Raw genomic sequence first — 125,385 nt, forward strand, 5'->3', positions numbered from 1 at the left:
AATTGGCTACATAAGTTTGAAAAAAATCTGTTCTTGGACATTTCAACAAAAGGAGCTAAATTCTTTGATTAAATTGCTTAGTCTTGTTGACCTTTTACAAATAATGTATTCTGGATGGTGCTTAATTTTTTGGGAAGTGCACAATTCTTACTCCACTTGCAGTAATGTACATTCCATTCTTTTCTGAAATGATCTATACAAAGAAAAAATTGTTTGCTCCATTGAAGCATCTTTTTTAACAGAAAAACATTTGTTTTTTCTAAATCTCATCTGTTCTGCAGGGTGCTGGAAAAGGCTACTTTTTCTCAACAAATATTACAAGCACTTAGAAGGCAGATGATTTGATCAGATGATGAGCAATGAAGTACATATTATGAGCAAGTTGGGGGATACTTGTCAGCTGTTGTTTTTTCACTTGGATCTACAGTAACAATTTTTGCTTTATTAGAAAAAAAGCAGTTAAAGTTATCACCTGCCTGACAATATTCAATTGAGTCAATTCTGTAGTAAAATCACAAGCACGATCGTTACTGGTGATTCACTGACAATTTCTTTCCAATAGTAATGAGGAATATATTTCATTCATCATTGTGGATATAATTCTACCCTTATTTTTCTGATTCATCCAGTCTTTCATGACATTCATATCCCTCAAACACCGAACTCTTTTTTCCGCAGGCCTTCAAAGGAGAATCTATAAAACACTCATGCAGAAAAGCAGTATCAGATCAGACAACCTGAAAGGAGGTCCTGTGTCTCTCTTTACACAGCTCTACAGTAATGTACAGAGAGTCCAAAGTACCACTTCTGGCAGTAAAAGCATATTGACACAAAATCTTGGCGGCTTTCAGAGCTTTCTTGAGACTAGCCAAATTGACATAAGATAATTAACATATTATTTAAATTAATGTACAATTTCAAAGATTAAAAAAACTCATGGAAGGACATGAAATCCCCTAGTAGTCCTTGTCTTAGTTGCAAATGTATCTACTTTTCTCTCTGTCTCAAAGCAATTAACTTTATACATAACTCCAGCGGTCCTTATAGGAAACACATTTCTTCTTAACATTTTATCTGGGAATAAATTAGAATTACATCTTACCCTGAAGGATTTCCTCTGTATATAATTTCTAGCATTGTGTTGGTGTGTGTTGAAAAAGAGATACTGTGATTATCACCATCTGATAATTTCTGCAGCAGGAAGGCTCTTGCAAATTCCTACCAATAATTTGACTGCATAACAACATTTATACATTTATTTAATGAGTATTCAGACTAGTTCAGTCCTTTGTGATATGCTTGTTTTCACTCTACCGGAACCATATTCTCAGGTCACTCCAAGAGAGAGTGATGCTTGGCTACACTGAAATTGGTACTACAAATGGCACAGACAAAGACTTTTTGGCTAGGTTATTCACCAAATGCCTGTGTTCTGGTTCAAGAATCCAAACTTTCATTTCCTGATAAAGACTACTTGTTTTCCTCATTTTATTTTACTTAAGTTTAGAGTAAAAAATCCCACCAATTACTTGCAAATGTGACCGATGGTACTCAATTCTTCAGAGCTGCACTGCTTAGCTGTTTGGTATTGATGAGCCAAAAGATGGCTGTTTGATTTGTCTTTGTAAAGAGATTTGTCTTTGTAAATTTGGGCTTGCATGTGGGTAAGCTGTCAGGTGGGAAGGTACCAGGATGGTCAAGGTACTCCAGGAGGTGATGGTTTCATTGGCATCACATCATGGTGAGACACATTGCCAGAAGGTAGCAGTGAGACTCCTATCTACCCAGACCCTTCACAGTAAATCCTCTCCAAGCTCATCTGAAAAAGGGACCATAAAGGTTCTTCCCATATTTTATTTCCTTTGTTGTATTTACCCAAAACATAATAAAAACATTCAGTATTTACATTCATCCATCAGTGAGTTGTATGGGGCATCCATGCTGAAGCATATCTAGAGACCTAAATACACATTGTTCAGAGCTTTATTTCAAGACCAATATACATAATAAATATTTCAACTATTTTTTAATTTCTAAGTCCCTGTAAGGCAGCTGAAGTGAGGGTTTCCTGTATTTGTATTCCTCTGTCTCACAGTCAGTATTCCTCTTCCTGAGGCTTCGAATTGTGGTTCTATTATTTATAAAGAAGCTCAAGGATCTCTCAAACAAACAGAAAGATAGTTCCTCACATCAGGGGTTCACAATCTAAATAACGAGGCCTTGGGGGTCAAATCTACTGCTGACACAGACTGCACAGCTCCACTTTATTTAGCTGAGTTTCACTTGCACATTCTAGCAGCAAAAGCTTAATCTTTGTGTTCATAAAATCAGTTGTTGTTGTTTTGATGCACTGAATTTGATTAAATTATTTTACAGCAAGAGGAAAAGACTGTTTATCTGTTGAAGTGTCCTCATTTATTTCACTGAAGTTCCATAACTAAGATCTGAAATAACGGTTTTAAAAGCTAAACAATTATATGTCTGCTTCATCAGGAGCATATAAGTTAAAAACCAAAGTGTTTACATTGTTCTTCCTACGGTGGAAGAGCAAGGGCTACAGATTTAAAACATAAAAGAAAATAAGCTAAAGCAGCACTCTATAGTTCCAAGTGTATATGTGAGCCAGATCACTCTTTGTGATGAGCTGAAACTTCAATTTCTCTTGAACAACTTCAACCATCTTGATCTGTCTTCTGCCATTAACCTCAAAGAAGCAAAAAGTCTTTACATTCCTTATATTCCATGAATTATCATTACATCCTTAGTATTGCAAGTATAAGCACAAAACTTTGAAATGTGTTAACGGTCACGGGAATTAAAGTTTTCTCAGTATGCATACCACAGGCAAGAAACAGATTTTAAGTATTTCATACTTGCAGTGAAGGTACAGCACCATAACTCTCAGGACTGCTGTCTCCATAAGGAAAATAATAGAATGTACACTACATATTTTCTAGATCAAATTTTCACTGACCATTTTGGACAGTCCTTGGTTTGCTTAGTGATCACTGTCTTTTTTCTGCTGTAATTTTTTTTTTTTTCTTCTCTTTACCAGATCTGGATGAGACATCACTGCTGAAAAGGACACCTGAGCCGGCCTCTGAAACTATAGAGTATTAAAGAAGAATGGTCAACATCTGCCTCATTTTGGTGGAGTGGCTTTTGGCCCCTGCTGGAAGGACACGGTCAGGGCCCAGACATAAGGAACAGTGCTCATCTCTGTTCAGCCCTACCTCAACACAATGCACTTGAGGAGTTCCTGGAAGTCGCTACAGATGATATTTTGCAGAACAATTTCCCCACATTTTGCTTTTTATTTCTTTGCAGAGAGTAGGAAGGCTCTAACACACAGCCCACCCCGCAGGAGACCCCGCTGAGGATGTGGCAGGATACAGTGTCAGAGGGAGTCACTTCCATGGGGAACTGATAGCTCTTTCTCTCAACAAAGGAAGCAAGAGTTATTTAAATTTCCCTTTTTCATTCTTAGTGCCCTTAGAAGTCTCAGAGAATCACAGAAGAATCAAAGCCACATAGCTCCTGCCCCAGTAATCTGTGTCCAGTGATGGCTTTTGCCTCTGAGTTCTGAGCTAGAACGACAAATTTAATGCTTGCATATACTGTGTATATTCTCAGCTATTTCTCAGATTTTCAATAATCTCAGAATATTGATATCAAGTCTTTTCCTCAACAGTCATACACTAAGACAAGAATGCCAAGCACAATCACCAAATTATTTCAGATTCTTCTATCATTTTCACATCCAATATTCTTATCATTTCCTTATTGACCATTGAGGCAGGATGTTTATTACTTAACATTGCAAAATACACTAAATAAAATGAAAACAACCATTAAAAGGCTCTTGTGAGTTTATGTCAATTACAAAGAACATACGTTTATTGCCCTGAGATGTACCTGCATATTTATATTCTGTCAGATGTTTTTATCAGAGGCTTAAACAGACTGCACAATTGCTGTGCCTCTCTCCCAGGCTGTGCTCTGAGGTGTGCTGTCTCCCACACGCAATCACTTCCTACTCAGTTCATAGGACTGATCTCAGTGTGACAATTCCACTTTATCCATCAAATCTAGTGAGATGCCAGGGTCCTAAAGAGCAAGAGTGAGAGCAGCAAAACTTGTCTCTGAGTGAAAACAGCATTGCTAGCTGGAGTATACTCACCAGGGGCCTTCCTGCATCCTTAGTCCACGTCCATTTGGTGAAATTAGTTAGTTCTGCATTCTCTCATGCCAAGTCTGAACTTGTCTGTGGTCAGATGAGTGCTTTGTCATACAGCTATGAACAGATTTCTACATCTGTAAATGTTTGTAGGCTCTGACCCACAGCTTTGTGGAATCACCACATTCCAGACAAGTTTTTAGATTGTTTCTTTTCAAGGGTTTAACATACTTGGCATCTCAGCTACAGTTTTTTACTACATTAATTTAGATATCAGTCATTGCCACCACTTGGTCACCATGATGTCATCTAAACTAGAATCTGATCTATTGTACAGCAAAAGAACCAGAGTAATTCTAAATTAGCTCAAAGTGGCTTGGAATTGAGCAAAAACATGTTTATTCTCATCAACAGGTTTTGAAATAATTTTCAAATGCAATCCTCTTGCTCATTTGCCTAATGTGACCTGTAGGCACATTATGTTATTAAAATGTCACTGCAGATTTTGCTTTGATCTATACATTTCTTTTCCTGCAAGTTAGATCAAAAACAGATCTGAAACAAATCTGAATCAGAAACAAATCTGAAGGGAAAGAAAAATAAAGAGTGGACCATTTTTATTAAGATTTTTTCATTATTATTGCTACATTTAGTTTATTTGAAGAGGGAGGGAGAGTTGGTTCTCATATGCAAGCAGTGTATAGATATAACTCACCCACAGCTAATTGTCATGAAGCTCAAGAAAATGGCAACACAAAAGGCCTGCATTTATTTTATGGGTAACATGTTGTACTTTCTTTCAACTTCCAAAAGAAAACAAATACTGCTTTTCTGTAGAAATCTAGAGGGACTGGAAAAACAACAGAGGGATGAACAGAAAAGCAAACAAATTCAACCAAGTGGATGTTGATTTTATGTCTCTCAGAACAGTGCCCAGGAATTAAATAACTGAACCATGAAGTTATAGCAAGTAGCTGAAACTTCTTAGGTCTACATATAATCAAGTTTGTTTTCAAACTTTTTCTAACATATAGATGCAAATTAAAATGAATGAGAAGATGAAATAATTTGCCGAAATATATTCGCTATTGTGTTCTAGCAACACTTATAATCCATGCTTCTGGACCCTGGGGACAGTTCCCAAAAAACAGAGTTAAGGATGTCATCTCTGCAGCCAATAGGTCTATCTACTCCCAACATTCTCTGGAAAATTTTGAGGAATCCTGAAACTGTGCCCAGTGAAACCATAAGTCTCCATTTTATGCTACTTCACAATTAGGGTATCTTAGATGAGGCATCAGAAATAGAGAAATCATTCAAAGTTCGAATTGCTGGAGGCCCCTTTCCTTAAGGGGCAGCACGGATCAGGTTTATACAGCGGTAAAACGCACCCAGGTCCCCAGGGGCCCTGTGTGAGCAGCATCCCTGCTCGCAGGCAGTGCGGTAAGTTCTTCCGCTGCGGATCCTGCCGGGACCCCTGCCGGGACCCCTGCCAGCCCCCAGGGGTGCAGCTGAGGGCGTCTCCTGGGTCCCGGCTCCTTTCCCAGGGCCCAAGTCACTCCTGCAGGCAGCTCTGCTGCGGCCTGCTCCGACTCCGAGCGCCTCCCGCGCCGGGGGCCCGGGGGCTCTCTCTGCCCCCGCTGCCCTCTCTGCCCTCTCTGCCCCCGCTGCCCCCGCTGCCCCCGCTGCCCTCTCTGCCCCCGCTGCCCTCTCTGCCCTCTCTGCCCTCGCTGCCCTCGCTGCCCCCGCTGCCCTCTCTGCCCTCTCTGCCCTCGCTGCCCCCGCTGCCCTCGCTGCCCTCTCTGCCCCCGCTGCCCCCGCTGCCCCCGCTGCCCTCTCTGCCCTCTCTGCCCTCTCTGCCCTCGCTGCCCCCGCTGCCCTCTCTGCCCCCGCTGCCCTCTCTGCCCCCGCTGCCCCCGCTGCCCTCTCTGCCCTCTCTGCCCTCTCTGCCCTCTCTGCCCTCTCTGCCCTCGCTGCCCTCGCTGCCCTCTCTGCCCCCGCTGCCCCCGCTGCCCTCTCTGCCCTCGCTGCCCCCGCTGCCCTCTCTGCCCTCTCTGCCCTCTCTGCCCTCGCTGCCCTCTCTGCCCCCGCTGCCCTCGCTGCCCTCGCTGCCCCCGCTGCCCTCTCTGCCCTCTCTGCCCTCTCTGCCCTCGCTGCCCTCTCTGCCCCCGCTGCCCTCTCTGCCCCCGCTGCCCCCTCTGCCCTCTCTGCCCCCGCTGCCCCCGCTGCCCTCTCTGCCCTCGCTGCCCCCGCTGCCCCCGCTGCCCTCTCTGCCCCCGCTGCCCTCTCTGCCCCCGCTGCCCTCTCTGCCCTCTCTGCCCCCGCTGCCCCCGCTGCCCTCTCTGCCCCCGCTGTCCCCGCTGCCCTCGCTGCCCCCGCTGCCCTCTCTGCCCTCGCTGCCCTCTCTGCCCTCTCTGGCCCCGCTGCCCTCTCTGCCCTCTCTGCCCCCGCTGCCCCCGCTGCCCTCTCTGCCCTCTCTGCCCCCGCTGCTCTCTCTGCCCTCTCTGCCCCCGCTGCCCTCTCTGCCCTCTCTGCCCTCTCTGCCCCCGCTGCCCTCTCTGCCCCCGCTGCCCTCTCTGCCCCCGCTGCCCTCTCTGGCCCCGCTGCCCCCGCTGCCCTCTCTGCCCCCGCTGCCCCCGCTGCCCCCGCTGCCCTGCTCGCACCTGCGGCCCTCGGGCGCTAGCTCGGGGTGTCGCATCGCTCGTGCTCTGCGTGCCAGCAGCACATGGTTTCTGTATTTCACCTCAGCTGGGAGTTGCGTGGCCTGGCCAAATGTCAGAAACTCTGTCAACAAATGTACAGATTTTTTTTATTATTTTTCTCTTACACAGCAGAGCTGTAACAGCTGTGTTCATGTTTACTCAGCGTGAGCATGACTGTGTTGCAGTGACTAGAAAGTTGGGAGGGTTGGTTCGATTTTTGTTTTCCTTTTCACTTCCTTTTTCTTTTTTTTTTTTTTTTTTTTTTTTTTTTTTTTTTTTTTTTTTTTTTTTGAATTGAGAGGAAAGAATGGCTTTAACCTCCCTAGGAACACAAAACCACTTCTACATTCTTGTTGACAATGCATCACTGCTAGATTTTTTTTTTTAAGCTTCTTGAAGCGCATCATCAGATTTCTAAGAATAGAGCATTATTACATCTTATGCACTTATCCAAAACACAGGAGGTTTTCCGAGTGTCAAGGGATGAGATCGGTTGCTAGAAAATGTGATGCTTTTAGAGTCATTATTTTTTACATGGAAATAGAGCATTCTGTCATGCACAGAAGGATTGGTGTAAAGCTTATGCACTGGCGCTGTAACTTCATTGATATTATTTTTCAAATGTGTTCTTGCTATATATATTCATTTTTTTTTATCGAGAAAGAGAAATCCACACCACTCACATTTTGACATAGAGATATATTAAGTTATATGCCCATTCCCCAAAGCCTCATTTTTATAAGCATATAATAGTTATTAACTATTTTAAAATATACAAATTATATATAAAAATAATACTATAGTATATAATTAATATGTGCTCCTAGAGTATTTATTTGAAATAGAATTTCTGTTGTTCTCATAATTCTAGCAAATATTTTTATTACAGTCACTGTGAATCTCTAATTGTGTTTGTAGAATTTGCCCAAGCTGGTTTTATTCTATTTTTTTAAAGGAATTTTTAATTCTTATATGAAAAAAATTGTCAGTATTTAAAGTAATACACATTATGCATATTACTGACTGCATGATAAGTGAATGACACAGGAACAGTAGCATCAGCTTTTCTATTCATTCCAGTGCCTGGAGACACTGATTGGTTTTGTCCTCTGCATTTTACAAAGCATGAGTACCTCCAAGGAATGAATCCTCATAATCTAATCTGGAATCTCATGGAAAGGTGTTCAATCACATAGATTTTTTAAGAAATACTGAATTCATACAAAAATCTGTTGGATCAACAACTATTTTATCTGAATATCACACACAGAGGAATATTTCTGCTATTACATTACATCCATTAGATCCCATTAGAGGGGCACTTTATTAAACCCAAGTATTTAAAAAGTAATAAATTTATTATTCTGTTGGGAAAAAAGATGGAAAGCCAAAAGGTGTTTCAACTAGAGGAGGAAAAATTCATTTTTCTGTTTATATGCGCAGTGAAAAACTGCAATATTTTGAAGTAATCTGATCATTTAATGAAAAGTAATGGGTGCAAAAATAATAAAGCAATTTCCTAAAAGTAGTGATTAATTTCTTTTCACTATTCAAGTTCAGAATAGGTTTGCAAGAGGAAAGCCATTTTCAGTACATTTTGATATTCCAGAAAAACTGGCTAAGAAAATGACTCAATAATCTGTCACACAGCAAAATCTAGGACAGCTTTGAGTCCTAGAAAGTATTTTTTAAATTTTTTTTTCAGAGTTTCAGGTTATATATAACTGACTTGTGTTGACATAAGAATGCTGTTAAGCACGTCCAACCAAATTTCCAAGAAATAATTTTATTTGTGAATTTTGTTTTAGACTATGAACTGCCTTAGCAAAATGTGCCAAGTCTGGCTAATCCACTAGATAGTAATCTGTAGAGAAAATACTTTCTCTTGTTACTCATGCTACAGTTTGTATTTGGTGAGTAAGATCTCCACACCCTCCACCTTGTGTGCATCATACAGAGAGCTTGACCAGATAACTTGCTAGTCTTGAGAAGACACTGTGATTTCCAGTCCCCTTTGGCAGAATGGGTTAACCAACATAAAGGTGAAATTTCTTGGTGAAATATAAATGTGGCCACAAGAGTGGCCCGAGCACAGAAGCTGCTCAACTACAATCAGACTGGACTGTTTTGTTTAGCAAGGCACCAGACAGAGCCTTACAGTCGTGCAAGCCAGCACAGGAGGTGTGCTGCACCTTTCCGTGGTGAGGATGACCAAGAGGAGATAAGCAGGGCTCTGCACAATGGTGTTCTCTTGATCTGAAAGCTTTGCCAGTGGATGATCCACAAAGTGGGTGGGGAACTTAGAATCAAATCACTTGTGGGCAGCTTTGAAAGTTGAAGCAGGCACTATAGTTATGTTCCCATTCTGCCTACTTTTGTTGTGCACAGGGCCACAGCATTGTGCCATTCATAGCAGGATCTGCTGAGTTACCTTGTCATCCTGGTAAGGCTCTGGGATGTGAGTGGTTGGGCACTGGCCGTGCTCCTGCTTCTGTGCCAGATTAATCCCAAGCTGAATTAAACATCATCACCATTTGGGTCCTATTGGACAGCAATGACAAAACTCCTACTGGCCTTGGCATTTCAACCATTTACATTGTTGAAATACTGGAAACATGGGAGTCTTTATGAGCATTAGCAGGACAGGAGAATGGAGTGGCTGGAGGGCATGGGGTTAATGGGAATATGAAGATGAGTCAGTAGCAGCTTTGTCAGGGCTGCTACAGCTGTTCGTATCATTGCTTCTTCTCTTTCGCTGGAGAAGAGCTTTCATGATTAAAGCTCTTCATTCTTCCCTGCTGCTGTAGTCAGCCTAGAAGATATTCTTTCATAACACTCCATGACTTACAGCAGCAGCAGCCTTGCCTATAACTGGACTAAATCCAAAAAACAGCTCTTAAACCACTCCATGTAACAGGAGCCAAATTCCACATACAGTTAGAGAATTCACACAATATAGTGATCATCCAAGTGCTTGAATGTTCTGATACTGACAAATATATTCAGCTATTCCATTTTAATTTGCTGCAAAATCTTGGCAGAGCTTGAAATGTATTCGCTTTCAGACTCGGAGTCACTACAGCCTGGGATGGGCAGCAGATGAAGCTCCTTTCACAGGATACCTTTCAGCACCATCTGTGCTTTCCTTTGGGTTGTTGAGATCTGACAACTATAGTTTGAGGACAGCCTATTGTTTTTAAGTATTTATGGGGTTGTTTATTTTGTTAGGAGTAAGACATATTTTTCTGCTCTTTTTTCACTGTTTTCATAAATTTAAACAAAAATCACTGCTGATACAAAGTCAATCTTAATCAGAATTTCATTTTATACTAAAACTATACTTTTAATTCACTAATTTCCTGACAGTTTACTTAAACTATAAGCACAATATGTGTCTTGTGAAATGCCTATCTTGCAATTACAGAGAATTCTGAGGCTATAATATGCAATAATTGTTCTGCAGGACTCATAGTAGTTGTTAAAGCCTTAAATGTTCACATTTCGTTACTAAGAAAGACTTTTTATTATTTATTTTGTGTTTTCTTGACCATGCAATGCAGTCTCTGTTACAGTGTGCATAGTACTACTCAGTTCAAATCAGATCTGTGCATTAGCTGCTTTAAAAAAGAAAATGGTTCGTCAAATCTTTGTCATGTAACAGTAGATGGAAACACTTTTATACATCCTTGTATTTGGGACCAGAGGAGAAAACTGTGCTATGGAGCTGTGTACTTGGGAACCAGGGTGTTTAAATGACTCAGATGAAACCATTTAACTAAGCTGTCACCACAAATACAACCTAAGGATCTCAGTGTCCTTTTTTACAATACACAATACTGTACTGCCACCTAAAATCCTCATTTAAAAAGAATTGTGCTGAACTGTGTTATAGCATCATAGGGGTCACCTATTAAGGCCATTACATTACAGCAAATATGGGCAATGATTTATAGTTACAGATAGATAGATAGATAGATAGATAGATAGATAGATAGATAGATAGATAGATAGATAAATATGATATGCAGTCATAGTCACAAAAGAAAGATGCCGCCTTCTTAAGTTCCTGATAAGAAATCTAGGACTGTGGAAGTTAAGACAAGCCATTAACATGGAAGGGATTTGACAAAATATCAAACAGCTTCCTGATCTATTCCTGAGCTATTTTGAAAACTATGTCCCATTACATATGATCTGTGCTTTCAGCCTGTTGTGCCTTTCTGATTTAAACAGCTCAGTGAGAGACAACCAAGATGCTGGCATTTATTTCCAAAGTCACTCAATTCCCTTCAGAGCTGTGAAAGCCAAGGCATCTCTGCTGAATCACAAAATGGTTGAGATTGGAAGGGACCTCCTGCTCAAAGCAGGGTCACCAGGAGGAGCCTGCTGAGGCAATGCAGAGTTTGGGCTGTGTTTATCCAGAAATGGGCAATCTGTTCACTGCCTTGTGTATCCCCTGCAGCCTTTATTCAGAGTAGAAGTTTCACTGAAGTCACCAGAATATTCACTTCTAGTCCCACAGACTGAGATGGGAAAATATGATAACAGCAAGACATTTTGAGGTAGTGAGCAGTCAGCTAGACAGACTGCATAGTCTCAGGCAGATATATTACTGACAAAACACAGGAACCAACTGGCAATATTAAGTGTTTAATATAAGAAAGTTTTTTAAAGAGGTTGTGTGGGAACAAGCTATAATATATGAAAAAAAAAGTATATTATTACTATAATCTCATTTGACTGATAGTTGCATTACAGTTGACCTATAGCACTGGCTTTAACCCTTTAATCACTGTATTTAATTGCTATATACTTTCAGAGCTGTTTCATCCTCAGTCCAGCTGGTTAGAGATCTACAAGACAAAAATGTGAACTTTTTCCTTCTTAAAAGTGTATCATATGATGTCTAAATACTCAATCTCTTTCTAAATGTTCAGCTTCTATAGCTGTAAAAAGGATCTTCTGGACCATACAAGTGGCTGCATTCTTAAACTCTCTGTCTGTAAAAGCTTTTCAAACCAATTTTTTTCTATTCTTATCGTCCTGGAATTTGATAGTGCTTTGCAACAATTGCAACAGTGCTTGACATATATTTCTCAGACTTAGGAAAGAAAGCTCTGTAAGCCATCACCGTAACTCCTGATGACAACAACTTAGTAGAAAATATCAGGTTTTGTGCTACATATGTAGTGCTTTTTTTTTAAAAAAAAAATCTAGTATTTTTTAAGTGTCATTATAATTGTCTTTCTGGTTTTTTGTTTAAGGTCTTTAATGTCCATTTCTAATGTTATGTCCAGTGATGGACCAGTTACTTTTGATACAGCTGTTTTAAAATAAAATTTAAACAAAACAAAACATCACCTGCTATGGATGACCAGAAAATAATCCCATTGTAGTAAAATGGAATTTTAAAGTGACTCAGAAAAACATGTATTTTTTCATGAAAAAAATGTGTGAAAGATTGCTGGCATTTTCTGAAAAACATAACTTTGACCTAAAATTCTCAGATGGCTAAGCTAATTAACATTTCCTGCTAATGTTTCATAAATCTGAAAAGAGAACGACAGCAATAGAAACAGCAACTTTCCTTTTAAGCACAAGTTGTAATACTGGCATCAAAATCCACTTTGGCTGGAGATACACCTGAACTAATACACACCTGTATCTATATCACTGCTCAGAGTACAAACGTTTCTCTGCAATAAGCTACTTCCACATGAAATGTTTTCAACTGTATTAGAAATAGGATCAACACTCTATCTTCTGCTACAGATTGCAACAGCCCCTAGTAGAAGGTCTACTTGGCTCTGCAGAACTGACCTCACAGACACAGAAAGCAGCAGTAACTCAAAGGCAGGAGGCATCAGCCATAAGTCACATAAGTCATAAACCATGCGGCGTTAAGTCACACTCGCTAAATCTAAATAGCAGGAGTTTGAGTATAGTACTATTTCACTTCACATTTCCACTCCTCGGGGGGCTGGAGTGTGGCCTTTGGAGCATGTGTTTATGTAGGTGTGATATTCAAACTCAGCTTTTACACCTGGAGTTTCGGCTCATATCCATCTTAATCATTTATGGTCATTTGCTACTGCTTCAAAAAGTCTCACAGGTCTTTCATTTTTTGTCAACTTCAGAATATGGTGAGGTGTCAAACATAGTTCTTCTCACAGCTCCCATATGGCAGTAGTTTGCCATCAGAAGAAATGCTGAACTTAATCACTATGCAATTTCCATCACCAAAAAAAAAACAACTAATTGCTGTAGGGTTTCTTGTCTTCAAATAGATGGCAAAGAAATGCAAAACAGTGTCATTCAGCAGCACAGGGTACTGCAGAGTTTCATGATCATTGCTATGTTTTATGCTGGGAAGCATATGCTTTACTTTAATTTATGTAATCAATTACCATAAAGTATAGCATAAGCTATACTTTATGGTAATTGATTACATAAAAATTTCTCAGAATTTAAAGTCAGCTTGAAACAAAACAGAAGCTTGCTTTGTACATGGCTTCAATTTGCCGATTACATGAAAAATTCTACAAGCAGTTGTGGTAGGTGTTGGCTACTTTACTGCCAACACTTCCATACACTTCCATCTGAATACTGGTACTTTGAAGTTGGTGAACTCCATTTGGTGGAGACCCACAGCAACAGAAAGAATTCATGAGAAAAATGCTTTGAATGCACACCTGAGTATGCACATGCACATGCACAAGCAAGCAATCAGGGTTCCCCGAGCACAAGTCTGCTGAGAGGTGGCTTGGCATCTCCTCCTGTGGGTTTTGGCAGCCCTGGGCTGGCTCTCTCACAGCCCAGTGGACTGTTGGCTGCCATCAGTGGTAGGGACCACACCAATCTGCATCCCTGCTGGTGGTACTGCAGGTGGCAAGTCTCTGGTGCAGGGACAGCGTTACATGGCTCAGGGCATAAAAATCTTACCTTTTTCTGGAGATTGTTGTGGTGGACCACATCTGCAGGATCCCTGCTTCTAAACATCTCTCTGGAAAAGGAAAGAAGTTGTCAAAGTTATTTGGAGAAGAGTAAGACCTCTAAAAATGCAGGCCCTTGGTCTCACCTTGGGGACGTCCTAATAGAAAAACAGTCTTAAAAAATCGTTGATGATACAGTAATTGTAAATTAAGTAAATGCTTAAACATTTAATAGAGCATCATATTGAATGGTTGTACAAATCTGCTCTGTAGCTGATGGAGTCTATGCACTTTCAGCTCATCAGTATCTATATGGGCCCCAGAACCAGTATCACATAATCACAGAATCACAGAAATTCTAGGTTGGAAGAGACCTTTAAGATCATCGAGTCCAACCCATGTTCTAACACCTCAACTAGATCATGGCACCAAGTGCCACATCCAGTCTTTTTCTAAACTCTTCGAGGGATGGTGACTCTACCACCTCCCTGGGTAGATGATTCCAGTATTTGACCACTCTTTCTGTAAAATACTTCCTCCTTAATTCTAGCCTGTATCTCCCTTGGCGCAGCTTGAGACTGTGTCCTCTTGTTCCGTCTGCTGTTGCCCGGAGAAAGAGACCAACCCCCAGCTCACCACAGCCACCCTTCAGGAAGCTGAAGAGAGTGATAAGGTCACCTGTGAGTCTCCTTTTCTCCAGGCTGAACAACCCCAGCTCCCTCAGCCGCTCCTCATATGGCTTGTGTTCCCAGCGCCTCACCAGCCTCTTTGCTCTCCTTTGGACACACTCAAGCATCTCAACCTCCCTCCTAAAGTGAGGGGCCCAGAACTGGACGCAATACTCCAGGTGAGGCCTCACCAGTGCTGAGTACAGGGGAGAATGACCTCCCTGCTCCTGCTGGCCACACCGTTCCTGACACAGGCCAGGATGCCTTTGGCCTTCTTGGCCACCTGGGCACACTGTATGTACACAGTATGTACAAATCCACCTTTGCTCAAGCTCAGGTGAATGTTGAGGGGCAGGGTGAGAAGCTGAGATAAGACAGAAAAGATGGAAGGGGACCAAGAATGTCATTATCATTACAAAAAGATGAAAATAATTTTCCTGTCATCCTACATCAAACAGATCTCCAGTGATGGCTTGAACACCCAGAACTGAGGATTACATAAGTAATTGCATCAGGACAGATGTGAAGTTTCTGTACTGACTGTCCCAGTTTTTGGAACACTAGGCATTGTTCCGTCCATGTAAATAACTGCATATATGAATTGTCAAATTAAATATTGTGTTTTATGTATTACAGAAATGATGTATTGATATCTCATAATTGGAGCTTTAAGGTACATATTGTCCAAACAAGCAAACAGATACCTGATTTTCTCACCATTTTCAAAAGTACTAATATACTAGTTTAGGTATTCACATGCCTATGTGTCTTGGCAAGGGCAGTGATGTAACCTCTGTTTGTGTAAATAATTGTTGTATAGTGGTTTGAGCCTGTTTAACATAGTTGAAAAAACCAGAGATCACCGTAAGACAAAAATCACGCAGCTATGTGACAGCACCAAGCTTGCCCTTGAAGTGCCGCTGTTTAGATTGCTTTTTTCTTTACTATTTTACAGACAACAAAAAGACTAGTGAAGTTACTGAAGCAGTAAGTAAACAAGAAATAGAAAGGATTAAAAAATCCTCATAATTTCTACTGAAAGAAGATAGTCAATATATTTGTGTTTCTCATTAAGTCAAAGCTTATGCACAAAACAACTCACCTAAACAAAAAAAACTTTAAAAAGTTTGTAAGGACATGTGTAGGTATGTGTCTGCATACCTCCACATGCACACGTGGACACACACGTGTAAAGTACGCATGGAAGTTTCATGTGACAAGATGTTAGCTTCATCTGCTTACATTGATGAGGTGATGTGGGAGATGATGCCATAGAAAACAAATTGGAGTAACAGCTTTCCCTTTCACAGACCTGCTACAAGGTGTTTTGAAAGTCATTGTGTTTTCCTCTTCCTCTTTCTTTTCTATTTAGATACTAACATAAGCTCCAAGCTCTTGACAGAACTTGTTGCATAGCTACAGAATGCTTTACTCCGTGGAATCCCAAACTAGTTGGAATCTCTTGGTGTTATTACATCTCTTCGATGTAAAAACAATAACAGATAAACCCATTTTACTATGTTCATAAATACAAGTGCATTTTCAATAGCTGAATGCCACACCTTCCCGGATATTTTGCAGATGAGTTGCACTATGCCACCAAAGAATTTAACATTATGTCCCGGATCCTTGCAAGACTGCTCAGGTACTGTGAAAGGTTCAACCAAATGAACAACTAAGGTCCTTTCCAAAACAGGCAGATTTATGATCCCATGATTTAGCAAGTGAAATATGGATCTCTATATGGCAAGTGACAGCAAAGATTGAAGCAGTTGGCCAAGCTCATTCCTCAGGCAATGGATTTTGGTGGGACTGTAGAGTAAGTTATTTCATCCAATGTCTGTGGATATAACTTCACCCATTTTGTTTCAAAAAATGTTCAGTAGGAGAAACTAGAAGATTTCATAGAGTAACGTGAAATGATGAGCAATGATGGGAAACAGAATGGAGGTCATCATACCAGGTTAAATTTTTAATGAAGTGCAGCTTCTATATAAATGTTATTTCTCCTATTGGTCTTACTAAACATAGTGATAAAGATAAAATTGAAAACCTGGACAGATTTCTAGGCCTTGTGAATTTCATTTTCTGAATTAATAATGAAGAGGAAATGTGTTTGAAAGTGCTTTTTGCCCCTTCACAGGACATTTGGAAGGCTAACTGAGACAACAGGATGAAGCAGCCGACTGAATAAAAAGGAACCAAATAAATTTAACTGATGGTATGAAGAAAAAGTAACACAGTAGGCATTCTTCTGTGCCTGGATCTTCCTGATCTTCCTGGATCTCTGAGTTTAATTTGAGATATTGAAAGTATCAATCATCCTCAGGTAACATTTTCAAGTTGGTGAAAAGTACTGTAAAAGAGATGTTCAACAGTTTAAATAGTTGACTGTTTAAAAACAAAATCCAGAAGTGTGATTTGGTCGCTTGACAAAATATTTGTTTTTCAGATGCACTGAAAAAGTACCATAACCTTTCACACGAGTTAGCAGCCATGATAGTTTGAAAAATTAGCTTAAGAGAAGGTATCTACATCTGTGCAGTCATTTCATTAATCAGGTTTAATATGTTATCTGCAAATCAAGATTCAAGCAGTTTGTGTTTACATTATCTCTTTGCGTGGGTTTCGTCTCTGAAAAAAAACGTTTCACAAAATGTTGAAGACAGCTTCCGTTTATGGTTTTGTGATTTGGGTGAGTGCTTGGAAAGCTAAGAATGCCAGACTTCCTCAAAAAGAAATGCATTTTCACAGACAAAGCCAATGACTAGGTTTTCAGGAAGAAGCAGAAGGAATAATGGAGGAAATTTTTCCACATGTTGTTTCTAACATGAGACCTTTCTCACATCTCTCGCTACTATTACTAGGCAAAACCAAAAGTTATCATCACTGCACCCAACAGCTTGACAAATATTCCTCCTTCTTCCTTGCCAGTAATACCTCACCTGGCTGCAGACACACGATCCACTGCTCATACTGTCTCTTTGCTACATTTGTTTCATTCACAATTTCAGGTAATGCAGAGCACAAGTCTAAGACCATGGCAATGTTGATAGCTGCTCCTGTCTGTAGAGCCCCTGGGAAGTTGTGTAAACTGGTATCTAGTCAGGATTCTGGCCTCCAGCCAGAACACTGGTCATGTGCCACTGCCCAAATGCAAGGCATTTTTTCTATCTTTCTACATTTCTGTATGATGCTACAGAGCATTGCTTGCCACCAAGATATTGTTCCAGTTGGTTTCATTCTGCAGAGGTTATCCTGCATGAAAATTGTACTGCAAGTTGTGCCCTACATGGGTGGCTTTGAGCACACCCATGTGTGTTCAAAGGGTGTGCTCGTAGGTTCAAGTATTAAAAAAAGTTTCTATTTCTATACTTCTGGTCTACAACACCACAAGCTTTCTTTGAGATGCTCACCTAGAAGAAACATTGAACTCCAGGTGTTGCAAGTGTCCTGAGCAGATACCACCCCTTGCCCCATATACTCTGGCCAAAAGTTAATATAATTGATAGATAAATTTCTAGGTCTGAGCCATACAGTGAAGATTCTATTGGCCTCAGAAGTTCAGAGACCATAAATGTATAGATAGGCATTAGGAAACACCTGGTACAGGGAATTAAATGTAGGCTGGGTGAGCAAGATATTCAGGAAAATTCAGACAGGCCAAAGTTCTCTGTACTTACAAAAAGTGAATATGACTGTTGTCTATGATAATAATAGAATTAACTGAGACAATTTGCTGTTTTAACTAATTTACTGCTAGTTGTAATGATTCTTCACTGCCATTGCATTGCCAGATAAATGACTCATCACTTACAGCAGGAGTGGCTTTTCAAGCCACCCTTTCAAATGGGCAGAAAGCCAGCCAGCTGCTTTGTCAGGCATGCTGTAGTCTCTGACTCCTGGATCAGCATACCACCCCAGGAGCCTCTAGCTGAAATATGATGAGCACAATCTGCTTCAAGTTAGTCCCAATTACAGATAACCTTCCATCACATTTTTATTATACAACTAAGAGAAGGTTGCTACTCTACAGCACTTTGTCGGACGCACGAGTCTTTCAGAGCACAAACTGCCTATTGAGGCAAAGATTGAAATAACGAACTGGTCACAGCTGTACCTTTCACCTCTGAAATGGTTGGAACATTTCCAGCCTCAAAGCTCTACTAGGTTGCATGTTGTCGTGATTTGCTGCTGTTGGCAAGGCTTGGTGATCAGTGCAGCATAGGCCCCTGTAAATGCCAAGGCTGTAAATGCCAAGGCAGACTGATTACAGTGCTGGAGCTGTTGAACTGTTGCCCAAAAAGCCATGTCTCTACAACTATTGCACTGCTGTGCACTTGTTAAAAGCTTTGGAGTCAAGTAGACAAACTGTTCATTCCTTTTACTCACACATTACTCAGATAAGTAGCAGTTTTTTCTAAAATGCTTCTAATGTTTTCAAGGGTCTGCTCAAGGAGTAACTACTACAGAGGATGACTAATAGCATTACAGTTTGGGGCTTTGCTCTTAGTGGTATTTTGCAGCTTTATGGATTTCTCATATTAAAATCATATGGACATTTTGTAGCCAGTTTCAACATGACTGTGTGAGTATTAAATAATTAAAAATTAATGCAGTGATATGGGAAATTATCCATTAATGCCCTGACTGTCTAAGAACTCTGTTCATCACAAGACAAGAATTTTGTTCAAGAATATTGCCCAAGGGTGTTAAAAAATATCATCTTTAGAGAATGTTACCACGTATGTTTTGTGAGCTACTTTAGTCAGCTGCTTCTTGTGCCAGTTTTGACAGACATACGGCAAAATTTGTCCTTCTGCCCAGAATGCAAAATAAGTCCCAGTTCTCAGACTGGCTTTCTCTCAATCCTTAAAGATTTTTCTCTTAATGGTTGCTGTTATAGTACTATACACAACTTTCATGTGTATCTACCATCTATCATAAGAAAGACTTCAAATCATGTTTTTAATTTGTAATTGTATTTTTGGTCTGCTTCAACAGAAATTAAACAGGTAGTCTACCATTAGAAGGTGTTTCATCTGTTTCTCTGCTCTCAAAAATTGTCTCCTAAACAGTTCCCTGTATCTCTACATAAAGTACTACCACTGTAAATTTCAAGGTTTGTAAGAGCAATCACAAAAGGAAAATATATGAGCTGTGACAGGGAGGGCAGTTGTTTTGTTGCTTAACTTAAAGTAGAGTGACAGAACTTTCTTAGTCCTTCCAAAAGCCCTTTAGCAGAGGATTTATTTCATAAAATTTTATTTCTTTGCATAAAATAAACCTGTGTTATGTATTTTTAGATTAAATAATTCCACATTAAAATGCTATAAACTGACCTGCTGTTGACTCAACTGCAGGAAATCAGATTTTTAAAGTGACATTTACAAAACAGTTAATAAGCAAAATAGCAGTTAGAACTTCAGCACTTACATTGATGCTTAAATTAGTTTTTAGTTTTAGCAGGGAGGCTTGAGGTATAAAAATACAAAATTTCTGATGAGAATTGGCATGAAAGCATACTCTTACATTCATGCATAATTCTTCTTTTTGCTGAAGACATGTACAATACTAAAAAATTCTAATCCATTCAAAGTACTGGGGCCCTACAGTGGTGGTTCTTGTATGTATTATTAGCTTATATATGGAGAATTTTCTATTTCTGTTTTGATCCTCATGGGTACTGCCATGAAATAAATCATAACAAAGTGAATTCAGCTGGAGAAATTCTGTAAAATTATGGGACTGGGGCACAAAGATGAGTGAGCAGAGGTTTTCATGTCCAGTTTGTAGCTGGGTAACTGTGCATAGGCAGACTCTCTTTGGCTGAGACTCTAAGCATTGCAGCAATACCAATCAACAAGACTAGCAGCTGCTTTTCTGTCTGTGTTTCAGAAATAAGCATGATATTCAGGAAACTTTTGGGTGCTGGTCAGATGCCTTACTGCATCCAGAGTCAGGATGAAAACCAAGTTAATCAGCAACACAGAGAAAATAGTCACATTTTGGCAACAGAGGGTCAGTTTTACTTTCCTAGTAGATGAAGTGAGAAACACAAAGGAAGAATTGTCCTTGGATGTTCTCAATCTCTTCCTTATTCTAACTCCTGAGTTTCAAAAGCCATAAATCATAGTCAGAGCTTCTGAGGTATTTTTCTTTTAAAGAGTCTCCTTTAAATACTCATAAAATATTTAATAATTCTTCAGTCTGGGCAGTGAGCCAGGAAAACATCACTAGGCAATACTGCAGTCCAGTTCAAGACCCCAGCACAGCTCCAGTTGATCACTGGACTATGGTGATCTGAAACTGAGCAAATGGTTGCAGACAGGAGTCTCTGTCCCAAGGAGGAAGGGACACTGTTCCTTTGCAAGTATGTAAGCAAAATTCACAGAACACAACCGAACCACAACCCATGATGCAGATTTCTAGTAGGCACTAATAACACATAGTGTTTTCTGCATAGGTACAACTTTCACTACATTCCTGTGGAAAAATTGTTCTAAATGACCAAATTATTTCTGATTTGTTTATGCCACATACATAACATACCATCCCACAGATAAAACATAGCTTTGGATTAACTTCCTAATGCATTTGAGGTATTTCCCAAACTACTTTTGCACATTTAATCTTCTATTCAGCCCCATCTTGTGTTGCATTCAATCTTCCCCATGCTCAGTACAGAGCTGTCAAATATGGCAGTGTAGCATCAGCTAATTTCCTCTCCAGTTTTTTGATTTTTGTCTCTGTTCATACTGCCTTCTTGCCTTCTTTCTATTTAGATCTTTTTCAGAGACCCAGTTTATTTATATGATCTCACAGACACAGTAATCAGCTGTCTTCACCGCCCACATATTTAAGGTGAAGAAAGTGAACAGAAAAGTGGTGACATTTTCTAAGGGAGTGTCAGAACATTCTAACTTGTCTGCATTTATTTCCTAAATAGCTCAGACAGAAACACTTGGGTTGGTTTGTTTTTTGGTTTTGTGTTGTTTGTAGGGGATTTTTTAATACAGAAATAATATAAAAACATAACAACAACAACAACAACAACAACAACAACAACAACAACAATAATAATAATAATAATAATAATAATAATAATAATAATAATAGAATTACTATATATTTCAGAACAACACGGTCTAAAAATTTGTGTGTTCTTTGCAGCATGCATGTTGCATTTATATACGTTGCATAAAATATATATGTTTATATCCTGTAAATATATTTTCTTGTCATGAAAGTCCCTGTTAGAGAGTTTATAGCATGAGGCTTATGGATGTGTATTTCTCTTATTTCTTTATCAATGCATGTAAAATCCATTGTTTTGATGCCAGTCTAAGAAGGTTTTTCTGAGAATAGGATATGCTGAGCTGGTTGAGCCAGTGAGGACTCACTCCCTCATCTAAGCCCTTAAAGAGTCTGAGGACCTCTGTGCTCAAAGCCTGCAAATCATAAAAAATCTCTTCAGTGAGTGGCAGCATAACTTGTCTTTTTCAAGAGAATGGTATCACATTTTATAAGAACCTGCTGGGAAGATTAGTCTCAGAAAAATGAAGCAAATGCTGTCATGAGAATATATTTGTGACACATTCTGCACCTCTCTGCAACTTTATTTCATTGTTTCATCCCCCTGCTTTCTCACCTGCTGGCGTTGGTGTGAGCCCTTTGGAGCCAGCTGCTGCTTCTGACAGTAAAGGAGGGCCATTAACATGTAACTTCTCCTGCTGCACAACTCCTCTTTGGACTGCAAAGAGAAGTCATCCAGAGTTTTAAACCATGGAGCTGCTAACTCTGCTATAGCAAGAACACAATGTTCTATTCTGGGAGATGGCTGTTTCCCCAAAGTGTTCTCATTTGCCTAATGCATTTGCTGAAAGATAGGACATTATCAGCCTACACAGAAAATGCAGGAGTGGTGTTATTTCTCCAATATGCATTATTCATTCAGAAGGAGAAAGCTTTCCTTGTTAAAAGGAAGTTTGTTGGTCTGAGTTGATGTGCCTATTACTAATAAATAACTGAAACATTGTTTTAGTCATCTAAACACAGAACAATGCATTTTATTTGTTTAAAAGTCAGAGCCAAAATAATAACCAAAAGTTAATTTTGGTAAAAAAGAATACAGTAAATTCTACAGAAAGACAAGTTTGACACAACAACTGTCGTGGTTTGACAACACATTTTTACCTGTAGAAAGGGAAGGGGGGAAAAAAAGAAACAGCATTCTGACAGTTTAGAGTACTGAAATTGTACTTTTGATACTACTCTTTGTGAAAACAACAGGGCATAGAAGCCAGGCAGGAGAAGGCCAGGACCAACCAGAATAGGATCATAGAATGGTTTGAGTTGAAAGGGACATTAAAGGTTGTCTAGTTACAAACCCCTGCCATGGGCAGGGATGCCATTCACTATATCAGATTGCCCAAAGTCCCTTCTAACCTTGAACAGTTCTGGAAAGCGGCTTCCGTGGCTTCTGTGGGCAATCTCTTCCAGTCTTTCATCACCCTCTGAGTAAAGAATTTCTTTCTAACATCTAATCTAAATATGCCATATTTGAGTTTCATTCAAACCATTACCTCTTGTGCTGACACTATCTGCTCATATTAAAGGTCTCTCTCCCTTGTTTTCATAAGCCTCCTTAAGGTACTGAAAGACTACAACTAAGGCCTCCCCAGAGCCTTCTCCAAGTAGAACAATCTAGAGATTCTCAGTCTGTTCTCATAGGAGATATGTGCCATCCTTTGGATCATCTTTCTTGCCATCTTCTGGACCTACTCCAATAGGTCAATGTCTTTCTTCTGCTGAGGACCCCACACCTGGATGCAGCATTCCAGGTATGGTCTCTTGAGAGCAGAGTAAAAGGGGAAAATCCCCTTCCTCTCACTGCTGGTGCTCCCTTATGGTGCAGCCCAGGACAGGATTGGCTTCTGGGCTGTGAGCACACACTGCTGGGTCACACCCAGCTTTTCACCCAGGAGAGCCCCCAGCCCCTTCTCCACAATGAGTTCTTCTCCCAGTCTGTACTCATAGCTGGGAGTGCCCTGGCCCAGGGGCAGCACTTCACACTTGGACTTGTTGAACCTCAAGCGATTCCCATGGGCCCATTTCCCAAGCCTGTCCAGGTCTCTCTGGATGGGATCCTGCCTTCTCAGTGTCTCAGCTTCGTGTCACCTATGAACCTGCTGAGGGTGCACTCAATGTCACTGTTGATGTCATTGATGAAGATATTGAAGAGCACCAGACCCCAGACCTCTGTCCTGCCCTGAGGAACACCACTCCTCACCAGCCTCCACCTGGAGGGTACACAAGAGCCATTGACCACAGCTCTCTGGCTGTGTCTGTCCAGCAAATTCCTTATTCACTGAATAGTACATCCATCAAATCCATTTCTCTCCAATTTGGATGTAAGCATGTCCAGAGGGACTGCATCAAAGGCCTTCAGAGTCATAGGCAGATGACATTGGTCAGATCATGCCCTTTTATGTGCCTTAATATATCTTGTAGGAGGATCTGCTCCACGCTCTTCCCAGGCACAGAGGAGAGGCTGTAGTTCCCTGGATCTTCCTTTCCTCTCTTTTAAATATGGGAAAACAGTTTCCCTTTTTCCAGTCATCAGGGACTTCATCTTATGTCCATAACTTTTCAAGTACAATGAAGAGTGGCTTGGCAAAAATACCAGTTTCCCCAGGTCTCTGACACATCCCATTGAGTCCCATTGAATTGTGGCTATCAGAGATGATCAGAGCCAGGCAATGGGCTGCAGAACAGCTCTCAAGTGTTGGTTGTTACAACCCTTCATGTACAATGGCAGCAGCAGCCCAAAGTTCCGTACATCTATTATGGTTTAGAAACAGCAATACAGCTGCCCTTGTCTCCCACCTCATTGAGACAGACATTAGGTGTTGAGATAACAACAATTTACTGAAATCAACAATGAAATAAGAAAATGAGCTGGAACAGCAAAATATTAACAAAAAGGTGTACAAAGAGAGGGTGACTTACATGCAAAATATGCTCACCCTGACCCACTGTAGCACATCCTTGAGACAATGCTCAGAGTGATGAACCAATCCTCCCCGCTCACACTTTTCTTTCCAGCTGCAACACACCTCTCCTTGGAAGTGACAGTCCCTCAGTTGCACCCCAGCGGTGTGCTCATGGTATAGAATAACAACCTAGACATACCCATATAGCTGCAGGCTACACCGTCACACAGCTCATGCGGAAAAATTAACTCTGGCCTGGCAAAATCCAGGACAATATCTCACAGGACCGTGACATTTGGCACTGACGGGTTTAACATGTGAAGTATTTTTTTTACATTTTACAGAAGCATAAATTTGGTATCACTCCCCCGTCACAGGAAATCAACTGCATAGAAATTAAATGCTTTTCTTTTTGTCATGCTATCTTAACAGCTTTTTACTATTCTGTTTTTCTTAATAAATTCATAGTTAGAGCTTGAAAGTGTGGGAAGAAATATTTGAAAATACAAAGTAAATCTTTTCTCCAACATTATTTAGCTGAGGCTTTGATGGAAGTTCAGAGAGACTGGAAAGGGTTTTTTTCCCCTCACTTTTACTCATTCAGGTCGTATGAACCTCCTCTCTGTGGTGACACTGTTTTGTGCTACTGCAAAGAATGCAACCTAAATCTATCTCTCTGTCAGTTTTCCTTCAGTAGTATTAAAATAAATATGTGTGATAATGTTTGATATTTAAAGACATAAGAGAGCTAGATGAAGTAGGTAAAATTATTATTTGATATTTTATAAATATTATTTGATATTTAAACATGCAAGTTTAAGATACACTATGTTGGCCAAGAATTTTGTTCCTAACGTGTCTACCTGCTGTATTTCCTACAATCTGGTGTACATATGTGTTTCTGTATTTATGGTAATAGTGAGATGTCGCAGTGATATTATGCCTGTTAACAAGTTGTTGTGTCAGTTTTGCATGACACACACGACAGTAAAGGAATGGATAGATGAACAGTCTGCCTAAGCCTGCTTGCAACAGCTTTCCAGTGGGAAGGCCCTTCTGTTTAGAACTAATGCCACAGTGTGCACCATGGGTTTGACTGTAGCTGTGAATAGTGTGTACTTGTACTTCAGAAAGTGCTGAACTCATGGCCTGTGAGGATTACAGATTACAGATTAATTTCCTTAATAAATCTATTAAGAGATAGAACAAAATACATTTTACATTCAAAGAAATTCTGCAGAGTATGGCCAACTTAAGCAATGCCTTAAACAAACAAAACTGAAGTGCATTCAGGAGTTACAGGCTCACCCCAAAAACTAAGTATAGACACTTCCTTATTTGGTATTTGATATTCAATACTTTTTTATGAGATGCTTGAATTAGTGGGGTTTTTTTATTATTCCCAGAGCATATATATTTTCAATGCATCAAGTGGAAGTAAGTTACTAAAAAGTAACTTATTTTAAGAAAACAACATAAAAGAGTACAGTACATATATCTTATAGTCAATACATTCCAACACAGATAGTCAGTGGCAACTGTAGTGGCAGGTCTAACTCTACGGTACACATAGCCCATTCCTTCTAAGAAAAAACCAGCTAAGACAAACATTCATACTCACAGTTAAGTACAGGTAAGCTTTTCAATCTCAGCAGAGGAAACAGGTGTGTAGAGTTAGTTTCTCTGGCATCATGGAGTTTCCCACTTCACAGATGGTAATTTCAGAGGACAAGAGAGCATGTTTACCTGAGAGAAGCTTCTCTGCACACCACAGGCAAGCCATAATAAAATAAATCTTTCAACCTCTTTTTTTTTTCCTGTGGTTTAGGGTTTGGTAGTTTTTTTTGTTTGTTTTTATGTGTTTGGTTTGGTTTGGGGTTTTGTGGGCAGGAAGATTTCTTCAGAGTCCCAATTCCAAAAATTCACACATACTTTTCATGTTTTAGACAGATAAGAGATGATCAGAGTACCAGTATCACTTCACTGGTCTGTAACAATCTTGAGTACCAGGTCTTCATATTAGGCTTTTTTTAAATTTAACTGCACAAAATCTTGGAAAGGGGCAAATTTCTCCATTTCTTTACCTACTGGCTTCTGAAGATCCCTTGTCCTACTGAGCCATCTCAGCTCATATCAAAATATTTTCCTGCAACAGCAAGTAGGTAATAGTGTTACATTTTCCATGTTGAAAATAAAATTCTGAAAAAATTGTCTGTAGTGAGTGCTTTCACTCATTCTTTTTTTACATAAACTCAGTGTAGCCAAAGGAGTCAAGCTGGGGCATCAGACACAATGTGAAACTAAATGTGATTTTTGACAGGCCATGGAATTGTCTGAACAAACATGTTTTATAATACACCTCGTAGTCATCAAGACGGAGTGGAAATTGAGATGCCTTTCATCACCATCAAAAATCAAAATCCTAAAATGGTAGTAGAAACAGATCCCTAGTTGCTGCAGCAGCTACTACCCTTCACTGTCTTTTCAATCATTTCACACATTTTTGGTGGGAAAGAGACTAACAGAATGAGAGAAGAAGGTTGATAAGGGTGGTAATTCTGGCACCAAGTGAGCAAGCAGGCTTTCACTTGGCAGTGAGCACAGTTTTTGCAGGGTCTCTAGAACAAAATTAGCTTCCAAGAAGTTTTTGAAAGCAACCCTGCATGTCAAATGATAGATCCTTTCATTTTACCTGCTTTCTGTTCTCCCTCACTTAATTGTACAGATCCTTGTCCATTAAGCTGTGAATTCTTAAAGCAGTGAATACAGTGAAGTACAGTGAATAAAATTCTTGTTACAGTGGGTGTAAGAGACCAGAGCATTATGCATTTTTTCTTCACTGAATACCCTAACCTCTCTCAAAGGAGAAGAGCAAGTCCATGTGAGAACAATTTTTGGGATCAGAATGGCATTTACTCAGCATGAGACAAACTTGCCTGAATAATGACTTAAACAGCTATAGCCAGGGTCAGGCTAATTCTTTCTTCCTTAATTTGAATAGATAAAAGTCATGTGTCTTGTAAATGTTCAAGTTGCTCCTTCAAACAAAAGACTAATAAACCCAAAGAAGTCCTATGATTTATAAATAGAGTCTAACTAAGCCAGTTTAGTGCTGAGAATAGAGTGAAGGCTGAAAAATAAGTCTTCCTCTTCTAGCCATCTTATGTAATGCAACCCTGTACATGAAGAGGAAGTGAAAATTCACACTACTGGCATACACCATCAATGTGTCATTGTTGACATTCCTAGAGAATTAATTTTCCCAGCTTGGATGTGTCAGCTGTAATGAAATAGAATTTGGATTTGCTATTCCGGTTATTGCAAATAGTGATATTTACTATTGGAAGCTAGCCTCCTAAATACCCACCATTTGAAACAGTACCTCCTTTTCTTTCACAAACCATACTTTCTGTGCTCTTCGGCACTCTTATTTGTGATTTTTGGGATATTTTGGGAACCCTTTTGTAGGATGGTTTTCCCAGCATTATGCTTCATACAGCATGCCTCAGAATTGACCTCTTGAAGTTGCAAAGGACAGAGAGAATACAGGACATACATGAAGGAGGTAGAATGGGCATAGGTATGTATGAGGAAAAGGAAAAGAAGTGGAAATAATTTTATAGGAAACTAACTATACCTGTAGACTTAGTCAATGTCTGGTGTCTCTTTCTTCCAGTAATGCAAATATATATCTTTTTGTTCTATTGAGTCAATGTAATTATGTACACCTCTGTCACAGTCTGTCTGATATTATTGCCAACCATTTATTTTCAGATGGAACATCCCACAGTTGAATGGTCCATAACTTTAAAATTTTCATTATGGTTTCATTCAAAACCTCATCAGCTCATTCTTGATTGCTCCAAAGCCTCAAATAATCCCTTAGCACAGTGCCAATGTAAACTTTTTAAGCAAAGCAACTGGATAAAAGAATCAACTTGACAATTTGTCTAAAACTGCTTTTTCCTTTTTATACTCCCGAGAAACTCCTGCAGAAGATACTAAATTGTAATTTTAATAATTACTGGGTCATTTTAGTATACAAGCTTCCTTTGGTTGCCTCATTAATTACCAGATAGCTACAATTAGGGAAAAAATGCTCTTAAAAACATTTACCATTTCAGCAAACAATTAATGATGTTATCAACACTGCAATTTTATACCCTCAAATTAATAATTGGAATTATATGCTATTTTATGTCATAAAATTATGTCAGTATTCAGGTAAACTGCATCCTAAATTTTTATGGTATTTTTATTATATTGGTTTCCAAAATATATTTAGGAATTTGCAAATCCAAACATCATTTTTAATGTCTCAGACTTGTTGAAAAACAGTTGAACTATTGTCCTAAGAAACAAACCAGAGAACAAATTTGTCAGATTTGATGAGACATATCATATATTTACTTGCAGGGAAACAGCAGAGTACTTAGAAGGATAAATTAGTTATTTAATTGCAATTTCTTTATGTAAAAAATAATGCAAATTTCTTATATTAAACAAATGGTGGTTCTTCTCTTTCTTTACATTTTTATGTCTATTACAATGTTCCTAAAAGGAGTTTAAAAAGTTACTTTTAGATTATAAATCTCATTCATTCTATTATTAGGGGCTAAAATCTATCCAAGCAATTAGGTCAATGTGTTCATATGTACTGAAACAAGTTAATCTTTAGAAAGTAAAGCTATTTCTTATCCCATGGCCAAACATTCTCTTTCCTGACTCAAAATTCAGAAGAATCATTAAGTAAGAAAACAATGCTTAAATAAGCATTTTTTAAATTATAAAATAGGACTAGGTGCTCTGTCATAAAAAAAAAGGCATCATATGTTGCTGTCATCTGGCTTTCCTGATAGGCTATTTTTAGCCTTTATTTCATTAATTTATTACCAGTATAATTTTTCTTTCAAATTCTGATGTGGAGCTGTGCCTTTTTATTTATAGTAAAGACTGTTCTCTTAATTACATTGTTAAAAATAGCTTCATGAATGGACAGAAGCACAGAGTATAACACAGTGCAGTCTGGGTTAGGGTCATCAACAGATTATCTCCAGATCATCAGGATTACGTGATTACTCCTGTGAAATGTAGGTGTGTTACAAATTAAAAATTAATCAGATTTCTACAAAAAACTATTATTAGGTCAAGATAACAAATGTTGGCCTACATCTATTTAAGTCATGATGTATTTTAGTGTGGATTGGATCAATAATACAGTGAAGCATAAAAAGAAAGCTCAAATTTTTAAAAGGTCTTGCACTGACTATACTGAGTAGTCTTGGTATAGGGGTTTTGCTGTTATTACCCTTTCCATTCCCAAGTGAATTTCAAATATGTCTTTATCATGACCATTTTTCCCTCCTACAACATTCTTCCAACACTTCTAACAAAGCCAACTTCATTTTTTCTTGGCAAGTTGGAGATTTGATTCTCCTTGGAATATAGAACAGAAAGAGGCTCCAGCATTTTCCCAGTTATGTGAAATTCAGTGTAATGGATCAAAAATGTTATTAAGGCAAAGAACTCCTTTGGAAATCTTGTGAACCAAAATGACCCTTCCAAAAGATCTCGTGCTCTGACCAGATGAAGTAAGTCCATTTCAAGGGATTCTCCAAGAAGTCTGGCTCATAAAAAAAATTCTATTCTGCAGCAGCTGAGTGCAAAATTCACTGATTCCTCTTCTGGGGAGGAAATTACTTGATGAAATTGTGATGAAGACAGAGTTCTTCACTGTGCACATAACATTTACACACACAGATACTGAAACTCATTTTGCACCTATCATGTAACAGGAATTACCTTTTTAATAAGGGACTGGAAAATAATTGAAACACACCTTCAAAATTAACTATACAATTTCCTAGCACTCTTCACTAGGAAAACAATCCATGTAACAATGGTATTGCTAACATCACTTCTTTAAACAGGATATGTACTATGAAATGGAAGCACAGAGATGTTTAATGCTGCTGTGACTGTGCAGTATGGGACCTCAGCCAACAAAAGGAACGACATGAAAATACTGACTTAGACATGAAGGTCAAATTTAGTTCACTCAGATTTACAATGAAACAATTGTGAAATCAATGGAACCACTCAGAAGAGACAGTTGAATGACATGAAAATATATGAAAATAATATCTTTCTGTTCTTCATCATTAAATACTCCATGTGAAGGAAAATGTATACCTCCTGCCCAAATAATTGGGCCCAAAGTCTCTGGGTTAGCAAGGTTAATAGAGAAACGCATAAATGGACCATGATGGAGTAGACTTGAAAGCTCTTCTGGACATGCTTAAAAACTACTTGCTATTTGTAACTTATCTATGTGTGATTTATTCATTATTTCACTATTTCTAATGCAATCTAATTACTATTTGCATATCTACCACTGAAGATTTTCTCTACTATTTGTTTTAATTGGCATGGTACTTGTGTTTTTGGCAAAATAATTTTGACATACTCAGATGTCATCTTTAGGAAGTACTCTGTCAAAGACAACAACTGTCAGAGAACCTCCAAAGTCCTGGGAGAGACTGAGGGGGTCAGAGGTGATTCAGGATTTGCTCCTGTAATAGCCTGTGGTCATGAAATTCTGAGTTATTTGTCCATTATGATCAAGCCTGAAAACTTAAGTTTTTTGGCTCATAGCCATGCAAAAATCAGCCTGCAATTTTCTACCTGTTTAAGCTTGAAAATCTTATGCAGACTTTAATAAGTAAAGAGCCTTCAATTTGCAGCGTATACTACGAGCTGTTAGATTCTACTACGGAATTTGAGAATGCCAGCACATCAATGGATATAAGCAGGATCTTCCATGCTGGCTTCCATGCATAAAAGGCTTAATGGCCTGGACTTCACTGCCATATATTTACATTTCAGCTTTTACAGGGAGAAAGGCAGTCATATATTTCACCATTGTGATATACTATTAACTGGAAAGAGAACATCATTGTTATATAAAAATTTCTATCATCTCTTACTTTCTTGTTTTCATGATTAGAATTTTTATTAAAAGGAAAAGTTTTGGCAGACTACCACTGTGATATTTTAATTTCTACTCTGGATAGGATTACTGATACCGTTTCATGGCACCAGCATACACGTCTACAGGATTTATTACTCAGCTCATGTCTGCTCTTTTATGGATTTCATCCAAGAGATGTTTGAATACCAAGCTCTTGAAATGTCTCCCTTGTGGTGATTCAACTGCACTGAGCTGCATCAGCAAATAGCATTGACACGAAGGCAGCAACTGTTACATTCCACCATAGTTTGATTTAGAGCAGAATTTTTTTAGATGTGTTCCACTGTAACCCTTTTCCACCCATTACTTAATACAAGTCAAGTCAAAATATCAGTTTAATGGCTTTAAAAAGATTCTGTATTCCTCTGAAATTTGTCTTGCAAATATGAAAAAAATAGCATAGGTATGATTCATCATGTGAAGAACAATCCAAATGCACTATATTTTTTTCAAGTTATGCTTAAGAGCTTAAAGAAAAAATGGTTTAAGAAATCTTAATTATCAGAATATTTTTAAAAGTACTTCAAAATATGTAAAGTCTAGAATGTGAGGCACACAATCGCTATGCAACTAGCATTTTTGTTTACATATTCTGTTTCAATGATGAACTGAGGCTATCAAATAACAGTCAGTAAGCCTGCTGCATGCATAAAAGTACTTGTGAGTGAAAATTTGAGTGTGGAATAATCAACACATCATTAAATATTCGGCTCTAAGCTTTACACTAGTAGGTCAACATGCAGTGAATATAAAGCAGGTTAAAGGAAGAGGTCAGTATACTGCTAGTTCACTAATCAGCCACTGGCCTCTTACCAGAAACAGCACATAAATCTCATTAAACTGCTCTTTATCTAAGTGGGGGAAGAATGTACATCAGCTGCCTTCATTGAAGGACAAATGGCATACAAGCACTAAGACTCTTACTGCTCTCAGTGGTAGAGGCAAAGAACAAAAATATAAACACAAATAGCATCTGCCAGGTGTCATATTGTAATTGTTAAATAATGGAAAACACTGGAACAAGAAAAGACAGTGGCTAAAACTTGGTGACAGATATGAATAAAGCATTCTCAACTTTGTAATTATAAAGTGCAGATAGATCTGATAAAGTCAGTTTTACCTTGCCACAAGTTTCCACAGCACTGTATGAACTTCAACACTAAATTCTGCATGTCAATAGTAATTAATTTATGGATCTTGTTCTGGGAAATTATTAGCTGTGCTGAACTACAAAACTGATACACTAGAGTTGGGGTATTACTTGGAAACTATCTCTAATTATATACTGCAGGTTAAAGAGTGAAGTAAATCCTGTTTATGGTTTTTTTTAGAAAAATCACTATCATTACATTGTCCCTGAGAAAAGCACAGGAATAACAAAAAGAATACTTTAAATGCTAGGGGGGAAAGGAAACTAATTTTCTACAAGCAAGTCTCTTATAAAAAAAACCAAAACAGTACAAGAATGTGATTTGTTATGCAAAGACATTGCTGCAAGGAAGGCTAATGATACCCTGGGCTGTATTAGAAGTACTGCCAGAGAAGGGATGTGAAAATGATGAGGGGAGAAGAGAATGCTCAAGGGCAATGTCATCAATGTATGTATATTAATACCTGAAGGAAGGGAAGAGGTGTCCAGGCTCTTTCCAGTGGTGCTCAGTGACAGGACCAAAGGCAGAGCCAGAGAAGATTCCTCATGAATGTAAGGAACAACTCTCTTTACTGTGAGAATGACTGAGCAGTGGCCCAGGCTGCCCAGAAAAGTAGCGGAATCTCCATCCTTGGGGATTGTCAAACGCCATCTGCACATGGTCCCAGGAAACCAGCTCTATGTGACCCTGCACAGAGGTTGTACCAGCTGACTTCCAGAACTGCCTTCCATCATCAACTATTCTATCTATGAAATACATTAAGATTTGAAAAATATCTCCAGAATAAAGCCATTTCTGTAGCTTATATGGAATCATATGCTGTTATGTATTCAGAAATTAAATTTTTCTCACCTAGAACTGCCATAGCCATATGCTTCTTCTCTTGACAGCAAATTATTCACTTCATCAGTTCTAAAATTAATCATACCAAAGGAATGAATGAAACATTTTAAATTGACTTACTGTACCTAAACAGATTTTCTGGTTTATAACATTTTTTTTCTAATTCGTATATTGAGGAGGTTTTTATTATTTTTCAGAAAGGATGTAGTACAAAGTTACAAACATGGGAAAGCAATCTTGAAAAACTATATCTATGAAGAAAATTCTAAGCATAGGTTTTAAAGAAAGAAAAAGAAGCCCTTCTCCAAGTGGGCAGTAATGCAAATCTTGTGAGAAGAAACTTCAGTAGCTATTTCATTTATAATTGCAAGGGAAGTGAATATATTTATATTTGATGACTATAAATTCGATTTAAGATGACAGATGGAAAAAATGCTCCCCTCTCTGTGCAGAGAAACAAATTGGTTCACCAGAATGTAGTATTTCCTATGGAGTAAGCACACTGCCAGTTGAGCTCTGTAGCAAGCTGATGTCTAGGGAAATTATTTCCAACATGAAACCACTGATGATCCATGGGGTCATAATAACTGATCACAGACATATAGGGAAGGAACAATGTAAGCCAGCAAAAACAAAGATGTGGCATTAAAAATGTAATGTTAAATTGTGCAAAAAAAGGGAAAAAAGGTCACATGAAAATTAGAGAGGTGACAGAAGTCTGTCAAAGTCTGTAGGAAAGAGTTTGCAGTAATGCCAGGAAATCGATAGAGTCTTAGGCAAAATTATTACAAGCTCCCCTTAATGACAAGAGGATCTACATATAAACTAAATTCACAATCTGAATATGACAAGGGATGAGACATGAAAGAATATCTCAAGACTCCTAAAGAATCTTCTTAAAGAACAGAAAACTGCTTGGGACTTAAAAATACTATGTTAGCAACTTGGAGAAGAAAAATATGTTTTCACAGCATTGAAAGATTTCAAACTAGAAATGTTAGTGGCTAAATTTTTATGCTTATATTTATTTTTAACAAAAACAAAAATGCCAGTATTTTAAAATTTTGCCCACTGTGGCTGCTCTTCCTTTCAACAACCAAGATTAGAAAATAGTACTCGATGAAGGTCATGGGAGCCTTTTACTGTAGGCCAGTGAAAGAGAGCCACAGACATTGCATAAGAATAGATTAAGCATATAGATTTTCTCTTTTGTAAATAAAAACATTATCTAATAACAGTGCTATGAACATTGAAAGATACAGACAGCTGACTTTCATCCCTGATGGGGCACATTCCTTTCCTCAGCTCCCACATCTCCAGGGAAAGTGTGCAGAATGAAATACCACCCTGAGGGCATTTGTGTGTCTTCCTGGAAGTATCCTTTCCAAAGTCCAGGATCTCAGAGGCATTGAAAAGGCATGTGGGATAGGACCACAGCTGCCATGTCCTCCTCACTCCTTTACCTTTGGGATGGAAGTGAAAACCAGCCATATTAAATGTCCGAATATATGCATAGGGAATGAAAAGCTATCGTGTAACCTCCACCCTTCCTTTTATATCTACAATATGATCAGGCACAATTTGTTCACAAACAGTGAAATTATCATTGCTTTCCAGCTTCCACCGTGAGTTCAAGGGAGATTGTGCAACAAATGTCCTCCGTAATCTCTGGAATGGTTCTGGACAGCAGTCAGAATGCCTCTGGAGATCATGATGAAATACATTTCAAATCAAGAGCTCTGCTGCCATTCAACCAAACTTAATGTCTCATATATTGCAAATTAACTTAGCTTGGTTAACATCTGTTAAGTACTATGATATTTTATAAAAAGATATTTTGCAAGGTAAAGGTCAGTAAATCTATTTCCAAACATGTTTCCTCAGCAAGAATGTTGATAGCTTTTACTGGAATGCTTTCCAGCAATGCTTGTCCTTTGACAAAGTTCCAATATTCAAGTGAACTTTCGTCAAATAACTCATTCTTTCTTTTGGGGGCTTAGAGAGAGAGAAAGATTTTTTCCCCTCATGCCAAACATGTTCATAATTCTGTCTTCTTTTTTTTAAGCAGATTTTAATTCTGCGTTTCAACAGTCATTTTTACTGTTAAGAAAAGAGAGTGATGCTTTTCAATTACAGTGATTCTATCTTGCTAAAGAGATGCTATTAGACTTATCAAAGATGGTTGCCACAGCAGTACTGTGATAACACAGAGTTCTTTTGGAATTATTCTTCTGACTTAAACATAAGAATTGTATAAATACTTGACATCATGATTATATCTAGGTGGATATTCCCGTGTTTAAAAATTTGATGCCCTTGAAAAATTCAAGTCTTTGGCCTTTTGATCTACACTGGGCACTGAATGAAATCCTGGTACCACATAAAATATGAGAATGGTGCCAATGCCTTTGATGAAGTCAGAATTATTTAAGGACTATGTCATAATTTTGTATTTACTATACAACTTTCCTGACTGTCTAGACCCAGCTGTGACTTGAACGCTGTAACATATTTTAAATTGCAATTGTGAAACACATATATTATCTTCTTTATATTTGCAAGCATAACAAAAAAAAAAACCCCAACAATTTAAACAGAAGAAAAAAGCAACTTAAGTTTGTTTATAATACTGGGAGATTTGATAATATAGTTGTTATACTTATTGAAAGTTACATGTCATGCCATGTCATCATTTTAGCTTTTAGTACAAAGTTATTTGCAAACATGATGTACTGGAATGCAAACAATTGATTTCTCTATTTTTATGTCATCATGGCTAAGTGCTTGGGATCATGTATCCTAATGGTTCAGTAATTGTATTTGTTCTTAATGCAGCATAATGTGTGAGAGGACAGACAAATGACAGCTGTGTGAAACCTGGCACAAATCTAGCTGACTTGTCTACAGATAGAATTTTATGGTTTGAGTTTCATTCATTAAATGAAAATTCATTCAGCAGAGTTCTGAGAAAGAAATAAAATTATTATATTACTTGAGAAAAATACTGCAAGTATGTATTTTTATCAGAACATTTAGGAGCACATACAGTTGTGTCCTTGGGTATCTCTTGTATCCAGAACCTTGAAAATACCTCTGATAATTTTTTAAAGTGTTTGGTATTCACTCTAGATGCCAAAGACAGTGCACTGTGTGTGGGACTTCCAGTTATCACACAAACCAGTAACCTCTGCAATTTCTAGGCCACTCTTTTCCCAAATCTTTTAGTCAAAGAGTCTCATAAAAAAAATAGTGGCATTCCAGAGCACTCATTCAGCATCCCATTCCTGTCACCACCTGCGCTTTTCCCTGCCGGCTGTACTGCTGGTGCTAGGAGAACTCTCACCAGCCAGGCTGACCAGGCAGGCAGGCAGGATCAGCACTGCAGACAGGTTTGCCCAGGCTCCCCAGCACACCTGTCTGAGGAGCAAATGCAGCAACACCCAGGCTGCTTCTCCAGGCCAAAATGACTTCACCAAGTATACTCCATACTTCATCATTTGCAAAATGGTGCTTTCATAGAATCACAGAATCATGGAATAGTTTGAATTGGAAGGGACCTTTAAAAGTCACCCTGTCCAACCCTCCTGCAATGAGCAGGGGCATCTTCAACTAAACTTAAGTGAAGCATAATAATTTTTGGTTCCTGTTGTTACCATAGCTATTATCTTGAATAATTATAGAAATGGGCATTAAAATAAGCAACCTCTCAAAATCTCATGGAAGATCTCCATTTCCTATGCAGTTTTCCATTAAGTTGACATCCAATTGTAAAAATCAGTAATTTAAATATTTCTGAATTTGTAGTTGTCATGCATCATAATTCTGAATGCAACACTTAAATCATCACATGCAAGTAACTGAAAATATGAGAAAATCCTATCCTAAAACTTGACCCAAACAAACAAATAAAAACACTGAAGATTAATAGTCTAGTTGCTGAATTCTGTTGAAATTAAGCTCTTTTTAGGTTTAGGTTCTAACAATTCATAAAAATAGTAATCAAGAAGTAACAAATTAAGTTATAGAACTCTTTATCACAAGAAAGTAAAGTAAAAGGAAAATTAGGGACTTGGCAATGCTTCTTTTCCTTTTCTCTGAGTCCTTATTCCCAGTTATTCTCAGCTTCACTGCTCATAAATCTTAGACACCTACCTGACATCTTCACTAATTAGCTCTAGTTATTTTCTATTGTTTTTTTCATCTTTCTCAAATTATCTAATCTCTAACCTCTCATAATATTTTCTTTCAATCTCTAGCACAACTACCTTGGAGATAACTCACATCCCGATCTTCACCATTGGTTAATGTAGCCACTGGCATTGATCCTGAAAAGAGGAAAAGGTGCTTTCAGCACTCTTACTGCTGTTGCCTCCACTCCCGGTAAAGACAAAAGCAAGAGGACTATGCCTGTGTCTGTACAGCACTCTGTAAATTTTGTCATCCCACAAAACAAATCTTTGACCTGTAAGTACTTACATCTTTTCTGCTGGTTCTACTATTCTATGCTCATGGCAAAGTAGTTGGAAAATAAAGTCACAGTGGCAACAGATTACATTCTTCATGCAGCGCATTCAGGTCCTTCAAATATCTCCAAGGATTTCTTCTCAGACTTCTGCCATTTCCAGATGGACAAACTAACTTTATGAAACATGAATCAAAGGTTTCAGTCTTCCTTTGAAAAAACTTCAGCAGCCAACCAAGAACAACATGAAGATTTCAGAAAATGTTCCTAAAGAATTTTCTGTTTAAAAAAGGTACCTAGACAGATGATAACAGTTCTTTTGTCTGCAACTGCTAATGACCTTGATTTATGTGTTGATGGCCTGCTTCACAATTTTTTCCCATTCATTTATTTAACATCGCAGTTTTCAACCCTTCTGACCTTCAGTCAGCACTATGAAATATATGCTTTAAAGCATATATTTAATTTGTTTTAAAGTTTAAACACATTATAATCAATACAATTTGACATTTATTCCAGAACATTTATATTTTAAATTCCATTTAATGTGTACTTGGCATGCTATGACTAATCTCAGAGAAATAGCTGGTGTAGATTGCTTCAGGCAATAACAGCTTTAGTTGCTACTGCTAAATTTATCTTCAATTGTGAAGCAAAACCTTTAGGAAAGCAGCTTATTCCTTTGTAGGGGTACAAAATAGAAACTAACTTGAAAAATATCTCAACAGCTAACATTAAATACCATCTTTCCAGTATGTGGTTGAAAAAATATTTTTAGCTAAAAAAATGATCAAATTCCTACAAGCAATGACACAATCTCAAAAAATTGGTATGTAAATTCTCTTAACAGTAAGTCCCCAGAAGAATAAAGATAGTTCATGAAACTCGCTAAAAAGAAATACTCTTTCAATAGGCAAAATAGCAGTGATATTTTCAGATTCTTGCAAACCAGGAAAAACTTAAGTTTGTAACTGCACATACTGAAAATCTATTCAAAATTTTGTCTATGATATTGATTAATTGTGCCTATTAAATCAATTAAGTAATTTGTTATTTCTGTCTGACCAGCAAAGCTGGTTAATCCTCACATTTAATGTATTTCTCACATTTAATGACAAGATCATGGCCAAGATTATCTTCTTATTTGTCTCCACATATAATGCTTCCAAAATATGTAAATTGCATATTGTTGAACAAATCCTGCTTTATTTTATGATAGGAATTAACAGTACATGAATATATATATTTTTTAATTTACTACTTAAATCTTCCTTCCTTCCTTCCTTCCTTCCTTCCTTCCTTCCTTCCTTCCTTCCTTCCTTCCTGCCTTCCTGCCTTCCTGCCTCCCTGCCTCCCTGCCTCTTGGAGACAAAATTTAGCACCACTCACACTGGTATGGAACACACATTTCCCTACAGTATTTTGTCTCCACTGTCTAGAGGTGCAACACTAGGTAGCACTTCTTCATTCTGCTCTCAGAAAGGGCCTTTGTAAAGTGCCCACAGAACTTCAGCTGTAGCACAATCTCTGGATACTTTGGGGAAAGTGTCAGAAACTAAAGGACAAAAACTGTACAGCAGCTGGACACTGATTGAAAAAAAAAAAAAAAAAAGATAAATTCATGCTCTTTTCAAATTAATCTTGAGATAGTGTATCAGGTTTCCAGAAGAAGTAGTTCTATTATTAGACCTAACAAGGTAAGAAAAATCACAATACAAGGAAGAATACACAAAAATGCCTTTTCTTCATATTTTGTGGAGAATCACTCCTTTTACCACATTAGATGCCCAACCTTCACCTCTAAACCTATTAATTTCAGTAATTTCAGTACTACAGTACATTAATCAGACATCAGAGTCCATGAGCATACTTAACTGGGCAAGATAACCAAGAAAGACCAGAACAAATGCTGGATTTATTTTCCCATTTAAGTAGAGGTAAAACTGCAGGTAAAACTGCTGTCAAGTGGCCATTTTGAGAAACCATCAAAAAACTTGCTGGATATTTTGTCCATTTCCACATGTCACAGATCTTCATTGTGACACCAAATTCAAACATAGTGCTCAAAGCCAAGTTCTTGTCCACCTCTGACTGAATAAGGCTCACAGTCCTGCTCTCCTAACTTGATGCATAAGATAGAAGATAAAAACATTCTCTTGGCTTTGATGATCAACAAAACAGTGATATTAGCATTGAAACATGGTCCATGACTATGTACATTTGTTTCTCACTGATATGTATTCGGCAGTAATACCTCTTTCACTGCATCTTTAAAAATTGCAAACTCATGCAAATACCAAAACACCTTTACATTGATTTCTAGGTTTTATTCAATCCTAACTTTATGCTTACTTATAAATGGAAGACAAAATTGGAAAAATTACGGGACACATTATCTGTAGAGCATCTGTAGAACATCACATAGCATCTGTAGAGCACCTCAAGTTGTTTCCAATTCCCCTGTACAACAACTCAAAAATTCAATTAAGTCATTCTTTGTAAGCCAGAGGGCAAATTTTCATGGGAACTGTACAGTTTCCTTTATTACTAAGGAATTATGTATCTCCATGCTTTTAAATGATGAATCTCCATGTTTGATCCTGTCAAGAAAAATCAGGTGCTTAAAAACCACCTGATAATGATAAATCACCTGAAAAATTATAACAAATTATAGTGAAAATACCAAAGTATGCTCCTAAACACCACTTTGCAGTCACACAGACAGACTTGCAGTCTAAAATTTAAAAAAAATTAAATGTATAACTGTATAATGCATTATCAGCGCAATGTAGGATTAAGCTACTTTCAAATAAATTTAGGAATTGTTTAGCACAGACTTTTGGATAAATTAGCTCTAGCTTGCTATGTGCTATCAATACTAGGTTGCATCTAATAGCCACATACCTCACCTTGCCAAAAGACTTCAGTGCCATGGAGACAAAGCTAATTTTGCAATAACCTGTTTCCTTCATGTTTTGTTGACAGAACATAATGAGCAACTGAAATGGACCACCTTCTTTTGTATGGAAGATGCCTATCACAGATGATTTCTTCCAAGTGTGCATAGAAAGCAAAACTAGTTAAACATACTCTGCCATAATCTATCACTAGAATAAAATGGATACATAGATTATAGTTTAATTGCCTTAAGTACAGCAGACCAGTGCATCATGTCTGAAAATCCATTTCAATGAAGTATAGCTAACTGAAAATGCATTGCTTTTTTCTAATATTTCATTTTATTTAAACAAATAAATCTTCAGAAAGTTGTCAAGAAGTTAGTAATCCAAATTTATCTTAAATGTGGGTAAAGTCAGGCAAAGGTAGATCTCATCTTTCATTCTTCCATTTCTCTAGCCAGTGGACGGACACACTGGACCTGGAAAATTTTAATTATGCCAGCAAAAAACAGTTTGGCAATTGGAGATTGTGATGTACAACGGCAGTGTGACCACAGAGACTTCTCTGTCCCCTTAAGACGAATACTTGAGTAGTTGACTATGCTGCTTTTGTAGTTTTCTTGCACTATGGTTTAAAATAGCTGTTCCAGGTACCAGAACACACACCACAATATGAGTATTTGTAGCTCTCCTCTCCATACCAAATAAACCTTGTTACCACGAACTCACTCCCACATCTTTGGGCAGACAGCTGGGCCAGAAACAGTATTGCAACTCTCATTTTAAATTATGTGTGTGGGCTGGACCAACCAGTATGTTGGTACTGATGAACTGGCAGGATATCAAACAGGCAGAAACTATTCCTTCCTTTGATCAGTTCCAACATTTCCTCATAAGCAGAGCCCCTCTTCTGTACATGGCTCCCTCCTGTTTTATCTCAAGACTTGGACTTTGTTATCTTTTGGAGACCCTCATGTGTCAGTTAGATTTGACTGCAGCTGACTATCATGTTGAAAACTATCAGAAAGAGAATAGCAGAGGATTGGGCATCCAGGCAGACCATGAGCACACAGAATCTCTTCAGAAGGAAAACAGGCCAGGACTTTGCCAGCAGATTGCTGACAAAGGTGTATGTAAGCCATAAGACATATGTTCTGTACTCAGGAAGGCTGAACTTCAGAAGATACAGCCCCACATACCTACTTTCCTGTTGGCTCAGAGATTTTATTATGAGATAATGAATTTACAGTTATTGTTGCAGGTGTAAGTATTAAGGTTTAAATCACAATTCAGTATATAACTGAATTGTACTACAATCTGCTCAGAACAATACACAGTAAAATATTATTCAAGAAAATAACTAGTATTTAATTTAACTGTGGGCAGGAGCTTTAATAGAGGGAAGAAGCATTTTGAATGTGCATATAACAGATATTCCTGCACAAGATCTTCCTTTAGTACATAGTATTGAAGAGTTAATGTTTGCAAGATTACCAAACAGATCTTATGAAAACAAACAAACCGAGGTAACTGTCGGAGTAATAGACAATGAATGTGTTATGAGTATAAAATTCTGGTGTTCAGACCAGTTGTGTTTTCAGGTTTTCCTGTGCAATAATTAGGAAACATAGTGTGGTGCAATACTAGAGCTGAACTTGCGCAGCAACATTTGAGTGCTGACTTAGACCAGTGGCTGGGAAGCCCCGTTTATGGAAGACACTGTAAAAACTTTCGGTGTTGTGCAATCACAGTAGTATGTGGGCTCGTGGAAGGGTATGTGTATGTCAAAGAGGCAGACTGAGAGGATTGTTTTAATGAGGATTGAGAGAAGACCATGAGTTCCAAGAGCAGAAGACACACAACAGGACCATAAGCAAAGTTTGTATCAAGAACATGCTTTTCTAAATGGTCTATAAGCTTTAGAAATTGGGTGAAAATTATCAGCTTTCACTGTTTAATAAAAAAGTAGCTAATGCTTACAGTCAAGGAGATAGGAGTGCAGCACAATTAGAGATTGCTACTGTAACTTGTTGGGGTGCTCACAGCCATGAACAAATGTGCAGTGGTCTTCTTGCCACGACAACTGGCCACACATCAAAGAATTATAGAGTACAGTGGTTTGGGTTGGGAGTACTCTCCTCTGGACCTGTTCCAACAGGTCCATGCCTTTCTGGCATGAGGGCTCCAGAGCTGGATATAGAAGCCAGAGGGGAAGAATCATCTTCTTCAACCTGCAGGCCTCATGATTTTTGATGCAGCCCAGTATGCAATTGTCTTTCTGGGCTGCAAATGCACCTTGCCAGATCAAGTCCTGCTTTTCATACACCAGTACCGCCAAGTCCTTTTTCAGAGGGCTGCTCACAATCCGTTCACTCAATCCATTGGGAAGACCCTGCGTATCCATTTGCATTACCTGCCGAAGATGAAAGCCAGGATACGGTACCTTTGCCGTCAGCCTCATATTTTATTTTCTGTCCTTTTTTTTTTTTGGCTCATGTGTCAGACACTTCCTGTAGAGCAGCTGCGGCCGGAGGGCTGCGGGCGTGAGGGTCTGCGGGGAGAGGGGGCCGGCCTGGGGAGCCTGGCGCAGCCCAGGGAAAGGATTCCTGGGAGGAGCCCGTTAGTGCTGGGGGACCGTGAGGGGGCAGGCGGGACCGGGCGGCCATTTCAGCGCCGCTCCATCCCGCCCGCCGTTGCCAGGGTGAGCGGGGCAGCGGCGCCCCCGCCCCCGGCCCCGCCCCGCGGCCAATCGAGGGGCGGCGGCGGCCGAGCGAGGTTCCCTTTGTTCAGCCATTTCGGGGGCCGGAGCGGCGCCGCGCGGAGCTGTGGAGGGAGAGGTCGGGCCGCTCCCTCGCCACTCCCCTGCCGCCGGGCTCTGGGATGGTGTGGGTACGTGTCCGGGTTGTGAGGGGCGGGGTGGGACGTCCCATCCCCGGTAGTCGCCAGCGCCGCCGCGTGCCCCGGCCGATGTCAGGGGCCTCCGCGGTGCTGTTGGGCTGGGAGCCGTGGGGACTCGGCCGTGGGCTGCCTCTGCCGCTCGTACCGGGCATGGATGGATAGACATGGATGGATGGATAGACATGGATGGATGGATGGATGGATGGATGGATGGATGGATGGATGGATGGATGGATGGATGGATGGATGGATGGATGGGTGGATGGATGGATGGATGGATGGATGGATGGATGGATGGATGGATGGATGGATGGATGGATGGAGATACGGGGCAGGCAGCGGCTGGAAGCTGAGGATCCGGGCAGACCCCCGAGATACCCCCTCCAGGTCCCCCTTTCCGCCGGCTCCTCCCGGTGTCACGGCTGGCGCCGTCTCCGCAGCATTGTGCCAAAAAGTGAAAGTCGCTTCAGGATAGAGGAACGTGGTGCTATTTCCTACCGTGTTTTCTGGCGTGTGTAGGGTCCCTGCTGTACAGATTTGCCTAGGCGGGGTTTTAAATTTTTGTTCCGAAGAATTAGAGAGGCGAGAAATCTCGTGATTGTATAGTACTGTCGTTTGCATGGGAAGGTCGTTAATTTAGGCACTCAGTGGAAATTGACAAGTGGAACTTGTGAACCTTCTGTAGGGCGACTGTACAGAGGACAGGAGCGCTTTCTGGGTTGATTAGTCTGCAAGATATTTTCTCCTTGCTGTGAAGGTTACAATTCCTCTCACTTGACTTTCTGCTCAAGACCTGAGAAACTCTCCTACTTCTGTGAGGATTGTTCTGCGATGAATTCAGGCCACCACTTCTTCTTAACCTGTTTGCTTGTCCTCTTGCATAGTTAAGTAGTCCTTAATGTGGCATTCGAATACATCAAAGGGGTGGTTAAATCCTTACAACCCACATTGAATAAAAATTGACTTTGTTCCTTCTGGAAATTAGTAACTGAACAGAAAAAAAAAAAACAGACATATACCCAAACTCTTAAAAGGAGCCTTTGATAGAATTGGAAACTGAGCCCATAAGTCTTCATTCTACATCTGCTGTGTGAACTGTAGTTATTTTTGAGTGGTATGTGGGAGGATGGAGGAAAGGTGCCTACAGTTGGGAAGAATAGTTTCTGTATGATCAAAATTACTTAAGAATGCATTTTTCAAGATTTAGCTAGCTTATACTCAAAGCAGGATAAGACAGAAGAATAGTTATGATGGTGTAGAGACAGATTACAAAAGCAGTTCATTGACTGTGTTAAAGGAGGAGAGCTTAGGTTAGAATTAATATTGACTAAGGACCATGATTACTGTTGGATACAGGCGATGACACGTTTCATTGACTAATACAGGTGCAAGCACAGCTGCTTTATGAATGTAGACTTTTACTGGATTATGTGACACACTTTTTCTGTTATATTTATTTAGAATCCAGTATAGAAGTCCTGGTATGTGGATATTCAATAAAGCAGATATGTGTGCCTAATTTTTAGCTTCAGGGATGGGGCCTGAAACCTCTTATAGTCAGGTGATAGGTATGCACAGAACTGTTCAGCAGACTGGCAGAGCTGTGGTAGAGTATATCCTGTTCATACTTCAGGCACACCAAGATGCTGTGGCTACAAATGAGAGTGGAGGGAAGGCCAAGTATAATCCTCCTCCATCAAAGCTGATGTTCAGAATCTTTCCAGTTAAAGATCAGGGCTGAAATAGAGACTGATATTTTATCTTTTAAATGTCTTAATAATAAAGATCTTCTGTCATGGATCCAATGTTGTCAGAGTCATAAAAAAGGTTTTTGTCATAAAAATTTTTACAACAGTTTTATGAACTTGATATGCACTAATCAGTGCGTTAATATCAAGTTGTGCTGGTAACATGAAATAGGAAGGATTTTTTCTTTGTTTTGTGTTTGAAAGGCTAGGACTGCTTTTCCATTACTTTCATGCCTTAATATGTTGTGATCAGTTTTGATCACAGAAATAAATTTTACCCATTAATTTGGTTCCATATTCTACAAGTATTTAAGTACATGTAACAGTAGTATGTTTCAATCACTGAATCCACTGCTTTCCACTCACTGTTTTACAGTATTGATTTGGATAATTGAGTTAGCTTTTCTACATACATTGATAGATTTCAGATATATACTATACAAGGTTTTTATTGCATGTATTGTACATATATAAATAATAATATATTCATATACAGAAAGATACTAATATAGCTATATTATGCAAGTCATACTGAAATTATTTTAAATGTCTCATTGAAAGAGATATAGTTGTATAGATCTACTGTTTGGTTTATGTATCTGACCTGTCATGTACGTGTTCATATTTATGCATGTATACATGGATGCCTTGGAATATGGCTATTTTTAGTAACAATATGAAATAAACCTCCAAATATCACTTTTAACCTTTAGGGGGTTTTCTTTTCCAAACCAGGCTCCAGAGTGAAATTTAAACAATTTAAAAACAATTGTTTGTTAATTTCCCATGTACTGAATGCATTTGAAATTTTGAGTTTGTATATATGTCTGCATTTAGTGTGTATGTCCTTGTCTATGTGAGTCAAATCTCAAGGCATAAAATCAAATAAAATTTGTGTTTAAAGAAAATTTTTGCTTTTTAAACCTTGACTATAGAACAGAATCATACTCTTAAATTATTCTCCTATTAAGTAATTTAATTTTGTAGAGTATTTTCTACAAGTCATTGTGAGATACCCTTAAACACTGAAAATGTGCTGCTTATGGTGAGCCTTCCACTAAGTGCATTAGTATAAATATTAGGTCAGTTCTATATATGAAAGAAGAAAAGAAAAGACAAGACAAAATGTTTTTGTCAAAGAATAGAAAATAGATAGCTGGTGGTACAAAGATGCAAGAAATTTTACTGTCTTATAATTAAAAAAGAACATACTGGCAGGAGTGATGGTGTGATAGTATAGACCAGACATTCCCAATCCTAGTGGGTATATGATCACTGTCAGTTACTTCTGGCATCCTGGGTCATGCTTTTCCAACCATGCCAAACCAGAGCCTCATCTATGGCTCTTCTCCCACCTTCCCTACTGCATGTTCCTGTCATTCAAGCTAGGATTGCAGTCCAATGCTCACATATAAGCTTTTCTTGCACCCATAAAAGTTTATTCTCTATTTCAGACTTCAGTCACATAATTTCTCTTCCACATACCCATGTCAACAACCTTCACTTCCAGAAGGAAAAGTGGAACCTTGGCTTCCCTTGCATTCATGTACCTCCTTAATCCTGTTCCTCCTACTTTACCAGTCCTGGTCCTCTTCCTCTGTCGTGAACCAGAAGCCCACTCTGTGGGGACAGCAGAGTTATTCATTGTGTGTGGAGTGGGGGTGGTGGCTGCAGTGGTTCCGAACTGTTTCCTTGGGTTTTACGGAGGCCAGGGGGCCATTGCTGTGCTGGCTGCATAGGAGCAGTGAGACCCAGAATCTGTGGCTCAGTTAAGTTTTCAAACAGTCATAAGTGGCATTTGTGCTACACTTTGGCAACTTTTTTTATAGGCCAGGAAGAAAAATCAGTAGCAAACAAGCATGGAAAGGCCAGAGTAATTTTCATCAGAGACTAAAAAGCACACATTGCTGCTTCTACTAGATAAGCTAAATCAGTGCAAAAATCCAAACAGATATTTCAGGCTGTTTTACATCAGTTTTGCTTGAGTCAATTTATCAGGAAAAAAAGCCAAACTTAAATTAAAATAAATTATTTTTTCTTGTGCAGACAGGCCCCAAGCCATGTCTTTGGAAATCATGAGTGACTGCAGTCCATTAAATGTAATGCAAATAGATGAATTTTGCATAGGAGGCAGAAGCTTCAGTTGTTGAATCTGGCCCATGAAAAGTAGTTAAAATCAAACAAGACAAGCTTTGAATGAGAGCTTTTGAACAAATGGGAATCATATTAACAAGAACACAAGATTCATGTAATTGCATTCTTTGCTTGCATGTGAGAAAACAGACTCCACATTAGTGTCTGGAGCAGAGATACTTTTGGAGCTCCTTGAAAAATAAATGGAAGTAGGTCAATTGATGAGGGGAAATGGTTGGTTTGAAAAAACTTAATTTTGTTTCATTATTCTCTGTAACACAGAGAGCACATATGCCCTAAGTGCAAATATATTTCCAATACCTTCCTGTCTTAACATTTTTTAACCTTCTGTAAGTAAAAATTTATTTGGTCATTTGATTACATTGACAAATGACTTCAGACACCCTCCTTCCAAAATCTTCCATGTATCTGTAGAAGACTTGGTATAGTCTCCTTCTGTTTCTCCACTAAAAAGTAGGTAACACACTGTAACGTCACAGTTCTTTGCTTCTGGAGAATTCCTGTTCCCTCAGGAGACAATTCTGTTCGTTTTCTGAGCAAATGTGTACTTGCCATATATTTTACAATCTGTGATGGTAGTATGTTTTTCAGTTTAGCAAGGAATCCTATCTCAAGTATTGTCCATTCCAGTGGTTCTCTTAATTTCTTGGTGGTTACACAGAATCAAAATAGCAAACAAAAATCAAATACAGCACAATTGGCAGTATTCAAAGCATTCCTCATTTGCATTGTGCATCTCAAGGTATGCTGTGTTTTGGTTGCTACTTCCAGTTGCAGTCTTTCAGATGTGGGATGGAAAAGATGATGCTGATAAGGGAATTCTATGTTAGTCTTGAATGTAAACACCACTGAGTTCAGCTGTTGGGTGGATTGTTTTGTTTGTTGGTTCTATTTTTATTCTCAGCTATTGTTGCATAATGTTTTAAAAATAAATATTTATTCTAGGTATAAGAAAATTAATATACTATTTGAAGATGCATTTGTAATATTTTAAATATTTTTAATAGTTAATAATATGAATTTTTGTATCAGCACATGAGATTGAGAATTACCAATAATTGTGAATACTGTCCTTACCTTGTATCTTTTGTTCTACGTAACACAGCTAATGGATCATAGTGAGGCTTTGACAATTTTGGCTCCATTTTGGGGTGCGATTCTCTCTCTTTTTTTTATTTTATTTTTTTAAATGAGATAGCAGAGGCTGCCTGTTGACGATCTCTTTGTAGTCCTGCTTTGGGTAATAGTGCCAATTTAATTTAACATAAGGACAATTTCATAACCACAATTATTTCTTGGAGCATAGGAGAAATAGTATACCCCAGAAACAAATAACTATTCTTAATTGTATGAGGACATACAAGTTGGACCTAAAATGTGGTGGAAATTTTAAATGTTGGCCAGTGAATTATTCATAAACTGACTTGGTATTTTTGCACATAAAAGGAGGTATTTCTATATATTTGGTTCTAAAATTTTACTAATAGGAAGAACAATAATAGAAAATAATATTTTTTCTTCATATTTTCTTCTTGCTCTTGTTTTATCAGAGATAATAGCAAAAATCCTAAGTCTTAGAATTAAGTGTGATAAAGGGATAAATAAGAAAGTAAGACATTAAAAATTGAGAATTTGATATCGCTGATAAAATATTACATGTCAGAAGGAATTCTAGAAAAGGTGCTGTAGTACATGGTTCTGAGCTCTGCAACATCCCTTCTAGTGTCTTCTGTGGAGCTTACAAAGAGGTACCTCAAGTTCAGAGCAGTTAGATATAGTGTAATATTTTCATTGCAATTTAATCCTTGGGTCCTCCAGAAGATGATACCAATGAAAGATAATAAAATTGATTATTCCGTTGCAACAGTAGTATGTAGATTAATTACTTCATCCCTGTTATAGGTTGGTCTGAAAGAAGGCAAACAAATATTTACCTTAGTGAAGTTCAGCTATCCTGTTCACATTTTCTGTAAGTGTTAAATAGAGAAAACTATTTATTATACAAACATCCTTTAAGATTATGCTAATTTGGTTGAAAATGTGTTTGAAGCTAACCTCTGTTTTCCTCAGTTAGACTTTTCTGTTCAATTTTGAAATTCTGAAAAAATATTAAAGTCAATATTGGTTTTATCCATGCTGAACGGCTTTAACACTCTCAGTGTTAAAACATCAGGCAAGACCATTTTATATAGAAGTGTTTTCATTTATATATATGACACCTTGTATGTAAGACATTCAGTACATTGTCAAACAGTCAGTTTTGTTATTGAAGCTAATTTGAAGGAAGTTAAAAAACTTGGCTGCCTTCTTATGCAGAAAATAGCTTTTTTTCATTTTAATATATAATTTTATATTTCATTTTTACTTATGGTAGTGCCCAGAAGCCAAACATATGCAGCTCTAACATGTCAGATGTGTAACAAAACAGCCCTTTCTGCATATGGTTTACAACTGAATTACAAAATAGCATATAAATGTTTTCCAGTAGGCAAATACAGGGAGCATAAGAAGTATGAAAGAGACTTAAGACCTCTGTGAATATTTCACCTAAAGAGAATTTCCACATAAAATGTGAGAAAGGTTAGAAGGTATCTTGGAATGCCTTTTGCATTACACATTTTAAAGGGTATCATATGAGAAAGCATGGTGCTAGGGTCAATAAATTGATCCTCAAGGTGAAGATCATAAAATCACTAGCAGGGAAAAAAGACCATGCTCTCCATTATGATAATGTATAAGAACTGTTATATAGGGGAGCGATATTAATTTATTATCTTGGTTATAGCCAGTTTAGCCTGTGACTGTAGTTTAAACTTTTCATAAGTTTATGTTTCATGTACTGATTGCATTACTTTTTTAAGACAAAGATGATATGTAGAGTGTGAGCAAATTTATTTAGTGGAGTTGGTGAAGTGATTTGCAACTAGTTTTTATTAAAAATTTATTTAAGCAGCCTTCAATTTATCATATGACCTATGCATTTAAGGCAGATTGAATTATTTTGAATTACAGTTTCTCCACTAAATAAATTTCTTTTATCTTTTTGCAAGGAAAAAGAAAACCAAACCTTTAAAAACCTTTAATTTTTTGTTTTGTATTAGTTGTTTTGTTTGTAGCATTTTAAGGGAATTAATTTACATATGTATCATTTAGACTAAAGAACTGATCTCAGCAAGTAGTCTCTGATTCAAATACATTTTAATATCCTCTACAAACCAACATAAAAGTATTTAAATTACTAAAATATAAAAAACTTACAACTTAAATAAGAATTACAAATAAATTCCTCATCAAATAAATTCCTCATCCTCAGCCAGAGTTGTATTTTTAAATGTTCAGATTCTTTAAGCTTGTGTTGCTTTTCTAACCCAAATGCATGATGTACTTCTAATTTAATTTTTGGTTTCTAATGTTTCTTCTTTCATGAAATGCTGCATTTTAACCAGAAAGGTAAAAGAATTGCTAAGGAGACTGGCAGCAAGTTGATTAAGGCTGCATTAAACTGCCCAAGGAATTTTATGGGATCATTCATCTGTAGAGTAACAATCTCTCTCTGTGCAGAAACAGCTATGTAGCCACTTCAGCACAGGAGCTTTAGATAAGGTGAATTGCTTGCCTTCAGACTTGCTTGCAATTTCATTTATACTGGTTTGACATTGCTTCAAAACTGATCTCACAGCTACAGTTGTGAGAATACTTTTTAAAAAAAACAAGGCTAGAAATGAGAGAATACAGTAAGAATTAAACTGTTGTAGTTTTGGTTTTAAACTGCTTCCTGTATTTGTGCCTTTTTTTAAACTAGACAGTGTAAGTCCACAGTCTACCTGTAATTAGTCAGTGATCTCTTAACACTCATTGCTGGAAAGGGCCATGAAGATGTGTGTAGAGGAACTCCTTCAGTTTTCTTCTGTGATGTCTGTTGGCTTCAAACTAAAGCAACTTGAATATCTTGTTTATTTGGAAATCTGAGACCTCTCTAAAACGTCATCTTCAGATGTCGTATTCAAGAGCATTTAGAATATGACTTAATATGCTTAAACTGAAAAAGTTTAAGCATTTTTCCAGTGGCCATTCTATTAGATATTCACTGTGCATCTAATAATTGAAACAGTCTTCACTCCGAAGATCTTTCCTTGCCACAATATTCAGGCAGTTTTATTTCTTTGGTCAGATGAAAACTGGAAATTTTCCTTAGGAATTTTTAATACTGTTTTAATTTGTATCAATAATCTGTCTTTAATAAGACAGACATTTCTCTGTTCTTTTGTAGTTGTCTCACAAAATTTCTGCCAAGTTAATCTTGAAGCACTTGGATTCTAACTGTTGTATTAAACAATCATACATTCAATTTCTTGCCATCTGAAAATACTGATATTCAGAGGAGGCAAAAACATTGGTTTTGATGTGTCTGCAAATTCCACTGTGTATATAGATGCAGAAACAGTTTGGGGGTGGCAGTACTTCTGCCTTTATCCATCATTGTTTTATACTCCCTTGTTAATCTGAGGCTTCCAAAGGAGTATGCAGTCATTTTTTAGCATTTTCATTAAGATCAATAGGTCCTATTTCCTTATTTACCTTAAAAGTTTTGCTTCTCTGATTAGGGTGGGCAGTGTGTAATCCTTTTGTTTATGTCTATGATTGGAGCAGTTGACTGCTCTCACTGATGAACACATTCTCTTTTGGAAGAAGCTCCATTCCAGATCAGTAATTATTTCCTCACCCTTTTCCACAAGGATGTAATTTCAGAATATTTATCTGACATTAGAGACTAGAGAGCACCCTGAACTCAGGCTTACTGGATAAGATTTAATTCCAGTTTCTTTCTGAAGGTTTCTGTAGATCTTCCATTTGTGTACCTGCCTGCTCATATATGACTCCACCCATTTATCCCTATGCAGGACAGATAACTACATGCAGGGACTAACTAATAGAAACTGAAATACTGCCATTTCCTTGAGGCAACAGCACCTTAAGAACCTTAGATGAGCCACTCACTGCAGTAAGGAAATTCATCAGCTATGCAGGGAAAAATACACTAGCATTCCATTACAGTGACCAGTGATGATGTTTCAGACAGCACTGTTGCTGTCAGTAATGCAAGTATCACCAAAGCACCACTGTTGTTACCAATGACAGATCAGACAGTGGTGGTGTCACTGACAGGTGCATGTCCTAGTCCATGTTCTGTGTGTAAAGGTTTTAAAACACATAAGAGTGTTCAGAAAAGGACTGGGAGGAAAGTAGACGAGCGTGTGGTTCTGAATTCTGCATACCCTGGGATGCAAGGTATTTTGCCAAGAAGTAAAAATAACACCTAATCCTGATTAATCAGGTCTTAAGGCTCCCAATATCATTTTTGCCTTGAACTCTGTACTGAATTCCAAATTATGCCTGATGGGCTTTCCAGAGGAGACTTCTCAGTATTTTGAGTTTTCTTTACAGTTGGTTTCTTTATAGTGGGTGCATACTATGAAAAGACATTGATATGATTTAAACAGTGTAAAATACCTAATTTTAATAATTTTAATTGGAAGGCCAAAAGATTTAATTTTTTGTATTTGGTTTTTATTTAGCTTTTCCACAATAGATTGTTTTTACCTCATTTATGCATCAAAACATACTTAAAAATACATATGCCATTCGAATTGTATTTGTTACTTCTTTCTACTAGCAAAAGGTCTTCAGCACCTTTACAAATTCTCTTTCTTATTTAGTGAGATTCCTAATTTTTACCCTCTTATGTGTTATTATTTTTTACAATTGTTAAAATAGCGTTGTACAAAAAGGAATTTAAATTAGTTAATTGTTTCATGGGGTATATATCTGTACTTTATATATATTTTGCACAAAACTTGGTTGGTTTATAAGCACTACATATTGGCAACAATTAGAGAACTATGATGTATTTTGGTTCATCATTGTACAGATTTTTTTTAACACTAGCTTAAAAACAGATTGCCACTTACCTAGATTAAGTTTTTTTAAATAATGGTGAATAACCTTATTTTAAATAAACAATGCATTCTTTTCAGGGCCAAGAACTTCCCCAGATTTGTCACTGTTCCATGATGAAGTGTAATCTCCTTTACATTTGCTGTATTTAATTTTGGGATGATTTTGTCTGCAAACATTATTGTAAAAGAAGAGCAGCAGATGTTTATCATGTGCCTGTGCCACCAGGGCTCACGCACAGGCCCTGTCTGTCTTGCCTAAACCATTGTGAGAGGAAAGGGCACCATGGAGTCTCTCACTGTATGACATTCCTTCCAAGATTTGCAGGGACCACCTGCTCAACCATGCAGTAAGTCAAAACAGGAATCATGCATCTGTTAGTGTCTTTATTTTTATTAATCTCTGTTAGTTGATAAGAATGAATGTATACCTGAAAGAAAGTGAATGCTAGAATTTCAGGGACTGCATCTCTTTTTTCACAGCCTTATACCCATCCATGCATATGGTTATTTTCAGCTGTAACTTTGTTTGTAAGTTAAATCTACTAGTTTCCTCAGATGTTTTCAAAAGTCTGCATTCTGTACCATCACAAGGAACAGGTTCAAAAGCTGTGTATCATTTTGATTTTTGTCTGTATCTTGGGGAAGCCTGAATTACCAAGTGGAAAAACTGAAGTTCAGCAAAAATCCTCCATCAGATACCATTTGCTTTGCCTCTTACAGCTCAGACAAAGAAACCTTACTGTATACTGTAAGCAGGGAGTAGAATAGGGCTCATATGCACTTGACACTAATAATGCTTAAAACAATTTTAAGCAGGCAAAAAGCACATGCTGGATTTCAGACATAAAATTTGACAGTAGAGGTTTAAATAAGACTGGACTCGCAAGAATGATGCCTTTCATCCTTTGTACACTCCCTCTACCATTTAAGATTTTAGCTGATTGATCTGGTAGTCTTTGTCACAAATTCATGAGGTGATGTTTTTCTCAAACAGCTCTCCACTGAGTTTTAGGTTGTTTTCTGACTGCCAGCATTAAAAGTATGTATTTCCATTGTAGTATCCAATGTATGTGATTGTAGTGGGGCAAAACATTTTCCACTTGATATCTCTAGCTGTGGAAATGAAACGATCATAGAATCGTAGAATCATCAAGATTGGAAGGGATCCAAAAGCTCATCCAGTCCAACCACCTATCCAGCAGAACCACTGTCACCACTAAACTACATCACCCAGTGCCAGGTACAGATGCCCGTTGAACACCTCCAGGAGTGGTGACTCCACCACCTCTTTGGGCCACCTGTTACAATACTTGACCACCCTAACAGTGAATTTTTTTTTCTAATATCAGAATCTCACCTGTCTCAGCTTAAGGTAATTTCCTCTTGTCCTCTTATACTGATACATTTGAAGAGATGGTGCATCCTTGTCTAGATTAGTTGATCAAAGGCATTTTAAGTCTAGATCTTTGCAGTTTTGCACTGTCTACAACTTCATTCAGCTGTACATTTCATTAATGATAACAATGGTGTTATCATTAATGTGTTGCATCCTGTCAAAGCAGAATTTGAAATCAAAATGGTTGTAATGATTTTGTAGTTGTTGAAAGCTTGGCTGATTTTTGTCCCTGTAGCTGAAAATGTTGTGTGTCTAATTGAACCTATGAAACAGCAAGAGATTTGGATTTCAGTTCTGACCTGTAGTAAGCCTGTGCTATATATTGGTGTTTGTTATCCTAATTTGAATTAAGTCTTAATTGTTCTACGAAACAAGGAATATTAGCACATGCTGAGGCTGGTCATCCATTTTATCTGCATCGGTGTGATGGTTTTGTACCTTCATATATGTGGAAACTGTATTGCTGTGCTCTTTTCTCTATGCTCATTTGATGCATAAGAAGCAAGAGGTATTCCTTAAATAAAGAGGGAATGTACTTCTGTCAGTAGAGTGGAATTACAGGCTGACGGTTTTCCTGAGTACTATTTCATCTGTTCAATGGGATTCCACAGTGCAGGCTTTTACAGACATTATCTGCAAAAAGAAATACTGCTCCTGAAATCATGGATGGCGACTGCAACAATAATGAGCCATAACAGCTCTTCCTTTCACACCAGCAACAGTGTAACAAATTTCATGAGCAGATACCTTGTTGTAACTGTAGATACCCTCAGCAAAAGTCTATCATCAAATTGATGGTATTCTACAGGCAGCAAACCCATTGCAGATTTATTTGCCTCGAATGTTGAAATCCCAGTGCTCTAGGAAATCTGAGTTCAGCTTCATTACGAGGTGTTGTACTATGGGAACATTTGTACACATACACAACTTCTAGTTTCATACATAACATAAGACAGAATGAACTCTAGCTGGAATTATCTCAGGAGGGTAGAAAGCTAACATTTCTCTCAGTTTCTTCAACTTATTCAGCTCCTAGACCTACTGACCAGAGAGAATGAATAACAGTAGGAAACAAAGGTCAGTTAACAGTACACAAATCTGAAGTTATATTACTTCAAAGCCCAGATATTTGCTGCTTTGAATGTTGTTGTCAAATTGCTCCTCAGAGGTAGAAGAAGTTCTGTCTATAGGTAATAAAAAAGTTATTTTTTAAGATAGTCTTAATCCTACCAATGAAGCACATTCTTAGTTTGGTACATTTCACAAAACTTTTTTCTTTAGACCAAGGCTTATGATTATATGATGCATCATGTTGAATTTGGTTAATCTTTTGCTAGGTGATTTTCCTCTTGGTCTTTTGTCATCCAGTGTGACATTGAAGAGCTCTTAAAAATTAGGGGTTTTTTGCAGCCTTAGTTACGAGGAAGAGATTCCACTCCATTTGGCAAGTTAATACCCTTTGTGCTAGTCTTAACCACAAAGTTCTACCTTCAACAGAATTACACTTGCAGTAGGGGAATTGCTTAGTGTTGCATTAGAAAACAGTAATCTTCTGTCTCTGATTTTTATACAACACAAATTAATGTTGAGACTCCATCTTAAAAATATTCTTCTAAAGTTTGCTTTGTTTCTGTTTAAAACAATCCTTATATCATAACCAATCAGCCCTGGAAAACTAGAAAAGTAATTTCATAGACATTTCAGTGAGGCACACAAAATCCTTTCAAACTGTCTTCATAGTATCTCCTTAGTAACCTCTCTGGTGTGCTTCACAGGGTCAAAATGTCTTCTTCCTAAGACTATTCAAATTAATTGTGTAGTAAACATTAATCTCGTATCATACAGCTGAACTCAGACTGCATCAAATGTTTCAGAATGGATGCTTATTTGATATGTTGGATGTGAGGTCTACCAGTATTCTTCTTAAGTGAAAGCTTAGGGCATGTCTCCAGGCACAAAGCATTGCAAAATAGTATAGCAGTAGCTATTCTGCATGAGCTCCTTCACATAAACACATTTATTCTGTGCTATGAGAGCTTTTTTCCTGCTTTTTTAATCTACATCACTCTCAGCTTGACATAAGAGGGTTTACACAGAAAGCTATTATGGAATATGTGTTATTTCCTTGGTGCATATAATCCTTTGCAGAAAAACACTGTAAGCAGTTTGTGCAGAAATTCAGAAGGCTGAATTTTAGCAATTGATTGAATGATTGATTACCATTATTAAATACCAATATTATGGGTTACAGTGCCTGAATTTTATGGTAAGAAGAACACTATTAGAATTCTCTCAAAATTTTAAAAAATATTCTAGTATTACCAATGGAATAAAACTAAAGAATGGGAAAAATTTTCTAAAGGATTAAGTGGCTGAAACTGTCTAACAGTTCTGAAATTAGGACTGTTTTGAGAATTAATTTTTCCTAGAGAATAATTACTTGAAACTAGTTTCAAAACCACTGGCAGTAAAAAGTTGTAGTTTCCAAATGTACAGCTTGGAATGATGTCATTTGAGGGATGGGACATCTTTCTAGCAGTGCAGATCTCAGTCTCTTTTCTGGTTGATTGTTGGGAGGGATTTGCACCACTTTCCTGTTTCTTTTGTAAGTACACTGAGACTGGAGGGATGGGGTGGGTATTCTGTTATGAATCTCCTATTTGTTCTGTCTGTATGTGTTTTGACTGTCAATTAATACATGTGGCTGATCAGAAACCAGATTCTAATCCAAGTTCCTGTTGGCATCTGTTTATAACATTATGAAAAGCAACAGGAGAGATTAAAAGACCTAGAACCAAATGCTTTCCAATATGATGGTAAGGAGACTTTGCAGAAAAAAAGTTGGGTTAATCATCTTGGGAAGAAGCGAGAATCAAAGCCTGTCTCATGCATTCACAGCTACTACTCTAAGAAAACCTGGATTTTGAATAATTGTACATATTGTAGCCATTTCTTTTGTTTCCTTGTATGCCAGGTATGTGTCATTTCAGCCTTAATGGGGAATTCTGGGAGGGAAATGGAAGAGGTCAAGAAAACAGAAGAAAAAAAATTGTATAGGCTTTTTGTGGACACTTAAGTAGAAAATTGCAAGGTCTGTGAAGAGATAAATATCTTAAAGATATAGGTGTTTGGGCATGTAATTGTTTTGTTTGTTTTCAGTATCACACATTGTGATAATAGTGGATTATGGTTAGTGCATGACATCTGAAGTCTGGATAACAGAGAAATCAAATATTCCTCAGCATTAATAAGGCTTCTCTCTTCAGAGAGCTTTTGTAATCTTAAATTTTATAGATGAAGTGTGTCAAATTTAATTCTGCTGCATTTTGCTGATCAAGTGGGATGAACCAGGCTGTGTTTTGGAGGGTAGCATTCACGCCTTCGGTACTTTGTTTAACATTTATTCTGATTTCCTTTCTATACAAGAAGATTCTTGCTTGGGGAAAACAGGTAGTAGAAAACAAAAAAGGCATAGTATACAGATATATAAATGCAATACAGAAATAAACCATTTTCTCTCTTTTTTTTCTGTAGTGCTTTCAACTCAAAGGTTTTTTCCTTGTCTCAGTCAAATTATTTCGATTTCTGCTTCCTTACATAATTTGAATGACTAGAGATAGGTTCCTCCTCCGGTTTCATACAGGTTTCAGAAGCTGAAGGAGACACCTCATCTTGCAGAATACCTCATCTTGATAATGTCTCATAAATTATTCTAACCTGTCTTCGAGGATGGTCATGTAAAGCTTCTGTAGACGCTCCCATTCATACTTCAATTTGTAGGCTTTTTGCTGTCCTTTCCACTGCTGAAGTGGAAATTCTTACCAGGACTGAATTCTAGTTACATTCTTGGAAAGGAAACTTATCTTCTTCTTGGCTATGGATCCATGCCATGCTTCTCTACCTGCTCTTTCCTGTTCTGTCTCTCAATCTTCCTTTCTTTCCCTTGTTTCCCATCTTTAATGTTGTTCTTCTTTAGCACGCTTTGTTTCCAGATAATATTAGATATAATCCTTGTGTAAAAATTTCTGAATAGTAACTTTTGAATCTCTAATCAAGTTCAAACTTGACAGATGTGGGAGAAGTCTCAAAGAAACATCAAGTTTCTACAACCTTACTTCTAATGCACAGTTAGGTGAATGAGCCCACATTAGCTCTTTCCTGATTTGTTGGACTTCAGCTTTCATCTGTTAGAGCTATGCACACATCCCAGAAAGATCTCTCCTGCCCATACAGTGGGAGCCATTAACATCAGTTTTAATGGGTGTATCAAAATCCTTTTGTTTTGACATGTTCCTATACTGGGGGGAAATGAGTGAAGATTCACCCTGATCAGAAAAATCTCATGTAAATCTTGTGCCTATTCTTTCCTACTAAGTAGTGGCATGTCTTTATGTACCTGCCTTATTGACTTCATTTTAGGTACAGCAAACTCTCAAGAGGTGCTCAGCTTTTGTTGTCTCCCAAAAAGTCCTGTGATAATTACACCACTAGTTGCAATACTGATTTTGTCTCCGTCAATAATATCATCACCTAGTAATAGAAGAAAAGTTAGCTAAGGACACTTCTTAGAACCTTGGACTGGACAGTCAGTGTTGGGGAGGTGAGACAAAGAGGCATGCAGCAAATTATCTGGGATGCACCCTAGGAATCAGTAGTGTTCCCTGTCCTCAATGCCTCTGAACAGTTGTTACAGCTGAGATTGTAACGTTTCAACTGAGTTCTGTACTGCAGCAGAAACTAGTTTTCATGTCAAGTGAGGTGCTTACACAGTGACTAAAAGTAAGGTTATAAAACCCAGGGAATTACTGTCTTTCACTTTCACGTTTTAGACCAGTTTTAAACAGCATGTATTATTCTGTTAGTATATTTCATTAAAATAACTGCATACATACATGTGTAATGCATATTTTACATATATACATATGTATCTAAATTATCAATTTTAACTCGAGATCTCCCGTGATATATTTTGGGTCTAAGTTTAAGTTACAGTGGATATTCAAAGCAATTTCTCTGGAGTTTGCACGCCCCAACCTCCCCCTACTTCCATGCGTACTTTGTCCCGTTCCCTCTTTCCATGCGGAATTGGGAACTTCTGAGATCTGCTCAGCGCTCAGCCAAATGACGTAGATGTGCAGCAGGTACCACGTTCCTGACCCCGGGCGCTGATTTCGCGCCCGCACATCTCTTCCGTGGCAAGGCGGGAGCCTCGCACTCGTTGCCGGGCGCTATCCCAGGGGGCTGGGCCGGGCCCGGGGCGTCCCTCCGCTCTTCGCCTGTCCCGTTCGCTGGAGGTTTCTGTCTGTTCTCGGGTGGGCGGCGTGGGCTCCCCGTTTCCCGTCGGCCAGGATTGAGGTGCTCGCGTTCTGTCGCCCGCAGGCTCCTGGCAGTGTGGGACGCAACGGGGAAAGGCGGACGGCGGCGCCGGCGGCCCCGAGGCGGCCCGGGCGGGCGGAGCCGTGCCCGGCGCTAGGACCCAGCAGGACGCGAGGCGGCTCTTCGGGCCGGATCACAAATTCGTCGTGACTCAGTCTCTGCTCAGCGCGGAAGCAGCGGGAGCAGGTCGGTGGCCTGCGTCTCTCCAGCGGCTGCTGGGGTGCGTGGGGGCACGAGAGCCGGAGCGGAACGGAACGGAGCGGGCACTGCCGCGCCCCTTCCCTGGCCCGGCCTTCCTTCATCTCCGCCCGCCCCCGCCCGGGCCCTGCCGCGCCGCCAACCGCGGCCGCCTGTTGTCTGCTGTTTTCCAGACAGCCAAGATGGAGTACGAGTGGAAGCCCGACGAGCAGGGGCTCCAGCAGATCCTGCAGCTGCTCAAGGAGTCCCAGTCCCCGGACACCACCACGCAGAGAGCCGTGCAACAAGTATCCTTGGCCGAGGCTGGCGGGGCCCCGAGAGTGGGCCGGGGGTGGCCGTGGGCGGGCGGGGGGAGCGTGGCCTGCGCGGCAGCGGGGCCGGCGCTGCGGCAGCTGGGCCTGCCCGGCTCGGCCCGGCCGGGGAGCCGCCGCAACGCGGGAGGCCGAGCCCTGGCCGGAGCGGGCAGCCGTGGCGCGGCGTTTGAACCGGCGAGGCGGCCTGTGGGCCGCGGAGCCGCCTTCACCCGGCGGGCACTGGGCACCTGTTGCTAGCCCAGAGACAAGGGCCGCTTTGGGTTTGACCATAGGGGGCCTTTTTTCAAATTTATTTATTTATTTTCAAAGCGGTCACGTCTCCTCCGATATCCGCCGCTCTTTCGGGTTCCCTCGCCCAGCCCCCAGGGCGGCCAGGCGGGAACGGGGCCCTCGGCCCGGCGGGTCCCGCCGAGGGGGCCGGGAGTGTCCCGCGGGGTGTGCCCGCTGTCCCCGCGGCAGAGAGGGGGCGAGCTGGGGCCTCTCGAAGTAATCTGGCGCCGGGGTTCGAGGTGAAAGCCGTAGCTGGTGGGGGTAGTGCCGCTGGCAGAGCCGCTGCCTGCGCGCCCTCGTGGGCCTGCTGGTTCTGACACTGCGCATTTTGGTGCGTGGTCAGGATGTTTTTATTTGTCTGGAAGCTTGATCCTGAAACTCGGCTCTTTAAAATTCACGAAAATGAGGAGCCTTACAGTACGTAGTTTCTTGTACTGCTTTGATTTGGTGTTGTGGATTGATGTTTTTTCACTCCCATCCCTCCTCTTTCCCTTCCCACCGCGGCCCTCCCCCCCACCCCTCCCTACTGGTTACTCTTCATTGTAGAAGTAATGAATACCAAGGTTTTAAGGGGTAAGGATTGAGAAAGCAAAGTCTTAAATTAGGACTGATAGAAGCGTAGGCCTTAAAAAGTAAAGGCCTCATTGTTTCCTGCTCCTTGCACTAGCCATAAGTGCTATGAAATTTATAGAAGTGCTGAAATTCTATGAGGAGTTTGTTATCTGGATCTCTTTTTATTTAACGCATTTTCTTGAAGGTCTCCACAGAAGGCAACAGAGTTTATTTAAGTAGGTAAGAACATATGTGTGTCTGTAAACATTTATATTAAGAGTTTAGATTTAAGCCAAATTTGCTCCACTTCTAGACTTTTGTAGCAAATGCAGTGACTGTCAGGAAGGTTTCTGCTCCTGTCTGAAAAGTGAAGGTCAGTTGCATCTTGATCATCTTGTTCTTTCAGCTGTGTTCTAAATTTTTAAAATATGATTGCTTTCTTTAGAAAATCCTAAATAGAAGAGTCTAAAGAAGTAGTCTTCTGATAATGCCTCAAGCTTAAACTGATGCTCTTTAGTATTTAACATATCAAAGTGTTTATAGGAACAATGTTTATAATGTAGCTTTACTGTAAAATTACACTTTAAAGCTTTGCTTCAAATAACTTAATTACATTTTGTTTGTTTATTGAGCTATAGCATCATATATTCATGATGGGCAGTATAAGTGATCCTGTCTGTCTTGATGATGTATAGAACTTAACTGAACAAAAGTCCTTTTAACTGATGCTTGAAATTCTTTTTAAGTGATAGTGAAAACTCCCTGCTATGTTGATGTTGGCTAGTGAAAGTTAGTGGTAGAAGGCTTTGTGTGTGTGTGTGTGTGTAAGTGTAAAGGTTCCACACACAGAAAGAAAGGAATTGTGGTGTCTGTTCCAGGATGCTGTTTAATAGCATGTCCAAGTGGGATTGTGATTAATGGTTTCAAATTTAAAGTACTTAGTCCATAATTTTTTGTAGAAAAATCAAAAATTTCTGCACTTATTCTGCAATGCTGTTTCTTTATGATGCTGTTTTAGCACACTTAGGTGTTCAGGTGTCAAATACAATGAAGTGGGAAGTATACATTAGCTAAAACCCTTTGTTAGTAAAGTTATAAATTAGTATGGTTTCAGATGTTTTAAAGTTTAATTTATTGTATGTTTCATGGAATGAAAATGGAAAAGTTAAGTGGGTGAAGAAGTTGCTAAGAAAATTGGTCCAAGAACTAGTCTTAATTTCACAGACCAATTAAGTGTTTTCTCATTAAATTTCTCTTAAATACTGCTCTTTTTGTTCTTTCTTCTCCTTTCTGTTACATTTTGATCCATTTGACTACACAGTTGTTGGTAATGTTCAGCTGCCTGTTGCAGTGATACAGCTTTACAGGTATCTTTAAGGATCTGTTAATTTTTATGTCTTCCCATGGATTATTTTTTAGACTTCCCCATAACTAAAAGCTGTTGCTTCAGTGAGAAAATTACAGAAACTGTTTTTAGGTTGTTCATATTCTGTATGTAATGAGCTTATAGTCACAGCTGATTGAATTGATGTAGCAGTACATAACAAATATAACAATCTTCGTATCCAGAAAGCTGTAAATATTGTATGTAAAGATTCAACTTTCCTTAACAGTTTTTCTCTTCAGAAACTAGAACAACTTAATCAGTACCCAGATTTCAACAACTACCTGATTTTTGTTCTTACAAAGTTGAAGTCTGAAGGTAAGTCCTTGAGAATAGTGACTTTTATTTTAATTTTTTGGTGTTCGAAAAGAAATTTATTGTTTTGCTTCAAATAAAACAAGAACTGGCTCTAGTCAGCTTCTGGATTGGTTGACCTGTCTGTAGTCTTGTAGAATTCAGTGCACTCAGTGGTCTTTGTGGGGAAAAAAATCAGGTAACTTATTAGTACTTGCAGTATCAGCCTTAGACTGGAATCCATTCTAAATGGCCTCTGAAATCTTCTGAGAATGTTAGAGCATCATGCCTCTATTGGACTGCAGTAAAGTTGTGGATTAACTGTGGTGAATCATGACTATATACATTCTAAAACATACTGCTAAGTTCAATTACGATAATTATCTCTGTAGTAAGGAGACTGCTAAATACTTTGAAGACTACATATTTAGAGTTGTCCAAAGATGTCTGTCATAATCGTCATTCTGAAGATTTAATTGGAGTAAAAAAAAGTTAGAAACCAATCATGTTGTTCTATTGTTATGGACATTACAGTACAGACTGTATATGACATAGTGTATAGCCTTTACCAGTTGGTAAATCCAGCCAATTACTTTGTGTTCAGGGTGTGTGAAAGATTGTCTTCTCAGTGGACTGGAGCTATTGTTTTGAGGTGTTTTTGACAGAGAAAGGAAAATTTGTTTCAAGATCTGCTTTAGCACATCTGTTTCTTTACATTTGTTTTTAATTGTGTTTGGTTGTTTGGGTAGTTTTCTAGGTTTTTTTCCTTTAGTGTTTTGCTACTAGTGCTTTTTCTGCCACTTGATGTATCACATCTTTGTTTGTGAATGCTTGCTTTTTCCCTTTGAATTAGATTTTACTTATGTGTGGCCCTGTAATATTCAAAGAATTGTCAAGAATGTTTGTCTACATTTTAAGTGCTGTTTTGGTTGTATCAGCTTGCTTCAGGAGGAGGAAAACAGGAGGAGTATGAAAGTATGTTTTCCTGTTTAAAGGCTAGATTATATTTAAGTGCTTTTGTGTGTTCTGTGTAGGAAGTCACCTAGTAATCTGTAAAGTCTCTTAAGTCTGAGAACAAGACTTTTCAAGACTTGAGTCAGCCAGGATACGGTATCTTTGAATAAGGTGCCAGTGTAGATACCATGTCCTTTATACCATTACCAGAAAAATTTAAAGCAAAGCAGTTCCAGTAGTGGGACATGGAATCTGTACAAAGGATGTGACAAGGAGGATGTTTCATTTTTTCTTTTGTCCATGAATTTGTTTTCTGACACTTACACAACTTCCTGATTTCTCTTTCTTCATTCACCATTTGAGCCTGAGATTCTAGATTGTCATAGATGTTTGGTGTTTAGTGGTGTGTCAAAATCTACCTTCCGAACAGAACTATTTTGGTTATTCTGTAGTCATATTTTCCCTTCCTTGTGTTTAATCACATCGACCTCTGTAGAATTTGATAAAGAGTAGGAGCTGTTATGGAGTGTAAAGCTGTTTCATCTGAGGGGAAAACAGCAGTTTGCAGCAGGTTGAGGGGCCAAGCAAGCTGGGAAGAGTAGCAAGTTTACTTCCAGGGAGCAGTGTTTTGGATCAGATTGCACTGATATCTCTCACAAATACATCAGGTATATTGTGAGACTGTTGAAGAACATCTGATACTCTGGTGATGATCTTGTCCAGCATCATGACATTTTTAGGGTCATAACCTTTTGTCTAAAGCAACAATTTTTTACATCTGTATCTCTGGTTCTGGAAATTTGCAAAATTTGAAGGTACCATAACCAAGTCTGGTTGGTGTTTTTCATAGTGTTTGCCAAATTCCAAATTCTAAATATTTGAATTTGATTGTCTTGCTTAAGTAGGACTAATGAAGAATAGCAGGAGCTGTTGATTGGATTTGCTTTGAATCCACCAACAGCCTTTCACCTTCCCTCATGCTCAAGTAAGGTAATGAGACTGTTAGAACTGCTGATCAGCAGCTGCAATACTTGGACGGACTCATCCCAGTAGATAGCTGACTTCAGTACGACTGAGAAAGCATTCTGTTTTCTTCCCTGCTGAAGTGGTTCTGTTGGCTGTCTGTCTCTACAGCCTCGCCACAGACCAAAGCATGGATATTCATACTGTTAGAAGTTTATGTTTTATTGTGTGCATACTATTCCAGCAGAAGGAGCAATGAAAATAGTCTTATAACATATTTGACATCTTTTTCAATAAAAATTAAGGTGTTTTCATAGTCCATGAGAAAAAGATCTTGGCTTGGTAGCAGATGGAACTGAGATTTGATTCAATTTTTGCTACTGTTGAAACTTCTGCTGAGAAAATAGTGCTTAAGGATACATTTAGGTTACAGCTCCTGAATGTGGGAATGCTGTCGTTTGGTTAGTTGAATTGTGTGTTAAATAGTATCATTCTACTGCAGTGAATGGTATCATTCTACTGCAGTGAAGATTGGTCTGTCTTTGACCTGAGTTTTGCACCTTTGTGGACAATTTGCAAGAAAACTTCTACAACGCTTCATTTACAAAACTCGCTTTCACTGAGCCCTGCCTTTAAGATACTAAGGTAACCCTTATGTCTAGCTTTACTAAGGTAAACCTTTATTGTAGCGCTGTTACTATTCCATTGAAAAAAACTGTTACCTTCTTTTCCTCTAGTTATAGTTCCATCAGGCTTCTTTTTCTGAATGCTTATGACTTACTGGTTTAAGACCTATTGTGATAATCCTACATGTAAATAGGGGTTTTCTTGGCTTTGTTTTTAAATTTTTCTGGGCCCTGTCAAAGCTTATTAAGCTTGGGTCTTCCTGGAAGCAGGAGTGCCCTGTTGCCATTTCATCAGTGAAAAAATGCGGTGTACTTGGTGCTACAGCATATAGCCCGAAGTCTAAATACTTAATTTTTACTTCTTGGTTTTTTTGGGTTTGGTTGATGGGTTTTTTGGGGTTGTTTGTTTGTTTTGGTTTTGGTTGTTTGTGGGGGTTTTGTTTGGTTTTTTGTTTGTTAGGGACTTTTTCGTTTTTGTTGAGAGTTTGTTTGTTTTGATTATTTTAAAATTATTGTGCATTTCTAAAGACGGAGATGGGAATTTGAATGAACCCCAGTGCTAAAAATATCACAATATAAAACTTGTTAAGGGCACAGCATTCAGTTAGACAGTGGGCAGGGTGATGAAATAAAATAAGATCCCAAGCCATTAAAATTTAAGATATAGATCTCTAGATTGTAGTTCCCATGAAGTATGATGCTTAGTGATCTTCTTTAGGTAGGTTAGATGGAGTCCAGATTAACTGAAAAGTAGTTTGAAAGAAAAAAAGAATTGTTTTGTTAATTTATCTGTAAATATAAATATTTACAGAGATATTACATGTAGGTGCTGTGAGTCTAGTTGTTCCTTCTTGGACTGGAAGGTAAAAAACCTCACAGGTAATGTAGTAACACTGCCCTGTCCTTAGTGTTGGGTTTGTGGTTGTGTTCTTCAGTGTCATCTGAGGTAAGCTCAGAATTCTCTAGTCTTCTGTATTTTGTTAGTAATTTGTTTTCTGGAGTGTTGTGTGCATGTTGCTTCTCAGATAATTTTCTGGGTTTTGTGTGTTTGACTGAAACAGTCCAGAGTTACATGGAAGCATCAGTTCTGCTTGTTGCTTTTTTCATTTAACTACAGCTTCCCTTCTTTGATCCAAGTCATGCCACCTGTATCCCCCTTTCCTTGTTTGCATTATTGCATCCCTAGTCCAGGTATGTTTCTTTGAAGGAAAGTATGAGAATGTATTTTCCTAATTTCAGCCTCTTTGCTGTCTTGCTGAGTTCTGTTTAGCCTCTGCCTAAGGTGTGCTGAGGTAGTTCTCCAAGATACATGAAGCCTGAGGCAGGTCAGAACCTCTAGATGTCATAATATGGACAATTCATGCTGCAAGCAGAAGCACTGAGTTTGTTTCAGACCTTGCTGACTGCAATGACGAAATTTCCAAAGTTGCCTATATGAAAACTTGCTTTGTTTATGCCTTTTCTAAATCAAGATTTGTAAGATATTTCTTTCTCCTTCTACTCTAAATAGACAGAAATAGCATCCTTCTTAATTTGCATTGTCCTATTGTAGGACAACTGCATCAGTTTCCTGGTGTTTACTGCTTAGTTTCAGTCCAGAATTACACCACACTTTTATTTCAGACAGCATTCTGAACTTTGGGAATGGGAGATGGATGTGGCTTGCACTAAACTATGAAAAGATTATATCCATTGTTATTTAATGGAACATGTTAGTTTTGCACTATTTCTATAAAGTTCTGCATTCACCTCCCCCCCCTCCCCCCCCTTGAGAGCCCCTTGTCTGCTGGGCTCTCAGCAAGTACTTATGCTAATAGGAAAATACAGAGAGAAATGCATCATGGTCCTGATAATTTCTGCTGGCTTGTAAAACTGCAGTTGTCTATTCTGTTGCAGTTACACAACTGTGATCTTGTGAAGGTGCTTTAGTGACTGACTTTTCACCCCATCCAAACATGGGAACTCTAGTATTTATTCTCCGCAGAGTGTTATCTGCGTAGATTGATTGGTCACAGTCTGTGGTGTAAGGCTATTGCAGACAAGGATCAGAGTCCTTAAAAATGGTCTTTTACTGTGAAGGTGAATGAGCTGAAACTGAGAACACTGCTTTAGTGCTGTTTTTGTCACAGGCTTTAAGGATGGTCTTTTGAGCTTATTTCCAAAATACTTCAGATTTTTAGAAACCAGTTGAAGATAGAAGAACATGGTCTCTGCAGTTCTTGGTCTTGTTCATGTGATGATCTAGTTACTCAGAGTACTTTGATCTGAAACATTACCATGGAGACAGGTCCTGTCCCCACCCTCCTCTCTCCCCCTCCCTCCCCCTAGTTTTTGTTTCAACAGAGCTTTTTACAGATAGTAATTTATGCTCTGGTAATCATGACACTAATAATTAATCTAGTTCTGCACATATAATTCAAAACTGCTTATTGTCAGATATTACTGAAATCTGAAATGTTTATGTGAGTTTGATGTGAATGTTTTCTGCTGAGTCTTGAAATTTATACTTGATCCAGAGAGCAGTTTTCATGAATCCATTCCATTAGGACCTTTCTTGGCATGTTGGTATTGAAAGATAATTGAGGCTAAGCAAGAAAAAGACCGTGATGTGAGATTACATGTAAATTTGCCATGTACCCATTTCAAGAAGATACCTTTGAGAAGGATTAATCCAGAAAAGTGATTGAGGAGTTCTGACTGTTAAATTGAAACAGAAGCTCCCCTCCCCAGCCACTTCCCTCCAGTACAGTCACCCTACATATAACTATTAAATATACAAAAATAATTGTCAAGCAGTGAAACTGATTGCATTACCATTCAGAAATCAAGTCAGATTAATCTACCTTTACAGTTTAAAATGCTGCATGCTCTGTATAGCGTCCTACTTAACAACAGCAAAGTATTCTCTGAAGTTCAGGTACATGAAGAATTATGAAAAGACTAACTTCTGCTAATGAGTGGATAAATACAATAATTGAGTTGCCTAAAAGGGAAAGAGTAGAATCATGGAATATCCTGAGTGGGAAGGGACACATTCACAAAGTCACGAGTCCACCTCCTGGCTCTGCACAGAATACCCCCAAGAATCACACCATGTGCCTGGGAGCATTGCCCAAACACTTCTTGAACTCTGTCAGGCTTGGTGCTGTGACGACTTCCTGGGTAGCCTCTACCAGTGCTCAGTCACCCTCTGGTTGAAGGACCTTTTCCTGATATCCAACCTAAACCTCCCCTGACACAACTTGAGGCCATTCCTGTGGGTCCTGTCACTGGTCACCACAGAGAAGAGATCAGTGCCTGTCCATCCTCTTCCTCTCACCAGAAGATGATGTAGGCTGCAATGAGGTCTCCCCTCAGTGTCCTCCAGGCTGAGCAGACCAGGTGATCTCAGCTGCTCCTCACAGGGCTTCCCCTCAAGGCCCTTCAGCATCGTCATGGCGCTCCTTTGGACACTCTCTAGCCTTGCATGAGGCTGTTGTGGCACCCAGAGCTGCCCCAGCACTCGAGGTGAGGCTGTCCCAGCTCAGAGCAGAGCAGGACAATCCCCTCCCTTGCCTGGCTGACCATGCTGTCCCTGATGTCCCCAGGACACGGGTGGCCCTCCTGGCTGCCAGGGCACTGCTGACCATGGTCAACTTGCCATCAGCCAGGACCCAGTGGTCCCTCTCTGTGGCACTGCTTTCCAGAATCTCATTTCCCAGTCTGCCTGCACATCCAAGGTTGCCCCATCCACAGCTGCAGAATCCAGCACTTGTTAGAACTTCCTACAGTTGGTGATTGTCCAGCCCTCCAGTTTATTGAGGTCTCTCTGCAGGGCCTTTCTGCCTTTGAAGAAGTCAGCAGCTCCTCCCAGTTCAGTATCATCGGCAGACTTACTTAGTAGACATACTATCAGATAATTAATTTTGTAAGGTTAGTAGAAATTCCATGACTTTCCCCAATGTGCTAACTAATTACTCCTTTCCATGCTTCTTTAGGGATTTTGTAGTGCAGGTTTAAGTAAAGTCTTCTCCTATTTATTTTGAGTTTTGAAGGAAGCTGAATTTGATTGTGGATTTGTTATGTGATTCAGTGCTTCAGGAACACTTTCCTGGAGCTCTTTACTTTAAACATCCAGAATCGAGAATATGAAATGTCCATTGTTATTTCTTTCCTTGTTCCTGAGGGCCATAGAAGGAAAGAATTGCTATGTCATTGTCTGAAATTCAAGTAGTCTTGGATAAGATCTGTGTTTGCCTTAAAATAAATCTTTAGGTGTAAGATGGAGGTATTTAATCAGCTGTTTCAAACCTTTCCTTAATGTTTCTTTACAGGCTGCAATGAGTATTTCTTGATATATTTTAAAAAGTAAACTCTCATACTCAGTGATGTTTGGTTGTTTTTTTACATCAAACCTAAGTGTACTTAAAATGCCAGTACGAAGCATTCCTATGGGTTGTTTTCCTGAAGAAAGCCAAAGTGTTGCTGGTATTTCTAAAAGAATTCTGTTTAAACCAACACCAAGCATTGTTTGATTCAATGCAGTTCAGAGGTGCCGGCTATTTGGAAAGCTGGAAGCAATATCGCCACCTCTTTCTAGACTTTTAGAAAGCATACTTACTGTTAAGCATTGGGATGATAAAGCTTTTCAGCATGTATGTTACCTTGCAGTGCTGGGCCAGATGCAGTTGGACAGCGAACCATTTTATAGCACCAAATCTGTTTTAGTAAAGGAGTGCCCATTACCACTGTTCATGTACAAGTTAAACATCTTTCCTTTAATGTCACAAGTGAGTGGAACCTGGAAGAAAGAAAGCAAAATACTTTTAATACTACAAATAATAGCATCCACAGTATGTTTTACCAGCTCCAGAACTGAGTATCTTTACTGTCCATAGAAAGGGCACATCTAGACACCACAGTTTCATGCTAATACCAGTAATAGGATATTTCTATGGCTTTTGCAAAACATTTTAAACTCCTTTCTTCTCCTTCGGTAATAACATAATACACATTCTTTAGAACCCCGATGAAGCTCAGGCCTTGTGCTTTCAGTGGGCATTCAGGAGCGACTGTGCCATGACAGAGCTACATAATCATCAAAGAATGATACAGTAGTTTTGATTGAAAGGGACAGTAAAGATTAATTACAACTCCCCTGCCATGGGCAGGGATGCCATCCGCTATATCAGATTACTCAGGGCCATATCTAACCCTTGAAAAATTTCAAGGATGAGGCATCCACTACTTCTCTGGGCAACCTGTTCTTTTTCCTCATCACCCACTGAGTAAAGCATTTCTTCCTAATATCTAATCTAAATTTCTCCTCTTTTAGTTTAAAAATCTTCTCCCTTTTCTTACCACTATCTGTCAGTGAAGAAAGTCACTCTCTCTGCTGAGAGGCAGCAATTGAGGTCTCCCTAAAGTGTTCTCTTCTCCAGGCTTTACAACCCCAGATCTCAGACTGTCTTCACAAGCGAGGTGTTCCAGCCCTCTGATCATCTTTGTGGCCCTCCTCTGGACTTGTTCCAACAGGTTATTGTCCTTCCCGTGCTGGACACAGCAGAGTGGATGCAGCACTGAAGGGGGGGACTCATCAGCACAGAGCAGAGGGGCAGAATCCCCTCCCTCACCCTGCTGGCCACACTGCTTTAGATGCAGGATGTGGTTGGCTTTCTGGGCTGTAAGCAGACATTGTTGGCTCGTGTCCAGCTTTTCATCCTCTAGTCCTGTGCTCTCACTGGTTTCTTCTCCCAGTCTGTACTTATCTAGGATTTCCCTGACCTAGGGGCAGCACCTCCCATTGGACTCATGAGATTCTCATGGACTCATTTCTCAAGCTTGTCCAGATCCCTCTGAATGGCATCCCTTCTGTTTTGTGCTGTTCAGCTGCACTGCTCAGCTTTGTCATCTTCAAATCTGCTAAGGGAGCACTCATTCCCAGGTAACAATGACTGTAGTCTGCACTTAGACTGTGTAGGGGGTTGATAACTGCTTTGGCCTTTAGCAGTTGTCTGCTTCATCTAAAGTGTCACACATTGGCACTTCAAGCAAGTGTCAATTCAACGGGACAAATTTTTAGTTTGATAGGTCCAAGGAAAAAGCATTCACATAACTTCAAGTGATGGATGTTTTTCTCTGAATCAGTAGATATACTACTGATCAGAGAAAATTCTAACTGGCAAGCTGTAAGTCTCAGGAGCTTTGAACATTGCAAAATAATAAGAGCTCCCAGCTCTCCAAATGTTCATTCCCCTATAAAGAAAGAAGACTGATGAAGTCATAGGTGGAAACTGAAAACTGAAGAGACTAAAGATGGATTTATAACTGCTCAGAAGAGCAGCATGGTCACCCAGCAAAGCATCTCAGATAAGTCTCATTTTCACTGATATTTTTAACCTTCCTAGTAAGAACTCTTGTGTAGCAAAATTTAAAAAAAAATCTAAGGTCCTAAAATCATAACAATAATTAAATATTAAATGTCTGAAAGTGTGTTTTCCCTATTTTAGCTAGGTACACAGCTGCTTAGGAATAACACCTCCAGTTGTGCCAAACCTATGTTTTGATGTTAACCAGAGTGTAACCGAACATTTTTAATTGTCTGATGATAATGTTCAGAAAAATCAGCCAGAATGAAGGGAAGAAGAAAAAAAAAAAAAGAAGCACACTGAGTACAGACTTAGTAAATAAACAGGAGAAGGTTTTCCTTTCATTAAGTCCTTTCATTAGGGGAAGAAGCTTTACTGGCTGTTAAGGTATCAGAGAAACAAAGCAGTATGGCCTTAGAACATTTACACTTGTATGCTACCACACAACTTTCTGTCAAACTATACCTATAGTATATAGACAGAAGGAAAACTAATCAAAATTTCCACAGCACCCTATACAACACCAATGTTGTATCCTGTATTTTGTGTTTCCCAATACTCAGCAGTTTGAATATGATTCTGAATTACTCTTTTTGATAACACAGTCTTAGTTTACTCATTCAGGTAAGCCTTGTGTACCAACAGCTATTCAAATAACAGATTATCACATATTTTAAAGATTCACCTTTGATATATTCAGAGAGTGCCAAAACCTCTACTCATCTGACAAGGCAATTTCTTCAGATAGATTAATGACTCTAAATCTGTATTCATTCACTGCCAGGTGCTAAGCAAGTTCCATTGGGAATGTCAGTTTCCTTTTCCTGTGCACTTGACTAAGCACAAAAGTCCATGTTGTCATCTTCCTCCTCACCCTCAAAAAGTAAATGCCAGAGACGTGACATTATTTTTGAATGTAATGTTCTTAAATTACAGCACTGTCTTGCATTTGTTGTATAGTTTGGGACCTTTCAGTGAATCATGTTCTCATCATGCTAAATGCCAATTTCTTAATAATGATTATTCTGCTCTTGATAAAATTCTGGGAGTGGTTTAGCTGCTGAATCAGGAGACAACACGAGACTTCGTAAGAGAGGAAAAGTGCTGGGACATCCAGGAGATTATTGATAGACAAGCTGAAAGTAGAAGTGAAACCAGAAGATTAGTTCTGTAACCTTTTTATTTGTTTTGTAAGTCTGTGGAGATATACAGAACTTGGCCTTTTGATTGACATGTGGTAATTATTGGTTAGAATACAAAACCTTCCAAAACTAATTGTAGTGGGTTTACCTGGCTGGATGCCAGGTCCCTGCCAAAGCTGCTCTGTATTTCCCCATCTCATCTGGACATAGAAGAGAGAATATAACAAAAGTCCCTGGATTTAGATGAGGGCAGGGAGAGATCATTTGCTGATTACTGTCACAGGCTTGGGGAAATAATTTTCTCTGTGACCAGTCAAATCAGATTAGGGTTTTGACAAATAAAGCCAAATCTTAAAACCACCTTCCTTCCGCCAGGGCCTAATTTTACTCCCACTTTTCTCTACCTCCTCTCCCGCAGTGATTCAGGGGGACTGGAAATGGGGGTTGTTATTAGTTCACCACATGTTCTCTCTTGCCACTCATTCCTCCTCAGGGGGAGCAGTCCTCATACTTTCCTCATGTTCCAGTGAGAGGTTCCCTCCCACAGAAGGAAATCTGCCACAAGCTTTTACAACATGAATCCTTTCAGCAGGTTGCAGTTCTTGCCAAACTGCTCCAGTGTGGATCTCTTTCATGAAGTGCAGTCCTTCAGGAGCAGACTGCTCCCGTGCAGGCTTCCCACAGGGTCACAGCCTCCTTCGGACATCCACCTGCTCGAGTGTGGGATCCTGCATTGGCTGCAGGGGGATATCTCCACCATGAAACCTCCATGGGCTGCATCTCCTGCTTCTCCTTCAGTTACCTTAATGTCTGCAGGCTGTTTCTCTTATATAGTCTCATACTTCTCTCTACTCTGGCTACAATTGTTCTTGCATAGTAATTTTTTTTTTCCCTTCTTAAATCAGGGAATCATAGACTATGCTGAATTGGAATGGACATGTCAGGACCATAGAGTCTAGCTGGCCCGGCATAGGACATCCCTTGAATCACATAGTGTGCCTGAAACTGTTACCCAAATACCTCTTGAACTCTGTCATGCTTGATGCTGTGACCACTTCCCTGGGGAGCCTCTTCCAGTGCTCAGCCACCCTATTGGTGAAAATCTTTTTCCTGATATCCTGCCTAAACCTTGCCTGACTCAGATTCGTGCCATTTCCTCAAGTCTCATCTTGAGAGTGAAGAGGTAGTCACCTCCTCCTCTGCTGTTTCTCACCGTCGCTGATGGGCTCAGCCTTGGCCAGCAGCCAGGTCCATCTTGGAGCCATTTGGCACTTGTTCTGTTGAACTTGGGGGACACTTCTTGAAGCTGCTCAGAGAAGTCACCTCTGCAGGTCCTACTCTGCTACCAAATCATTGCCACGTAGACTCAAATGTAATAACTAACAAGTTTATTTTTGGGAAGCAGTTCAATACTTCTCCCATATTGTCCACAGTTCAATTTTATTTACACCATCATCTTAAGAAGCATAACTTACTCTTCAATAAATATGCAAAAATCAGTATCAGCAGAACATTTCCAACTTTGTTCTGGTCTCTTACAGACATTCCTAAGCTTAGGCAATTGAGTTAAATTATTTTCCATGACTCACATAAGTCAATGGAGAACACTGATTAACTTCAGTCTAGTCACAACATTTCAAGGTCATTTATGTGTTGACATTACTGAATGTTTTGAAATACCATCACTCCACTCCTGACGTGATAGTAACCATAATCATTTATGTCAGAAATGTTACACTTAAAGCATAGTCCAGTATAAAAAAAAAAAAGGCAGGACTTTTTTTCTGTTAGGAAGCTTGTGAAGCTGTTTTTGTGCTGTATTCTTATATATTAGGACAAAAGAAAATGTTCATTTTCCACTTCCCATATTACACAGTTCTGGTGGGATTCTTATTTTTTGGGTTTTATCTCTTTTAACTCAGTCTTATTAATACATCAGAAATTTTCGTGTGCAACCGTGACGCTAGTCATTGTCAATGCACATTGTGTATATGTACATAGTAAATCCATATTGATAGTTAAAATGCAGAATGACAGCTTATTTCTAAAAAAGGCTTTACAGCTTTAAGATGGGGATTGACAGACAGGCAGTTCTGCCTTAGAAAAAGTCTCACCCTCACATCTAATGTTGCCAATATTACAAGATATCAGAGCAAAATAATAGCCATGCACATAAATCATTATATCACAGCTTGTGAACGGAAAAATGTTCTCATCCCAGTCACTCAGTTCTTTTAGCAATCCTAGCAAGTTATGTTTGACCTGCTCGTCAAACTAAAGGGCAGGAAGGAAACGCAGAGACAGTGGAAGTAGGGACACAGCATGGCAAAGACATGGAACAGTCTAGAGGAGGACCACAAAGACCACCAGGGGGTTGGAATACTTGTGCAATAAGGAAAGGCTGAGAGAGCTGGTGTGTAAATCATGTGTGTCCAGCATGTAAAAAGTAAGGCTTTGAAGAGATGTTATTGCAGATTTTCATTACCAGAAAGAAGGCCTGTAGGGAAGACAGGGACAAATTTCTAAGCCAGGCCTGTTGTGATAGGACAAGGTGTAATGATTTTAAGAAAGAAGGATGGTTTAGATTACATTTATGGAAGAACTTTTCTACAATATGGATGGTAGAACACTGGAACAGGTTGCCTAGAAAGTACTGAGTGCCTCATCCCTTTAAACATTCCAAGTGAGATTGGATGTTGCCATGAGCAACCTGATTTAATTAAAGATGTTCTTGCCCATGGTGAGGATGTTGGATAAGATAACCTTTTTAAGGTACCTCCCAACCCAAATCGTTCCATGATTCTAAAAGGCATGGTGAAGCATGTGCTTACCTGGGCTTGCAGGTGGGCTACAAAAAGCTTCAGGCTTCCAGATACACAATCTTTGTTGTACAAACCCTTGGTAGAGGAAATGTGGCTGTTTGAGGACACACTTTGCTTCTTAAAAGCACTGCAGTAACCCTAAAATAATTTGTGTAATGTGGCTGTGCATCCATTTGCTCTGTGTTGCTAAAATTTGGAGCTAGTATGAGAATGTTAAAACAGAATTGAAAATTTACTGAGAAACAAATGATAATTGTTATGTGGTTCTATTTTAAAGTGAGGCAGTGTGGAAGAGAAATCTTCAACTGATGAACTGATTTGGCACCAAAGATGATACTAAATGCCAGAGGTCTGCTTCACATTCCTTCCTTTTCTTGTACTATATGTTCTTGTCAACTCTATACTCCAAGTTGCCTGAGACAAAAGGAGACAAGACTGTGAGCTTTTTTGATGGGAGAAGCATATGGCTGACAGAACTAATCACAAAATTTATGAAGACTGAGGGGTATCTTACCCAGCTCTTAAGCCATCTGCCTATAATTTTGATGTTACAGCAAGAATTCCATAGAGACCTATATTACTGTCTTCTGACAGTGTAGTGTTAAGTTGTTGAACAGCCTGTATTCCATAAATAACCTTGTCCAGTCATATCTGAATTTTTTTTCTTAAACTAAGACTTTAAGATGCAGTGTTATATCTTTATTTTAATGCTTGGATATCAGATTCTGGGCTGCTTCTCTGTCTCAAGTGGTTGGTGTTTGTTTAGCACAAAGTCCTTTGTGACTTCTGCTTGTCTGCTCTCAAATCTTCGATACTTATCAAAACTTTATTAAAGGTTTTGCTGTTTTTAAAAATTTTCTTCTCTTTCTCATTTTGTTACTTCTTTTTCATTTGTTAGAGATACCACTTCCATTATGAATCCCATGAAATCTTTGTTGCAGATATGTGGAATAATCACTTCCTATGAAGACTAGTTTTTCTGTTGTCTTGGCTAAAAGAATGGATTAAAGATATTTCATACTTCTGCATACCATAGAATAGTTTGTGGAAAAAAAAAATGGTCCTGAAGTTTCACGTGCATGTGGTCTTTCTTTTTATCTAAACTGGTTGACTAATTCGTGTGGTTTTGACAAAAGTAACTTTATAATGTGTGTATCTCTGCTTGATTAAATTGAAGCTGTGGCTTTGTCCCACTTGTAGCTGTAGCCGGGCATTCAAATGGATTAATGTTTTTCCATAATGCAGTGTTTAATATTTTCATTCTAGAGTATATCCTAATAGTGACTAGCCTACTGTATTCTAATCAGACTTTGGTTCTCACTGATTTCTTTCACACCAAGAAGTTAGTGCTGGATTATAAGGAGTTATAGTAACTACTGTGTTTGGTGTCTCTGGCTGTTAATGATAATGGGGTTTTTTGTGGCTTGCAAGTTTTAAAACATGGAAATTAAAAGAGGACTCCTTTGGCTTCTTTTCTCCCCAGGCACAATTTTAAATCATCATAACAATTTATGAGTGACTGAATTTCTTAAAGATGTGTGTACCTACCAATGGATGACAGTTATGTAAAGCAATCAGAGTTTGACATACTTTACTGGTCTAGGATTGATGTGAGGATTTTACTTTTAATTTGAAGACTATCTCAAAATTATTTGATTTGACTTTTCAAGTAACTATAGTAATACTTGTGATGGCTCACAACTGAGTTGTGAGGTTGAGAGAAGTTTGTCCACTCATACAAACTTTAGTTTTTTATTTAAAATAATAAACCCTTTTTCCCCTCCTTGTCCCAGAAAAGGTGCTGGCAAATGTAGTGCTGTGCAAGTGAAGTGAGTTTTATTTTTTATGTTGTTTAGAAGTTGGTATTTAAATCATATAGTGTAGGTAAAGTTGTAGAATTTTATCAAATATATATTCATTGGATGGGTTCCTGGTTTATAAAGTTATTGAATTCTAAAGGATGTGTTTGTTTCTATATCAATACCTTTGTAGTTCCAGAGCATTCTAACTAATGCTTCTTTATAACTGAAATATGTACATAAAAGACAAGATTAAAAAGTCTATGAAGGCACTCTGCTCTTGGCACTCAAAATCAGTTGATAAAAAATGAATTTTAATTTCTGATCAGCCAAACAATCCCCTATCTTCTGAAAAGCTCTGTTTCTCTTCCAACTGGCATAAAGTGTCCAATGTCTGTCAGTCAACTGTCAGTCAGACATTGCAGTATTGTGAGACTCTTGGTGTTGTGATGCAGTAACTTTAGTTTGAAAGCACTTTATATTTGAAAGTCATATATCTTATTTTGCTTATTTCTGTTAGGTTAATAATAGTTTTGAAGGGCAGGAATAGATCCCTGTGTGGACTAGTTCTTGGCACAAAGGAATTCCTTATTTTGTCTAAATCAGGACTTCATAGCAAAAATTCAACAAGTGGCTAAAATGCTGATTAAAATTAGCTTCCAGTGTTATTAGGGTTCCTGTAAACTAAATTTAAATTTGTTTATATTGTCAACTAACCCCTTCTATATAGAACATTCAGATCTTTCACTTTCAGCATGTGTCAGACGTAATACCAAGTTACTCATGTCCTTGGTTAAGAACGAAACATGAATCTACTCCATTAGAAATGGAAAATCTAGACTGTTCTTTTTCCATTCCTCTACTTGGCTCAGTGTCTTAGAGAAAGCTCAGTGACCAGAACTGAAACTGTTGCCTGAACTTAAATTCTTACTCAATTCAGGTCAGTTCTGTTTGCATTTATTTTTTAGCTCATACTATGTAACACTTTCCTGTTCATATTGTCTAAAGATTTTTTTCCTACTTCCTCTAATTATTAATTTAATATATCCAAATTTGGCATTTCTAAAGGGATTGAAGTCCCTTACTTCTTAGAAAAATTGAAGACTATATTCATGTGGGAATAGGGGTAGAGTTTTTACTGCACAATCACTACATCATTTCCATATCCTCCTGTGGTGAAACCGGGTATGTGACCAGTTCCTTACAGCGAGAGTATAGCAGCAAGCCTGTCAGCATAATCAGAATGTCTGAATGTCTTTGGCTGACAAACACCTTTAATAGATTTTCTTATATCGCATGACTTCCTATCTGTTCCTTGCTTGTATGAATATTCAAAACTTTCTCTTAAAATGTAAAGTTTGTAATCCAACATTCTAACTTTATATAAACAGAAATAATGTATCACAGAATCACACAATATGTTGAGTTGGAAGGGGCCAACAAGGACCACCAAGTCCAGCTCCTGGCCTTCATAGGACACCCATGTGCAGAATCACACCATGTGCCTGGGAGCATTGCCCAAACACTTCTTGAACTCTGTCAGGCTTGGTGCTGTGACGACTTCCTGGGTAGCCTCTACCAGTGCTCAGTCACCCTCTGGTTGAAGGACCTTTTCCTGATATCCAACCTAAACCTCCCCTGACACAACTTGAGGCCATTCCTGTGGGTCCTGTCACTGGTCACCACAGAGAAGAGATCAGTGCCTGTCCGTCCTCTTCCTCTCACCAGAAGAAGATGTAGGCTGCAATGAGGTCTCCCCTCAGTGTCCTCCAGGCTGAGCAGACCAGGTGATCTCAGCTGCTCCTCACAGGGCTTCCCCTCAAGGCCCTTCAGCATCCTCATGGCGCTCCTTTGGACACTCTCTAGCCTTGCATGAGGCTGTTGTGGCACCCAGAGCTGCCCCCAGCACTCGAGGTGAGGCTGTCCCAGCTCAGAGCAGAGCAGGACAATCCCCTCCCTTGCCTGGCTGGCCATGCTGTCCCTGATGTCCCCAGGACACGGGTGGCCCTCCTGGCTGCCAGGGCACTGCTGACCATGGTCAACTTGCCATCAGCCAGGACCCAGTGGTCCCTCTCTGTGGCACTGCTTTCCAGAATCTCATTTCCCAGTCTGCCTGCACATCCAAGGTTGCCCCATCCACAGCTGGTACTTACCCTTGTTGAACTTTATATGGTTGGTGATTAATTTGTGTACTCTGAACCTGAAAAGGTATGCTAGATGAATTGATGGGTGTAGCTGGAAGGAGAGATAAGGAAATGAAGATTAATATCTATATATAAGCTTTGATCTTGTGGCATTTTCTGAAAATATGTTTTATTTCTGTGAGCTGATTGAAGATTGACTGTAATTACTTTCTGTTGCAGATGAGCCAACACGTTCCTTGAGTGGTCTTATCTTGAAGAATAATGTGAAAGCACATTTTCACAACTTTCCAAATGGGGTAACTGACTTCATTAAAAGTGAATGTTTGAACAACATTGGTGATTCCTCCCCCTTAATTAGAGCTACTGTAGGTAAGTTTGTTCTTAATGCTGTCCTCTGCATACTGAAAATGTTTCTTGTATAGGTGTAACTGTAGTAGGGATATAAAGAGTTACTAAATTAGTAAAATTTTTTGTTTCTCATGATTGTCACAACCTCACCATGTTTCAATGAAATTTTTCTTTATTTTGGATATAAAGATGTCATACTTTAGATTCCTGTTATCTTAGAAGTGATGTAGCAATTCAGTTCATATTTCTTGAAATGTAAGATTTGAATCTTCCTAAATTGAGCTTGCTGCCAGCTTATATACCTAAAAACAGGAACACGGTAAAAGCCTGACTTAAGAGCTATTGCAGTGCTCTGATTGCATTAAAGAAATGCTTCTGTTAGCTGATTTTCTGCACCCCACCCCCTATATGCACACATATGCACATCCTCTCACAGGATCATCATACCATGCATAAGGCATTTCCGTAAAGAGCTTCTGTCAGAAAACAGTAGGTAGGTGTGGTGTACAAAACTTCATAGTATCATAAAACCTTGAAATTATCTCAGAAGAGGCCTTAAAGGTTATCTAGTTCCAATGAGAAGTTTTATTTGTTACTTGAATTTTTGATTTTGTAAATACCTTGTTTTGATAGACATCTTTCATAAAATACGTATATTTGTATTTTTTTTTACTTAGTTCAAGGTGAAGTTGCTTTTCTGTCTGTTATTTGATAATATGATTTCCTTCAATGTTATAGTAATTTTCCTGGTCTGATCAAAGACTAGAAAAACATAAAGTATGTGTTTGAATACTGAAAATGGGTATGGGTGTCAGTTCAGAAAGAAATTCAGCTTTTCTCAGATGACTCATCTTTTAAAATAATCTGTCAGTTACTATTTAGAATAATTTCCTTTTTCTATAGGATTCCTTCTCCAGGCATTCAGGTTATGGACTAAAGACTAGAGGAAGTTACTCATTTCTTAAAGTAATTTCCTGCTGTCTTGCCAGTTGTGAAGCTGCTTTACTATGAATTCTATTAATGATCAATGTTCCTAATGAGAGTAGCAATAAGTCTTTGAGTGGCAGGTACTCTTTGAATTTCAGGTTGTAGAAGTCACGCTTACTTCTTTGTTCATAGGAGTTCTCAGCGGAGTACAATAGACCTAGCGGAGTACAATAGCGGAGTACAATAGGAATGTATTCCAGCTCCATTTGTTTTGCTGTCTTAGGGTTGTTTGGTGATGGTCTGTGGGGTATTTTTTGAGGGAGTTAGAGGTTGCTTGTTTTCAAGCAGTTACTCTAATTTTTCCTGATGGGAGATGCTTGTGGATTAGTAGCTTAATTATTGTTCAGCTTTAGGTGATCTTTGCAGGGATTATTAGGCATATATGAACTCTGAAGATGAATAACAGCTGATGAACTGCATGCTTGCATAAATGTTGCTGTTTTGCATGTGTTTGGCACCTTTCTGTTTGAAGTGCTGGATCCTTGTAGCTATCTGAGCTTGATCTAATACCCACTGGATTTTAGATACTAGTGAAGTGTAAAGAGGTTACTGTCTAGCTAGACAGCCTTCTTAGCATGAGTTGGCCGGTGGAGATGAGGGCTGCTCTTTCTGCTGAGTGTGTGTTTTTGCAGTTCAAGCACTATCAATTTAATGTGTCAATTGCAAATAATATCTCAGGAATTCTGAGAGCAAGAACATCAAAATGGCATCAGAGAAGATTTAATGCAGTATTCACTCTCCTTTGTGGTCTCTAGCATCTAGTGCTAATCAGACAGAAGGTACCTTTTCGCCCAAATGGAGGCAAGCTGGTTAATCCTATCTTCAGAAGTCACCTTGCTGAGGAGAATGAGCACATGACTTGAGACCAAATGATAACTGCACATTGTTTTATCTTGACTTAGCTTGTCCTTATTCTAATCCCCAAATGAATAACACAGTGTATCTTCTCTGTGCTGTTCACCAGTCGTAAAGGTTTTAAAACCCCATGTGCTAATTTTGAAAAATAGATTCAATCTGCCTTTGTTGAGGACCCACAAATGCACAAGGATGTAAATACATCTCCTAAGATAAGATAAGTGTGTGCAACTGTTCTTAAAATTTTCAAGGGACTCTAGTCTGGGCAGGACCTTAGTATAATTCCCAATTGAAAGCAAGGAGGGTAAAGGGTTTAAGTGTTTTAAAGTAGTGGAGGAACTGGAGAGTTGAAAGCTAACAATTGCCCTTTAAGGGGGAATTTCATTATGAAGTTGAGCTTTTAAAAGTTAAGAAGTTCAGAAATCAGCTTCAAGAGTTACAGAGGCAAAGCACCATTTATACAGAAAGTTTATAATGGCATGTATGGCCTGAATTGCAGGCCAGACCATTTCATCCTCTGAAACTAGTTCTGGGACCTTGAAAAGATCCAGCATATTGCATCAAAGGAATAATGTGAAATATTTATTAATTACTGCGTGTCCTGTCCAGGATGTCCTTTGCTCTGTAATGCTGTCCTTTATTCTTTTGTATTTAACCAGAATTTTTGCATTTTATTCCAAAGAAAAATGATATATTGTGAGTAGCTCAAGGCAAAAGCTTGAGAAACTTCTTCCATCGCATTTTGCTTGGGAGATTACTAGTTGTAGTAGTGTTGACTTCTTCTGTGTAGTAACTGCCAGTAGCATTAAGGATTGTGCTAGCTGTTACATTTTGCATTGAGGCAAAATGGACTCATACAAATTCAGTTCTAGTTTATGAGCGGCTTTCTCTATCCCTGTCACTTAATTGGTTTTTCCCAGGATTTCTATATGTGCTGGAAACACAATTAGTGATTCTTTGGGCTGACCTGTGTGTTTGCTGGCTCTTACAGCTCCTAACTGGCTGACCTGCCATAGTGTTTAAGCTCTAGTAGGTACCTTGGTCTTAGAATGTGTCCTTAATGTTTTGCATGAACATAGTAAAGTTGTAAACATGTAATTTATCGCTAGGTTGTAAGTTTATTGAATGACAGATTCCCACATTCATGCTTTCATCTCGTAGTAAAAAAGGAAGTAACTTGGGATAGATATTCTGTATTTATTAAAGGTCCAGAGTTGCACAGTGTTTAGTAAATTTAGAGCCAAAACTGCCCTGCTGTGGTATAAATTATACAGATATATAAATGTTATAAACTACAGTTTCCTTAAGTGAGGTTACGTGGTGCTTGATTTGTAATACTTGAACCCTTCATAGCAGCAGGAAGGAGCAACCCACCTTTGCTGTTCAAAGCCCTTCAAATAGCATTTGCAATGAAAAGTACTTCCTCTTCTTATGCTTGCCAGTCCTTAACAAAACTATGACTTTCTTAGCTCTTTAGATATTGAGGGGAGAAAAATATGAAAAATATATATGAAAGAAATGAAAGCATGTGAGATCACATTTTCTCCATTCTTCTGTTTCTTTTAGGCATTCTGATAACAACCATTGCCTCAAAAGGGGAGTTACAGAATTGGCCTGAACTCTTGCCAAAGCTTTGCAGCCTGTTGGATTCTGAAGATTACAATACCTGTGAGGTAAGGAGATTTACAGAAAACAGAAGAGGATCCATCTGAATGCCATGATTTTTTTCTCTCTTTGGGGACACTATGTATATGTATTGTGTGTACGTCTGTATGTATTTATACATGCCCATATCTTCTCCTTGCAGAATGGTGGCTCAGATTTGATACTTTTTCTTCTAAATGTGTTCCATGTTCTTACTGTTCAAACAAATTGATTTTCTTTGCATAAAAGTGGAATAAGATTGCAGATGGATAATCATCATATCTCAGCTCAGAAGTCTCCTGAAATTACTGCTCTGTGATGCCTAATCTTTTAGGCGCCATTAGCATCATCAAACTGGTGTCTTTATATATAAAAGTCCTGCTCATTCTTTTTGTAACTTAACCTGGAAGAGTGATCAATTGCTATATCAAGGTGAAATTAACTGTTTTGTTTAGTCTGTATGAAGGGAAATAAGTAAATAACAGTTTTAAACTAATAAAAAATATAAAGCTCTGTCTGATGTAAAATAATTAAGATTGTGATCACAGCATTTGAATTACTTAATAATGTCTATATGAAAGTGTGAAACGTAGTATAAAGTGAACTTCAGAGACAAATAATGATCCAAGATGCCACGTTGTTTTGTAGGGTTTTGTACTTTTTTCTCTCTGGATAAAAACCCCACATTTGAAAATTAAACTCAAATATATCTCTTTTGTCCCGTAGTGAATCATGAAAGGAAATACAATTATATATGCAATTAATTTGGATACTTCTGCTCATCCTACTTATTTCTCAAATAAAAATTAACTTTTAAGTGTTCTTTGAAGTACATTTGGATACATAAGCATCAAATCAAAATAAAATTATCACTTAGTCATTGCTGACTCCTCCAGCTTGAGAGCTGACAGATGCTCAGATGCTGGTTTAAATAAAATGCCTTTAAGAATATTTCAGTTTAATCATTAATTAGTTATCTGCATTTACACTATTAATTAGCTACATTTACTGTGTTGTGCTGAAATTACCCATTCTATATGAAGTCTTAAATTTTTTTTTCTTCAGAATGCAAAAGAAGATACTTATTTGTTTATTCATTTTTAAACAGGGCGCTTTTGGCGCTCTTCAGAAGATATGTGAAGATTCTGCTGAAATTTTAGATAGTGATGTGTTGGACCGGCCACTCAATATCATGATACCTAAGTTCTTGCAGTTCTTCAAGCACAGCAGCCCAAAAATACGGTAGGTTTATGAGTTGTACTTACAGTTACCTGTTAAAATTCTTTTACATTAGCAGCAAGGCTGCTGTTTTGTAGATCTCTTTAAAACCTGCTTAGCTATTTTAAATGATCCTGCAGAAACCCACAGAGATTCCATGCATCAGTAATTTTCATTGTATCTTCGAATAAGCTAAACTTAAACTATGGAGGTTATCTTGATAGTTAATACAAGAATCTCACCTGTTCATACAATCAGTAAATGAATCCAAAAATCAAATAGCTTCTTTTAAGTTTTTGCATATTATTACAAAAAATTCAATGCTGTGCTTAGAACTTTTTATTCTGATTAGAAATAACAATTTTACATTCCTTTTGTAATGGCTTCAGCAATGGGAGAGTGAAAATTCTTTTGCTGACAAAAGTTTCTGATTCTGACGGAAGAAAAAATTCTGCATTTAACTGAACTTCCTGCTGAATCAAATTAAATGGATTCATCATCCCTACACTGTAAAACCGTATTACTCTCTCCAAAGTAACAGTATAAAACAAAAATTCCAGAATTAAATTGTATTCTGCTAGTATTCATTACAAAGAACAAAAAGCTTTTACCCTGAATTGAGCCAACGGAGTGCCCCTGCCATAAGGAAGGCTAATGGTATCCTGGGCTTGAGTATTGCCAGCTGATTTAGGGGAGGTGATCCTTACCTTATTCTTCCTGATGAGAACACACTCGAAGTACTGTGTCCACTTCTGGACTGTTCAGAGCAAGAAACACATGAATATACTGGAAAGACTCCAGCAAAGGGCTGTATCAGTAAGGGTCAAGAGAGTTGGGACACACCAACATATGTAAATACTTTAAGAGAGTGAGAAAAAAAAAAAGCACAGGCTCTTTCCATTGGTGCTCAGTGGCAGAACTAGAGGCAGTGGCCACAAATAGAAACTCAGAAGTTTCTTCTGAATATCAGAGAACAGCTTTTTACTGGGAGGATGACCAGTCACTGGCAGAGGTTACCCAGAGAGATGGGGGAGTCTCCATGCTTGGAGATACTCAGTAGCCAGCTGGACATGGCCGTGGGCGAGTGGCTGTAGGTGGCCCTACTTGAGCACAGGCATCGAACAGATGACTTTCAGAGGGGCTTTCCAACCTCAACCATTCTATAATTCTTTGTAATTCTGTGAAATGTGTTTTATCTTCTCTTTGGAATTATATTTGTTAGATTTAAGATAGCAATTCTTTATTCCCAAGAGTAGTAGATAGTGAAGACCAGGACTAACAATAGAACTCTAATACAGTTTAGAAAGTCATCTATAAAAGATGCTCGCTGAAGTCATTATGAAACAAAATGTGAACTTGGTTTTGTGGAAAGATAATAATTATCTGAAGCTGGTAGAGAGGCAGAAAAACATTCTTTTTTCCTCACCACACTGTACAGTCTTTTGCTTTTTTCCTGTGTTGCTATCTTCATGGCTTTGGTACTTAAACCAGTTTCAAGTTTAAAGACTACCTGCCTGCCCACAGCCTAGTTTCAGTATGTAGTGCTGAGGTATGAAAAGGACTAGTAATATCAGTGCAATACTTTAAATCTACTAAAAGACAATTTTTGAACAATGTTTTATGACACAGTCTTTCAAGAAATGTCTAAACAGAACAGAAATTTGAAGTTACAGTAGTAAAAATACTGTAATGACTCTACAAAGGGTTCTACGGGTAGTTTTGCCTTATGTCTCTGACTTGAGAATTTGACTTTTGTGTCTGAGAATGAAAAAGACCTGTAACTAATGGCTTTGCATGAAATGGAATAGAAGAACAGTGCTTCATTTCTTAAAATGTTTCTTCCACAAGTGTTGTAGTATGTATCCAACTGCACGTGTGTTTTTTTTCTAAGCTACATCTATATTGTAAACACATTCTGGTCTCAGTAAATTGTAAACATATTGCAAAGACAGCTGCATACTTAACAACGAAGAAGGTCAAGCTATGATACTGCCATATTGACTTGTATGGAATTATTATTATCTGAGAAGATCACAGTCTTAAAATGCTCAAAAAGAACATATATATGGTTCAGCAAAAATATGCCAGCTGTAGTCATCCTAGCCTATTTACTGAATACTTTATTTTTAAATATTTATTAGGTATATCAAAGTATACCTAATATATAAAAATTACTACATATTAAAATTTAGTTTAGTAATATTTCTTGGTAATGCTACAGATGCACAGATTTGTTCTCTCTTGCCTTTGAAGATATTTGATTTATGCTTTTGATGCCTGAGTACATGTTAAAAAATGTTCTAACTCATGAAGCATATATATTTTAATTGTTTCTGTTGTAGGTCTCATGCAGTGGCATGTGTCAATCAATTTATCATCAGCAGAACTCAAGCTCTTATGTTGCACATAGATTCTTTTATTGAGGTGAGTATATATTCTTGGTTGGAGGTTTAAGTCATATTACCTATCTGATTTATCAAGAGGTTTGAACTATGTTTTACAACCACCTCTACCCCTAAACTCTCCATTTCTTATTGCCCATTCTTAGCTTAAGCCTCCATGGATTGAAGTTCACTCTATATGCTTGTGCTTAGAGCTAACTACAGTGTAAGCAAAAGAAGTAGGTGTATTTCAAAAGATGTTTCCTTTTCCTAAGTAGGGAAAGCTCTTGTTATGTAAAGGCACAAAAGTAATGGCAGCAGTCTGTCCCATACCTGTCCTGAGAAGTGCCTGTCACTAGGCCTGTCTGCCTGTCGGAGTAGTGTTACAGAACTTGGATGAGAAGGTTCTGGGTTCTCTAGAGTATTTTATTTGCTCCTCTTATGTACTGACACAATTTATATTAGGACCAAATATAATCCAGAAGTACTGTTCTTTTGCCAGGGTTAATACACAGTGTCATATTTATGTATAAAAATATACACTGAGAGACTGAAGAGTTAATTTGCTAACCTGTATGTCTTTAAAAAATAAAATAGTATTCTAAAGTGTGCATTGGACAACTACAGAGATACATCTATCTCTTTTAGTCAGCCAGTAATGTAAATTCTAATAAAGTTGAACATGATGAATTGAGGTTTTTCAACTGTTACTACTTTCTAACAGAATCTTTTTGCACTGGCTGGTGATGAGGAGCCTGAAGTACGCAAAAATGTTTGCCGTGCTCTTGTAATGTTGCTGGAAGTTCGAATGGATCGCCTCCTTCCTCATATGATTAGTATAGTTGAGGTGAGTCTCATTTCCTGGATGTTCTGCAGATTCCCCTGTTTGACATTGCAGAAATAATGAACAAAAAGCATTCATCAGAATGTTGTTGTTCTTGCACTTGCTAGCTCTTTGTTTCCCTTTAAGACTGAGATTGCAAAACATTATTCTTATATAATTGCAAATTGACTTTGTATTTGACAGGCAGTGCATATGGCAGTTGTTTATTCTTCGTTAAATCAATTATCCCAGAATGCCCAGGATCACAGCCAGGCATTGCATGACCCTAAGTGCAAAGATTGTGTTAAAAAATCTAGCACTAGTGCTGAAACTGCTAAAGTTTACACATTGAAGCTGTCACTTTTTCGGGTGTGTTGACCATAACAAGGATAAAGCATGTTGTTTTACACTGCTGAGGTGCTCTTTGAGCTGCTAATGAAAAAGATTGAACATAAATGTTCTATTTTGTACAAGTAATTTATTTTTATATTGTGTAGTACATGCTTCAAAGGACCCAGGATCAAGATGAAAATGTGGCTCTGGAGGCATGTGAATTTTGGCTGACTTTGGCTGAACAGCCAATTTGTAAAGAGGTATTATGTCGGCATCTTACTAAGTAAGTATCAAGAATTGCAGCTCGTATTTATTTTCAGACAGTCCTCTTAAAATTTCAGTTGACTTGTTCATGGATACTCTTAGAGACTGTATATGGCTTGCAGTATGCTTAGAAGAATTCCATAGCTAGTTCTTGTTCCTAGTAAAATTGAAAAAACTTCTGTCTGTTTCAGACCCCGTGAACTCCAGAAGCAATTTAACTGTGTCACTTACTGTGTGCTTACTTCAAATTTAATAAGCTGTTACACTTCACATGAATGTAAAATGCACTTAAGTGAACAACTCTGTGTGACATTACCCATAATATCTCATGTATGAACATGTCATCTTGACTACTGCTATGTAGGCATCTCTATGCAGTGCTTCAATGTGCATTGTCATGCAAAGGGTTCTTCATTTTAAAAAGAGCATAAAATAAAATGACACATCTTGGATTTAGGAATCAATTTTGTATAAATTACTCTTACAAGTTAACTTGAAGAAAGCCTGTACAATTTGTTCCTTCATACTTCTGTAATGTAATGGTTTGAGTTTCAAAACCTACTTCTTCAAAGTTTCAAAAAGTCTTCCTGTGCCTCAAGAAACAGATCTTTGATTGAATGGGAGTAAACGTCCATGTGTGTAGTGTAAATCTTTTTTTTTGCAACAGTGCTTGCAATTTCCTCCAGACTAATTTGAAATTTTTTACAACAGGAAATTAGTTTTTCAGTGTTGGATCAAATGAATACTCTCTTTTCATTTATGAAGACTTTTTAAAAATGGACAGAGTTCTGTCAAAGTTTTGAGTGGAAGAATAGAATGACAGGAGATGCATCCTTTTCAGCAGAAAATAGCATTATAGATGTGAAGTAATTAAAATAGAAAACAATTTTTTTTCCTAACCAATTAACAAGTAGAAATTTGAGATTAAAACATGTACTGTTGCAGAGAAAGACTAGGATTTAAAACCAGAAGAATAAGTGTTACAAGAAATAATTTTTAAATTTCACAATGGTCTGATTTAATTCCTACTTTTTTAGTTCAAAAGGCAAAAGAAGTCTCTACACACACCACATAGTTAACAGCTACTAGCATTAAATCTCTTTTGGCCTACATGAGCCTTGACACTGCAACAGCATCACACTCATTTTTTTAAAAAGCTTTTAAATTTCTAGAAAAATAAATAATTAGAAGTCACATCATGTTTTCCCCAAAATCTTTCAATGTCATGTATGTTTAAGGCAACTTATTTGTTGGTGAGTCCTGTTTGACTAGGAAGCTATATAAACTTGTCAGTATTTGATAATCTTAAAATTTTGTATGTTAAATTAAAAGTGGGACAGGACCTTCTTAAAACTTGTTCATCTGGTTTCTAATATCTGTTCCATTTTATGCCTGGGAACTTCTTTATAAAATGTATTTCACAAAATATGCTGCAGAAATGCCAATGATAATATTTATATTTACTATTCCTTCATTTAAGGTTTAGAACATAATGTGGCACTTCAGTGTGTGAATATTAGAGCAAGCTTGATACCTTCAAAAACAATACTCACCTGCAGAACATAGCAAGATTGAGTCTGTCATTGTTGCTGTGTCATCCCTGGTTATTAGTTTCATTTGGCTTATATGTGCTTACTCGTTTTTTCTTTTATTGAGGTGAACATGTTTTAATGGGAAGTATTTGACTTTTTTCCTTAGTACTTTTTTAGCTGTACATCTGTATGGTTGGAGCGTTATAGCCATAACCTGTTAATTAATTAAGTAAATCTTAATATGGATTAGTCAAGATTTCTGCAATGTTGAAAGCTTGTCTTACTGAAGAAATCATGAGTTGATAGGAGAGATTGATGTAGTTAGGCCTCTGTCTTTAACAATAGTGAGGTAGAGTCTTCATCAACAAGTAAATAAAGTGACAAGCACTGTTGGCAAGAGTCAACTTATCACACATATTGTAGGAGTTTGAGTTCTTACTGAAAACCTGTAGATGTAATTTCTGAAAGGTGCTTCCGAATAAATTAATCAGTTGTGCCATTGGGCTACTTCTATTTAAAAGTTTGTCATTTGAAATAACACTTTTTCTCATTACAAAATATTGATGAATCTTATGACATAGAACTTGGCCTAGGTAATAGCTCTTTTTATCAGGCTAAGGTATTTCTCTTATGTGTTGGGAGGTGAGGATTACAACCAAAATTATGGCCCATATAAATTCAAACCGTTTTGCTTTTACATGTGTTACTTTATCATGTGTAAATATTTCTTTGTAGGCTGATACCTGTGCTGGTAAATGGTATGAAATATTCAGAGATTGATATTATTCTGTTGAAGGTGAGCATGTTTCTTTTACTCTCTTGGAATACTTGCTTAGGTTCTGACCTATAAATCAGAATGGTTCAGGTCAGAGTGGGCAGACCTAGCCTACCATCTCTTCAGTGGAGAATTAACTTTCTGGGGCAAAGTAGGCTGTTCCAAATACTAAATGCAACTGATGCCATGTTTGCTGGAAAATAATCTGTGGCTCTCCTACTTTGTCCCAGTCTCCTCTCACACAGCTTAGGCAGAGCTGGGATACTATTACCATGAACTACTTCAAGAATTCAGCATTAAGAAAATGTTCAAACTAATTCTAATGCCTTCCAGGTTGAATACATAGCTTTTTCCATCACTACCTATGTCTGTATATCAAAATTTCTGAATCACTTCTTTATATTTCATTCCCATTGACTAATTTTTTAGCAAGAAGGTTACTTTGGGGGTGAACATACCTCTCTTCCTTGTAGCTTTCTATTGCTTTTCTGGCAAATGCAGCAGTAGAACACAGAAACAGTGGCATCTTTTTGGTTGAGCAGCGCAGGTGGGATGTGAATCTTTTATGCACTTACAAAATCTTGAACTAAAACTACACTGTTAACTTCCTTAAGCAATACAGTTGAACTAGTTTATCTAATAAAACAATTTGGTGACAGGGGGATGTTGAAGAAGATGAAGCTATTCCAGATAGTGAGCAGGATATAAGACCTCGTTTCCATCGTTCGAAGACGGTGGCTCAGCAACACGAAGAAGATGGTATTGAAGATGATGACGATGATGATGATGAACTTGATGATGATGATACTATTTCTGACTGGAATTTAAGTAGGTGAAAGTAATGTGTTGAATGCTTTGAACAAGAGCTACTTACATAGTACAAGAACCACAGTAAAAAGACAAGGAATTTGAAGGCTTTTTTTTTGACTACACAAAAACCTGCTGACATAATTGGTGTGTTTGTTGGAGGGGAGAGCCTTTGAGATGTCACTTTGACTTTATAACTATATTGGCAAAAGCTATCCATCTGTAAGCTTATTTTGAGTATGGCAGATCGAGTTACAAGTATCTATTTGATACAATTCAATGGAGCTTTCAGGCCTAATATTTTAATTCTATGAAATAATAGAAATCCTGTATCACTTGGTTAAATTCAGTTTTAAAAGAGAAAAAAAAAGCTTTGCACATTGATAACTGGAGCAAGCTTAATTATTGCTGTCTTTAATTTCAGTCTTCCCTCTAAAATTGGTTTGTGTTTGATTTGGTTTTTTATTTCTATGTGAACATTTTTGGGGTCGTTTTTTATTTCTATGTGAACATTCTACTGCCTATAGCCCTTACAGGTATTTCTTTTCTCAGTGGGGAATTTGCTTCTCAGTACAGTACTTTAGTTGTGAAGGTAAGAGATGGCTCTCAGGAAACCAGAGTTCAGATGTCCTGTTGTGGGGGTCATAGGACCTTTAAGTTAATAGGCTATGTTATAAGGAAAGAAAACACCACAAACTTCTTTTTTAAGTTCAGTGACAGAAAATAGCTATTGAACTTCTGACAACTCTGATTTGAATTTGCTTTGCAAACAAAGTCATTGTGAAATAATGCTTTGAGATGTGGACATAGCTACTTAGGGTCTTTCCTTCCCAAGACCAGAAGTTTTCACAACAGGTGAATTTCACTTCGGGCTTATGGCTGAACAATTTTGAGACATATCTGAAGAGTTATTGCTCTTGAAAATATGCATGCAAATATGCTTGTTTCTGTAAAGCTGCATCTTGGGAAAAAAGTGTAGTTTTATATTCTTAATATTCTTTTTGTCGCTGCTGTGTGTAGAGATTCCAGAATTAAATATGCATTTTCTGAGAAAGAACTCAAATGACATAAGGTGCCCTGTGATGCACAGTTTTGATTAAAACAGTGAGAAAGCTGAAGTTATTCAGGAATGGTGGCCTAAAAGAGAAAGAGTAGAACACTTCAGAAATCTGTAATAACATATGTTATCTGGATTTGAAAAAATTTGTATTATCTGAAAATCAGAATTGCATGCCCTATTTCGTATCTAGTGTTCCATATTTGACTTCCAGTTTGAACAGAGATGAAGCACCAGCATAGCTTGACAATTACCACTATTGCTGACTAATGAGACCAGTGCAATTCTTTATGGCAGATTAAGAAAGAATTTATATTAAAATAGCTTTCTAAGAGCTGTGGCTTTGCTCAGGAGCACAGTGGATCCCCCTGTAGTGTAATGGAGTGGAAGTATGTTCCCTCCTAGTGCACTGAGAATCCATTTGCAGCTCAGAGTTAAAATGGGGATTATATTGCCTAACTACAACTGTTTGTATAATAAGCAGAGATTAACACTGTTAATTCCCTTCAGGGAAATGTTCTGCTGCTGCTCTAGATGTCCTAGCTAATGTATTTCGTGATGAACTCCTACCACACATCTTGCCACTGTTAAAGGAATTGCTCTTCCACCCTGAGTGGGTAGTTAAAGAATCTGGTATCCTTGTTCTTGGTGCAATTGCTGAAGGTAAGGCAACAGTTCATATCAGGTTGCTGATTTTTAAATTGATTCTAAAGTAGCTCGGGTGAACATACTAATGCAAAAAAATGTGTGTCCTTAGCTGGTTTGGTTTTGGTGATTAATCTTTTCCATCTACTGATAGGTGACTACAGTTATTTTATTTTTAATTTTCAAATTTATGCGTATTTGAGAGGCTAAACAGATTACATAATTTCTTTTAATTCTCATTTTCTAAACATTACAGTATAGAGGTGTTGATGTCTCTCAAAATACTAGCTTGATTTCATAGAAGATAAGTATTTAATAAATTTTATCTTTGGATTTTAAGTGTTTTCAGAAATGGAGAAGACCATTCCTGTGACTTCAGTACATTAAGATGCGTTTTTTAGATGGTCCTCCAATAAAAATAGGCTAACTTCCATTCTTATTTACTTACAGTCTTGCTTGGCTTTTGCTTGAAGCTCCAGCATCTCTAGTCTCTGTCCCTTTTGCAAGCTGAAGAAGTAGATTTGTGTTCATGCCTGGATTATCTTTTTTTTCCCTTACTGTCTAATGAACATAGGTTTTTTTACAGTTAATAGAAAAGTTTTAGTTGGTTTTGATATGAAGTCCAGCGAGGTGGAAGTCAGTACTTGTGGCAAATCTCAGTGTCTAATTGCCCTTGCTGACTTGAAGAGTGCAGCTTTTATTCGTGGTCAATATTGGTATGATTTTAGGAAAAATGAAGAAATTTGAATTTCTTAAGGAATCCTTTCTCATGTGATGATTTGTTGTCAAGACAGTCTTTCTCTGCTTGGTGTTTTCTTGCTTTTTCTGAGTAGACGGAAGTAGGAACTTAAAGCTTTAGAAACTTTATTTGTAGTACTTGCTGTACTGCATTCAATAAAGCATTTCTGGAGATTCGGGAAGCACTGAAGTAGAAACTGTAATTGAAAATAATGTAACTTTAATTGATGATGCAATAGTTATCTAATAATTTTAATATTTTCATTATTATGCAGTGTTATAATAATTATAATTATTATTTATGTAAGAGGAATTTTTTTAGAACCCTAAAAAATATTTTAGTTGCTTTGTTAAAATATTTGTATTTTTAATTGCATGTTGTGTTCCTATGTGATAGAGAATGAAAATATGTCTCTCATAGGGAACAGAAAACAATGGAATTTTTCATTATTTCTGGTACTGCAATAGCTATATTTTTCTTTCCAGGCTGCATGCAGGGTATGATTCCATATCTTCCAGAGCTAATCCCTCACCTTATTCAGTGCCTCTCTGACAAAAAGGCTCTTGTGCGCTCCATTACATGCTGGACTCTTAGTCGCTATGCACACTGGGTAGTTAGTCAACCCCCAGACACTTACTTGAAGCCATTAATGACTGAGTTGCTAAAGCGTATCTTGGATAGCAACAAGAGAGTACAAGAAGCTGCCTGCAGGTAAGCCAAAGCTTAAGCAAATGTCACTATCTATTACACTGCCTTTTTTCCCATAGGAAGCTATTTTCATGCCCTTATCAGTCAATGCATGACTCCATTTCTAGCTCTTAACGTATTCTTCCTCTTAAATTAGAGTAGATGCAACTTTCTCCCAAATTGTAATAACATGAAAAAAGTTAATGTCTATTTCTCTTATGCAATTTGTTTGCAGAGTATCTAAAACACCAGCTTAAAAAATTTCTTGTATTAAATTAGCTGTTTGCAACACTTACTTTCAATATATGCTGTTTCATTGACCAGAAATTTGGTCTTTTTTAAAAATGTCTGTGAACAAGGTCAGAACTGAATACAGTGGAAAGCTGTCCTATCGTTAGATTACTTAAAGTATTTGTACTTAGCATTACCAAAACGTTTTGCTTATGATTATTTCAAGGGATATTATCTTTCTCTTGAAATGAGGTGTTGAGAGGTAAAATGCCCTTCTCCTCCATGTCTACTTCTTAAAAAAAAAATTGATTGCTTAATTAATGGATGCAACATTAATGGAATGGGAATGTGTGCACCCTCTTGTGCGTCAAAAAAATTTACATGTCAGTTTTTGTCAGACTGGAGTGTACTCAGCAAGCTTTCAATGAAGCTTTCTTCATGAAGCAGTTACATATGCCTCTGAACACCTGAAACATAATAATAGTAGTAGTAGTAGTAATAATTATAATCATAATGACAGCTACCCCCAAATGTCAGTAGTGCCTAAGGAGAGTGATGAGTTCAGAGTTCTTGGGCTAAGCTTTGCTCTAAAGGAAAATATAGCCTTGCCTGAGGAAGATACAATGACTTTGTGAAATATACTTAATAAGATTTAGGAATTAAACCCTGTTTCCTTTTTGTCTCCAAATGTCGGCAAAAATTTGGCTAGCAAGTTTGGGTAGCTTTAACGTCTTTTGTCTTTATTCTATTAAAAAAACCCCAAATGGAAAACCCAAGAAACCAAACAAAACAAACAAGGAACCAAAAAAAATCCTCAAAGGAAACTTTTCCACTTCTCCTCAAACTTTCCTTGTCCAGAACATGGCTGAAAATCTGCATTTAGTCAAACACAGCTGTGTTGTGGTGTAGTTAAATAACCTCACCTGGTGCTTATGATAGATGTGCAATGGGACATGGAAACCAGGAAATCTAGAATGGAAATACTAAAAATTACAGTACACTTGATTTTTTTTTATTATTATAAGTCCATTGTCAGACATGGAGTGTGTTTTGAGATACTTTCTTTTGAGAAGAAATTCACTAAAATTACTGTTACAACTAAAAATAAACTGGGAAACTTCACTGTAAGGAAAATGTAGTTGTCACAAGTCAAAACGTATTTATTAGCTTTTTTAATGGTAAGGAAATACAGTGAACCTTCTTGGAAAACAGCAAAGAGCTTCATCCCAGCACTGAGTAGTTGCATACATTGTTTATGTCTACCAAATTGAAGACTGAACACAGGATACTGTATGTTTTTGTTCCTAAATTCAGTATGGTAGCCGATTTCTAACATTCACTTCTGTACTTTTAAAAAACTGCTTCTTTAGGTGGCAACACACAGATAGATATTTTACTGAAAGACATTTATTTTCCTGCTCAAGTTGTATGCCTTTCTGAAAGAATACTTCATGATAAAATAAAAAATAAATAATTCAATAAATAAAGTAAGAAAGCTATCTATTTAGAGTTTACAGTTCTCTTTTGTTAAAAAAACTGGATTTCTCTATTTGGTAGCACACAGTGGAGTGTTCATCTCTTGCAGTGGTGCATGCATTTTAGTGCAGATACTAGCTAATAATAATCTTATTGAGAGAGCTAGGCCAGTATATCTTCAATAGCTCAATAATTTTTTCCTTAATGTTTCTCTGAAGCGGTGTCTCTGGTGTGGGGGAATTTTTTTTATTTTGTTTCATTTTGGATGGGTTTTCTTAATGCTGCTGCTGAAACACTGGACAGACACGCTGAAAAGTATCTAGAATGTCATGATGTATGCTTTGACCAAGACCAGCTAAAACTGTTCATCCTCTGTATTGGTTTTAGTTTTCCATGTCTTTTTATGTATTTTTCTATGTCGTGAAAAACTGACAGTACAAGGTGATGTTTGCATTGTACTGGCACAACAGCATCAAAATGTCTAGGTGCAGCTACTGCAAACATTAAAGATAGTGGTCCATTTTTAACTTAAATAATCAGCTTTTGTGGTGCTTCCTTCTATTTTAATTAGTATATTGTAACTTTTTGGCTAATGCTTTTCTTTTAAGTGGGGGACTCCCTAAGGAATTCTATGGCAATACTTTAAAATTTTGTTCTTCACAATGTAAGAGCTGGATCCTTATGGGAGATTTTGTTAAAAAAGATCAAAGTTATTTAAGTACCACCTTTTTGGAAGTATATCTTGCGTGAATTTGAGGACTTAAATATAGCTTTATGTTTAAACAGATAGAGGTTAAGTAGGGCATTTGGGGGGTGTCTTGCTTCATTATTTCCAAGGTACTAACCTGTTTTATTGTCCTTCAGTGCCTTTGCTACTCTAGAAGAGGAGGCTTGTACAGAGCTTGTTCCTTATCTTGCATATATACTTGACACTTTGGTCTTCGCATTTAGTAAATACCAGCATAAAAACCTGCTCATTCTTTATGATGCTATAGGAACTCTGGCAGATTCTGTAGGACATCATCTAAATAAACCAGTGAGTATACCTTATGTTCTGTAGAAGGACGTACTATATTTTAAAAACTTGTTCAGTGTTTTTTGTAGTGTGCTTTAGATGTTATAAACTAGAAATGCTGATATTTCCATTTACCTTTTATTAGTACTACATGCTTACTGATAATTCTCCCATTACACAAATATTTGCCATTTTGAGTGAACAAGCAAAAGTGTGTGATTTGTTGTCAAATGTGCTGTTCATCATGGTTTTCTACGTGCTTCAAGTTTTTTTTTAGCTCAGAGGAGATATCACTATAGATACCCCATTTGGACAAAGCACAGATTACACACAGGCAAATGTGGTGGGGTTCTTTTTAGTGTACACGTATTAATTAGTTGAAGATGCACATGTCATGTATTTGCATCTTATGATGGTTATTGAGACTTGTTTTATTTCTCTATAGCGCATCAAATTACATATATGCCCTAGAAAAAAACTATTTTTCATTGTTTCCATTTTACTTGCCATCCGCACCCCACACCAGCAAAGGGCCTGTTTTGCAGTCTCTCTCTGAGCCTGGCAACCTTGATATTTTACAGTACCAGGAGGAAGCTAAATGGCAGCTCCTGATGAGGGTGGGACTTTGTTTAGTCAGTTAGAATTTTGTACCTTTGGACGTAGCAAAAGCAGTTGCCTCTTTGGATATCTTCTGCAAGCAACAGCACTTTAGAGATGCCTTGCTTAGTGTCCTTGTGACTGTGGCTGTGCAGTGGCAAGGAATCCAGCTTTATATAGAAGGGCTAAGTGCCTTCTTCTCGAGAGATAGGAAATTACTTTCTTTGTGGATTGTTAGTTTGAGGAAGAAATTTCAGAGAACTTGTGGTCATGGATCTAGGGTTGTAGCATCAGGGCAGTAGAAGATGGTTGAGAATAGCAGATGGCACATGTAGAGCCACAGTGTAAATATAAAAATGTTTTCTGCACGCCTTGTGGCAATCAGATAGGTAATCTGGGCAGGTATGCTAAAACCAAACCTGGAGGAAAAGATTCCCTTTGTAAAGGTACTTATGTGCTTTAGGAAAAAATATCAAATGCAAATTGTAAAATCTAATATTAAAATATTTCTATGAATTGCAACAGTGATTGAATTATAGTACACCTGTCTGTTCCTTCATTTGAAAAAGTAGAATATATCTCGGTTCATTTTAAACTTTGAAATAGAATAGTATGCAGTAAAGTGTTTTAGCAGCATTCTCATTCTAAACAGGAATATATTCAGATGCTAATGCCTCCATTAATCCAGAAGTGGAACATGCTGAAGGATGAAGATAAAGATCTCTTCCCTTTATTAGAGGTAAATGTTAAAATGTGAATATTTTTTATAAAGTTTTCTAGAAACCAATTTTTTTACTAAAAGTGTTCCTCCTAGGAAACATGACTATAAAAGCGGACATTTTTAGCTATTTTCCGTTAGGGAAAAAATATTCTGACCGTGGTAAGAAAATTTTATGCCTGAATAAATATCCTTAGATTTAGCAGAAATAATTTAGGGTTTTTTTCTGCCATTTTGGAGTGTTTTCTTTGATAGGATTCTTTTACAAAAAAAGGATTCTATCCTCCTATTGTTCTTGTCTTCTCTCTCCTTGCTCTCCCTTCATCCCTCCATTAAAACTATTGTCAGACAAGCTGAAGGTATGAACCAGGCCATGTAGTTTAATGCTCTCTACTTGCTAAGTGTGAAGCACCTCTAGAGGAAAACACCTCTAGAAAAATTAGTTTTGTAGCTCTTAGGTTATATTAGGGCTTGTTTATGGTCAAGATACTGCATCTTAGTGTAAGTGCTGTCTGAACTCTTGTAACTGGTTTTGTATGCATTTTCTTGGCTAACTCTTAAGAAGATGCTGCTGCTGAGAAATTTTCTCAACTGGTGTACACATGAGCATGTAACAACTTGTTGATAGTTGCCTTGGCTCAGCTAAATCAATACCGCCTTTCTAGGTTGTGTTTGCTTAATCAGTTAAATGTTGGTGTACTTAAAATCCTAAGTTCCACATTCCTTCTCCCAAGTAAAAGACTCTTCAGGCATGTGAAGAAAAGTAGTGACTGCTTTCTCTCTCTCCATTTTTTTTAATTCCAGTGCCTGTCGTCAGTTGCTACTGCCTTGCAATCTGGCTTTCTTCCATACTGTGAACCTGTGTACCAGCGCTGTGTAAATCTGGTGCAGAAGACACTTGCACAAGCCATGGTATTTTGCTATAACTATTCCAATGTTACTTCGCTAAACCAAAGTGTTAGCTATGTAAAATTAGAGATGTGCAGGGGAATTGAATATCTGCATGAAGGTGCAGTTCTGCAGCTTTTTTACTGTACTCCTGAGAAAATCTAGTATTATTTTGAAAATGTGTACTTATTTGTTGCAGTTGCATAATGCTCAGCCAGACCAATATGAGCCTCCAGATAAAGATTTCATGATTGTGGCTCTTGATTTACTCAGTGGTTTAGCTGAAGGACTTGGAGGCAACATTGAACAGCTAGTGGCTCGCAGCAATATCCTGACATTAATGTATCAATGCATGCAGGTGAGATGATAAGCTATCTGATCTACACATTTCCTTTATTCAGAGAATCAGAAACTCTTATAGAGTTGTAACTCTTTTCTTCCTCTCTTTAGGACAAAATGCCTGAGGTACGGCAGAGTTCTTTTGCTTTGTTAGGTGACCTGACAAAGGCATGTTTTCAGCATGTTAAACCTTGCATCGGTATGTTTCTTTTACGTGTTTATTAACTTGTTTTTCAAATGTCTAAGAGGTTGTATTAGCCATTGTTATGCACCCTGTCCTGTGGGTTGCCTTTTTATTGTGTGATACATGGTAATTTTCTGCAAAAGTCAGTAGTCTTTTGTCCCTTTAATTGTATGTTAAGAAAGTATGTTCCTATTTTTATGGACAGTGCAAAAGTTCATTTTTCTTCTTTATTTTTATAACTTTTTTTGTTCTACTTGAATTTATTTTTAAGTTAAAATATGTCTAATATAAATCCAGAAATGGGGTAGAGAATAAGGTTTCACTTTGTTTTTCTGCTTTTGAGATCTGTGGAAAGTAGCATCAGTGATACACTTCCACAATGTTTGGTCTTTCTTCCCACAGATAGCGCTGAGATGCACTTGCCAAATGAGTGTTTGGATAGGCTTGGAATTTAAAATTATTTGACAGATGTTATGGAGACCTTTTCAACTCACTTTTCTTAAAATTTAATCAAAGATGTAATTGCCTTCTAGTCTTTGTTGTTTTTTCAAGGGTAGCTGAATACGTGGTTATCCCAGTGATTTGGGGGATGTTCAGTCATATGATAAAACTAGTGCTTGTGGCTGTGGTTTTTTTCTTCTCTTCCTCTCTCTCCTCTCACCTGAGAAAGGGAAGGAGAGAAGATTTCTATGTAGAAGTTACATAAACGCTTTTAGGAAAATTCTAAAATCATAATTTGAAAATATTTGAGTTTATCTGCTTAGGTTCTAAATTCCAGGTTAATCTGATAAATGGCTGGAATATAGCTGTTGTTAATCTGAATGTAACACTTTCCAAGTATTTAAATAAGCTTACATTATCTTTTTCTTAAACATCCCTTCCTTCCCCACCCCCCCCGCAATCCTAATGTAATGAGACAAGATGGTTTTATTGTATGATGAGTTTTCAAACTGTTGTTGTTTCTAGCTGATTTCATGCCAATTTTGGGAACCAACCTAAACCCTGAATTCATTTCTGTGTGTAACAATGCCACCTGGGCAATCGGAGAAATCTCTATCCAGATGGGTAAGATTTAATTTTTTTTTTAAATCTCTGTACACATTTGGAATTATTTGTCTGGGTGTTTTGGGTGATTTTTTTTTAAGTGATGCCTTTAGATTAATATTTAAATTACATTTGTGATCCCTGTCCTTGTTAATAAGTTACATGTACATGTTCGGTTTACATTATGTATATTAATGGTAATTTTCTTCTATTTTTTTTAATTGTTGTTTCAGGTATAGAAATGCAGCCTTATATTCCAATGGTCTTGCACCAGCTTGTAGAAATAATTAACAGACCCAACACACCAAAGACGTTGTTAGAGAACACAGGTACCCAAAAAACAACCTGTACATGGTGAAGGGAATGAAAAGATTTTTTTTTTAATAATTATTTTTTGAAATTGCATAGGGGAACCGCACCAGAACTGATTTTGTTATGTATTTGGCTTTTATAAGCAAAAGCAACTCTGTTTTGCACAAGCTCTTACAAGTCTCAGTCTTGCAGCAAATCATATATCTAGATTCTAATTGCTTTCTCTTTTTATAACATTTATTGTATCTATTTCTCATCTATTTAATCATTATTCCAGTTTTATTTATGTATGAAATATGACAAATGTATGCAGTAACACTTAAAACTTAATTTCTCACTGATTCTAATGTATGCATGTCCTTACACGTATACTGTATATATATGTCTAATGTTGGGAAAAATATAATTGGCCTATATAAAACAATGAACTCTTTGACTTTACAAAAAAGTACACTTTTATTGTAGGATAAACTTACAATATCATACACAAAAATCTAGATCTGTGATGGCAGTTTTACCACAACATAACTGAAATAATGTTTAATTTCTGTTACCTGGTCACTTAGTAGCAAATTCCTGAAAAGAATTCAAATAATGGCATGCATATTTTATGTTCTGACTTTGCATTCCAAATTGGGAGTAATTCCCAAATGCCTTACTGAACTGGAATTTCTGAGGCTTGTTTCTTTTGCATTCATAGAGGGCTTGTTCTGGTATGAAAAGCACCTTCTGTACTTGAGCAAAAAACTATAGATAATGCAATGGGTTTATTGTTTACTATTTTACTAATTGAGGATTTTTTTTTCTTCTGTTTGAAAAACATTTTGTAAGCAAATGACTGTTTAGTTGCTATTTCTGACATGGTTGGATATGATGCAAGTACAATGGTTCAGTTATATTTTTGAGCAAATAAGAGATAATTTGGAGAGAGATTTTTCAAAGCATTTTTTTCTTTCTGTATTCTCTAAACTTAAAAGCTGCACGTTCTCTGCCCCTCTATCTCATTTAGTATGGAAGGTGAACTTAAAGGAAAATTTACCTAGTTTTACGGCATATCATAGGGACTATTTTTGAAAAGAAAATTTTGAATCAAATACCTAGATATGAAATACACCATGGAATAGTGTAATAGAACAGTATAATACTGTACTAGTATAACTGTATAAGATTTTCTTACCCCTGCCCTGATTCTCCTCCTCTGCACTGATGGATGTGTGATACCTGTAACTGAGAGGCATCCAATAGTTTTAAATGTATGTATGCTTCCATCATTAAGAGAATTTTTGGAAGCATCTGAACATTGATTTTTTTTTTCAATTATCTTAATAATTATTTTAAATGTGGATGGATAACTGCAAATAAATGTTGAGTGTGGTGTACTTATTACAAGTTTGTTGTGGGATATTTTGTTGTGTACCACTACTATGTGCAAGAATAGTACTGGTTTTGCTGTAGTTTGCTGTGTAATTAATTATTAAAACAATTGTGAAAACACACTGCAACAGAGATTTTTGTTCCTTGTTCAGGCTGTAGCTGTAAGAATTTACAGATAAAACTTAAAATTATATTTTCATTTGAACTTCAGTGAAGTTTTGTAAGATGCTAAAAAATTCTAGACACTATGGAAGTTGAGTAATACCAGTACATTAACAGTGAGCTGCATCACATGAAATTAGCATGTTTGAGACTTCTAGTATATCCTACACCAAACTTTTATTTGAGAAAGCATCATCTGCTTTATTGCATGTTTCATGAAACTGTTCACAAATGCCTGTTAATTAGAGTGTTGCATAGTATGTCCCTTGAACATAGGTTTCCTTTTTCCGCTTCATACAAATCTGCTGGATTTTAGTATTATTCATGTATTTTGCTTCAAGTAATTCTGATACATTATTCCCCACCCTCTCCTTTTTCTAAAGATTAATCTTTCGTGAGTTGAGCAAACACCATTAAAACACATTTGCATCATTGTACTTTCTTTGGTCTGTCCCTCGGAACAAAGAACCAAACTACCTGATCATGTGGTGAAGCAATTTTGCTTTTTGTGTGTCCTCATGCTTTGGTATCAGAAGTCAGATTCTTGTACATCTTATGAAGAAAATTTTTGTGAGCAGGAGAAGTAGTAGGATTGATGAATTAATGTTCTGCAGTCAGTTGCTTTGAGTTAGCAACCATTTTAAATTAAATTGTGAGATTATGAAGAAGACATAAACATTTGAGAAGTGTTCCATCCACTTAGGATTTTCAGACAGACCACAATATATTTATGTAAAAGTATTTGGAAATGTATTTTTACTGATAGATTAGGTCTATAGAATCCTTGAATTCTAAATATTGGATAAAATAAAATGTTTAGAATACTTGATACTAATACTGAAAATTATTAATTTCCTTTTTAAAAAAATATCCATTATATTACATTTCAATAAAAACTTCAAATGCGTAGAGGTAAATTTACTGTAAATGATTACTCTGAAGAGGGACCGAATGACTGCTTACATCAGAGAGCCTTTGAATTTAAAATTGTGTTTTTGGTGTTCTCTCATACTTCTTTAATTTTTTCTTTTACCTTGGAGAGTATACCATATATGTTGCTGCCTCTTATTTAGGGGGTGGTAATAAACAGCACTGGTGAAATCTTATGTTTATTATCATACACAGATTCTGTTGGTTTCTGTTTCTGAGTTATTTGTTGTTTTTTCTTTATTTTTTCTCCTCCCCCCTCATTTGCTCATGTCTTGGTTGGCGTTTGGTGGTGTATAACCGTGATTGCGTTACCTTAGCAATAACAATTGGTCGTCTTGGTTACGTTTGTCCTCAAGAGGTGGCCCCCATGCTACAGCAGTTTATAAGACCCTGGTGTGTATTATTCAATCTTTTTTTTTTTAATTCATTTTTCTTCACTCTCTTTCTTTCTTTCTTTCTTTCTTCTCTCTATCTCACTTTTAGATATATTTTCAGTTGGTTACAAAATCTCAATCCTTAATCATTGCCAACCATGTGACTAATCTTGTCCTATCAGGTTTGTGAGTTTTTAGTAGCACCGTCATGTATTCTTTATGTTGTGGCTAACGACTAATTTATGCATGGGATAAGATTGTCACATGCTTGCTGTGTTAAAGCTTGACTATGAAAGAGCATTTTAAAATCCACCAGAATGATAATACAATGCATGCAAATATTGTAAAATTTATACTGTGCATTACCTAAAATTCAGTCTGAGGCTTGAAATGCTGTAAGGAATATATGTTTATAGATTTGTTACATATAAAATAGCTTGCTTGCTGCTGTAAAAGTTCAATAACTGTTCTGTAAGTGGTATCTGACATAATTCATACTGTGACAGTATTTTATGTTCCGCTTCTAATAATGATAGTTTCTATAAGTATTTCAGATACATATTTCTTTTGTATTTAATGGAATAGAGGTCACACTTTCTGACTACAGTATAACAAAAAGCCAGATTCTGGAGGTGATGCCTAATGGTATTATGCTAGTAAAAACTGTGCAACAAGTGTTTTTCTAAGTGTTAAAAATTGTGTTTCAGATAATCTTATCAGTGTGACTTATTCCATCAGATACTGTCATCTAGTTTTGACTTGGTTGAAGAAAAGTAAGTGATATAAGTTTTGCTTTCCAATTTGTTAGGTGCACCTCTCTGCGAAACATAAGAGACAATGAGGAAAAGGATTCAGCATTCCGTGGGATATGTACCATGATTACGGTCAACCCCAGTGGCGTAGTCCAAGTAAGATACATTAATAGATGCTAACTTTTCTTTACTTACGTGAAATTTAGTGAAAGCTGTATATGGAGTATGAAAAAGTTTACTTTGAAGAGATTCTCTGCAGTACGTGATGTAGCTTTATTTTGAAGTCAAGGAGCCCAAAATGTTTGTATTGTGAATGATGTATGTCATGATCCTTCAGTAATTGTCAGCTAAAAAGGAAAGAGGAGAAGTACTGTTAAAATGAGTTTTTCTCTTTTACTTGCAATGAATATGTAAATAATTAACTTCAATTAAAATGACTGTATTTTGATACTTCTGTCAGGTTGTGGTCAGGATCTGTATGCAAATATAAGGTAGAAGTTGACATTCTTAGACCCATTTTCCACATGTAACCTAGGGTTTTAAACAAGAACAGAACAAAACCAGTAACCACCCCTTTGTTCTTAACACTTGGGTAGGGAATATTCTGTTTCTGTTGGATCAATTTTTCCGGGAGTCAGCGTGACAATGAACATGCAACTCTTTAAAAGAAATGGTACAATTGAAGAATAGAATATGACTTGATCTTTAGTCTCCACATCTCTAAAGTAAAGCTGTATCAATGTAATGTTTTTTAAGAAGAAAACAAAATTGATCTTTCCCTTTTCTCTGCCTGGAATTCTTCTTCCTGAAACATAAGAATTGAGCATTTGCCTTGTTCTGAAATGTGTGGTTCCTTTCATTTTGGCCTTATTCTGTACTTTACATTGCAGTCTTCTATTGTCTGTTCAATCGCATAGCTTACAGAGAGCATAGCTTACATAGCTTACATAGCTTCATTAACTCATCTTTTCTCTCTAATAATCCTCAGTTCCTATTTCTTGCATTGGCAACATTATTTTCAAAGACTGATGTTCTGTTGGTGTGGGAGGAGATAATGCATGACAGCAGATGAATGGGGTATAGGGATTTTGAAGTGGCTTTAGTTTTGAACCTGTATGATAAATGTTCTCTGTGTCCCAGAAAAAAATTACTTTAAGGAATAAAACAGATTTTTTTTCCCTGACTGGAAATGTGTGAGAGATGCATTTGTTGCTTGTGAGTAAAGGAAGTAGATATTGCATTTGTAGGTGTACTGAAAGAATTAAAGTTATACTACTATGGTGCAGAGGGGAGAGTTATGGTTGTTTTCACTGTGGTTTAATCTGAGATACTCAGCAATTTCTGTAGCTGAACATTTAGGCATGCTGTAATTTATCATTGTCTGAATTAAGTGGAAAATAAATGCATAAAAGCAAAAGCAGTTGTAAATTAGGATCAAAGACCATCCACTTCACAGAACGAACACCAAGCATTGTTATCAGATGTATAAATTGAGGTTTCTAACCTATATGATTGTTTAATCTTGTAGGACTTTATTTTTTTTTGTGATGCTGTTGCATCATGGATTAGCCCAAAAGATGATCTTCGAGACATGTTCTGTAAGGTAAGGTTGCTAAGATAGTTGTGTATCCTAGTGGTAGTTGTTTTACATCCTCTGGTTTCTTTCTTTCTGTTTCACTTTCTAGTAAAAGTGCTTTCTAGCACTTAACTGTGTTTGTGGTCATGGAGACAAAGCAACATGAAAATCCTGACTTCTTTTTTTAACCTATGTCTTCTTATATGCATTTGGATTATTCCAAACTTTTAAAAATAGTTGCAAAGTTCACTTAAGGTGTTTTTTGAAGTGATAATGATCCTCAAACAGCTTTCCAGCCTGCTATGTTTTTCCTGCATTTGCAAGAACAGGCAAGTTTATACTACATGTGAGACTTTTTTTTCAGGAAATGAGATTTGTATGGTTCGAAACTGTTTTTTGCCACAAAGAGGGCTACTTTATTTTGGAGACCTACATAAGTTTCAAATTAAAAATATCCTAGTCGTATCTTGTTTCTCATAACTCCTGCTGAAAATAAGAGATTGCTTAATCCTCCTATGAATCCCTCTTGGTTGAGTAAGTTTCAAGAAACTAACATGCGGTTATACCAAAAAATGGGTATAAGAATTTGCTTATACCTAGGCAAAGCATCAGTAGAATTTAAACTAAAGGACTGTTTGCCTTGTATTGAGTTAGTAAAAAACAAAAAAGCCTTACCCAGAATGCACTACACTGTATTTTGGCACTAGTGTCTTACATAAAAAAAAAAAAGAAAGAGAGAGAGAGAGAAAGTGATTTAACTCACAAGCTCTAAAGTGAAATCCCCATTTTCAGGAAGTTCTATGTCAAAAGTAAGGTTCATGATATTCTTAAAGCAAAAGTTTTTTGCTTTATTCATAAGTACTTATATTCATGGATAAGTATTTCATAAGTACTTCATAAGTACTTATTCGTAAGTACTTATTAGTCTCATGGATTGGTATTGGCATTTCTTCTTCAATTAATGACATGTGTGAGCATCAAATCAAAAACTAGAACTTTTTTATCCCATCTTTAAGAGTAAAGGCAGAAATCTGGCTGTCCTAATTAGTATCTCAGATAACCGGCTTCCTTCCAAGGAACATTAGATCTAGAAAAGGTGCAGCTATGAGTATTCTAACATCAGCAGAATGAAACAGCAAGTACAACTTAAAAGGTGGTCCGTGATAGAGTCTGTGATGATTGACCAAAGCAGTCTCACTGCATGTTTTTGCATCAATCCTTCGGCAGGTTAAACGCCTCTTTTTCAGATCCTTCCCAAGTGATCCGTTTGGGAAACAATGCATTCAAATCTAAACAGAGTGGTTCTTGGTCGCTTGGCAAAAGGACATCCTTGCTTTTTTAAGCAAGCAATTTTAAAGTAGTTTTGTGGGATTTGCCTTACAGAAAAGGAGACAAAGCTTTCTTCAGTGATAACACATAGGGTTTTTAGACAACTTCTTCACGAGTATGTGATTGCTGTACTACAATTAGATGTTTTCAAACACTAATTATGACTTCAGGAACAAGGGAAATAAACTGGATTTATCTAGGTTTTGGGACTTCCTTTAAAATTTATTTATTCTTAATACTAGAACTGCAAGAGAAGATACTTTCAAGAGTATGGATAGCTGAGCTGCCAGTGTCAAAATCTGACTCATAACCTTTTGTCTATCACTGAGCATTCTTAGATTTTTCAGCTGGTTAATATAAAACCATTTGGGTTTAGGAAAGAGCCTGCTTGTGAGAGGGAGAAAAGCAGTAAGTTCATTGGTTGCATGTAATGCCGTTACCACTACATCTGTTCAAAAGCAGATCTGCTTGACAGTCTTGTGTTGAACTTGTTACCATGAGCCTGAATTTTGACATTACCTTTTATTTGAGGATGTGTTCATGACAGACTGTTCCACAATTCTTTACACTGAATGTAAAAAGGGAAAACAAAACTTCAGATTTTCTTGGTATAATTTTCTATGAGGAACAGTAATTCTTTCTGCTTTTGTCCTTTCTAATGTTTTGCTTTTACTTGCTGTTTTAAGGGATAACATACTAAGATTTATTTTTTTTTAATAGTGTAATTTCATTTTCAGGTAGTTTAGTACATCCAACAGTCCAAACAGAAACCTGTAGATTATTTGTTTTCCTCTTTCACTGGATTTTGAATGCCATTAACTGTGGATCTCTGTTATTTCAAAACAAAGAAGGTTTTAAGAGCTTCATTTTTAGTGAAGTTGTCTTAGAGGTTCTATGCAGAAAACAGAGTTCTCAAAGATTTTATATTTGTGCTAGAAATTGACAGGTATTCATTCTATTAAAAGATGGCTGCCGTTTAACTCAGCTTCCCACAACATACTTCACATCTGTTAAAAAATAAATATGAACAGAGTAGTCTTAAAATATATGTCGGATGGATGGATGGATGGATGGATGGATGGATGGATGGATGGATGGATGGATGGATGGATGGATGGATGGATGAAAAATTAATTGAAAAAATTTATAATTAAACATTCTAAAATGGCTTAACCCTAGGTTTTAAGTTACCTATTAAAAATATATATAAATACGTATACATACACTACTTTCTTTGGGTTCTTTATGTATTCTTTATGTCACCTTTAAAGAAATACATTAGAAAGACCCTGCTCTACTTCTTTGCTTCTTTGTAGCATTTCAGTATGATATTGAAGAATTCAAATTGCCACATGTACAACTCAGCAGTTTGTGGCTTACAGCATATGAGGCTAGTAAATAATGTAGCCTCTATTTTTTGCTTATTTTGACTTCCCCTTTCTCATTTGTAGATTCTTCATGGATTTAAAAATCAAGTTGGGGATGAGAATTGGAGGCGTTTCTCTGACCAGTTTCCTCTTCCCTTAAAAGAGCGCCTTGCAGCTTACTATGGAGTTTAACCTCATGCACTGTAGCTGCAGTCCCATAATTAGAGGTAAGCACATGAGTCTTGTGTGCCAGAGAGAACTGGGACTTCCTCCCTGTTTGCATCATATGAAACATCATTACTTCATCAGTGTAGAATTGCTGAGCTACTACTTTGTATATGAAGGAAAGAAAGAAAGAAGGGATGATAATATACCTAAATGATGGGGATTGTAGCAAAAGCATTTGTCTCATTTTTTCTATTGTTACAGAGAGAGAAAGAAAGAAAGAAAAACTGAGTCTATGATACACATATTAGTTTATCAAGAAAGTTGAAAGTATAGGTATGACAAAGTGCTGGTTCAAGTTTAATAAGCAAAGTGATGAATATGACCCTCAAGTCTTCGTACTAAAGACACAGGCTACCTTATATGTTGTGAATTAATAGATGGCAGATGTGGTCTAAGAGGGAATACTCTACTAGGATAAGAAAGCAGGTTTGTTAACACACTAGCTGTGAGAAGTCTCATGGCCTCCTAACTACACACTAAATGATCTTTCCACTGAATAAAGAATGCTATGCTAATAACTACAGTAACTGTATAGCTTGATGTTTGGGGGAGTCTGATACGTGTTTATTATTGCCATGTTTCATTTTGTGTGTCAACTTAGAATTGTTAGACACTTGTGTGTGGAGAATGATTCAGTTTCGACAAAGAACAGTGAAAATGGATTCCAGAGTACCTCTATTATTACACCACCTTGTTTGTATGCTACCTGTGTATGCTGTATAAAGCAAATTTCCCATGTGAGATACTGTGAAGAGATTATTGTATTACCCAAAAAAAGAGAGAATTAAATTTATTCTTTTAGTCTTTATACAAATTTGATACTTTTAGTAGAATTTTTGTATTGAAATTATGAGAGTGAGTCATGCAGTTCTGTTTAGTGTTGGAATGGACAATTAGTGTTTAAAATTCAGCCTAAGATTTTTTTCAAAGTCCGTGTCATAAAATTACGTGTTTGATCAGAACAATAGATTAAAAATAAAACAGCTACATACTTATCAATGAGAGTATTTTAGTTCTGACATGAGGATGTTTTCTCTTCCTGATGAAAAGGAAACAAAAGTGATAAAATCCACCATTGTTCTCAGTTTCAACTGCAGAGAAGGTATGGTTATCTTGTTTAATCCACTCAGAAGAGAAGCTGCTAGGTCAGGTGCAAATATGTTTAATATTCTTTTTCAATGTCATAACTACCTCATAATTTTGTGCTAAAAATGGAAAAACTGGTTAGAATATATAGGGTGCTTTTATCTTAAATCTGAGTTTAACACAATAGTGGAATTTTCAATGTAGTTTGAAAGCATGTATTGTTGTTTCATGAATAGTAATTTATCTGATACAAATGGGCTGGTTTCTTAGCAGACTTAAAAGGGAGCATTAGGCATAAATTCATTTTTAAGTTAGAGGTTGGCACTTAGTGCTTGAAAAAGACTGTTTATGTACCTATCTGCCAGAGGTTCCAGGTAAGATTTAATTATACCATTATCTTTTCCCTTTACAGGTCCTTCAGTCTGGGAGACTATGAGGGAGCCTCTGCACCCAGGGAAAATGTTACCCTTTACTGGGGGGAAGGGTAAACCAGTAGGGAATACAGTACAATCCCAACCCTACTGGGAGGGGCGGGAGGGAGGTGTTGCCGTCACTGTATTAAGTCGATGTTGGGAAATGTTTTAACATCTGGAGCCTTTGTGGGTGGAAATCTGTCTCCTATTACACCTCTGCACTGGATGTGAAGAAGAAAAAAAAAAGAATCTAGTCACAAAACAGCACATTCTGGAATATTATGGGGATTTGTACCAAAATAAGAAACCATATAATTGAACCATAGGGATACGTAAAGAGGAAAAATATTTTGCGCACAATAAAGGAAACCTAAGAATGGGGGTCACAAACAGTAAAAGGCTTTCTTTTTTGTTTTCTGTTTTTTTAAGTAAGGGTTTTCTACATTATTTCATCCTGCTTGGGGATACTTAGATATTTGCATGTTAATGAAGAACTACACAAACGAAGTTAGTACAGTTAAAATGCAGCTTGTGTCTGTATTAGGAACAGGCACTTGCAGTGTACAGTATAGAAACCCCATCATAAAATAATAAAGGTTAACTTGGACAAAATGAAGCAACCTGCTAGCTGCCAAATAAGTCACTCCTATCATTTTTGGGGTAAAGAGAGGTACACTGCAAAGGAAAGATTGACATCTTAATTTTTACGTTAAGAGAAACAACCAAGGTAGTGGATATGATTTTATTATTGTACTCTGTTAGTTTTGATTTCTAGAGTAAGGCATTATTCCTAACTTGCAGTTTAAGGTTCAGGCATGCGTTCTGGCTCATAGTGATCAGAAGTAATTTTAATTAGTGGGAAAGTAGCATGCTTGCATCACATAGAGTGAAATTGGTATACATTTACCTATGTTGCGCCAGTTTTGTGTTGCAGTTTACCAATTCAATATAGCCCTAAATTCAATATAACCCTGCATTTAAAATTCCTTTTTAAGATTCAGTGGAATTTATTTTTATTAAGAATATAGATATAAAGTACTGTAGTTAACAATTAGGCCTTGAAATACCTTTTTAGGATCTGTTAAGATTAAGATTGATATTGTATTGTGTGTAACCTGCACAATGTGGAAAGCTGATATAGCTGTGCAAAATTTTTGCCTCTGTGCTGTCAGTGTGATGTGCTTTCTGCATGGTTATATACTAGTGATTTTATCAGAATCTCTAAAATGAGTTACATGGTAAGACCCGTTAAAGGCTGCATAAGTGTTAGTTGGCACGTAAAGACAATTGTAGAAGTTGATGACAAGATTGCTATATTTGTGTTTATTCCCACTCAACGTATTATCTTCTACGCTTTCTTTTTGTTCAAAGCATGATCTTAAGAGATGTTTAAGTTAATGGATGTAATGCAGGGTATCTACACTGTATCGGCGCATGTTGGTGGCCCTTTGTGATGTAGTTAAATGCACAAGGGTGCAAGTTTAAAGCTACAGAGTGAAAGTTGGTTTGGATCCTCTTCATTTCATTTGTTTAGCTTTTCTGTTGTGTTTTTTTTTCTCTACTTACATGTATTCCTGTGAATAAATCCTTGTTAAGTTAACGCTTTACTTTTCCTTCCATGTGTATTTTCTTATGTACTGTGAATGTGAAATCCTAACTGGTACACTTGATCTTGTGTCCATCTGAAAGTGGCAAGTCTTTATTAATTTAGATTGCCTAAAGAGTATCCCATGATGATTAAGGAAAATGGAGAGATTTTTAGCTCTGCTGGTCAGAGGTGAAGCCACACCTTTCCATTTTTCAAGTGCTGCATTATTAATCTGCAAAACAAAATTAAGCCATAACAGCCTTTTTGTAGATTTAGTTTCTCACCTTTGCATTGCAGAATGGATACTGGATAACAGTTTTTTGTTTAGTTGGTGTTTTCTGATTTTTTATGGGTTTTTTTTTGGTTTTTTGTTTGTTTTGGGGGAGGGAGGTGTTTCTCTTTTTTCTTTGTTTTTCTTTTTTTAATTTTTAATTTTTATTTTTTGTTTTATTTTGTTTTATTTTGTTGGTTAGTTGTTTTTTTGGGTTTTTTTGTGTATTTTTGGGGGGTCGTGGAGGAGGTTGTGGTTTTTTTCTTTGGTTTGGTTTGGGATTTTGGGGTGGTTTTTTTGTTATTTTTGGTTTGATTTGATTTTGATTTTGTTTGGTTTGAGATTTTTTTGGTTGGGGCTTTTTTAAGAACTTGCTCTTCTTTGCATGGTTCTGTTCTTTGACTGTTGAATGATTTAGCTATTGCACTGAAGTTTGAGCTGTGTGAGTGTGAACTTTAAAATGCTGTTTGAAGAGTTTAGACTTTTTTTCTTTTTCAGTGCATGATCACATGCATGTTTTGTGTCCTGTCCCCATCCACCCCACCTGGTTTTTTTTGGCTTTGCAAATTTTAGTGGATTATGCCTGAAGCATAGTTTGGACATGTATTGTGTGAAATTTATTTGATAATGCCAGGACATAGTATTCATTCAATTTGATCAAAATTGCATGTGATGACTTGCTTTCAAGTTACATTACTTTGATAGCAAACCAAAAATACCTTCTCAACTAATAATTCTGATAAAAATTAGTAAAATTGAATTTAAAAAATTTAATTTGAAAGGGAACATCCCTGCCCAACATCTAGCAAGCTGGGATGTTATTTTAGACCCAAACTTGCTTTAATTTTAAGTGTGTTTGAACATTAAGGAAGAGTTTCAGAGAAATGACATTAAAAAGTTTGTAGAATAGAGAACCTACCCAAATCATACAGTAGCATAACAACTAAAATCTTGGTTTAACTAAACTTCTTAAATTTCAGAAAGCCCCTTTAACTAAATAAAACCACTCCGCCTCACCTTGGATTAGCTTAGGATGCCACTTTTGTACATATTTGTTTTAATACATACTTGTACAGATGTGAACTAATCTGTTATGACAACAAGGAAAATAATTTAAAAGGGCAGGAATAACTAGTACAGGAATAAACAAAATAGTGTTTTGTATCAATAAGTTCTCTCATGGTATATTTTAAAGCAAGTAAACCATATTCCTAATGCATAATATAGTGCAGAGATTTGCAGAATCCTTTTAGGGTGTAATGTGAGGTAAGAGAAGTTCTGAAACAGCATTAATATTTAAAATTGAATTATTGCATCATGGGATATATAAAAAGCATCTTAATTCTTGTGGTGTAGTCTTGACAGTTCTTGAATGTTGACTGGATGTTCTGGTAGAATTGTGAGTTTGTCTTTGTTACATTCCAGTGTTTCTGCCTCTTGGCATGCTAAAAGCACGGCTTACTTCATTTGCTCCTTACACACTGAAAAAGTGCTGTTAGTGTGCTAAACTACAGAAATAGCCGCTGCTATGTAATGGTGTAGATTTTTCTACTTGAATAATTTTGTTGTAGGAACCTCAGGAGGTCAGTGTTTACTGTTTTTATATATGCCTTTTTCCTGTTTTGAGTTTCCCTTTTTGAAGGATTCTGAGAGTGAAAAAAAGCTGCTGATCAACCTAAGTTGGTAACAGAAAGTGTATTTAAAATCCTTATAAATGCATCTTTTTGGCAGTTCAAAATTGCTGTTAAATTAGTCTTAAGTGAAGTTCAATATTAAATTTTTTTCATAACACAGTCAGGAAACCACTCATTTCATTTTGGAAAACAGACAAGTTCATTATTTTAACCAGCGCAAGCAAAAGTAATCAGTTTTGTATTTTTTTCCAAAGTTTGATTATTTTCTTAATCAATGAGTATGTATATATTTAAATTGTAAGAAACTAATTCTTATGCTTTAGTTCATTGCTTCTTGAAGCTTGTACTCAGAAAATCACTTTTAGAAGAATAGGTTAAAATTTGTAATCATTATAATTTTTAAAAGTTATGAAGTAGCATAAATTTTGTGACTAATAATATTGATACACACTGTGATGGTTTTTTTTAGGACTTTCATGTTAGCATCAGTCTTAATTACTTATACTGCATATATTGTATAATAGTAAAATGTATATTTTAAAACTTCAAGTGGCTTTCCTCAAGCAAAACTCAATGCTACTTAGAAATATTCAAATACTAGCTTTATCTCAGGTGAATACTCTTGTACCCTTTTTGTTCAGAACACATGCTTATAAAAATGTGTTGTAATTTTGTCAGTTTATGTATTTCATTTAGGCAGCTCCTCTTGTCTTAAACTTACTCTAAATTAACCTTCTACTGTGGGACAATAATGACTTTTGCTTCACCTATATTATTCATATTGAATGTATTAACAGATAAGGTGTAAAAAAAACCGTTCTTCCCTTAAGGAGAATGCATCCATATTCTAACAACTGAATTATTTCTTTAAAAAATGCTTTAAATGCGACATTAAATTGGAAACCTTTTGCGTCAGATAGTTTCAAGGAAAGAAGTTGTAACTTAACACTAATAGCTTCCATGCTATATCTTTCATAAGGGTGACAGAAAGCTTTTATATAGGGTCTAAAGTGTGACTTTTTATCTTAGATGAAGGTTAAACTCTACAGTGAAATGGCAAAACATCCTGCAGTTAATCTCAGATAGATTCTGATGTAGTTTGCACACATATTTGTTAAAATATTACGTAACCTCACCTTAAATAAATAAAGCTTGTTCAGTAGCTATGTATTTCACTCACCTATGCATTCTCCAGGATGATTTGTATCCATCAGTCTTCTATGTATTCTCCAGTAGAAACTACATTTTATCTGCCACTGATGCTTGCTCTTTGCACTTAATGGTTGGAGCAAGCCAGTTTTAAATGGGGAACTGAGGCAAGTACTCTTCTTACTTGCCTTGTATATTCTGCTAAAATAGTGATATTCACTCGCTTGAATGTACGTAAATGAGGGAAGTTTGAGATGACTCTATAGGATGAATCCCTGTGTGGTGTTACAGTATGTTTTAAGTAAGCCAAATCCACATCGCAAAGAATTCAGCACTTACAGTATAGTATCATTTTTCTATAAACTTGTTATGTTGTGCTACTTTCACTTCAGGTATCTACTTCCTTATTTCAAGTGAGCAACAAAATTAACCAGGTTTGGGTGTTTTTTGTGAGGACAGCAATGAGAATAAAACAATTGGTATAAGGAGGTTTATTTGGCTGTTGAACTCTGCAGTGTAGTATCTTTTTTCGTGGAAAGAGATAGTTATATTGTACATTGTCTGACTTAGTGATACTAGAGACTTCTAAAATTTTTAATTGGATGAATTACACAAAATAGTTTAAATGAAGGGAGACCAGATCTTTCTGCTGACAACTTAGGTTGTATAAGTTTTGCTTGAAAGCTTTAAATCTTATGTTTCTGTATCTGCCACAATGTTGGAATGTTTCCTTCAAACATATCCTCCTGCAACCTCTCAAACTGTACTAAATTGAGTGATATTTCTTGAAGTCTGCCTACGTGCTAACAGAACTTCATTTTAAATAGAATATGGTTTTAATTTTTGATAAGCTGCTGAATTTTAAAAGAGTTTTTGGGGCCACCAAATATTTTGGATCATGCAGAGAATATATATTGTACTGTAGTAATTTTGTATTTACATTTGTATGATGTGACATAATAGATGTGAATGTTAATCACTGCTTGACTATGTTAATAAAGTTGTTGAAATATAGACGTTGCATTCCAATTTTTGATGAATGATTGAAATTTATTGTTCAATTTATGTTTTGCCTGACCCAGTAGTACACTCTTCTAATTCACATGTGTAGATTCTCGTATCTCTGAATTAAGGATTTTTGTTTCATTTGAAGGAGAATGGTCTTTGGATAAATTAATGTTAACTTAGTTTAGATACTTCACGCTGCTTGAGGGTAGATCAATTTTTAAAAAGGAGGTTTAGGCGGATTGAAATTATAACCTGTTGGGTGATAACTATAACTGCTTTACTACTGAGAAATGTACATTAACTATGTTTCTTGAAACAGTTGATAATTGCTAAGTCTAACCAAATGGGAAAGGGGAGAAAAGTTTTGTGCTTATTTCCTGGGCTATCAATAATGTGAATAATTAAACAATGAGTAAACTAGAAATAAATTAAAATTATGCAAGACCTTGAACCAAAATTTGCAGTGGTCTTAGTCTAATTTTATCTAGCTTGCATGGGATCATGGTAATACAAACTATTTAAAGAACTGGCCTTACAGAACTTCAGGAAGTTCTATAGATTAGAAGTCTCTAAAATACAAAACAACGGTTTCTTTCAATCCACACATGTGGAGTTCAACATTTTATGATGTTGAACATTTTATAATTTTATGAACTTCCAATATTTAACACTTGATCAATAGCATGTAGACAACTTAGACCATGACATGTGTCTAGCACAGATTGTTTATCTATTCATAATTTTATTGAACTTAGTCATTACACTATATAAGCAACTGACTAATACAGCAATAAAGTGCATACATATAAATACTATAATGAAATTTATTACTAATATAACTAATTACTTGTACACTTGGCTGAAACTGTTTAAATGAAGGACTTTCATTTCCTGAAACAAGAGAAGGCCATGGAATAGCAGTGAAGAGATCAAGCTGCTTAGCAGAAATACCAGTTCCTGGTGGCTGAACATATCAGTGGCTGTGTAGGAGGGGAGTGGAAAACTTTAGCTTACTTTCAAACAGGGGTTCCCACTCAGCTTATGTTCAACATACTGCTGTCAGTAATTTGTTCAAGACTTCTACTATCAGCTCAACACCTGATTTTAAGCCTCTAATTTTGAGTGTGAGGTTAATTACTACCTGTGTTTAAAAACATTAAGAGGATGAAGTATGTTTTGAGTACAGGAAATTAGTGTTACAAAGCTTGTGGAAAGGTTCAAAAGATTGAACATAAGTTTATGTCATGGTATTTATTTTAAAAAAAAAAGACATTTAAAGTTGTATTCGAGTGAAGAGGCATTTCAATAGGCATAGGGTGTGTAGAAAATAATTTATGTCTGTTGGGTGTTCACAGACTAGTTGTTGGTAACTTTTGTTTTCCCAGAATGATTCACAACGAAACAGACTGCATGATAAAGGACTGATCTCTCACAGGAATTTACCTTTGTTCTGCATAAAATGAGCAGTATAGACTATTAAAACCTCTCAGAAGACATCCAAATGTTAATCTGAGTAATGACAGACTTAAAATTAAGTCCTTTCTTATAATCCATCCAATTCAAGCAAAGCAGATCTAATTATACTGCACATGTATTAATAAATAGATGTATAGGTGAAGCCATAAAAGGAATTGTTTCTGAGTCACAGTTTTTCGGAGGTTTTTTTTGGTGACACAAACTCTTTGTCTACCAGACTTCAATTTGAATTGTGAAAATTAAAATGGAGGTATTTATAGATATATATTTATCTTTTTATATATATATAGGTGTCTTCAGGTATAAATACTACTTTTCAAATATTCATTTATAATTTTGAAATATATGGAAATATGTATTTCCATACTTCAAATTATATTAAAAAATAGGAAAAATGTTATACTATATATATATACATTTTATATATGACAGTTTGACCTATTTTTTCCTCTTCTTCATGCCTCTTGGCAAAGTGAATGGTCATCAATTTCCTGTATTAAATATACAGGGGAATTCAAAATCTTCCTGTGTTTAAAGCATACTGGTTAATTTGGATGCATAACTACTGCAGTGTTACTGTAACTTATGCCAATAGTTTTAAAATTTCCATTATTTCTCTCTGCATTCTCTTTGTTTAATAGAAATACTAGATAGAATTTTATTTCTTTGATAAATTACACAAAGGGAAGTGAGATTTATTTACCTGTCCTTTTACCCTGGAATTATTGTTAAGTAATGTCTTACAGGGTAGTGTATATTTAATTTACAGTTTTCTCAAGCTATCTTTTAGTTTTACATTTATGTTGACTTACTGAGAAGTTTCTGTGACTTACAGGTATAAAAACTAAAGGGTTCTGTAGTTTGAAAACTCAAGACAGTGAAGGATACCATTCTAAGAAAGATTTTGCATATGAACTAAACCAAAAAATAGTGGAAAACTGTTTTACAACTGAATTTTAATGTATTTTTCTTCCTAGAAACACATCTTTCAGTGTCTTCTTTTAATAAAATCATATCTCAAATGGAGGTTTTGAGTCATTTTACATGGTAGGGTTTTTTCCTCCTTAATGTAATGATAGTCATTGTCTTGCATATATGTTTTTCATTCTGAAATGTACATGCTCAAATAAACATTTTGGAATCATATGTGTAAATATATGCACTTTTTCCTTGTAGCTGTGGAAAATCACATTAACCACAGGACAAATTAAAAATTAAAGTGTTCATTTTTAAAAATTCTTTGCATATCTTAGCATAAGGCAGTAAGGCAGTTGCATCACTTTCTCTAGTAGTACTCTGCCACAGGAGTATGTAGGCAATTTTAACTTTGTTTATCTCCATCTTCCTTATCCTTGAACACAAAACCCATTTTCATCATTGGGCCAAAACCAGATGGAAGCCAGCTGGATCCGTAGACCATGCTCTGAATTGTGTTGCTAGCATTCACTCAGGTAAATTTCTCATTCCATGAAAATGGCAGTGTTTAACACAGACAATTGCCTGATGTAATAACTCAGAGTTTAGTTATTCTGATTAAGACCCATACGCATCTTGACTACTTTTGTACCTTTAAAACAAACAAGCACAAAAAACCCACAGGAAAAATAAAAACAAATATAAAACCAACAAAAAATAAACCTCCAATGTCTTCTGTGTGAGCAGACAGGTGGCCTTCTAAATTGTTACTACACATCTTCAGAAGGAGTTAGGTTTGAAGAGTTTTATTGAAGTGACAAGGACACTGAAGTTCACATTTTTTTCTGTTTGCTAAAGCTGGTGGCTGCCAGTAGGTAGGCATCAGTGTGTCATGGATGTTAAGACTCAAAGGTAAGAATCATTTTCACATACCATTACTTTTGCCCAAATGCAAGCCATTCACCGACCATCCTGTTCATACTGACATTCTGATTTTTAATGTTAAGTCTTAGTTAAGGATTTGTATAGCCAAATCATTTCACTTTTTTCACAATATTTCATTGGCTACTTCCCACCTAAGCAGCTAAAATACCTGTCCAGACCAATATCTTTCATTTTTTCATTTACATGAATCCCAGTCAGTTGCTCTTCTGTTAGTATAGTAATACTTTTAAACTGTCTTTGGTTTATTAAGAACGCAAGTACCGTCTTTTCTTATATATGTTGTCCTAAGAGCACTTTCTAGAGATACCACATAATCTTATTAGCTTGGCTTCACACCCTTCCACCAATTACCTTTTCTGTTGTATATTATAACAAGAGTGGAGAAGATCTTTGTGATCAGAGCACCACAACAGTTGGTGGTGTACTATGGAGCACTTTGGTGCTAAGTAATTACAGTCAGAGCTTGCTCTTCTAAACACTTCACTTTTCATTGAATTTCAGTGTATCAAATACATCAGTCCTCTTTTTCTCATTTAGGTTATTATTACTAGTTGACTGCAAATAATCTGCTGCTCCAAGTTAATTGATTCACATATTGGGAGGTAAGTAAGCATGTATATAATATTAAAAATATTAAGGTATCAAGAATATGAGTTCAACTAACCACTGAATGTACTCCTTAGGTTACAGCTGCATAATAATTATCCTGTTAATTCCCCATCTTACATAGACTATAGATTTAAAACTTCAGTTACAGCTGCATAATAATTATCCTGTTAATTCCCTATCTTACATAGAATATGGATTTAAAATTTCACTATGGTGTTACTGTAGTAATGCACCTCCTGAATATGTTAGTCCCAGAATATGTCATGCAGGACTGAAATGGGACAAGAATTCAAAATGGAATCTTCAAATACTTAGCTATTCTGGTTTGTTGTTGCTAATGTTTACTAACACTTTCTGAGCCTTCCGTTTGATTTATGGTTGATTTAATGAGACATGCTTTTGGCAGAAGAGTTATAAAGGCAGACCATTAACACCAAGTGACTTATTGTGAAATAATGCTGTTGGCTTCATATCTTAAGTAATTTGAATTAATGAATGGGATAAGATATGGGATAATCTGGTGTCCAGATCAATAGAAGTATGCAGTTAACTATACAGTTAGAGTCAGATGATGCAGCCTAATGGAATCCGTAATTCCAGGGATGTAGGAAACTGTATCATTAAAAGTTGCTGCAAATCTTCAACAGAACATGTATATTATTCCTTACTTTGAAATAATTTCGATGAAATATTGCCCCAGGTTTAAAGAAATTCAGTTGATCTCTTACTGTAATAACATGTCTATGACTCTGTTGACAATTATTTTTGTTCATCTAATACTTAGAAATAACATTAGAAACGCCCATCCTACCAAAAGGTGTGATGTGTGTTCTCTCCCAGCAGCGTTCGCTCATCAGACTACATTTTCAGTTTATGCATGTATTTCAGAAAAGGACTTAGCCTGTATTAAGATTATTTGGGAGAATTCCCTTTGAATAAATTATTTCAAGTTAGCTGTATTTGCTGATAACTTTATAATCTCTTTTTCCAGATTTTTTTTCCTAAGTTTTACCAGCGCTAACATTTTGCCTATGGGATTTTGTTACACTTTCTGTACGAAAAGGCTGCAGTAAATATCTGGTAATGAAGGTAATGTGTAGGTCATAAGCAAGTGAATTATTAAACTTCTCGGTAGTGTCTGCAGGTATGCAGGCACGATTTCTTGGTTAGAGCATAACCCTGGTGGCTTTTTAATCCTACAAGGTAGCCTGACAGTACTGACCAAACTGAAACAACTCTTTAAAAGGACTTTGCTAACAATTCACTCTGTCTTCACTTCATCTTTTGTTCTCCACCACAGTGGTAAACAACTCTGGCTTTTTATATCCCCTTCTGCTGCTTGCAGTCTTCCAAATACAACTACAGACTTTTGAGAAGTTCTTTTAGCAGAGACAATAAAGAAAGAAAATGCGTTTTCCAGGGTGTATTCTCAATATAGTGTATGAAATACGTATATGATATATAAAATACCTCCATCTGCTTCTTCAGATCCTCTTTAAAGTAGTGTTAGAGTATACATTTTATCTGAATCTGTTTCTTAACTTTTCTAATTTATAAGGGTCTTTAAATGTCAACTAGCTCATTGGCTACTCATTATGGCAATAAGTTACATAATAATCAGTTTTATTTTTTGTAATTGTTTGGATTTTTTTTTTAATCTTAAAATTAGTACATGCAATTCATGTATTAAGAATTTTACTGGTAATTGAATACGGTTATTTTACCTGGAGTTTATAATTTATTTTCAGATGGCTTAGACATAAAACAAATTAACTTAGTTGCTATAAATAAAACCAAAATACAATCTTTATTTCTGTTGAAAGTAAGTTAATATTAACACTTATAAAACTAGAAGCTGGAAATATGGGAGAATAGGTATGTGGAGATGCAGGTAACAAGCTGCACGATCAGGGATACTCTTTCTGTAAGAGGAACTGAGCTAAACGCCTCCTTTAACATGTATTCAATCTATATTAATGCCAAACGCTGTACTTTTTAAAAAACCCTAGCATTATTTTCTGCCATGGGTGACCCGGAATGTTACTGTATTCTAGATTTATCTGTGCCCAAATTTTGTTACTGTCTCTTTAAGACTCTGCAGCCGGAAATGGAATTGGGGAGGTGTGAGCATTTTTTAAATCGGTTTTTGCAGGCAGCTCAGCCTCTTTGACTGCCTGATTTTTGCCTTGCTGGGTTCTTCATTTTGCTCTCACTCTGGCTGCCTTTTTGGCCCTTGGCTTCTTGCTGTAGAGCTGAGACTGTGTGGACAGAGGCTTTTCAGGTTTGGGTTCTCTTTGGGGTTTGGTTTTTTCTCATCTCAGAGAAGCTGCAGTTACTGGTCTTGGTCTGCCTCGGGGCAAATTCTACCAGCAGCACGTAGCTGAGGAGAGAAGACCACAAGCCACCCTAGCCCAGCTGACATTTCTTGCCTGCCCTACCATCTCCTGCAAGAGAAAAGTGAAGTCCTTACATGAGTTCTAGCCCCGTGATCCAAGAATGCCAGTAGGAGCTCCAGCTATCAGGGAGATAAGCAGAGCAGTGAGCAGAGGGAGGACTGGCACTCTTTCCCTTTGTCCATGAGACGTGCTCGGCTGGGAGGGAGCCACCTTGGTGGGGAGGTACTCTGTGAGATGTAGCAATATTGTATCTAGCAATTGTTTACTGTTATTCCTTGCCTGTTGCTGTTCTGATTGTTAGTAAATTATAATTTTTTCGCTTACTTCTAGTTGTATGCGTTCCTCGTAGGTGGAAAAGAGTTGGTTAAGCCTATAAGGGGAAGCAACTCATTCCAGAGTGTTTCTTCTAAAATTCTGTAAAACCAAGACATAAAATATAACTAGTAAACTAGTCTAGCTAAGATGTGTCTTTGGTTCTTCATACCCTTCCAGGGAGGTTTGTTGTGATAGTTCTTTAACCTTACACTCATGTAGATGATGAGAAGAACTGCTTTTTTAAACTATTAAAAAATCAGCAATCCAGAAAACTATTTTGATCTTCCATGAGCCCTGTTGAAAATATGCAAGGAATTCTTGTTTTATTATACAGGACTCACTGTGTATTTATGGCTTTCAAAATAACGTCCCTTTCTCTCTGCCTCCATTACAGAAGGAGAACAAAAGAATGACTGTACTGGGACAAAAGTCCTACCTAACCTAGTGTCCGGTCCTTGGCAGCCAATACCTAGGGAAGAGATAAGATTAGAGAACTGTAAATGACACTATTGCAAAGACACTGTTTTCAAAGACTTCACTAACTGCAGATCAGAGACTTCCAGAAAAAAAGGGCATTGTCTCCACATTTAGTAGTCCATTATGGATTTCTCTGTGTAGAAAAATCTCGAAATGTAATCTCAATCCTGATCATGGTAGAGATCAAAGTGTTTTTCTGTATAACTGTACCTATGTTGGAGTGTGCCTTTACATTAAGATTGTGCATTTCACTCAAATTTATGTGGAAAGCGGTTGAAAACCTGAGGATGGGTTTGATATTTCTGTCATGGATTCAGATTGCTGAAGAACTGCAACAGTTGCTTCATATCTACTATAGCAGCACATAAGGGAGAAATATATAGCTTTGAAAATATGGAAGACAGGAACTTTTTTGTGAAACGTAGAAGTGAACCTGAGACTGCTTCCCTTCCGTCATAGCTTCGTATCTGCCCCTGTGAAAGGTGTATGTCTGTCTGCTATGGAATGAAAAGCTTCAGCTCTGTTCATGTGGCATTTATCTGGTCTGTCCTTACAGATGTACATCCTTACAGATTGCAATACACACTGCAGAATGTACTGTAATCATGTCCCTGGTTTTTTTGTGGGGTTTTTTTTTTTTTTTGGAACAGATCATAATGCAGACTGCTTACTTATATTAAGTAAAAAGAGAACTAAAGAAGTGTTCTTCAAATGTAGTCCTATAGAGTCACAAAACAGAGCAATGCAGTGTCCCCAGGCAGGTGCAAAAGAGAACTACTTTATTGCAAAACCCGGGTATTTTTAAGCAGTTAGCCTTTTATCAGTTACATACTTTTAAAATACAACAAACATCATCCAACCAACCACCATACACAACAATGTCAACGCACAATGGTTATACAACTTGTTTTTCT

At 37.4% G+C, this 125,385-nt stretch overlaps 1 protein-coding gene across 4 annotated transcripts; it reads left to right on the plus strand.

Annotated features, from left to right (window-relative positions):
- Positions 1–60,496: 60,496 nt before the first annotated feature.
- Positions 60,497–113,283, plus strand: TNPO1 (transportin 1). 4 transcript variants are annotated; one of them, XM_058043601.1, is made up of 25 exons: positions 60,497–60,575; positions 60,761–60,874; positions 63,350–63,425; positions 80,418–80,567; positions 83,955–84,061; positions 85,141–85,274; positions 87,593–87,674; positions 88,356–88,478; positions 88,952–89,070; positions 91,319–91,379; positions 92,018–92,186; positions 93,733–93,885; positions 95,092–95,317; positions 97,865–98,036; positions 99,265–99,351; positions 100,135–100,242; positions 100,418–100,576; positions 100,669–100,756; positions 101,708–101,806; positions 102,019–102,114; positions 104,881–104,956; positions 105,746–105,845; positions 107,218–107,292; positions 110,046–110,188; positions 111,688–113,283. In XM_058043601.1, the coding sequence occupies exons 2-24, from the start codon at positions 60,770–60,772 to the stop codon at positions 110,151–110,153; spliced, it is 2,673 nt and encodes an 890-aa protein (XP_057899584.1). In that variant the 5' UTR covers positions 60,497–60,575; positions 60,761–60,769; the 3' UTR covers positions 110,154–110,188; positions 111,688–113,283. The 4 variants fall into 4 exon arrangements, with proteins under 4 accessions (XP_057899584.1, XP_057899585.1, XP_057899586.1 ...); XM_058043604.1 differs by having other exon boundaries at positions 60,521–60,874; XM_058043602.1 differs by lacking the exons at positions 104,881–104,956; positions 107,218–107,292; positions 110,046–110,188; positions 111,688–113,283 and adding an exon at positions 105,047–105,119 and having other exon boundaries at positions 105,746–105,832.
- Positions 113,284–125,385: the final 12,102 nt, after the last annotated feature.

Source organism: Melospiza georgiana, chromosome Z (genome assembly GCF_028018845.1).
Source record: "Melospiza georgiana isolate bMelGeo1 chromosome Z, bMelGeo1.pri, whole genome shotgun sequence".
NCBI classification, from domain to species: Eukaryota; Metazoa; Chordata; class Aves; order Passeriformes; family Passerellidae; genus Melospiza; species Melospiza georgiana.

Bases quoted from the DNA above. Each gene is read 5' to 3' on its own strand.
- TNPO1 (XM_058043601.1), top strand. From the start codon at position 60,770: ATGGAGTACGAGTGGAAGCCCGACGAGCAGGGGCTCCAGCAGATCCTG. The intron at 85,275-87,592 runs GTAGGTTTATGA...TTTCTGTTGTAG, and splicing joins CACAGCAGCCCAAAAATACG to GTCTCATGCAGTGGCATGTG. The intron at 98,037-99,264 runs GTGAGTATACCT...CATTCTAAACAG, and splicing joins GACATCATCTAAATAAACCA to GAATATATTCAGATGCTAAT.